This window comes from Bombina bombina, chromosome 3 (assembly GCF_027579735.1).
Source record: "Bombina bombina isolate aBomBom1 chromosome 3, aBomBom1.pri, whole genome shotgun sequence".
Classification (NCBI taxonomy): domain Eukaryota; kingdom Metazoa; phylum Chordata; class Amphibia; order Anura; family Bombinatoridae; genus Bombina; species Bombina bombina.
Window position 1 is genome coordinate 30,314,862 of NC_069501.1, and position 144,179 is coordinate 30,459,040.

The following is a 144,179-nucleotide window of genomic DNA, read 5'->3' on the forward strand; positions in this document are numbered from 1 at the left end:
ATTTAAGTTTTGAATAGAATCACATCTGAAATTCTAGTAGAATCTGTTACTGGTTCAGTGAGAGCTTTCAAGGTGCAAAGGCAGAAATAAATAAATATACAGCTCTAGAAGAAATGAATACTGCAAAATGATCTATTTCTCTGGTTTTACTATTTATAGGTATGTGTTTGAGTAAAATGAAAATTTTTTTGCTTTATTCTATAAACTACTGACAACATTTCTCGCACATTTCAAATCAAAGTATTTCATTAAGCGCACTTATTTGCAGAAAATGACAACTGGTTAAAATAATAAAAAAATATGCAATGTTTTCAGACTTTGAACAATGCAAAGAAAATAAGTTAAAGGGCCATGATACCCAAATGTTTAAACACTTGAAAGTGCTGCAGCATAGCTGTAAAAAGCTGACTAGAAAATATCACCTGAGCATCTCTATGTAAAAAAGAAAGATATTTTACCTCAATATGTCCTAAGTATTCAAACCCCATAGCAAAGGCCTTTAAGCAGCAAATCAGTATGTCTGTCCCGGGACAGGTAAGGGAGTGTGCCTCGTGCACACTTAAGTTATTTCCCTATTCAGTTTAAGGAAGTTTGCTATGAAATCTCATGAGAGTTAAGTGAAATCTTATGAGATCACAGTAAAAGAGTTCATGACCTCAGCACTGCTGATGCTGATTGGCTGCTGTTCATTTCTTCTTTTTTTATTTTTTTTACCTGCAGCTGAGCAATAGCTGAGTATAACTTTTTACACAGAACTTACTCTGCTGAGCTGAGGAGATTGTGAGGTAAAATATCTTCCTTTTTTACATAGAGATGCTCAGGTGATATTTTCCTGTCAGCTTTTTACAGTTATACTGCATCAGTTTCAAGTGATTTAGCATATGACTATTATGTCTCTGTAATATTCATTTTTTAAACACAACACTAATGTTTTAACTTAACAAGAGTTCAGAAATCAATATTTGGTGGAATAACCCTGATTATCAATAACAGCTTTTATGCATCCAGGCATGCTCTCCGCTAGTCTTTTATATTGCTATGAAAATGTAAGCAGCTTGGCTTTTTTGATGGCTTTTGACCATCCATCTTCTTCTTGATAACATTCCAGAGGTCTGGAGACTGGGTTGACCATGACAGGGTCTTGATCTGGTGGTCCTTCATCCATACCTTGATTGACCTGGCTGTGTGGCATAGAGCATTTTCCTGCTGGAAAAAAACAATCCTCAGAGTTGGAGAATATTGTCAGAGCAGAAGAAAGCAATTTTTTTCCACCATAATCTTGTACTTGGCTTGATTCATGCGTCCTTTCAGCTTTGCCCAACACCTGGTCATCTAATGGTTAGACGGAGACCTGGAGAGGCCTACAAGTCACACTGTGTCTCACACCCACTGTGACATTTGATGGAGGATTGATGATGATCTGGGATTGCTTTAGTATGGCTGGAATCGTGCAAATTCATCTTTGTGAAGGATGCATGAATCAAGCCACATATAAGGTTATCCTGGATTCTGCTCTGACAATTTTTGTTTTTTTTTCCAGCAAAACAATGCTCCATGTCTTACAGCCAAGTCTATTAATGTGTGGATGTAGGACCACCAGACAAAGAGGTTATTATAAAGCCTGCAGATAAGGGGGCAGTGTTGTAGTAATGCATGCAAAAGTATTATCATTGAGCAACCTATTTGCTTCTCCTAAATATGCAACATATGAAAAGTTGAGTATGCATTCAACAAGAAATATAAGAAAAAACTAACAACCTATCTAACAAAAGTAAGAAAGGCAGGGATTTTAAATAATAAAGAAAGAAAGAAATAATAAAGAAATTTGAGTATCTTGCCCCTAAGTTTCCTAGTATAACTTACTTTCTCCCCAAAATCCACAAAAATTAAAAATAAATCCACCTGTGAGACCAATAAGATAAGGTATAGGTTCCCTAACAGCTAATTTGCCACAATACGTGGATACATTCTTCCAAAAATATATAAGGTAATTGCAGTCATACTTAGATTCTGCAAATGTTATTCAGATTCTAAAAGATATTGAATGGGTGGAATTTTTCTGGTGACAAGTGATTTAGCATCAATCTATACTAACATAGCACAGGACTTTTCTTTTTTAACAATGGTTTCTATATGCAAAAGATGGGTAAAGCTATGGGTACTAGATTCACCCCTAGGAGCTAGGCAAATATATCCATGGGCTAATGGGAACATGAATCTTTGGAGAGATCTGGCTTTGGGGCAAATCTGGTACTTTAGAAACGTTATATAGACGATATTGTGATCATATGGAGAGGAAGTTTGGATGTTGTAGAAAAATTTATGGTTTTAATGAGGCAAAAATGAAAAAGAGTTGAATTTTACTCATCACTATAGCAATAAATGTCTAGGCTTTTTAGATTTGGAAATATTGGCATCTGTAGAAGGGCTTTATATGAAAACATATTTTAAGTCAATGCCAATAATTACATCCATGCAGAAAGTTACCGTCTTAAAAGATGTAAGGATAATAATCCTTTCAGATAAAGCCTCAGAATAAGAAAAAATTGCACCTCAAAATCTTAGAACAGAGATTCTCTGAAAGGGGTTATGAGGACAAATCGATAACTTCTGCTATTAAGAGAGGAAAAAAAAATAGATGTGATCTGATTAAATATAATGGAACAAGAATAACGAATAGTGAGAACAGCAAGAATGAAACAACAAAAGCTGATACACCCCTTGTAATGACATAGAATAGCTATGATAGGGTGATGAATAGGATATTAAGAAAACACTGGCACCTGGTTCAAGGGGACCCTACCATAGGAGATAATGTAAGCCCATAACCATGGATAGTTTATAAGAAATCTAAAAGTAATAAATATGTCAGTTATTTCCTTGTGGTTTATGTAGAGCTTGTCTAAAGAAAAAAATAATTTATAATGCAACAAACGAAAGAGACCATTAATGAGACCATTAGGTGCACTGACAAGGGAGTAGTGTACATGACTGAGTGTTCCTGTTGGAGACAGTAATTGGGGGAAAGAACTAGACCCCTGAGAGACAGAATCAGAGAACACCACTTCAGGGAAGTAAATAAAAATGTTTTAAAGTACTTTACTTTCTGGGGTTTTTGTAAAGTAAGACCTGATTTGAGGGGGGTAATTTTGAGGGAAAATTGTTATATAAAGACGCTAAACTCATTTATCAGATGAAGACACAACAACCCAGAGGTTTGAACTCTGAACTTGATGTAGGAGTATTTTTATAATCTTTGTTTACTACCTGCAATGTCTATAGAAGAGTCCTGTCTTAGTGTGAAATACCTTAGCTATCTTGGAGTTGCAGTCAGGTGACCTATATCACCTTGCCATTGAATGACTTCAGGGTTTCAACAGCTTTTTGGAAAAAGTTTTTTCTTGTAATTTATCAGATCAAAGTAATCACAGATAGGCCACAGTTTATCTAAGTGTTTTGCCCTCTTGCCATGGCTTTATCATGATGTACTAGTATTTAAATAGTAGTAGATCCACTACTACTACTGATTGGTTATTTCCATTCAATTAAAATTAAAGGTGGTATTTGTCTCTAAGGTGGTATAGGAACTGCTATAGTGTTAAGAACACTTGCAAATATTTTAAACAAATTGCTTTAAAGTACAATATATAAGCTAAAACATTTTTCATTATTAATATAATTATTATTATTATTATCGGTTATTTGTAGAGCGCCAACAGATTACGCAGCGCTATAAACATAGGCTGTATAAAAGGTAGCAATTATTTGGATCAAATGGGTAGAGGGCCCTGCCGAGAGTCGCTCTGTTGTACTAGTCAGCTCTTGTGAAGGTGATCTGCAAGCAGTTGGGCTCTTAGGCTTACGTTCTAAGGATGTTCATGGCAGATAGCAATGGAGGAGAGGAACTGGTATTAGGGAAGGTTAATGTAGGTTGTATGCATCCCTGAACAGAAGAGTCTTTAGGGAGTGCTTGAAGCTTTCAAAACTAGGGGGAGAGTCTTGTGAAGCGAGGCAGAGAGATCCACAAGGTAGGAGCAAGTCTGGAGAAGTCCTGTGAATGGGAATGTGAGGAGGTGACAAGAGAGGAGGAGAGGAGGTTGTGAGCAGAGCGAAGGGGACGGGAGGGGGAGTATCTGGAGACAAGGTCAGAGATATAGAGGGGAGTAATGCAGTTGAGGGCTTTGTTTGTCAGAGTCAGAATGTTGTGTTTAATCCTGGAGGCAAGAGGAAGCCAGTGAAGGGATTGACAGAGCGGTGCTGACATGTAAGGAAGATGAGACTGGCAGAGGCATTCATTATGGATTGTAAAGGAGCTAGACGGCAGCTAGGGAGACCAGAGAGGACGGAGTTGCAATAATCAAGGTTGGAAAGGATGAGAGAGTGGATTAAAATCTTAGTTGTGTCTTGTTTAAGGAAATGTCTAATTTTAGAGATGTTTTTAAGGTGGAAGCGGCAGGATTTAGCCAAGGCCTGAATGTGAGGAGTGAAAGAAAGATCTGAGTCAAGTCTGACCCCAAGACATCGGGCATGCGGAGTAGGGTTAATGATGGATTTATCGACAGTTATAGAGAGATGGGGGTGGAGATTTTAGAAGAAGGGTGGAAAATACAAAATACATATTGGAAGTGGACTTCAGGTGAAGGTTTGCTTGTTTGCTGATGATACAAATATTTGTAACAGAGTTGATGTTCCAGGAGTGGCTCAAATTAGCAGTGATTTTAAAATACTAGAGGACTGGGCAAATAAATGGGATCTAAAATGTAATGTTAACAAGCATATAGGATCCAAAAACTCAAAGGCCAATTATAATCATAATGGTACATTACTTATAGAGGAACGGGACGTGGGAATTATTATTTCAGATGATTTAACATTTGTTACACAATGCAGCAGTTTAGCCATTAAGGCCAGCAGAAATAGCAGGGTTCTTATGCGACTTTACAGATCTCTAGTTAGGTGTCATCTGGAATATTGTGTACAGTTCTGGAGAACACATCTCCAGAAGGATATACATTAAAAAGAAACTGGCGAAAGAAGTACTACTAAATGGTACATGGTCTAAAATATAAAATATACAAAGAAAGACTCTATGACCTAAATATGTATAGTCTAGAGGAGAGAAGGGAAAGAGGTGACATGATAGAAACCTTCAAATATATGAAAGGACTTAATAAAGTGGAGGTTGGAAGCATTTTACACACACAAAAAAAAAACTGCCACTCCCGGACCCCGCCGCACTTAAATAAAGTGTTTAACCCATAAACTGCCCCTCCCAGACCCCGCCGCCACCTACATTAAATGTATTAACCCCTAATCTGACCCCCCCTACACCGCCGCCACCTACATTAAATTTATTAACCCCTAATCTGACCCCCCCTACACCGCCGCCACCTACATTAAATTTATTAACCCCTAATCTGACCCCCCTACACCGCCACCACCTACATTAAATGTATTAACCCCTAATCTGACCCCCCTACACCGCCACCACCTACATTAAATGTATAACCCCACTAAACCTAAGTCTAACCCTAACACCCCCTAACTTAATTATTATTTAAATAAATATAAATAATATTAATATTATTAACTAAATTATTCCTATTTAAAACTAAATACTTACCTGTAAAATAATCCCTAAGATAGCTACAATATAGCTATTTTAGGATTTATATTTATTTTACAGGTAACTTTATATTTATTTTAGCTAGGTACAATAGCTATTAAATAGTTAATAACTATTTAATAGCTGTACTACACCAAGTGAACAATGGCACTACTCAGGCTTTTCCTTATTGAATAAATTACTGATAAGGAATTAGTTAAATAAATAGTCCCAATATAGAAAGGAAATGGTGCTCATCCATGAATTATGAATACCAACACATAGGAGAATGGGTATGAAAGAATCACCATACTCCAAAAGTATGCATATATAGCACTCTGGGCCCTGACTGTAGGACAGAAATTCCCTAACAGGATTGATAAAATATAATCTTTATTGATAACAAAACGTAAAAACCAAAATTATTTGGTAAAATGACATACAAAGTAAAATGTGCACCGGTATCATTAATCAGTGTACTGAATTATAGAGATCACTAAATAATATAATTCGGCCTGTATAAGTTCTCAATTAATGTGATCTAGATAATAATGATCATAAAATTGCTCTCAAATTACTGAAATATGAGAAAACTCACATTATAGTAAGATACTCAATCACACTAGTGAGCTGATATGATTATGACCGTATAGGTCAGGTCAGTAGTGTTGATTCAATAGGGTTCTCATTAAAAAATGATGTGTATAAAAGGTATATAGAACTAAGATAGAGCACACAATAATAGAGTGTTGCGCATTCGCAAGCATCTAGTAGTGGTGTGATGTCTCACTTACGTAGCGTTTATTGTTCTATATGCAATTTTATTGATATATGTGTATATCAGAGATCCCCCCTTAAAGATCGATACACTTATTCCAAATACTCAAATATTTTCTATTGTAATATTATGTAATGTTTCCATTAAATCAAAATGGTATATTTAAGTACATCAGATGGCTCATAACAAACTATAAAAGCTGATCAGAGTGACATCGGAGACTGTACTCTAATATCAGCGTGAGTCGCACTTAGCTGGTCACATAAGTTTTAAATCTCAACAACTAACACTAAATTCCCCATCAGTCCATAAGACATAGTATCAATTTCAGATGCAGTTGTAGAGTGTATTGGATTTGTGTCAATTATAAGTAACCAAACTCACATGTTACTCATAGCAATTAGTCACCTAAGTAAGAATCGAAAAAACTTCTATACTGTCAATATTAATAAAGTTCAGTATGAATGTTTGACAATATGTACTATTAACATAACTCAGGGTATATATATATATATGAGTTACTACTGTCCATATGCTGCACAGATTTAATAAAAATTGTAATACATTACATAATGTTCGATCTTATTCCAATCGAATAAACTTTTGCTGTATTATTTATTACAAACACTCCTTTCTGTATGTATGACAAAAGCGTTCACATGCCACTGATAGTAATTCAGGTAAGCATATGAGTATATGTAACTAAATTGGTCTAGTCACCAATGCGATAGAGGATTAATTATCAAAGAGAGAGTTCAATCCAATTGGCTGATTGGATCAGCCAATAGAATGCGAGTTCAATTCTGTTGGCTGATCCAATCAGCCAATCGGATTGAACTTCAATCCGATTGGCAGATTTAATCAACTAATCAGATTTTTCCTACCTTAATTCCGATTGGCTGATAGAATCCTATCAGCCAATCAGAATTCAAGAGAGGCCATCTTGGATGACGTCATTTAAAGGACCAGCCATTCGTCGGGTAGTCGTCGGCCTAGAAGGATGTTCCGCGCCGGAGGTCTTCAAGATGGAGCCATTCCTCATTGGATGGATGAAGATAGAAGATGCCGCTTGGATGAAGATGTCTGCCGGTCCGGATGTCCTCTTCTGCCCGGATAGGATGAAGACTTCTTCCGGTCTGGATGTCCTCTTCTGCCCCATCGGATGACCACTGGTGCCCGGTTGGGTGAAGATGGCTAAAGGTAGGGTGATCTTCAATGGGGTAGTGTTAGCTTTTTTTAAGGGGGGATCGGGTGGGTTTTAGAGTAGGGGTGTGTGGGTGGTGGGTTTTAATGTTGGGAGGTATTGTATTTCTTTTTTTTACAGGTAAAAGAGCTGATTACTTTGGGGCAATGCCCCGAAAAAGGCCCTTTTAAGGGCTAATTGTAATTTAGTTTAGGATAGGGAATTTTATTATTTTGGGGGGCTTTTTTATTTTATTATGGGGCTTAGATTAGGTGTAATTATATTACACTTCTTGTAATATTCTTTTATTTTTTGTAATTTAGTGTTTGTTTGTTTTTTGTAATATAGTTTAGTTTATTTAATTGTATTTTATTTTAGATAATTGTAGTTAATTTATTTAATTAATTTATTCATAGTGTAGTGTTAGGTGTTTTGTAACTTAGGTTAGGATTTATTTTACAGGTAATTTTGTAATTATTTTAACTAGGTAGCTATTAAATAGTTATTAACTCTTTAATAGCTATTGTACCTAGCTAAAATAAATAAAAAGTTACCTGTAAAATAAATATAAATCCTAAAATAGCTACAATGTAATTATTAATTATATTGTAGCTATCTTAGGGTTTATTTTATAGGTAAATATTTAGTTTTAAATAGGAATAATTTAGTTAATAATATTAATATTATTTATATTTATTTAAATAATAATTAAGTTATGGGGTGTTAGGGTTAGACATAGGTTTAGGGGGTAATACATTTAATGTAGGTGGCGGCGGTGTAGGGGGGTCAGATTAGGGGTTAATAAATTTAATGTAGGTGGCGGCGTGGTCCGGGAGCAGTGGTTTAAGGGTTAAACACTTTATTTAGGTGCGGCGGGGTCCGGGAGCGGCGGTTTAGGGGTTAATACATATAATTTAGGTGGTGGTGGGCTCCGGAAGTGGTGGTTTAGGGGTTAATACTAGGATAGGTTTATTGCGGTGTGGGCTATGGCGGTTTAGGGGTTAATAATTAGGCTTATTGCGTTGTGGGGGGTTGTCGTCTAGGGGTTAATACATTTATTATTAGGAGTGAGAAGAGGGATTGCAGATATAGGGGTATATGTGTCGGGCTGATTTTTGGGAGGCGTGTTAGACAGTTACGAGAGATTTAATATTTTAGTTAGTTTTTTTAGGCGCAGGCAGTTTCTAAAGTGCCGTAAGTCACTGGCGACTCCAGAAATTTGTAGTTATGCTCATTTCTGGACATCGCTAGTTTGTCTGACTTACGGCACTTTAGCAACTGCCGGCGGGGTATATGTAATACCCCGATATGCGTGGTGAAACTACGGGCGGCGCGGGCTCCCACGCTTGCGGCGAAAACTACGCCGTATATCGGATTGCGCCCTTGATGTGTGTTGTTGGATACCAGAAATGAAATACTTGTTCTGCTGACCTGTTTGTATCACCAAAAGATAATAAGAGTAAAGTCACCTGTAATGGCACCACATTGGGAGTTACTAAAAGTAAGCAAGTCAAGTTTCCTGGCAGAAAATAGGTAAATATCTTGTGTGTGTTGCTGGTCACAGGCAACAAAGCATCTTATATGAGTGTTATTGGCAACTAAGATGGTAGAATCCCTATTCTCTTTGTTACTAACAACTGTTTGTGTTTCTAGCTGCAAGTGGGCAACATATGTGCTACTAGCAGAAAGAGAAAATGACTGCTGCACTGTGTTTACTGCTAAAGTATAAGTCACTGCTCTAGGTTCAGAACTTGCAGATTAAGGAGAAGAAACCTGATGTCTATGTGTTTTAGGCAACTAAAGGGTTGACCTTATTATTTTTTGTGGATTATTGGGATCTGGAGGCATAAAACAGGTGCTCTGTGTGTGTTTCTGGAAGCTAATTGGGATAATGTGGAGGCTTTATGTGTGATTGGTAGCCCTAGGGGTAGAACCATTGATAGGTGGGCCACCTCTGGCTTTGTTTGTGAATTAATAAAAGTCTTCATCCAGGCGGCGTCTTCAATCTTCATCCATCTGGAGCGGAGCCATGTTCAAAGCAGCCGACGCGGAGCCATCTTCATCCACCGACGCCTAATCGCCGAATGAATATTCCTTTAAGTGACGTCATCTAAGATGGCGTCCCTCGGATTCCGATTGGCTGATAGGATTCTATCAGAGAATCGGAATTAAGGTAGGAAAAATCTGATTGGCTGATCCAATCAGATTGAGCTTGCGAAGGCAGGTAAGTAGACACGTTGATAACTAGAGGCCACTATCTTCAGTTATGAGTAAATATTTTTTCATGTTGCACCAGTTATATTCCTCCTTGTAGTTCTTTGTAACAACAAGCATAGATGAATGATCAGAAGCTCACAGTTTCCTCTTCCAGCCTTGTAGTTCACTGATCGCTATATCTGCCAGGTCTGTGGTTTGTAAGAAATAACTTGGATTGTTTGCTGTTGACACAAGAGGAAGTTCTCAATGACTAAGTGAGAGACCAAGGACATTCATACCATGTTGCACCATTTATTTAGAGCACAGGAAAAAAATAGCTCCGATTTGTGCTTTTCATCCAAAATCTCCAGAAATTAAAATAATTCCTGCGAGACCTTGTTTTAGATATTGCTACCTCCTGGCTACAATAAATTACTCAGCAGAATGTATAAATGGGAACACAACTATATTACTGCTAAAATGGATTAGCCTCAGCCATGTGATATCTTATGCAAAGTAATTCAATAGGAAATTGTCATCATCTTCATGTGTGTTACATAAACTACATATGATCATCAGCTTGGGCTTGTGTTATATGCAGTACATAAATACATGTAAATACATGTCCAATAGACTTAGGTTTTGCCTTCTATTCTTTAAAGGGACAGTCTAGGCCAAAATAAACTTTCATGATTCAGATAGAGCATGTAATTTTAAACAATTTTCAGATTTACTTTTATCACCAATTTTGCTTTGTTCTCTCTGTATTCTTAGTTGAAAGCTTAATCTAGGAGGTTCATATGCTAATTTCTTAGACCTTGAAGGCCACCTCTTTTCAGAATGCATTTGAACAGTTTTTCACCACTAGAGGGTGTTAGTTCACGTATTTCATATAGATAACACTGTGCTCGTGCACGTGAAGTTATCTGGGAGCAGGCACTGATTGGCTAGACTGCAAGTCTGTCAAAAGAACTGAAGTAAAGGGGCAGTTTGCAGAGGCTTAGAAACAAGATAATCACAGAGGTTAAAAGTATATTAATGTAACTGTGTTGGTTATGCAAAACTGGGGAATGGGTAATAAAGGGATTATCTATCTTTTAAAACAATAAAAATTCTGGTGTAGACTGTCCCTTTAAATGATTTTGTTGTTGTTTTTTAACCACTAGATGAAACATATTTAACTGATTACGCTCGCAGGGACTGGTTTCTGTAGTAATTCAGGTGTCTTCCTGCAGTAGCTTTTTAAGGGACACTGCTAGCTTTGATGGGTATTCTCTCAAGCTATTCCCAATATCTTGGAACAACTGGTTCCATATCAGGTCATCTTTCCTCTTCCCTGAATTGCACCTTTCTAAACCTCACAAGGTCTTCCTACATAAGTTCTGATGAGTATTGACTAACTTTGCTTCCTATACACAGCACTAAGTTGTGACATTAACACCTAAACAGGAAAATGCCTTTCTATAGTTATAAAATGCCCATATGTTCTCCACAAATTTTTCGTTTTCCTATTGGGCAGCTATTCTAATCAAAAGGCAATATTGTTTGTTTTTAAAAGATTTTCCAATACAATTGTGTCCTTTCTAGTGGTGTCACTAATACTTTGCATTGAGAGAATTCAAAGGCTTCATCCCATTCCATACGAAAATAGTTTTCAATCTAAATTTTGCAGGACATTTGGATTTTTTTAATTCACCAGTCTTGATGACTTGAAACCCCATTTTGTCCTTTTTGGTTTGGGACACACGGGTTTGTTTAGATTTAAAGTTTTTGCACATGCTAAATTCACATTAATAAATAGGAATGTTTCTTGCTTTAATTAAAAAAATACACAACTTAAACAGAAAAATATTGAAGTTTTAAAATTGTTATTTAACTGAAAACATAAAATTGTTTGTTTTTTGTGTGCATTTTCCTAGTGGTACAAACACTTCTGGTTTCCCCTGATAATAAAAGTTATATATAAATTTGCTAGTGAACAGTAATGATAGATTAGCCTAATCAGCTCTTAATCCATATTTGCCTACATTACAGAAATATCATAACATAAAACAAACACTAAAAGGAGTTAAATATATGTCCCCTGACCATAAGGTGATTGTTTTAAGCCATCGGATTAGTTACTGTTGATATTGTTCCTACTTCAAGGGTCAGGACTCATTGTACTTCAAGGTCACCACCCTATCCAGACCAGAATAGGTGAGAATTTAACCCAAAACGTGTACTTGGAGTTTTTTCTCATTTACAGAATTTAGTAGCTGCCTGCTTGTACTCTATGTGCATTCAGTTTAACCCATTATTTTGGCAATGGTTATCAAGGCATGCTAAAGATACTAGCTGCTATCATGACAATATGATCTTAGCAAAGGTTAATCCAACCATCCAACCAACGTCATTGTCATTAAATCAGCTGCATAGTCTGACATTGCTCTTAAACCTCATAAGTATATTACTTCTATTAGCTCAGTAAGGCTATGTGAAGAGCTGATCTTTTAATCCATGTAATAATAGCCCCATTAACTCACTCACAAATTAACATATTACTGTGTATACAGAATCCGCTCTTGTATCTTGTCTCTTGTACAAATCATTGTGCACAGTTTTCAAGGAATTTTGTCAGCTTCTTACATTTCTACATTAAAGCAAAATATATGATAGTCAAACATGACAGATTATTAATTCAGTATTGATGATGATGTCAACATATTGTGTTTGAAAACAGGTTTTCACATAATGAATACATGACACATGAACAATTACAAGTTCATAATTGATATGATTAAGCATCCAAAGACACTATTAGAATCATAAATCGACATTGTGAGGACTATGGGCTAGATTACAAGTGGCGCACTATTTAGTGATTTCACTCACGCAAAAAAAACTCTAGCAGTAAAGTTTTAACAAAGCTTTCATTCTATTGGCTGATATGAATTTGAAATTGAACATCAGCCAATAGAAATGCAATAGTACCCCTATATAAAGGGGGTACCTCTCATTCAAAATTCAGTGCGCGGCTGATGACCCGCATGAAGAGGATGTTGAAGATGCTAGGATGAAGATAAGAATATTGTCGCCGGGATGAAGATAGAGCACAGCCGCCCGGATTCATTCTTGGTGTTAGGCGTTATCTTATAACCGGGTGTATCACTTGACAATTAGCAGTATTCTACACCTTCACTTGGAACTGAATGGGTTACTTGGTGAGATCTCTGGAACAACAATCAGGCAGGCAGCAAGTAAAGTCTAATCACTGTTCTGTTTATTATAAGGCATCACAGACTTTTATAGACAATGGTTACAGTGTATGGGGTTAAACAATCACGTAATCATAGCCACACCATCTTACACAGTATGCTTGGAACAAAGAACTTCATTAAAAATAAGGAATAAAAAGGAGTATTTTTAGTGATCGAAGACTCGGTGTTAGATAAAAGTATACCTGGGCGCATCGCCAAAGACATAACAAGAACATCGGATAAATTATTGAGATAAAGAGGCCTATTTCTCAAGCCATCAACCGCAAATACGCTGGAATTCTGCAGCGTAATTGTGGAGAGCCTGATTCCCCTTAGTTATCAAAGTCTACAGACCGGCAAAAGTTGAAATCTGTGACGTAACATACGATCCGCCGGTCTCAGTCCGACACAGATTGATGCTTACGTCATTACAGATGTTCCGAATGCAAATTCGGCACTATCTGACTACTTTTGCTAGTTAACAAATATCTACCAGCTACGCTCGCCACTTTTCCGGCCCAGCGTACCTGCTTTTCAATCCGCCGCCCTGGAATCAATGGGAGTCTGAAAGCATCGAAAGCTCATGTTCACTGCTGCTCGATATCCCATTGATTCCTATGGGAGAATAAAAGTTATGTTTACACCTAACACCCTAACATAACCCCTGAGTCTAAACACCCCTAATCTGCCGCCCCCTACACCGCCGCCACCTACATTATACTTATTAACCCTTAACCTGCTGCCCCCTACACCACCGCCACCTACATTATACTTATGAACCCCTAATCTGCCACCCGACACCGCTGCCACCTACATTATACTTATTAACCCCTAATCTGCCGCCCCGCCCCGCCACCGCCGCCACCTACATTATACTTATTAACCCCTAATCTGCCGCCCCGATATTGCTGCCACCTACATAAAGTTATTAACCCCTATCCCACCGCTGCCGGAGCCCACCACAACTAAATAAATGTATTAAACTAAACTAAAACCCTGGCCTCCCACATCACTAGCACTTACTAAACCTATTAACCCCTAAACCACCAGCCCCCCACATTGCCATAAACTAAATTAACCTATTAACCCCTAAACCTAACAACCCGCTAACTTTACATTAAAATTACCTCATCTCTATCTTATAATAAATTTAAACTTACCTTTAGATTATACAGGGAGTGCAGAATTATTAGGCAAGTTGTATTTTTGAGGATTAATTTTATTATTGAACAACAACCATGTTCTCAATGAACCCAAAAAACTCATTAATATCAAAGCTGAATAGTTTTGGAAGTAGTTTTTAGTTTGTTTTTAGTTATAGCTATTTTAGGGGGATATCTGTGTGTGCAGGTGACTATTACTGTGCATAATTATTAGGCAACTTAACAAAAAACAAATATATACCCATTTCAATTATTTATTTTTACCAGTGAAACCAATATAACATCTCAACATTCACAAATATACATTTCTGACATTCAAAAACAAAACAAAAACAAATCAGTGACCAATATAGCCACCTTTCTTTGCAAGGACACTCAAAAGCCTGCCATCCATGGATTCTGTCAGTGTTTTGATCTGTTCACCATCAACATTGCGTGCAGCAGCAACCACAGCCTCCCAGACACTGTTCAGAGAGGTGTACTGTTTTCCCTCCTTGTAAATCTCACATTTGATGATGGACCACAGGTTCTCAATGGGGTTCAGATCAGGTGAACAAGGAGGCCATGTCATTAGATTTTCTTCTTTTATACCCTTTCTTGCCAGCCACGCTGTGGAGTACTTGGACGCGTGTGATGGAGCATTGTCCTGCATGAAAATCATGTTTTTCTTGAAGGATGCAGACTTCTTCCTGTACCACTGCTTGAAGAAGGTGTCTTCCAGAAACTGGCAGTAGGACTGGGAGTTGAGCTTGACTCCATCCTCAACCCGAAAAGGCCCCACAAGCTCATCTTTGATGAAACCAGCCCAAACCAGTACTCCACCTCCACCTTGCTGGCGTCTGAGTCGGACTGGAGCTCTCTGCCCTTTACCAATCCAGCCACGGGCCCATCCATCTGGCCCATCAAGACTCACTCTCATTTCATCAGTCCATAAAACCTTAGAAAAATCAGTCTTGAGATATTTCTTGGCCCAGACTTGACGTTTCAGCTTGTGTGTCTTGTTCAGTGGTGGTCGTCTTTCAGCCTTTCTTACCTTGGCCATGTCTGAGTATTGCACACCTTGTGCTTTTGGGCACTCCAGTGATGTTGCAGCTCTGAAATATGGCCAAACTGGTGGCAAGTGGCATCTTGGCAGCTGCACGCTTGACTTTTCTCAGTTCATGGGCAGTTATTTTGCGCCTTGGTTTTTCCACACGCTTCTTGCGACCCTGTTGACTATTTTGAATGAAACGCTTGATTGTTCGATGATCACGCTTCAGAAGCTTTGCAATTTTAAGAGTGCTGCATCCCTCTGCAAGATATCTCACTATTTTTGACTTTTCTGAGCCTGTCAAGTCCTTCTTTTGACCCATTTTGCCAAAGGAAAGGAAGTTGCCTAATAATTATGCACACTTGATATAGGGTGTTGATGTCATTAGACCACACCCCTTCTCATTAGAGAGATGCACATCACCTAATATGCTTAATTGGTAGTAGGCTTTCGAGCCTATACAGCTTGGAGTAAGACAACATGCATAAAGAGGATGATGTGGTCAAAATACTCATTTGCCTAATAATTCTGCACTCCCTGTATATTTATCTGAACCTTAAATTAAGGTTGAAAAAATCCTATTGACTGTTGCAATCAGCCAATAGGATTGAGCTTTCATTCTGTAGGCTAGGGTTTTTTTGTTTGTTTTTTTTGGGGGGGGGGATTTTTTATTTTCATAGGGCTCTTAGATTAGGTGTAATTCGTTTAAATATTTGATAGTTTATTTTTTTTTTTTGTAACTTAGTGTTTGTTATTTTTTTGTAACTTAGTGTTTGTTATTTTTTTGTAACTTAGTTGTTAGTTTTTTGTAACTTTGTAATTTTTTATTGTAGATTTAAATTATTTGAGTAGGGTTAAGTGTTTAAATACGTAATATATTTAATTTAATTTGTAGTTTACTGTAATTTAGTATAACAGTTAGGGTAGGTTAATTATTAGTTTAATATAGTTTAATGAAATTTTAGTATAACAGTTAGGGTAGATTAATTAATAGTTTAATGTAAATTAATGTAATTTTAGTATAACAGTTAGGGTAGGTTAATTCGTAGTTTAATATAGTTTAATTTAAATCTAAAGGTAAGTTTAAATTTATTATAAGATAGGAATGAGTTAATATTTAATATAAAGTTAGCGGGTTGTTAGGTTTAGGGGTTAATAGATTAATTTAGTTTATGGTTTAATAGGTTTAGTAAGTGATAGTGATGTGAGAGGCCAGAGGTTTGGGGTTTAATACATTTAGTTAGTTGCGGCAGGGTCTGGGAGCGGCGGAATAGGGGTTAATAAGTTTATTAGAGTTGCAGCGGTGTCAGGAATGGCGGAATAGGGGTTAATAAGTTTATTAGAGTTGCGGTGGGCTCCGGGAGCGGTGGGATAGGGGTTAATAACTTTATTTAGTTGCAGTGGGGTCCGGGAGCGGCGGGATAGGGGTTAAACATTTTAGTATGGTGGTATTTAGTGACAGTATACAAATAAAGCTGGGGAAAAGCCGAATAGCAGCGAGATCGATGACTGTTAGTTAACAACAGTCCGCTGCTCATCGCCCCGTACTTGGTGCGCGGCTTTTTGACAGTTTTTTTTTTAAATATGGAGAGTGTATTCAGGTCTGCGGCCGCGATGTTAGGCGATCTTAGGCAAGCGTATTGGTGCCGTCGAATGCAAGTAAGTTGACGGCTTGATAAGTAGGCCTCAAAGTGTTCAGCTTCATATTTTTCTCACAGCATAATAACTACCTTATAGTGAAATATAATGAACAGATCTTAAAATAGAGTATAAAACAAAATGTATCAGTAGAGACAAAATGGTAACCCTAGACCATCCAACCCTGCCCATACCATAGCTTCGCCATCATGGTCACATCTACCAATCATTCTGGGAAATGGTGAGAGGTATAGTATTAAGTAATGAGGACAGAGGAGTCCAATCTGTAATCAGTAGCTGAGAAGTAGAAACAGGAATCAGCTAGATTAAGGGCCTAACCAATAGATTTAGACAATGAGTTATGACAGGAAGTAAGTTCTTACAGGCTCTAGTCACATGATCAGTCCTTCGTAGTTCAACTCAGAATCCAGGTTCAAGGTGAATAATATGTTTGCCCACCAACTGATATTTTTTAGAAATGAACAGTATATTTAAGGATCAGGTAAATATATAATATAAAGAATCAGTATATAAATAAATGTTTTGCTGTAGTTAACTTCTTTTAAATTATACTTTAACATTAATTATGGAAATTTATGCTAACGAGTATGGCCAGTACGGTTTTTTTTCAAGAAAGGTGTCAGAATAGGAGCAGTCAGGATACTAAGCAGTAGGCTACTAAAGCAAAAGGCTAGGGGTAGATTTATAATGCTGTGGATGCAGCTGTTTCCGCGTGAGCCTTCAGGCTTGCCAGAAAACAAATGTTAAGAAGCAACGGTCATAAAACCGCTGCTCCTTAACTCATTCGCCATCTTTAAAGTGGCGGACAGCAATCATCCCGATCGGATACGATCGGGATGATTGACACCCCTCCAATTGGCAGCGAATGTGCAGAGGGAAGAATTTCACAGCTGTAGCGAATCATGTCCATCCGACATTTCATAAATCTACCCCCAGGACTCAAGAAAAAAATGACATTGCAACAGCTGTGGTCTCTGCACTCCCATCTTACATAATCCATAGGCTCTCTACTAATAACCATGTGGGCGTGGTACAGTATCTAACTGACTGTACTGTTCATCTAGCCTCACACCAATGGGCGGTGTGCACAGTATGGAGACAAGCACCAGAGCTAATGATGACAGTTCTTTACATGCCATTCTGAGGGACAGAACTTCTATCAAAGTTCTTATTTAGGGGCTGTCATTTAAAGGCATTCGCTTTTTTCTTTTAATCCATGAAACTTGTGCACAACTAAAATACAATGATAAGATTATTTATTTATGATTGCAATAAAGTGTTTGATGTTCACAATTGTTCATTCAAATGTACTAAAATAAAGGAATAATTGCACACGTTATGAACTGGTGCTATGGGCTCCATTCATAAAGCTCTGGGTACAGCTATAAGGCCCCCCCAGGGGAAGGTTTCACTCATGAGAGACGGTGAACTTAAATTATCCCAGACTGACTTGCTCAGGATGCTTGAAAAGCTCTGTTCTTGTGCAGTTTGTTGCATGAGAGCAGGTAGTGGGGCTGCACGTGAAAACACAATGATAAATACTGGTGGTTTATGCCTCCTCACTAGCCCTAAATTCAGCAGTTCCCCTGCCCGCAGAGGTGTTAAAGTGCCATTTAACATAGTCAAATTGTATAATCAACAGATGCATAATAAAATGACAATTCAATAGCAGGTACTCTGCATCTCAAATAAGCTGATTTGTTTTCTGAAAACTGTCAAGTTTAATTTCATTTTCCTTTGCCCTGTGTCATGTGACTGGCATCAGCCAATTACAAAACGCATCTAATTCTTGCTCATGCTCAGTAGGAGCTGAGATCTCAGAAAGTGTGCATATAAAGAGATTGTGCAGATTTTGATATTGGAAGTGAATTACATTTTTTTATATTACATGCTCTATCTGAATCATGAACATTTCATTTTGACTTTAGTGTTCTTTTAAGACTAAATGATTATAAAAAGGTACTTCAAAGCAAGTCAAATTTTGCTTAAAAATGACCATGGTGAGACTTGTGTACTGCAGTAACAAACCTGGAAAGACTCTTCCAAATAGGTCAAGTGCTGTGGGCATTAAAAATCAGTTGAAGTAGACAATGTGCTAATTTACTTACGGCTAGATTTAGAGTTTTGTCGGTAATGACCCGCGTAGGTAACGCTGGCTTTTTTCCACCGCACCTTTTAAATACCGCTGGTATTTAGAGTTCACAGAAGGGCTGCGTTAGGCTCCAAAAAGGGAGCGTACAGGCATATTTACCGCCACTGCAACTCTCAATACCAGCAGTGCTTACGGACGCGGCCAGCTTCAAAAACGTGCTCGTGCACGATTCCCCCATTGAAAACAATGGGGCATTTTGAGCTGAAAAAAAACCTAACACCTGCAAAAAAGCAACGTTCAGCTCCTAACGCAGCCCCATTGTTTCCTATGGGGAAACACTTCCTATGTCTGCACCTAACACCCTAACATGTACCCCGAGTCTAAACACCCCTAACCTTACACTTATTAACCCCTAATCTGCCGCCCCCGCTATCGCTGACCCCTGCATATTATTATTAACCCCTAATCTGCCGCTCCGTACACCGCCGCAACCTACATTATACCTATGTTCCCCTAATCTGCTGCCCCTAACACCGCCGACCCCTATATTATATTTATTAACCCCTAATCTGCCCCCCCAACGTCGCCGCCACCTACCTACAATTATTAACCCCTAATCTACCGACCGGACCTCACCGCTACTCTAATAAATGTATTAACCCCTAAAGCTAAGTCTAACCCTAACACTAACACCCCCCTAAATTAAATATAATTTAAATCTAACGAAACAAATTAAGTCTTATTAAATAAATTATTCCTATTTAAAGCTAAATACTTACCTGTAAAATAAACCCTAATATAGCTACAATATAAATAATAATTATATTGTAGCTATTTTAGGATTAATATTTATTTTACAGGCAACTTTGTAATTATTTTAACCAGGTACAATAGCTATTAAATAGTTATTAACTATTTAATAGCTACCTAGTTAAAATAATTACCAAATTACCTGTAAAATAAATCCTAACCTAAGTTACAATTAAACCTAACACTATACTATCAATAAATAAATTAAATAAAATACCTACAATTAAATCTAACACTACACTATCAATAAATTAATTACATGAAATACCTACAAATAAATACAATTAAATAAACTAACTAAAGTACAAAAAATAAAAAAAGCTGTTACAAAAAATAAAAAAAATTAATTACAAACATAATAAAAATATTACGGGGGGCGGGTCTGAACACCGACCAAGATGGCTGCTTTTCACTGAGGCTGAATTCTGGAGCTGAGGGAACCGTTGCCTAACGCTTCACAAGTATCTGATTCAAGCTCTAAACTACAAGAGTATTATAGTTTAATATACAGAGAACGGACACATATGTTCTTTAACTTTGAATTCCAGCCAGGCAGACCGGAATAAGTGAGGTGCGCAGCGGAGGCCTGGCAATAGACCTGACTCCTCATTTATCCTTCCTGAATCCTGATATGTCAGGAATAACAGCCGTGTGAGCTGTCTTACTTTCTAAATACAGTGTGAATTCCCAGAACACAGTAATAACTTTGGACACTCGTCTATTTGCTAGACATAAGCTGCAACTTCTTATGGTCGCACTACAGGACACTGCTAATATGGAGGCGGTTGATAGATGGGAAATTTCCATAACACGGGCGCTTGCCGAGCACCTTGAAGAGTTGGAACATGACATGTCCTTACTTTTATTGCGCCACAAGTTCACAGCCAAACTACCTCTGCTGGATTGCAACACAGCTATAGTCCCTGAGCTAGAGAAATATGGCGATTCACATTCCAACCCGAAAGGAAATGGTAAGGGGAAACCTGAACTCCCGACAGAAGATACCGCATCTACCGCCTCTACCGTGAGCCAAACAAACAGCTTGCCTGAACAGACGTGTTGGGCAGTCGGAGGAAGTGCAGAGGGCTCTCAGGACAATCGGACTGCACCAGCTTTTACACGCGAGCTCCGTGAAGCTAAGGGGCCCCTACAGATCTATTTTGTTAAAGGCAGCCTACCTTCCCTGCAGGGTCTTCAAGATGATAACAGTGCTCTGAGAGTTGGCCCGGGGGAGCAGGTCGTTGAGGTTTTTTGTCTATCACACCCTACTGCAGTGAAGCCTGCTGAATACACCGAGTGGAGGGAAGTCGGGCTACTGTGGTTTTTCTGGCTCGCGGAGCCTCTCCTGAATCACAGATATGATCCCCCCAAGCTCTCAGCTTCCCTTAAGAGCACTAGTGGAGCCGTGGATGGCAGGTTGCGACTATATGGCGTTTACATGGGACTTCAACTATGGAGAATTGGTGTGGGGTAAGACATTCCTCTTTTAATCGCCACTACAGCCTGCCATACCCTATTCCCTCACTAAGACTCATTATGAAGCTGTCTTGCTAACGGACGATTTCTCAAGAGACTTGACAGTTTGCATATTAAGTTCAAGACTGTTTTTGAGTCCAATGCCTAAACTGAGTGGTACTGATATGATATAAGGGGAATGATTTGCTGTGCATCTTGAAGTGTATACTATACCTACACCCTTCTTAATTCACTAATTCTGTTATGTCTATGTAAGCACTGTTTGTTTCCCATAGATGCTCTGTATACTGTAATGTTTTAGATGGCTTAACATTCATGCCTGTGTTCCTACTGTATTAGAAGTGCGCACTAATATTCCAAGCTAATTTACCATTGGTTACCTTACATATTTGATTTCTGTATATATGTTATATTTGTAGTACATATATCATCTTATGCCTAGGTCTATAAAGGCCCAAAAGTGGCCTTATATCTTTTACCTTCTGTTACTTCCTTTTATGAATGATTAGAGGTCCAAGAGTGGCCCGACTAGTTTGAAACAGAAGGTGTGCTTATAAAAAGAAAATGAGGTTTCTGATATTAATGTATGTCATAGGTTTTGTCTGCAATTGATCTAGTCTTATTGGTACTAGACTATAACTATGGTACGTGTATATACTTTCATTTCCTAGCCCTCACTGTACTAGACTATAACTATGGTACATGTATATAATTTAATTCCCTAGCCTTACTGTACTAGACTATTAGTATGACAATTGTATTCAGTCTCATTATTTCCTGTATGGTCTTTTTTTTCTGTTTGTTTTTACTTTGTACGTTTCTGAACCTCAATAAAAAATTAAAATATAAAAAAAAAAAAAAAAAATATTACAACAATTTTAAGCTAATTACACCTAATCTAAGCCCCCTAATAAAATAACAAAGCCCCCAAAATAAAAAAAATGCCCTACCCTATTCTAAAATTAAAATAGAAAAGCTCTTTTACCTTACCAGCCCTGAAAAGGGCCTTTTGCGGGGCATGCCCCAAAGAATTCAGCTCTTTTGCCTGAAAAAAAAAAAAAAACACAATACCCCCCCCCCCAACATTACAACCCACCACCCACATACCCCTAATCTAACCCAAACCCCCCTTAAATAAACCTAACACTAAGCCCCTGAAGATCTTCCTACCTTATCTTCACCACACCGGGTATCACCGATCTGTCCAGAGGAGCCTCCGAAATCTTCATCCAAGCCCAAGCGGGGGCTGGAGATCCATCATCCGGCTGAAGTCTTCTATCAAGCGGCAAGAAGAAGTCCAGAAGAGGCTCCAAAGTCTTCATCCTATCCGGGCAGAAGAGGAGATCCGGACCGGCAACCATCTTCATCCAAGCGGCATCTTCTATCTTCATCCGATGACAAGCGGCTCCATCTTCAAGACCTCCGGCGCGGATCCATCCTCTTCTTCCGACGTCCTAAGTCCGAATGAAGGTTCCTTTAAATGACGTCATCCAAGATGGCGTCCCTCGAATTCCGATTGGCTGATAGGATTCTATCAGCCAATCGGAATTAAGGTAGGAAAAATCTGATTGGCAGATGGAATCAGCCAATCAGATTCAAGTTCAATCCGATTGACTGATCCAATCAGCCAATCAGATTGAGCTCGCATTCTATTGGCTGATCGGAACACCCAATAGAATGCGAGCTCAATCTGATTGGCTGATTCAATCAGCCAATCAGATTTTCCCTACCTTAATTCCGATTGGCTGATAGAATCCTATCAGCCAATCGGAATTCGAGGGACGCCATCTTGGATGACGTCATTTAAAGGAACCTTCATTCGGACTTAGGACGTCGGAAGAAGAGGATGGATCCGCGCCGGAGGTCTTGAAGATGGAGCCGCTCGTCATCGGATGAAGATAGAAGATGCCGCTTGGATGAAGATGGTTGAGGGTCCGGATCTCCTCTTCTGCCCGGATAGGATGAAGACTTTGGAGCCTCTTCTGGACTTCTTCTTGCTGCTTGATAGAAGACTTCAGCCGGATGAAGATTTCGGAGCCTGGACGGATCGGTGATACCCGGTGTGGTGAAGATAAGGTAGGAAATCTTCAGGGGCTTAGTGTTAGGTTTATTTAAGGGGGGTTTGGGTTAGATTAGGGGTATGTTGGTGGTGGGTTGTAATGTTGGGGGGGGTATTGTATGTTTATTTATACAGGCAAAAGAGCTGAATTCTTTGGGGCATGCCCCGCAAAAGGCCCTTTTAAGGGCTGGTAAGGTAAAAGAGCTTTTCTATTTTAAATTTAGAATAGGGTAGGGCATTTTTTTATTTTGGGGGGCTTTGTTATTTTATTAGGGGGCTTAGAGTAGGTGTAATTAGCTTAAAATTGTTGTAATATTTTATTATGTTTGTAAATATTTTTTTATTTTTTGTAACTTAGCTTTTTTTATTTTTTGTACTTTAGTTTGTTTATTTATTTGTATTTATTTGTAGGTATTTGTATGTAATTAATTTATTGATAGTGTAGTGTTAGGTTTAATTGTAGATAATTGTAGGTATTTTATTTAATTAATTTATTGATAGTGTAGTGTTAGGTTTAATTGTAACTTAGGTTAGGATTTATTTTACAGGTAATTTTGAAATTATTTTAACTAGGTAGCTATTAAATAGTTATTAACTATTTAATAGCTATTGTACCTGGTTAAAATAAATACAAAGTTACCTGTAAAATAAATATAAATCCTAAAATAGCTACAATATAATTATTCGTTATATTGTAGCTATATTAGGGTTTATTTTACAGGTAAGTATTTAGCTTTAAATAGGAATAATTTATTTAATAAGAGTTAATTTATTTCGTTAGATTTAAATTATATTTAACTTAGGGGGGTGTTAGTGTTAGTGTTAGGGTTAGACTTAGCTTTAGGGGTTAATAAATTTATTATAGTAGCGGTGAGGTCCGGTCGGTAGATTAGGGGTTAATACTTTAAGTTAGGTGTCGGCGATGTTAGGGAGGGCAGATTAGGGGTTAATACTATTTATTATAGGGTTATTGAGGCGGGAGTGAGGCGGATTAGGGGTTAATAACTTTATTATAGTAGCGGTGAGGTCCGGTTGGCAGATTAGGGGTTAATAATTGTTGGTAGGTGGCAGCGACGTTGGGGGGGCAGATTAGGGGTTAATAAATATAATATAGGCGGTGTTAGGGGCAGCAGATTAGGGGTACATAGGGATAACGTAGGTGGCGGCGGTGTGCGGTCGGCAGATTAGGGGTTAAAAAAATTTATTAGAGTGGCGGCGATGTGGGGGGACCTCGGTTTAGGGGTGCATAGGTAGTTTATGGGTGTTAGTGTACTTTAGAGCACAGTAGTTAAAAGCTTTATGAACCGGCGTTAGCCCAGAAAGCTCTTAACTCCTGGCTTTTTTCTGCGGCTGGAGTTTTGTCGTTAGATTTCTAACGCTCACTTCAGCCAAGACTCTAAATACCAGCGTTAGAAAGATCCCATTGAAAAGATAGGATACGCAAATGGTGTAGGGGGATCTGCGGTATGGAAAAGTCGCGGCTGCAAAGTGAGCGTTAGACCCTTACCTAGAAGACTTTAAATACCAGCAGTAGGCCAAAACCAGCCTTAGGAGCCTCTAACGCTGGTTTTGACGGCTAACGCCAAACTCTAAATCTAGCCGTTAAAAGGTTTAATGCTTGGTTGGTATTCCAAGACTACACAGAAGTCATATAGTTACAAGATATGGTATCACCCTTAAAGGGACAGTATTCACCAATTTTCATATAACTGCATGTAATAGACACTACTATAAAGAAGAATATGCACAGATGCTAATCTAAAAATCTAGAATAAAACCATTTAAAAACATACTTAGAAGCTCCCAGTTAAGCAACATTGATGAGGTTAGGCTGGGACACCCACTGAAAGGGGCTGGGAAAGCAGAAAGGGCAGACAATTCCCCCCATGCCCCCTGCATATGAAAAGACAGATAACATAAACAGGCACACGTAGGAATCTGTAGACATCAGTATACATCTAAAACCTTGGGGCTTGGTTAGGAATATGAAAAGCAACACCCTGTTATTAATAAATAAGCAAAACTATACATTGTTACAAAAACACTACCAGATGGGCCATATAAATGTATCATCTACAGAACATTCATGCAAGGAAAAATGTAGTGTACAATGTCCCTTTAATGAACGGCATGTCTTGCAATGTATTATTACATCTGCACAGTAGTGTACATATAGCTGGGTTTCATTTGCCAGAGCATTCAATGTTAAAACCTGTTTTTCAGGTGCTTAATACTCTGGATTGAGTGAACTAATTACTTTGGCAGTTTTCTGGGCACTCTCCTAAAATACAAATATAGAAACATTGAAGCAAATTGTCTGAGTGTTTTTTGAGATAACATAAATCCATTAGCCAAACCTACAGCACCAGAAAGATTAATTGGGTGAAATAATAGTGATAACGGTAAATCAATAAAACTTTAATGCTGATTAATTAGGGCTAGATGACAAGTGGAGCTCCAATTTATTGCGTGCCCACAAACGGGCAAATTTGGGTGTGGTGGGTGTGGGGTGTCACTGAATAGTGCCTTTACATAGCGGTCTATGGGGACTGTGTGTTTTCTATAAATATAAATGCATATGCTTATACATATATATGTAATTGTTAATATGTGTATATATACAAATACCTAAATATATATGTTTATCAGCATATACATATGTATTTATATTTGCTGCCCATCGCTTTGTGACAACCCCTTAGCTGCACTAGTTCTTCTCATACGTGTCTGATGGCATGAGAACGAGGCTTCCATTGGAACCTATGGAAGCGCTTTCTTGTGAACGCAATTCTTCTATGCAATGCACATTTGCGTGTGCTGGTATTACTCAGTTGAGAGCAAATATCGTTTTTGCGGAAGCAATATTTTGCGCTCAACTTGTAATCTGGCTCTTTATGCATACCTCCCAACATTTCAAAATTCAAAAGAGGGACACCCCACCCCCACCACCCGCGGCAAAAAAAATGAAATGTGGTGGGCGTGGCTTAAAAAAGTTATATAAATATAATTCTAAATAAAGTAATATATTTTAATACACTTAGGCAGCAAATCAAACACAAGCTCAAACCACTGGTATGGCTATGTGAGCTATGTATTTAATTAGCCTTTGCAAAGACATTGCTAAATATTTTTATCTTAATTGGACATTTAATAATAAATTCTTTAAAACTGCTCTCTGCATTCCCCATGAATATTCTAGATTCTGGCCTTTAATGTCATCAAAAATGCACAGTAGCACACTGCATAGCATACACTTACACATGCAGATACACACACACCGCATAACATACACTTATACATGCAGACACACACATACTACATAGCATACACTTGTACATGCAGATACACACACACACTACATAGCATACACTTATACATGCAGATACACACACACTACATAGCATACACTTATACATGCAGATACACACACACTATATAGCATACACTTATACATGCAGATACACACACACTACATAGCATACACTTATACATGCAGATACACACACACTATATAGCATACACTTATGCATGCAGATACACACACACTATATAGCATACACTTATGCATGCAGATACACACACACTACATAGCATACACTTATACATGCAGTTACACAGACACTACATAGTATACACTTATACATGCAGATACACACACATTACATACATTTATACATGCAGCATAGACTTATACATGCAGATACACAGACACTACATAGTATACACTTATACATGCAGACACACACACACTACATAGCATACACTTATACATGCAGACACACACACACTACATAGCATACACTTATACATGCAGATACACACTTATACATGCAGATACACACACATTACATACATTTATACATGCAGCATAGACTTATACATGCAGATACACACACACTACATAGTATACACTTATACATGCAGACACACACACACTACATAGCATACACTTATACATGCAGACACACACACACTACATAGCATACACTTATACATGCAGACACACACATACACATACTACATAGCATAAACTTATACATACAGATACACACACACAATTATGGATACAGATAGACACAAACACTACATCATATATGGGTATCTGTAATTCATTGTATGGGGTCCTGGGGTTGGCAATCACATTAGCTGGCAGTCTGCGGCTGTCACTGTTCATTACCCTGGTATTAGCACTGCTCATTGTATAAAACTGAAGGCATGCTAGTATTATCCCCAGGGGTTAGACATCATCACTACCAGAGGTAGGTTAGAGAGGTCACCATTACCCCTGGTCAGAGTGTATACAGCCTTCTTACTCCTGCTTAACCCACACACCATTCCTTTTTCACAGGGAATCTAACAGGTATCTAACCCTGTGAGAGCAAAGCCAGCTGCTTCTGAGTATGGGCCCAATAGATTTTTTTTTTTTTTTAATGCATTGGGCAAATCGGGACATATGGCTAGCAACCCTGGGACAGGGGGACAGACCCCTAAAATCAGGACTGTCCCGTGAAAATCGGGACAGTTGGAGGGTATGTTAATGAGCTATAAATGTTTAATGTTGCTTTAGTTTGGAGTGCAGAAAATAAATAATGACATGCTCAGCAGTGTTTTGCCATAGCTTCCCTCAACCAAGATGGTCGCAAAGGATATAAAGATGGCAACTGTTCCACATCCTTGTGCATCTTGTATTATGTCCCCTGTGTGCAGCTGCCACATCAGTGGTGCTCTGTAGAGTAACCTGTGATTTTAAAAACTTTCCAAAAAAATTTCATTTAAAGAAGTGTTTTCCCCATCCAGATGCCCATGGGAACAGCAATTGAGCTTCCGTATCTCAAAGGCACTCCTACATCTCATAGATGATACCAAGACAGACCTCCCAATATTTCCTATGTCACATTTAATACCAAAAAACAGAATTTATGTTTACCTGATAAATTACTTTCTCCAACGGTGTATCCGGTCCACGGCGTCATCCTTACTTGTGGGATATTCTCTTCCCCAACAGGAAATGGCAAAGAGCCCAGCAAAGCTGGTCACATGATCCCTCCTAGGCTCCGCCTACCCCAGTCATTCGACCGACGTTAAGGAGGAATATTTGCATAGGAGAAACCATATGATACCGTGGTGACTGTAGTTAAAGAAAATAAATTATCAGACCTGATTAAAAAACCAGGGCGGGCCGTGGACCGGACACACCGTTGGAGAAAGTAATTTATCAGGTAAACATAAATTCTGTTTTCTCCAACATAGGTGTGTCCGGTCCACGGCGTCATCCTTACTTGTGGGAACCAATACCAAAGCTTTAGGACACGGATGAAGGGAGGGAGCAAATCAGGTCACCTAAATGGAAGGCACCACGGCTTGCAAAACATTTCTCCCAAAAAATAGTCTCAGAAGAAGCAAAAGTATCAAACTTGTAAAATTTGGTAAAAGTGTGCAGTGAAGACCAAGTCGCTGCCCTACATATCTGATCAACAGAAGCCTCGTTCTTGAAGGCCCATGTGGAAGCCACAGCCCTAGTGGAATGAGCTGTGATTCTTTCAGGAGGCTGCCGTCCGGCAGTCTCGTAAGCCAATCTGATGATGCTTTTAATCCAAAAAGAGAGAGAGGTAGAAGTTGCTTTTTGACCTCTCCTGTTACCAGAATAAACAACAAACAAGGAAGATGTTTGTCTAAAATCCTTTGTAGCATCTAAATAGAATTTTAGAGCGCGAACAACATCCAAATTGTGCAACAAACGTTCCTTCTTCGAAACTGGTTTCGGACACAAAGAAGGCACGACTATCTCCTGGTTAATGTTTTTGTTAGAAACAACTTTTGGAAGAAAACCAGGTTTAGTACGTAAAACCACCTTATCTGCATGGAACACCAGATAAGGAGGAGAACACTGCAGAGCAGATAATTCTGAAACTCTTCTAGCGGAAGAAATTGCAGCCAAAAACAAAACTTTCCAAGATAATAACTTAATATCAACGGAATGTAAGGGTTCAAACGGAACCCCCTGAAGAACTGAAAGAACTAAGTTGAGACTCCAAGGAGGAGTCAAAGGTTTGTAAACAGGCTTGATTCTACCCAGAGCCTGAACAAAGGCTTGAACATCTGGCACAGCTGCCAGCTCTTTGTGAAGTAACACAGACAAGGCAGAAATCTGTCCCTTCAAGGAACTTGCAGATAATCCTTTCTCCAATCCTTCTTGAAGAAAGGATAGAATCCTAGGAATCTTTACCTTGTCCCAAGGGAATCCTTTAGATTCACACCAACAGATATATTTTTTCCATATTTTGTGGTAAATTTTTCTAGTTACAGGCTTTCTGGCCTGAACAAGAGTATCAATAACAGAATCTGAGAACCCTCGCTTTGATAAGATCAAGCGTTCAATCTCCAAGCAGTCAGCTGGAGTAGGACCAGATTCGGATGTTCGAACGGACCTTGAACAAGAAGGTCTCGTCTCAAAGGTAGCTTCCATGGTGGAGCCGATGACATATTCACCAGATCTGCCTACCAAGTCCTGCGTGGTTACGCAGGAGCTATCAAGATCACCTACGCCCTCTCCTGATTGATCCTGGCTACCAGCCTGGGGATGAGAGGAAACGGCGGGAATACATAAGCTAGGTTGAAGGTCCAAGGTGCTACTAGTGCATCTACTAGAGTCGCCTTGGGATCCCTGGATCTGGACCCGTAGCAAGGAACCTTGAAGTTCTGACGAGAGGCCATCAGATCCATGTCTGGAATGCCCCACAGTTGAGTGATTTGGGCAAAGATTTCCGGATGGAGTTCCCACACCCCCGGATGCAATGTCTGACGAATCAGAAAATCCGCTTCCCAAGTTTCCATTCCTGGGATGTGGATTGCAGACAGGTGGCAGGAGCGAGTCTCCGCCCATTGAATGATTTTGGTCACTTCTTCCATCGCCAGGGAACTCCTTGTTCCCCCCTGATGGTTGATGTACGCAACAGTCGTCATGTTGTCTGATTGAAACCGTATGAACTTGGCCCTCGCTAGCTGAGGCCAAGCCTTGAGAGCATTGAATATCGCTCTCAGTTCCAGAATATTTATCGGTAGAAGAGATTCTTCCCGAGACCAAAGACCCTGAGCTTTCAGGGATCCCCAGACCGCGCCCCAGCCCATCAGACTGGCGTCGGTCGTGACAATGACCCACTCTGGTCTGCGGGAGGTCACCCCTTGCGACAGGTTGTTCGACGGAGATAGAGAACTCTTTTCCACGTTCACTTACCATCCGTGAGATCCGAGAAAGGCCAGGACTATGTCCGTGTGAGCCTTTGCTTGAGGAAGGGACGACGCTTGAATCAGAATGTCGTCCAAGTAAGGTACTACAGCAATGCCCCTTGGTCTTAGCACCGCCAGAAGGGACCCTAGTACCTTTGTGAAAATCCTTGGAACAGTGGCTAATCCGAAAGGAAGCGCCACGAACTGGTAATGCTTGTCCAGGAATGCGAACCTTAGGAACCGATGATGTTCCTTGTGGACAGGAATATGTAGATACGCATCCTTTAAATCCACCGTGGTCAAGAATTGACCTTCCTGGATGGAAGGATTGTTCGAATGGTTTCCATTTTGGACGATGGAACCTTGAGAAACTTGTTTAGGATCTTGAGATCTAAGATTGGTCTGAACGTTCCCTCTTTTTTTGGGAACTACGAACAGATTGGAGTAGAACCCCATCCCTCGTTCTTTTAATGGAACAGGATGAATCACTTCCAGAAGATAACCTTGGAAGACTATTTCTAGCGCCCAAGGATCCAGAACATCTCTTGCCCAAGCCTGAGTGAAGAGAGAGAGTCTGCCCCCCACCAAATCCGGTCCCGGATCGGGGGCCCGCATCTCATGCTGTCTTGGGAGCAGTGGCAGGTTTCTTGGCCTGCTTTCCTTTGTTCCAGCCTTGCCTTGGTCTCCAGGCTGGATTGGCTTGAGAAGTATTACCCTCCTGCTTAGAGGACGTAGCACTTGGGGCTGGTCCGTTTCTGCGAAAGGGACGAAAATTAGGTTTATTTTTGGCCTTGAAAGACCTATTCTGAGGAAGGGCGTGGCCCTTGCCCCCAGTGATATCAGAGATAAACTCTTTCAAGTCAGGGCCAAACAGCCCTTGAAAGGAATGTCAAACAATTTGTTCTTGGAAGACGCATCCGCTGACCAAGATTTTAACCAAAGCGCTCTGCGCGCCACAATAGCAAACCCAGAATTTTTCGCCGCTAACCTAGCCAATTGCAAGGTGGCGTCTAGGGTGAAAGAATTAGCCAATTTAAGAGCACGAATTCTGTCCATAATCTCCTCATAAGAAGAAGAATTACTAATAATCGCCTTTTCTAGCTCATCGCACCAGAAACACGCGGCTGTAGTGACAGGGACAATGCATGCAATTGGTTGTAGAAGGTAACCTTGCTGAACAAACATCTTTTTTAGCAAACCTTCTAATTTTTTATCCATAGGATCTTGGAAAGCACAACTATCTTCTATGGGTATAGTGGTGCGCTTGTTTAGAGTAGAAACCGCCCCCTCGACCTTGGGGACCGTCTGCCATAAGTCCTTTCTGGGGTCGACTATAGGAAACAATTTTTTAAATATGGGGGGAGGTACGAAAGGTACACCGGGCCTGTCCCATTCTTTATTAACAATGTACGCCACCAGCTTGAGTATAGGAAAAGCTTCGGGGGGCCCCGGGGCCTCTAGGAACTTGTCCATTTTACATAGTGTTTCTGGAATGACCAGATAATCACAATCATCCAAATTGGATAACACCTCCTTAAGCAGAGCGCGGAGATGTTCCAACTTAAATTTAAAAGTAATCACATCAGGTTCAGCTTGTTGAGAAATTTTTCCTGAATCTGAAATTTCTCCCTCAGACAAAACCTCCCTGGCCCCCTCAGACTGGTGTAGGGGCCCTTCAGAAACAATATCATCAGCGTCCTCATGCTCTTCAGTATTTTCTAAAACAGAGCAGTCGCGCTTTCGCTGATAAGTGGGCATATTGGCTAAAATGTTTTGATAGAATTATCCATTACAGCCGTTAATTGTTGCATAGTAAGGAGTATTGGCGCGCTAGATGTACTAGGGGCCTCCTGTATGGGCAAAACTGGTGTAGACGAAGGAGGGGATGATGCAGTACCATGCTTACTCCCCTCACTTGAGGAATCATCTTGGGCATCATTTTTACTAAATTTTTTATGACATAAATCACATCTATTTAAATGAGAAGGAACCTTGGCTTCCCCACAGTCAGAACACAATCTATCTGGTAGTTCAGACATGTTAAACAGGCATAAACTTGATAACAAAGCACAAAAAACGTTTTTAAATAAAACCGTTACTGTCACTTTAAATTTTAAACTGAACACACTTTATTACTGCAATTGCGAAAAAGTATGAAGGAATTGTTCAAAATTCACCAAAATTTCACCACAGTGTCTTAAAGCCTTAAAAGTATTGCACACCAAATTTGGAAGCTTTAACCCTTAAAATAACGGAACCGGAGCCGTTTTTATATTTAACCCCTTTACAGTCCCTGGAATCTGCTTTGCTGAGACCCAACCAAGCCAAAAGGGGAATACGATACCAAATAATGCCTTCAGAAAGACTTTTCTATGTATCAGAGCTCCACACACATGCAGCTGCATGTCATGCTGTTCTCAAAAACAAGTGCGCCATACCGGCGCGAAAATGAGGCTCTGACTATGATTAGGGAAAGCCCCAATAGAATAAAGTGTCTAAAACAGTGCCTGCCGATATTATTTTACAAAAAATACCCAGATTAAATGATTCCTCAAGGCTAAATATGTGTAAATATGATCGATTTAGCCCAGAAAATGTCTACAGTCTTAATAAGCCCTTGTGAAGCCCTTATTTACTGTGTGAATAAAATGGCTTACCGGATCCCATAGGGAAAATGACAGCTTCCAGCATTACATCGTCTTGTTAGAATGTGTCATACCTCAAGCAGCAAAAGACTGCTCACTGTTCCCCCAACTGAAGTTAATTCCTCTCAACAGTCCTGTGTGGAACAGCCATGGATTTTAGTAACGGTTGCTAAAATCATTTTCCTCATACAAACAGAAATCTTCATCTCTTTTCTGTTTCAGAGTAAATAGTACATACCAGCACTATTTTAAAATAACAAACTCTTGATTGAATAATAAAAACTACAGTTAAACACTAAAAAACTCTAAGCCATCTCCGTGGAGATGTTGCCTGTACAACGGCAAAGAGAATGACTGGGGTAGGCGGAGCCTAGGAGGGATCATGTGACCAGCTTTGCTGGGCTCTTTGCCATTTCCTGTTGGGGAAGAGAATATCCCACAAGTAAGGATGACGCCGTGGACCGGACACACCTATGTTGGAGAAATGTATTTTAATACCATAAGGTAACAAAACCTTAAAGTCATTTTTTATATATGGATCAGAAATTGTTCACCACATTGCAAAAGATCTGAATAAAAAAAATGTTAAAAAAAAACTTTTAAAACTGTTCTTTTAATAGAAATTCTGTGAAGTTTTGCTTCAAAATTTCTCTGCCCACAAGAAAATTTCTGGGGACGCCACAGACCCTATAAAGGGAAGTTTTTAACGTGTTTGTATAACAATAAGCCTGCATGCAAAAACAGGGCAACGCTTTCAGGCCTAATATACCTCACCCATGGGATGTGGGGGCACAACTTGATCACTGAGTAACCGGGAAACATAAACCATAATATCAGTATGTTGTTCCTTCTTGAGGATAATAATATCATAAAGACAATAAAACATTTATAAATCTGTTCTTACTTTGCTTTCTATGCTGTTTAGACCAATGTGGTTGGTTGGGTCTCTGGTTAGTTCTAGTGTTTTTCAGATCTGTTTCCTCAGATCTTTGGGTTGTTACTCAGAACACTTCTTCCTCTGTTACGATTTGCAAAGATTTATATTATGTGTAGTGGATGGGGACAGTAGTGTGTCATTGTCACATAGAAAGCTTACTGCCTTGGAGAGGATACAGAGAGCACAAGTCAGAAGTGTATCCAGTTGTTTATGAGGCGAGAGATGTCACACGGAGCCAGCTGGTTCTGCACTGGTGACATCTGTTTCCTATTCTCCAGTCAGGAGAAAATAACAGGTCATATAGAGGCCATTCAACCCACAAGCTTGGCACTTGTTCTGCAGATAGTGGTAATGGACATTTCGGGGAGGGGGCTATTCAGATTTACACATGAAATAAAAACTGTAAATTTGTATAATTATAAAACACAATGGCATCTATTTATCAAGCCGTCAACCGCAAATACGCTGGAATTCCGCAATGTATTTGTGGCGAGCCTGATTCCCCTTAGTTATCAAACCCTACAGACCGACAAAAGTAGAATTTTGTGACTCAACATACGATCCGCCGGTCTCAGTCCGACACAGATTGATGCTTACATCATTACAGATGTTCTGAATGCAAATTCGGCACAATCTAACTACTTTTGCTAGTTATCAAATTTCTACCAGCTACGCTCGCCACTATTCCGGCCCAGCGTACCTGGTTTTCAATCTGGCGCCCTGGAGGCAGCGGATACCATAGGAATCAATGGGAGTCTGAAAGCAGCGAAAGCTCATGTTCGCTGCTGCCCGATATCCCATTGATTCCTATGGTAACGTTAACACCTAACACCCTAACATGTACCCAGAGTCTAAACACCCCTAATCTGCCGCCCTGACAACGCCGTCACCTACATTATACTTATTAACCCATAATCTACCACCCCCTACAGCACCGCCACCTACATTATACTTATTAACCCCTAATCTGCCACCCCCTACACCGCCACCACCTACAGCATACTTATTAACCCCTAATCTGCCCCCCCTACGCCGCCGCCACCTACCTACATTTATTAACCCCTAATCTGTCGCCCCCAACGTCGCCCCCACTATATTAAATTTATTAACCCCTAAACCTAAATCTAACCCTAACCCTAACACCCCCTAACTTAAATATAATTAAAATAAATCTAAATAAATATTCCTATCATTAAATAAATTATTCCTATTTAAAACTAAATACTTACCTGTAAAATAAACCCTAAGATAGCAACAAAATAACTAATAGTTGCATTGTATCTAGCTTAGGGTTTATTTTTATTGTACAGGCCAGTTTGTATTTATTTTAAATAGGTACAATAGTTATTAAATAGTTATTAACTATTTAATAACTTCCTAGTTAAAATAAATACAAATATACCTGTAAAATAAAACCTAACCTAAGTTACAATTACACCTAACACTACACTATAATTAAATTAATTCCCTAAACGAAATACAATTAAATAAAATTATTAAAAAAGTACAAAACCCCCCACTAAATTACAGAAAATAATAAACAAATTACAAGATTTTTAAACTAATTACACCTAATCTAATCCCCCTAACAAAATAAAAAAGCCCCCCAAAATAAAAAAGCCCTACCCTACACTAAATTACAAATAGCACTTAAAAGGGCCTTTTGCGGGGCATTGCCCCAAAGTAGTCAGCTCTTTTACCTGTAAAAAAAACTTACAACCCCCCCAAACATTAAAACCCACCATCCACATAACCAACCCTACTTTAAAACCCACCCAATCCCCCCTTAAAAAAAAACTAACACTAACCCCTTGAAGATCACCCTACCGTGAGAAGTCTTCACCCAACCAGGCCGAAGTCCTCAACGAAGCCGGCAGAAGTGGTCATCCAGACGGGCAGAAGAGGTCCTCCAGACGGCATCTTCTATCTTCATCCATCTGGCGCGGAGCAGCTCCATCTTCTAGCATCCTCTTCATCCGACGTCTTCTTGAACAATGACGGTTCCTTTAAGTGACGTCATCCAAGATGGCGTCCCTTCAATTACGATGGGCTGATAGAATTCTATCAGCCAATCAGAATTAAGGTAGGAAAAATCCTATTGGCTGATGCAATCAGCCAATAGGATTGAAGTTCAATCATATTGGCTGATCCAATCAGCCAATAGGATTGAGCTCGCATTCTATTATCAGCCAATAGGATTTTTTCTACCTTAATTCCGATTGGCTGATAGAATTCTATCAGCCAATCAGAATTGAAGGGACGCCATCTTGGATGACGTCATTTAAAGGAACCTTCATTCTACAGTCGCCGTCGATGGAAGAGGATGCTCCGCATCGGATGTCTTCAAGATAAAGCCGCTCCTCGTCGGATGGAAGAAAATAGAAGATGCCGCTTGGATGAAGACTTCTGCCGGTCTGGATGTCCTCTTCTGCCTGGATCGGATGAAGACTTTTTACTCTCTGGAGGCCTAGCTGGGTGAAGACGGCTCAAGGTAGGGTGATCTTCAAGGGGTTAGTGTTAGGTTTTTTTAAGGGGGGATTGGGTGGGTTTAAGAGTAGGGTTTGGTGTGTGGGTGGTGGGTTTTAATGTTGGGGGGGTTGTATTTCTTTTTTTACAGGTAAAAGAGCTGATTACTTTGGGGCAATGCCCCGCAAAAAGCCCTTTTAAGGGCTATTTGTAATTTAGTATAGGGTAGGGAATTTTATTATTTTGGGGGGCTTTTTTATTTTATTAGGGGGCTTAGATTAGGTGTAATTAGTTTAAACTTCTTGTAATTCTTTTATATTTTCTGTAATTTAGTGTTTGTTTTTTGTACTTTAGTTTATTTTATTTAAAGGGATACTGTACTCAAAATTTTTCTTTTGTGAATCAGATTGAGCATGAAATGTTAAGCAACTTTCTAATTTACTCATATTATCAAATTTTCTTCATTCTCTTGGTATCTTTATTTGAAATGCAAGAATGTAAGTTTAGATGCCGGCCCATTTTTGGTGAACAACCTGGGTTGTCCTTGCAGATTGGTGGATAAATCCATCCACCAATAAAAAAGTGCTGTCCAGAGTACTGAAACCAAAAAAAAGCTTAGATGCCTTCTTTTTCAAATGATGATAGCAAGAGAACGAAGAAAAATTGATAATAGGAGTAAATTAGAAAGTTGCTTAAAATTGCATGCTATTTCTGAATTACAAAAGAAAAATTTTTGGTACAGTGTCCCTTTAATTGTATTTAATTTTAGGTAATTGTAGTTAATTTAATTTATTTAATGCTAGTGTAGTGTTAGGTGTAATTGTAACTTAGGTTAGGATTTATTTTACAGGTAAATTTGTATTTATTTTAGCTAGGTAGTTATTAAATAGTTAATAACTATTTAATAACTATTGTACCTAGTTAAAATAAATACAAAGTTGCCTGTAAAATTAAAATAAATCCTAAAATAGCTACAATCTAATAATTAATTATATTGTAGCTATCTTAGGGTTTATTTTAGAGGTAAGTATTTAGTTTTAAATAGGAATATTTTAGTTAATAATAGTAAATTTATTTAGATTTATTTAAATAATATTTAAGTTAGGGGGGTTAGGGTTAGACTTAGGTTTAGGGGTTAATAACTTTATTATAGTGGCGGCGGTGTGGGGGGGCAGGATAGGGTTTAATACATTTAATAGGCTATGTCGGCTATGGCGGTTTAGGGGTTAATACTAGAATAGGTTTATTGCGTTGTGGGCTATGGCGGTTTAGGGGTTAATAGACTTTATTAGTTATTGCGGTGGGGGATTGCGGTTGACAGGTAGATAGACATTGCGCATGCGTTAGGTGTTAGTTTATTTTTTAAGGCATTTTCGGAGAGTAACGGTGCTCACATACTCAGAGCAAGGCCTGCTACGGCTGCCTTTTATAGCGAGGTAAAAATGGAGTCATTTTCGCCACGTAAGTCCTTGCACTAGTTATTGGATACCGATTTACGATGCGGTCCCATGTTACCCTATGGGAGTAATAATTGAGAACGACGGGTGAAATATACGTGCCGCATTTATAAGCGGCGCTGTATATAGGATACCAAAATCGCGTAAAATCTGGCACCGGAGGATTTTGCGGGCGACGCTGCATATGTAATGGAGGCCTAGGTGTGTTGTACAAAAACAGCAGAAGTTACCCGTATCACTCAGTAAGTAATATGTCACTAGGTGTGTTGTACAAAAACAGCAGAAGTTACATCTATCACTCAGTAAGTAATATGTCACTAGGTGTGTGTTGTACAAAAACAGCAGAAGTTACCCCTATCACTCAGTAAGTAATATGTCACTAGATGTGTTGCACAAAAACAGCAGAAGTAACCCCTATCACTCACTAAGTAATATGTCACTAGGTGTGTGTTGTACAAAACAGCAGAAGTTACACCTATCACTCAGTTAGTAATATGTCACTAGGTGTGTGTTGTACAAAAACAGCAGAAGTTACCCCTATCACTCAGTAAGTAATATGTCACTAGGTGTGTTGTACAGAAACAGCAAAAGTAACCCCTATTACTCAGTAAGTAATATGTCACTAGGTGTGTGTTGTACAAAAACAGCAGAAATAACCCCTATCACTCAGTAAGTAATATGTCACTAGATGTGTTGCACAGAAACAGCAAAAGTAACCCCTATTACTCAGTAAGTAATATGTCACTAGGTGTGTGTTGTACAAAAACAGCAGAAATAACCCCTATCACTCAGTAAGTAATATGTCACTAGGTGTGTGTTGTACAAAACAGCAGAAGTAACCCGTATCACTCAGTAAGTAATATGTCACTAGATGTGTGTTGCACAAAAACAGCAGAAGTTACCCCTATCACTCAGTAAGTCATATGTCACTAGATGTGTGTTGTACAAAACAGCAGAAGTTACCCCTATCACTCAGTAAGTAATATGTCACTAGATGTGTTGTACAAAAACAGCAGAAGTTACATCTATCACTCAGTAAGTAATATGTCACTAGGTGTGTGTTGTACAAAAACAGCAGAAGTTACACCTATCACTCACTAAGTAATATGTCACTAGATGTGTGTTGTACAAAAACAGCAGAAGTTACACCTATCACTCAGTAAGTAATATGTCACTAGGTGTGTGTTGTACAAAAACAGCAGAAGTTACCCCTATCACTCAGTAAGTAATATGTCACTAGATGTGTTGCACAAAAACAGCAGAAGTAACCCCTATCACTCACTAAGTAATATGTCACTAGGTGTGTGTTGTACAAAACAGCAGAAGTTACACCTATCACTCAGTTAGTAATATGTCACTAGGTGTGTGTTGTACAAAAACAGCAGAAGTTACCCCTATCACTCAGTAAGTAATATGTCACTAGATGTGTTGCACAGAAACAGCAAAAGTAACCCCTATCACTCAGTAAGTAATATGTCACTAGGTGTGTGTTGTACAAAAACAGCAGAAGTAACCCCTATCACTCAGTAAGTAATATGTCACTAGGTGTGTGTTGTACAAAACAGCAGAAGTTACACCTATCACTCAGTAAGTAATATGTCACTAGGTGTGTTGTACAAAACAGCAGAAGTTACCCCTATCACTCAGTAAGTAATGTGTCACTAGATGTGTGTTGTACAAAAACAGCAGAAGTTACCCCTATCACTCAGTAAGTCATATGTCACTAGATGTGTGTTGTACAAAACAGCAGAAGTTACCCCTATCACTCAGTAAGTCATATGTCGCTAGATGTGTGTTGTACAAAACAGCAGAAGTTACCCCTATCACTCAGTAAGTAATATGTCACTAGGAGTGTGTTGTACAAAACAGCAGAAGTTACACCTATCACCCAGTAAGTAATATGTCACTAGGTGTGTGTTGTACAAAACAGCAGAAGTTACCCCTATCACTCAGTAAGTAATATGTCACTAGATGTGTGTTGTACAAAAACAGCAGAAGTTACCCCTATCACTCAGTAAGTAATATGTCACTAGGTGTGTTGTACAAAAACAGCAGAAGTTACTCCTATCACTCAGTAAGTAATATGTCACTAGGTGTGTTGTACAAAAACAGCAGAAGTTACCCCTATCACTCAGTAAGTAATATGTCACTAGATGTGTTGTACAAAAACAGCAGAAGTTACCCATATCACTCAGTAAGTAATATGTCACTAGATGTGTGTTGTACAAAAACAGCAGAAGTAACCCCTATCACTCAGTTAGTAATATGTCACTAGATGTGTGTTGTAAAAAAACAGCAGAAGTAACCCCTATCACTCAGTAAGTAATATGTCACTAGGTGTGTGTTGTACAAAAACAGCAGAAGTTACCCCTATCACTCAGTAAGTAATATGTCACTAGGTGTGTTGTACAAAACAGCAGAAGTTACACCTATCAATCAGTAAGTAATATGTCACTAGATGTGTGTTGTACAAAACAGCAGAAGTTACCCCTATCACTCAGTAAGTAATATGTCACTAGATGTGTGTTGTACAAAAACAGCATAAGTTACATCTATCACTCAGTAAGTAATATGTCCCTAGATGTGTGTTGTACAAAAACAGCAGAAATTACACCTATCACTCAGTAAGTAATATGTCACTAGATGTGTGTTGTACAAAAACAGCAGAAGTTACCCCTATCACTCAGTAAGTAATATGTCACTAGATGTGTGTTGTACAAAAACAGCAGAAGTAACCCCTATCACTCAGTTAGTAATATGTCACTAGATGTGTGTTGTAAAAAAACAGCAGAAGTAACCCCTATCACTCAGTAAGTAATATGTCACTAGGTGTGTTGTACAAAAATAGCAGAAGTTACACCTATCACTCAGTAAGTAATATGTCACTAGCTGTGTGTTGTACAAAACAGCAGACGTTACACCTATCACTCAGTAAGTAATTTGTCACTAGCTGTGTGTTGTACAAAAACAGCAGAAGTTACCCCTATCACTCAGTAAGTAATATGTCACTAGCTGTGTGTTGTACAAAAGAGCAGAAGTTACACCTATCACTCAGTAAGTAATATGTCACTAGCTGTGTGTTGTACAAAAACAGCAGAAGTAACCCCTATCAGTCAGTAATATGTCACTAGATGTGTTGTACAAAAACAGCAGAAGTTACCCCTATCACTCAGTAAGTAATATGTCACTAGCTGTGTGTTGTACAAAAACAGCAGAAGTTACCCCTATCACTCAGTAAGTAATATGTCACTAGATGTGTGTTGTACAAAACAGCAGAAGTTACCCCTATCACTCAGTCAGTAATATGTCACTAGCTGTGTGTTGTACAAAAACAGCAGAAGTAACCCCTATCAGTCAGTAATATGTCACTAGATGTGTTGTACAAAAACAGCAGAAGTTACCCCTATCACTCAGTAAGTAATATGTCACTAGCTGTGTTGTACAAAAACAGCAGAAGTTACACCTATCACTCAGTAAGTAATATGTCACTAGATGTGTTGTACAAACAGCAGAAGTAACCCCTATCACTCAGTTAGTAATATGTCACTAGCTGTGTGTTGTACAAAATAGCAGAAGTAACCCCTATCACTCAGTAAGTAATGTGTCACTAGATGTGTTGTACAAAAACAGCAGAAGTTACCCCTATCACTCAGTAAGTAATATGTCACTAGGTGTGTGTTGTACAAAAACAGCAAAAGTTACCCCTATCACTCAGTAAGTAATATGTCACTAGGTGTGTTGTACAAAAACAGCAGAAGTTACCCCTATCACTCAGTAAGTAATATGTCACTAGGTGTGTTGTACAAAAACAGCAGAAGTTACCCCTATTACTCAGTAAGTAATATGTCACTAGGTGTGTGTTGTACAAAACAGCAGAAGTTACCCCTATCACTCAGTAAGTAATATGTCCCTAGATGTGTGTTGTACAAAAACAGCAGAAGTTACATCTATCACTCAGTAAGTAATATGTCCCTAGATGTGTGTTGTACAAAAACAGCAGAAATTACACCTAACACTCAGTAAGTAATATGTCACTAGATGTGTTGTACAAAACAGCAGAAGTAACCCCTATCACCCAGTAAGTAATATGTCACTAGGTGTGTGTTGTACAAAACAGCAGAAGTTACCCCTATCACTCAGTAAGTAATATGTCACTAGATGTGTGTTGTACAAAAACAGCAGAAGTTACATCTATCACTCAGTAAGTAATGTCACTAGATGTGTGTTGTACAAAAACAGCAGAAATTACACCTATCACTCAGTAATATTTCACTAGGTGTGTGTTGTACAAAAACAGCAGAAGTTACCCCTATCACTCAGTAAGTAATAAGTCACTAGAAGTGTGTTGTACAAAAACAGCAGAAGTTACCCCTATCACTCAGTAAGTAATATGTCACTAGATGTGTGTTGTACAAAAACAGCAGAAGTTACCCCTATCACTCAGTAATAATATGTCACTAGCTGTGTGTTGTACAAAACAGCAGAAGTTACACCTATCACTCAGTAAGTAATTTGTCACTAGCTGTGTGTTGTACAAAAACAGCAGAAGTTACCCCTATCACTCAGTAAGTAATTTGTCACTAGCTGTGTGTTGTACAATAGAGCAGAAGTTACACCTATCACTCAGTAAGTAATATGTCACTAGCTGTGTGTTGTACAAAAACAGCAAAAGTTACCCCTATCACTCAGTAAGTAATATGTCACTAGATGTGTGTTGTACAAAACAGCAGAAGTTACCCCTATCACTCAGTCAGTAATATTTCACTAGCTTTGTGTTGTACAAAAACAGCAGAAGTAACCCCTATCACTCAGTAAGTAATATGTCACTAGATGTGTTGTACAAAAACAGCAGAAGTTACCCCTATCACTCAGTAAGTAATATTTCACTAGGTGTGTTGTACAAAAACAGCAGAAGTTACCCCTATCACTCAGTAAGTAATATGTCACTAGATGTGTGTTGTACAAAACAGCAGAAGTTACCCCTATCACTCAGTAAGTAATATGTCACTAGGTGTGTTGTACAAAAACAGCAGAAGTTACCCCTATTACTCAGTAAATAATATGTCACTAGATGTGTTGTACAAAAACAGCAGAAGTTACCCATATCACTCAGTAAGTAATATGTCACTAGGTGTGTGTTCTACAAAAACAGCAGAAGTTACACCTATCACTCAGTAAGTACTATGTCACTAGGTTTGTGTTGTACAAAAACAGCAGAAGTTACCCCTATCATTCAGTAAGTAATATGTCACTAGGTGTGTTGTACAAAACAGCAGAAGTTACCCCTATCACTCAGTAAGTAATATGTCACTAGGAGTGTGTTGTACAAAACAGCAGAAGTTACACCTATCACCCAGTAAGTAATATGTCACTAGATGTGTGTTGTACAAAAACAGCAGGTTACCCCTATCACTAACTAAGTAATCAGCTTATTATTTAATCTATGCACTGGTTTAGCAAAAAAACATAAACCTGCCCTGTTGGGGGTACATATCTAGTGCCTCACCAGCCACAGACCTCACCGCACGTCACTGCCTATCACTCAGTAAGTAATATGTCACTAGATGTGTGTTGTACAAAAACAGCAGAAGTTACCCCTATCAATCAGTAAGTAATATGTCACTAGGTATGTTGTACAAAAACAGCAGAAGTTACTCCTATCACTCAGTAAGTAATATGTCACTAGGTGTGTGTTGTACAAAAACAGCAGAAGTTACCCCTATCACTCAGTAAGTAATATGTCACTAGGTGTGTTGTACAAAAACAGCAGAAGTTACCCCTATCACTCAGTAAGTAATATGTCACTAGGCGTGTTGTACAAAAACAGCAGAAGTTACCCCTATTACTCAGTAAGTAATATGTCACTAGATGTGTTGTACAAAAACAGCAGAAGTTACCCATATCACTCAGTAAGTAATATGTCACTAGATGTGTGTTGTACAAAAACAGCAGAAGTAACCCCTATCACTCAGTTAGTAATATGTCACTAGATGTGTGTTGTAAAAAAACAGCAGAAGTAACCCCTATCACTCAGTAAGTAATATGTCACTAGGTGTGTGTTGTACAAAAACAGCAGAAGTTACCCCTATCACTCAGTAAGTAATATGTCACTAGGTGTGTTGTACAAAACAGCAGAAGTTACACCTATCAATCAGTAAGTAATATGTCACTAGATGTGTGTTGTACAAAACAGCAGAAGTTACCCCTATCACTCAGTAAGTAATATGTCACTAGATGTGTGTTGTACAAAAACAGCAGAAGTTACATCTATCACTCAGTAAGTAATATGTCCCTAGATGTGTGTTGTACAAAAACAGCAGAAATTACACCTATCACTCAGTAAGTAATATGTCACTAGATGTGTGTTGTACAAAAACAGCAGAAGTAACCCCTATCACTCAGTTAGTAATATGTCACTAGATGTGTGTTGTAAAAAAACAGCAGAAGTAACCCCTATCACTCAGTAAGTAATATGTCACTAGCTGTGTGTTGTACAAAAACAGCAGACGTTACACCTATCACTCAGTAAGTAATTTGTCACTAGCTGTGTGTTGTACAAAAACAGCATAAGTTACCCCTATCACTCAGTAAGTAATATGTCACTAGCTGTGTGTTGTACAAAAGAGCAGAAGTTACACCTATCACTCAGTAAGTAATATGTCACTAGCTGTGTGTTGTACAAAAACAGCAGAAGTTACACCTATCACTCAGTAAGTAATATGTCACTAGATGTGTGTTGTACAAAAACAGCAGAAGTTACCCCTATCACTCAGTAAGTAATATGTCACTAGATGTGTGTTGTACAAAACAGCAGAAGTTACCCCTATCACTCAGTCAGTAATATGTCACTAGCTGTGTGTTGTACAAAAACAGCAGAAGTTACCCTTATCATTCAGTAAGTAATATGTCACTAGATGTGTGTTGTACAAAATAGCAGAAGTTACCCCTATCACTCAGTAAGTAATATGTCCCTAGATGTGTGTTGTACAAAAACAGCAGAAGTTACATCTATCACTCAGTAAGTAATATGTCCCTAGATGTGTGTTGTACAAAAACAGCAGAAATTACACCTATCACTCAGTAAGTAATATGTCACTAGATGTGTGTTGTACAAAAACAGCAGAAGTTACCCCTATCACTCAGTAAGTAATATGTCACTAGATGTGTGTTGTACAAAAACAGCAGAAGTTACCCCTATCACTCAGTAAGTAATATGTCACTAGATGTGTGTTGTACAAAACAGCAGAAGTTACCCCTATCACTCAGTCAGTAATATTTCACTAGCTTTGTGTTGTACAAAAACAGCAGAAGTAACCCCTATCACTCAGTAAGTAATATGTCACTAGATGTGTTGTACAAAAACAGCAGAAGTTACCCCTATCACTCAGTAAGTAATATTTCACTAGGTGTGTTGTACAAAAACAGCAGAAGTTACCCCTATCACTCAGTAAGTAATATGTCACTAGATGTGTGTTGTACAAAACAGCAGAAGTTACCCCTATCACTCAGTAAGTAATATGTCACTAGGTGTGTTGTACAAAAACAGCAGAAGTTACCCCTATTACTCAGTAAATAATATGTCACTAGATGTGTTGTACAAAAACAGCAGAAGTTACCCATATCACTCAGTAAGTAATATGTCACTAGGTGTGTGTTCTACAAAAACAGCAGAAGTTACACCTATCACTCAGTAAGTACTATGTCACTAGGTTTGTGTTGTACAAAAACAGCAGAAGTTACCCCTATCATTCAGTAAGTAATATGTCACTAGGTGTGTTGTACAAAACAGCAGAAGTTACCCCTATCACTCAGTAAGTAATATGTCACTAGGAGTGTGTTGTACAAAACAGCAGAAGTTACACCTATCACCCAGTAAGTAATATGTCACTAGATGTGTGTTGTACAAAAACAGCAGAAGTTACCCCTATCACTAACTAAGTAATCAGCTTATTATTTAATCTATGCACTGGTTTAGCAAAAAAACATAAACCTGCCCTGTTGGGGGTACATATCTAGTGCCTCACCAGCCAAAGACCTCACCGCACGTCACTGCCTATCACTCAGTAAGTAATATGTCACTAGATGTGTGTTGTACAAAAACAGCAGAAGTTACCCCTATCAATCAGTAAGTAATATGTCACTAGGTGTGTTGTACAAAAACAGCAGAAGTTACTCCTATCACTCAGTAAGTAATATGTCACTAGGTGTGTGTTGTACAAAAACAGCAGAAGTTACCCCTATCACTCAGTAAGTAATATGTCACTAGGTGTGTTGTACAAAAACAGCAGAAGTTACACCTATCACTCAGTAAGTAATATGTCACTAGGCGTGTTGTACAAAAACAGCAGAAGTTACCCCTATTACTCAGTAAGTAATATGTCACTAGATGTGTTGTACAAAAACAGCAGAAGTTACCCATATCACTCAGTAAGTAATATGTCACTAGATGTGTGTTGTACAAAAACAGCAGAAGTAACCCCTATCACTCAGTTAGTAATATGTCACTAGATGTGTGTTGTAAAAAAACAGCAGAAGTAACCCCTATCACTCAGTAAGTAATATGTCACTAGGTGTGTGTTGTACAAAAACAGCAGAAGTTACCCCTATCACTCAGTAAGTAATATGTCACTAGGTGTGTTGTACAAAACAGCAGAAGTTACATCTATCACTCAGTAAGTAATATGTCACTAGATGTGTGTTGTACAAAACAGCAGAAGTTACCCCTATCACTCAGTAAGTAATATGTCACTAGATGTGTGTTGTACAACAACAGCAGAAGTTACCCCTATCACTCAGTAAGTAATATGTCACTAGATGTGTGTTGTACAAAAACAGCAGAAGTAACCCCTATCACTCAGTTAGTAATATGTCACTAGATGTGTGTTGTAAAAAAACAGCAGAAGTAACCCCTATCACTCAGTAAGTAATATGTCACTAGGTGTGTTGTACAAAAATAGCAGAAGTTACACCTATCACTCAGTAAGTAATATGTCACTAGCTGTGTGTTGTACAAAACAGCAGACGTTACACCTATCACTCAGTAAGTAATTTGTCACTAGCTGTGTGTTGTACAAAAACAGCATAAGTTACCCCTATCACTCAGTAAGTAATATGTCACTAGCTGTGTGTTGTACAAAAGAGCAGAAGTTACACCTATCACTCAGTAAGTAATATGTCACTAGCTGTGTGTTGTACAAAAACAGCAGAAGTTACACCTATCACTCAGTAAGTAATATGTCACTAGATGTGTGTTGTACAAAAACAGCAGAAGTTACCCCTATCACTCAGTAAGTAATATGTCACTAGATGTGTGTTGTACAAAACAGCAGAAGTTACCCCTATCACTCAGTCAGTAATATGTCACTAGCTGTGTGTTGTACAAAAACAGCAGAAGTTACCCCTATCATTCAGTAAGTAATATGTCACTAGGTGTGTTGTACAAAAACAGCAGAAGTAACCCCTATCACTCAGTAAGTAATATGTCACTAGGTGTGTGTTGTACAAAACAGCAGAAGTTACCCCTATCAATCAGTAAGTAATATGTCACTAGATGTGTGTTGTACAAAAACAGCAGAAGTTACATCTATCACTCAGTAAGTAATATGTCCCTAGATGTGTGTTGTACAAAAACAGCAGAAATTACACCTAACACTCAGTAAGTAATATGTCACTAGATGTGTTGTACAAAACAGCAGAAGTAACCCCCATCACTCAGTAAGTAATATGTCACTAGGTGTGTGTTGTACAAAACAGCAGAAGTTACCCCTATCACTCAGTAAGTAATATGTCACTAGATGTGTGTTGTACAAAAACAGCAGAAGTTACATCTATCACTCAGTAAGTAATATGTCACTAGATGTGTGTTGTACAAAAACAGCAGAAATTACACCTATCACTCAGTAAGTAATATTTCACTAGGTGTGTGTTGTACAAAAACAGCAGAAGTTACCCCTATCACTCAGTAAGTAATAAGTCACTAGAAGTGTGTTGTACAAAAACAGCAGAAGTTACCCCTATCACTCAGTAAGTAATATGTCACTAGATGTGTGTTGTACAAAAACAGCAGAAGTTACCCCTATCACTCAGTAATAATATGTCACTAGCTGTGTGTTGTACAAAACAGCAGAAGTTACACCTATCACTCAGTAAGTAATTTGTCACTAGCTGTGTGTTGTACAAAAACAGCAGAAGTTACCCCTATCACTCAGTAAGTAATATGTCACTAGCTGTGTGTTGTACAATAGAGCAGAAGTTACACCTATCACTCAGTAAGTAATATGTCACTAGCTGTGTGTTGTACAAAAAGAGCAGAAGTTACACCTATCACTCAGTAAGTATTATGTCACTAGATGTGTGTTGTACAAAACAGCAGAAGTTACCCCTATCACTCAGTCAGTAATATTTCACTAGCTTTGTGTTGTACAAAAACAGCAGAAGTAACCCCTATCACTCAGTAAGTAATATTTCACTAGGTGTGTTGTACAAAAACAGCAGAAGTTACCCCTATCACTCAGTAAGTAATATGTCACTAGATGTGTGTTGTACAAAACAGCAGAAGTTACCCCTATCACTCAGTCAGTAATATGTCACTAGATGTGTTGTACAAAAACAGCAGAAGTTACCCCTATCACTCAGTAAGTAATATTTCACTAGGTGTGTTGTACAAAAACAGCAGAAGTTACCCCTATCACTCAGTAAGTAATATGTCACTAGATGTGTGTTGTACAAAACAGCAGAAGTTACCCCTATCACTCAGTCAGTAATATGTCACTAGATGTGTTGTACAAAAACAGCAGAAGTTACCCCTATCACTCAGTAAGTAATATGTCACTAGGTGTGTTGTACAAAAACAGCAGAAGTTACCCCTATCACTCAGTAAGTAATATGTCACTAGATGTGTTGTACAAAACAGCAGAAGTAACCCCTATCACTCAGTTAGTAATATGTCACTAGCTGTGTGTTGTACAAAATAGCAGAAGCAACCCCTATCACTCAGTAAGTAATGTGTCACTAGATGTGTTGTACAAAAACAGCAGAAGTTACCCCTATCACTCAGTAAGTAATATGTCACTTGGTGTGTTGTACAAAAACAGCAGAAGTTACCCCTATCACTCAGTAAGTAATATGTCACTAGATGTGTTGTACAAAACAGCAGAAGTAACCCCTATCACTTAGTTAGTAATATGTCACTAGCTGTGTGTTGTACAAAACAGCAGAAGTAACCCCTATCACTCAGTAAGTAATGTGTCACTAGGTGTGTGTTGTACAAAACAGCAGAAGTTACCCCTATCACTCAGTTAGTAATATGTCACTAGCTGTGTGTTGTACAAAATAGCAGAAGTAACCCCTATCACTCAGTAAGTAATGTGTCACTAGATGTGTTGTACAAAAACAGCAGAAGTTACCCCTATCACTCAGTAAGTAATATGTCACTAGGTGTGTGTTGTACAAAAACAGCAAAAGTTACCCCTATCACTCAGTAAGTAATATGTCACTAGGTGTGTTGTACAAAAACAGCAGAAGTTACCCCTATCACTCAGTAAGTAATATGTCACTAGGTTTGTGTTGTACAAAAACAGCAGAAGTTACCCCTATCATTCAGTAAGTAATATGTCACTAGGTGTGTGTTGTACAAAAACAGCAGAAGTAACCCCTATCACTCAGTAAGTAATATGTCACTAGATGTGTGTTGTACAAAAACAGCAGAAGTTACATCTATCACTCAGTAAGTAATATGTCCCTAGATGTGTGTTGTACAAAAACAGCAGAAATTACACCTAACACTCAGTAAGTAATATGTCACTAGATGTGTTGTACAAAACAGCAGAAGTAACCCCTATCACTCAGTAAGTAATATGTCACTAGGTGTGTGTTGTACAAAACAGCAGAAGTTACCCCTATCACTCAGTAAGTAATATGTCACTAGATGTGTGTTGTACAAAAACAGCAGAAGTTACATCTATCACTCAGTAAGTAATATGTCACTAGATGTGTGTTGTACAAAAACAGCAGAAATTACACCTATCACTCAGTAAGTAATATTTCACTAGGTGTGTGTTGTACAAAAACAGCAGAAGTTACCCCTATCACTCAGTAAGTAATAAGTCACTAGAAGTGTGTTGTACAAAAACAGCAGAAGTTACCCCTATCACTCAGTAATAATATGTCACTAGCTGTGTGTTGTACAAAACAGCAGAAGTTACACCTATCACTCAGTAAGTAATTTGTCACTAGCTGTGTGTTGTACAAAAACAGCAGAAGTTACCCCTATCACTCAGTAAGTAATATGTCACTAGCTGTGTGTTGTACAATAGAGCAGAAGTTACACCTATCACTCAGTAAGTAATATGTCACTAGCTGTGTGTTGTACAAAAAAAGCAGATGTTACCCCTATCACTCAGTAAGTAATATGTCACTAGATGTGTGTTGTACAAAAACAGCAGAAGTTACCCCTATCACTCAGTAAGTAATATGTCACTAGATGTGTGTTGTACAAAACAGCAGAAGTTACCCCTATCACTCAGTCAGTAATATTTCACTAGCTTTGTGTTGTACAAAAACAGCAGAAGTAACCCCTATCACTCAGTAAGTAATATGTCACTAGATGTGTTGTACAAAAACAGCAGAAGTTACCCCTATCACTCAGTAAGTAATATTTCACTAGGTGTGTTGTACAAAAACAGCAGAAGTTACCCCTATCACTCAGTAAGTAATATGTCACTAGATGTGTGTTGTACAAAACAGCAGAAGTTACCCCTATCACTCAGTAAGTAATATGTCACTAGGTGTGTTGTACAAAAACAGCAGAAGTTACCCCTATTACTCAGTAAATAATATGTCACTAGATGTGTTGTACAAAAACAGCAGAAGTTACCCATATCACTCAGTAAGTAATATGTCACTAGGTGTGTGTTCTACAAAAACAGCAGAAGTTACACCTATCACTCAGTAAGTACTATGTCACTAGGTTTGTGTTGTACAAAAACAGCAGAAGTTACCCCTATCATTCAGTAAGTAATATGTCACTAGGTGTGTTGTACAAAACAGCAGAAGTTACCCCTATCACTCAGTAAGTAATATGTCACTAGGAGTGTGTTGTACAAAACAGCAGAAGTTACACCTATCACCCAGTAAGTAATATGTCACTAGATGTGTGTTGTACAAAAACAGCAGAAGTTACCCCTATCACTAACTAAGTAATCAGCTTATTATTTAATCTATGCACTGGTTTAGCAAAAAAACATAAACCTGCCCTGTTGGGGGTACATATCTAGTGCCTCACCAGCCACAGACCTCACCGCACGTCACTGCCTATCACTCAGTAAGTAATATGTCACTAGATGTGTGTTGTACAAAAACAGCAGAAGTTACCCCTATCAATCAGTAAGTAATATGTCACTAGGCGTGTTGTACAAAAACAGCAGAAGTTACCCCTATTACTCAGTAAGTAATATGTCACTAGATGTGTTGTACAAAAACAGCAGAAGTTACCCATATCACTCAGTAAGTAATATGTCACTAGATGTGTGTTGTACAAAAACAGCAGAAGTAACCCCTATCACTCAGTTAGTAATATGTCACTAGATGTGTGTTGTAAAAAAACAGCAGAAGTAACCCCTATCACTCAGTAAGTAATATGTCACTAGGTGTGTGTTGTACAAAAACAGCAGAAGTTACCCCTATCACTCAGTAAGTAATATGTCACTAGGTGTGTTGTACAAAACAGCAGAAGTTACACCTATCAATCAGTAAGTAATATGTCACTAGATGTGTGTTGAACAAAATAGCAGAAGTTACCCCTATCACTCAGTAAGTAATATGTCACTAGATGTGTGTTGTACAAAAACAGCAGAAGTTACATCTATCACTCAGTAAGTAATATGTCCCTAGATGTGTGTTGTACAAAAACAGCAGAAATTACACCTATCACTCAGTAATTAATATGTCACTAGATGTGTGTTGTACAAAAACAGCAGAAGTTACCCCTATCACTCAGTAAGTAATATGTCACTAGATGTGTGTTGTACAAAAACAGCAGAAGTTACCCCTATCACTCAGTAAGTAATATGTCACTAGATGTGTGTTGTACAAAACAGCAGAAGTTACCCCTATCACTCAGTCAGTAATATTTCACTAGCTTTGTGTTGTACAAAAACAGCAGAAGTAACCCCTATCACTCAGTAAGTAATATGTCACTAGATGTGTTGTACAAAAACAGCAGAAGTTACCCCTATCACTCAGTAAGTAATATTTCACTAGGTGTGTTGTACAAAAACAGCAGAAGTTACCCCTATCACTCAGTAAGTAATATGTCACTAGATGTGTGTTGTACAAAACAGCAGAAGTTACCCCTATCACTCAGTAAGTAATATGTCACTAGGTGTGTTGTACAAAAACAGCAGAAGTTACCCCTATTACTCAGTAAATAATATGTCACTAGATGTGTTGTACAAAAACAGCAGAAGTTACCCATATCACTCAGTAAGTAATATGTCACTAGGTGTGTGTTCTACAAAAACAGCAGAAGTTACACCTATCACTCAGTAAGTACTATGTCACTAGGTTTGTGTTGTACAAAAACAGCAGAAGTTACCCCTATCATTCAGTAAGTAATATGTCACTAGGTGTGTTGTACAAAACAGCAGAAGTTACCCCTATCACTCAGTAAGTAATATGTCACTAGGAGTGTGTTGTACAAAACAGCAGAAGTTACACCTATCACCCAGTAAGTAATATGTCACTAGATGTGTGTTGTACAAAAACAGCAGAAGTTACCCCTATCACTAACTAAGTAATCAGCTTATTATTTAATCTATGCACTGGTTTAGCAAAAAAACATAAACCTGCCCTGTTGGGGGTACATATCTAGTGCCTCACCAGCCACAGACCTCACCGCACGTCACTGCCTATCACTCAGTAAGTAATATGTCACTAGATGTGTGTTGTACAAAAACAGCAGAAGTTACCCCTATCAATCAGTAAGTAATATGTCACTAGTTGTGTTGTACAAAAACAGCAGAAGTTACTCCTATCACTCAGTAAGTAATATGTCACTAGGTGTGTGTTGTACAAAAACAGCAGAAGTTACCCCTATCACTCAGTAAGTAATATGTCACTAGGTGTGTTGTACAAAAACAGCAGAAGTTACCCCTATCACTCAGTAAGTAATATGTCACTAGGCGTGTTGTACAAAAACAGCAGAAGTTACCCCTATTACTCAGTAAGTAATATGTCACTAGATGTGTTGTACAAAAACAGCAGAAGTTACCCATATCACTCAGTAAGTAATATGTCACTAGATGTGTGTTGTACAAAAACAGCAGAAGTAACCCCTATCACTCAGTTAGTAATATGTCACTAGATGTGTGTTGTAAAAAAACAGCAGAAGTAACCCCTATCACTCAGTAAGTAATATGTCACTAGGTGTGTGTTGTACAAAAACAGCAGAAGTTACCCCTATCACTCAGTAAGTAATATGTCACTAGGTGTGTTGTACAAAACAGCAGAAGTTACACCTATCAATCAGTAAGTAATATGTCACTAGATGTGTGTTGTACAAAAACAGCAGAAATTACACCTATCACTCAGTAAGTAATATTTCACTAGGTGTGTGTTGTACAAAAACAGCAGAAGTTACCCCTATCACTCAGTAAGTAATAAGTCACTAGAAGTGTGTTGTACAAAAACAGCAGAAGTTACCCCTATCACTCAGTAAGTAATATGTCACTAGATGTGTGTTGTACAAAAACAGCAGAAGTTACCCCTATCACTCAGTAATAATATGTCACTAGCTGTGTGTTGTACAAAACAGCAGAAGTTACACCTATCACTCAGTCAGTAATTTGTCACTAGCTGTGTGTTGTACAAAAACAGCAGAAGTTACCCCTATCACTCAGTAAGTAATATGTCACTAGCTGTGTGTTGTACAATAGAGCAGAAGTTACACCTATCACTCAGTAAGTAATATGTCACTAGCTGTGTGTTGTACAAAAAAAGCAGAAGTTACACCTATCACTCAGTAAGTAATATGTCACTAGATGTGTGTTGTACAAAAACAGCAGAAGTTACCCCTATCACTCAGTAAGTAATATGTCACTAGATGTGTGTTGTACAAAACAGCAGAAGTTACCCCTATCACTCAGTCAGTAATATTTCACTAGCTTTGTGTTGTACAAAAACAGCAGAAGTAACCCCTATCACTCAGTAAGTAATATGTCACTAGATGTGTTGTACAAAAACAGCAGAAGTTACCCCTATCACTCAGTAAGTAATATTTCACTAGGTGTGTTGTACAAAAACAGCAGAAGTTACCCCTATCACTCAGTAAGTAATATGTCACTAGATGTGTGTTGTACAAAACAGCAGAAGTTACCCCTATCACTCAGTCAGTAATATGTCACTAGATGTGTTGTACAAAAACAGCAGAAGTTACCCCTATCACTCAGTAAGTAATATGTCACTAGGTGTGTTGTACAAAAACAGCAGAAGTTACCCCTATCACTCAGTAAGTAATATGTCACTAGATGTGTTGTACAAAACAGCAGAAGTAACCCCTATCACTCAGTTAGTAATATGTCACTAGCTGTGTGTTGTACAAAATAGCAGAAGCAACCCCTATCACTCAGTAAGTAATGTGTCACTAGATGTGTTGTACAAAAACAGCAGAAGTTACCCCTATCACTCAGTAAGTAATATGTCACTAGATGTGTTGTACAAAACAGCAGAAGTAACCCCTGTCACTTAGTTAGTAATATGTCACTAGCTGTGTGTTGTACAAAACAGCAGAAGTAACCCCTATCACTCAGTAAGTAATATGTCACTAGGTGTGTGTTGTACAAAACAGCAGAAGTTACACCTATCACTCAGTTAGTAATATGTCACTAGGTGTGTGTTGTACAAAACAGCAGAAGTTACATCTATCACTCAGTAAGTAATATGTCACTAGCTGTGTGTTGTACAAAACAGCAGAAGTTACATCTATCACTCAGTAAGTAATATGTCACTAGGTGTGTGTTGTACAAAACAGCAGAAGTTACCCCTATCACTCAGTTAGTAATATGTCACTAGCTGTGTGTTGTACAAAATAGCAGAAGTAACCCCTATCACTCAGTAAGTAATGTGTCACTAGATGTGTTGTACAAAAACAGCAGAAGTTACCCCTATCACTCAGTAAGTAATATGTCACTAGGTGTGTGTTGTACAAAAACAGCAAAAGTTACCCCTATCACTCAGTAAGTAATATGTCACTAGGTGTGTTGTACAAAAACAGCAGAAGTTACCCCTATCACTCAGTAAGTAATATGTCACTAGGTGTGTTGTACAAAAACAGCAGAAGTTACCCCTATTACTCAGTAAATAATATGTCACTAGATGTGTTGTACAAAAACAGCAGAAGTTACCCATATCACTCAGTAAGTAATATGTCACTAGGTGTGTGTTCTACAAAAACAGCAGAAGTTACACCTATCACTCAGTAAGTACTATGTCACTAGGTTTGTGTTGTACAAAAACAGCAGAAGTTACCCCTATCATTCAGTAAGTAATATGTCACTAGGTGTGTTGTACAAAAACAGCAGAAGTAACCCCTATCACTCAGTAAGTAATATGTCACTAGGTGTGTGTTGTACAAAACAGCAGGTTACCCCTATCACTCAGTAAGTAATATGTCACTAGATGTGTGTTGTACAAAAACAGCAGAAGTTACATCTATCACTCAGTAAGTAATATGTCCCTAGATGTGTGTTGTACAAAAACAGCAGAAATTACACCTAACACTCAGTAAGTAATATGTCACTAGATGTGTTGTACAAAACAGCAGAAGTAACCCCTATCACTCAGTAAGTAATATGTCACTAGGTGTGTGTTGTACAAAACAGCAGAAGTTACCCCTATCACTCAGTAAGTAATATGTCACTAGATGTGTGTTGTACAAAAACAGCAGAAGTTACATCTATCACTCAGTAAGTAATATGTCACTAGATGTGTGTTGTACAAAAACAGCAGAAATTACACCTATCACTCAGTAATATTTCACTAGGTGTGTGTTGTACAAAAACAGCAGAAGTTACCCCTATCACTCAGTAAGTAATAAGTCACTAGAAGTGTGTTGTACAAAAACAGCAGAAGTTACCCCTATCACTCAGTAAGTAATATGTCACTAGAAGTGTGTTGTACAAAAACAGCAGAAGTTACCCCTATCACTCAGTAATAATATGTCACTAGCTGTGTGTTGTACAAAACAGCAGAAGTTACACCTATCACTCAGTAAGTAATTTGTCACTAGCTGTGTGTTGTACAAAAACAGCAGAAGTTACCCCTATCACTCAGTAAGTAATATGTCACTAGCTGTGTGTTGTACAATAGAGCAGAAGTTACACCTATCACTCAGTAAGTAATATGTCACTAGCTGTGTGTTGTACAAAAAAAGCAGAAGTTACACCTATCACTCAGTAAGTAATATGTCACTAGATGTGTGTTGTACAAAAACAGCAGAAGTTATCCCTATCACTCAGTAAGTAATATGTCACTAGATGTGTGTTGTACAAAACAGCAGAAGTTACCCCTATCACTCAGTCAGTAATATTTCACTAGCTTTGTGTTGTACAAAAACTGCAGAAGTAACCCCTATCACTCAGTAAGTAATATGTCACTAGATGTGTTGTACAAAAACAGCAGAAGTTACCCCTATCACTCAGTAAGTAATATTTCACTAGGTGTGTTGTACAAAAACAGCAGAAGTTACCCCTATCACTCAGTAAGTAATATGTCACTATATGTGTGTTGTACAAAACAGCAGAAGTTACCCCTATCACTCAGTAAGTAATATGTCACTAGGTGTGTTGTACAAAAACAGCAGAAGTTACCCCTATTACTCAGTAAATAATATGTCACTAGATGTGTTGTACAAAAACAGCAGAAGTTACCCATATCACTCAGTAAGTAATATGTCACTAGGTGTGTGTTCTACAAAAACAGCAGAAGTTACACCTATCACTCAGTAAGTACTATGTCACTAGGTTTGTGTTGTACAAAAACAGCAGAAGTTACCCCTATCATTCAGTAAGTAATATGTCACTAGGTGTGTTGTACAAAACAGCAGAAGTTACCCCTATCACTCAGTAAGTAATATGTCACTAGGAGTGTGTTGTACAAAACAGCAGAAGTTACACCTATCACCCAGTAAGTAATATGTCACTAGATGTGTGTTGTACAAAAACAGCAGAAGTTACCCCTATCACTAACTAAGTAATCAGCTTATTATTTAATCTATGCACTGGTTTAGCAAAAAAACATAAACCTGCCCTGTTGGGGGTACATATCTAGTGCCTCACCAGCCACAGACCTCACCGCACGTCACTGCCTATCACTCAGTAAGTAATATGTCACTAGATGTGTGTTGTACCAAAACAGCAGAAGTTACCCCTATCAATCAGTAAGTAATATGTCACTAGGTGTGTTGTACAAAAACAGCAGAAGTTACTCCTATCACTCAGTAAGTAATATGTCACTAGGTGTGTTGTACAAAAACAGCAGAAGTTACCCCTATCACTCAGTAAGTAATATGTCACTAGGCGTGTTGCACAAAAACAGCAGAAGTTACCCCTATTACTCAGTAAGTAATATGTCACTAGATGTGTTGTACAAAAACAGCAGAAGTAACCCCTATCACTCAGTTAGTAATATGTCACTAGATGTGTGTTGCAAAAAAACAGCAGAAGTAACCCCTATCACTCAGTAAGTAATATGTCACTAGGTGTGTGTTGTACAAAAACAGCAGAAGTTACCCCTATCACTCAGTAAGTAATATGTCACTAGGTGTGTTGTACAAAACAGCAGAAGTTACCCCTATCACTCAGTAAGTAATATGTCACTAGATGTGTGTTGTACAAAAACAGCAGAAGTAACCCCTATCACTCAGTTAGTAATATGTCACTAGATGTGTGTTGTAAAAAAACAGCAGAAGTAACCCCTATCACTCAGTAAGTAATATGTCACTAGGTGTGTTGTACAAAAATAGCAGAAGTTACACCTATCACTCAGTAAGTAATATGTCACTAGCTGTGTGTTGTACAAAACAGCAGACGTTACACCTATCACTCAGTAAGTAATTTGTCACTAGCTGTGTGTTGTACAAAAACAGCAGAAGTTACCCCTATCACTCAGTAAGTAATATGTCACTAGCTGTGTGTTGTACAAAAGAGCAGAAGTTACACCTATCACTCATTAAGTAATATGTCACTAGCTGTGTGTTGTACAAAAACAGCAGAAGTTACACCTATCACTCAGTAAGTAATATGTCACTAGATGTGTGTTGTACAAAAACAGCAGAAGTTACCCCTATCACTCAGTAAGTAATATGTCACTAGATGTGTGTTGTACAAAACAGCAGAAGTTACCCCTATCACTCAGTCAGTAATATGTCACTAGCTGTGTGTTGTACAAAAACAGCAGAAGTAACCCCTATCAGTCAGTAATATGTCACTAGATGTGTTGTACAAAAACAGCAGAAGTTACCCCTATCACTCAGTAAGTAATATGTCACTAGCTGTGTTGTACAAAAACAGCAGAAGTTACCCCTATCACTCAGTAAGTAATATGTCACTAGATGTGTTGTACAAAACAGCAGAAGTAACCCCTATCACTCAGTTAGTAATATGTCACTAGCTGTGTGTTGTACAAAATAGCAGAAGTAACCCCTATCACTCAGTAAGTAATGTGTCACTAGATGTGTTGTACAAAAACAGCAGAAGTTACCCCTATCACTCAGTAAGTAATATGTCACTAGGTGTGTGTTGTACAAAAACAGCAAAAGTTACCCCTATCACTCAGTAAGTAATATGTCACTAGGTGTGTTGTACAAAAACAGCAGAAGTTACCCCTATCACTCAGTAAGTAATATGTCACTAGGTGTGTTGTACAAAAACAGCAGAAGTTACCCCTATTACTCAGTAAATAATATGTCACTAGATGTGTTGTACAAAAACAGCAGAAGTTACCCATATCACTCAGTAAGTAATATGTCACTAGGTGTGTGTTCTACAAAAACAGCAGAAGTTACACCTATCACTCAGTAAGTACTATGTCACTAGGTTTGTGTTGTACAAAAACAGCAGAAGTAACCCCTATCACTCAGTAAGTAATATGTCACTAGATGTGTTGTACAAAAACAGCAGAAGTTACCCCTATCACTCAGTAAGTAATATTTCACTAGGTGTGTTGTACAAAACAGCAGAAGTTACCCCTATCACTCAGTAAGTAATATGTCACTAGATGTGTGTTGTACAAAACAGCAGAAGTTACCCCTATCACTCAGTCAGTAATATTTCACTAGCTTTGTGTTGTACAAAAACAGCAGAAGTAACCCCTATCACTCAGTAAGTAATATGTCACTAGATGTGTTGTACAAAAACAGCAGAAGTTACCCCTATCACTCAGTAAGTAATATTTCACTAGGTGTGTTGTACAAAAACAGCAGCAGTTACCCCTATCACTCAGTAAGTAATATTTCACTAGGTGTGTTGTACAAAAACAGCAGAAGTTACCCCTATCACTCAGTAAGTAATATGTCACTAGGTGTGTTGTACAAAAACAGCAGAAGTTACCCCTATCACTCAGTAAGTAATATGTCACTAGATGTGTTGTACAAAACAGCAGAAGTAACCCCTATCACGTAGTTAGTAATATGTCACTAGCTGTGTGTTGTACAAAACAGCAGAAGTTACCCCTATCACTCAGTCAGTAATATGTCACTAGATGTGTTGTACAAAAACAGCAGAAGTTACCCCTATCACTCAGTAAGTAATATGTCACTAGGTGTGTTGTACAAAAACAGCAGAAGTTACCCCTATCACTCAGTAAGTAATATGTCACTAGCTGTGTGTTGTACAAAATAGCAGACGTTACACCTATCACTCAGTAAATAATATGTCACTAGGTGTGTGTTGTACAAAAACAGCAGAAGTTACCCCTATCACTCAGTAAGTAATATGTCACTAGGTGTGTTGTACAAAACAGCAGAAGTTACCCCTATCACTCAGTAAGTAATATGTCACTAGATGTGTGTTGTACAAAAACAGCAGAAGTAACCCCTATCACTCAGTTAGTAATATGTCACTAGATGTGTGTTGTAAAAAAACAGCAGAAGTAACCCCTATCACTCAGTAAGTAATATGTCACTAGGTGTGTTGTACAAAAATAGCAGAAGTTACACCTATCACTCAGTAAGTAATATGTCACTAGCTGTGTGTTGTACAAAACAGCAGACGTTACACCTATCACTCAGTAAGTAATTTGTCACTAGGTGTGTTGTACAAAAACAGCAGACGTAACCCCTATCACTCAGTAAGTAATTTGTCACTAGCTGTGTGTTGTACAAAACAGCAGAAGTTACACCTATCACTCAGTAAGTAATTTGTCACTAGCTGTGTGTTGTACAAAAACAGCAGAAGTTACCCCTATCACTCAGTAAGTAATATGTCACTAGCTGTGTGTTGTACAAAAGAGCAGAAGTTACACCTATCACTCATTAAGTAATATGTCACTAGCTGTGTGTTGTACAAAAACAGCAGAAGTTACACCTATCACTCAGTAAGTAATATGTCACTAGATGTGTGTTGTACAAAAACAGCAGAAGTTACCCCTATCACTCAGTAAGTAATATGTCACTAGATGTGTGTTGTACAAAACAGCAGAAGTTACCCCTATCACTCAGTCAGTAATATGTCACTAGCTGTGTGTTGTACAAAAACAGCAGAAGTAACCCCTATCAGTCAGTAATATGTCACTAGATGTGTTGTACAAAAACAGCAGAAGTTACCCCTATCACTCAGTAAGTAATATGTCACTAGCTGTGTTGTACAAAAACAGCAGAAGTTACCCCTATCACTCAGTAAGTAATATGTCACTAGATGTGTTGTACAAAACAGCAGAAGTAACCCCTATCACTCAGTTAGTAATATGTCACTAGCTGTGTGTTGTACAAAATAGCAGAAGTAACCCCTATCACTCAGTAAGTAATGTGTCACTAGATGTGTTGTACAAAAACAGCAGAAGTTACCCCTATCACTCAGTAAGTAATATGTCACTAGGTGTGTGTTGTACAAAAACAGCAAAAGTTACCCCTATCACTCAGTAAGTAATATGTCACTAGGTGTGTTGTACAAAAACAGCAGAAGTTACCCCTATCACTCAGTAAGTAATATGTCACTAGGTGTGTTGTACAAAAACAGCAGAAGTTACCCCTATTACTCAGTAAATAATATGTCACTAGATGTGTTGTACAAAAACAGCAGAAGTTACCCATATCACTCAGTAAGTAATATGTCACTAGGTGTGTTGTACAAAAACAGCAGACGTAACCCCTATCACTCAGTAAGTAATATGTCACTAGGTGTGTGTTGTACAAAACAGCAGAAGTTACCCCTATCACTCAGTAAGTAATATGTCACTAGATGTGTGTTGTACAAAACAGCAGAAGTTACCCCTATCACTCAGTCAGTAATATTTCACTAGCTTTGTGTTGTACAAAAACAGCAGAAGTAACCCCTATCACTCAGTAAGTAATATGTCACTAGATGTGTTGTACAAAAACAGCAGAAGTTACCCCTATCACTCAGTAAGTAATATTTCACTAGGTGTGTTGTACAAAAACAGCAGAAGTTACCCCTATCACTCAGTAAGTAATATTTCACTAGGTGTGTTGTACAAAAACAGCAGAAGTTACCCCTATCACTCAGTAAGTAATATGTCACTAGATGTGTGTTGTACAAAACAGCAGAAGTTACCCCTATCACTCAGTCAGTAATATGTCACTAGATGTGTTGTACAAAAACAGCAGAAGTTACCCCTATCACTCAGTAAGTAATATGTCACTAGGTGTGTTGTACAAAAACAGCAGAAGTTACCCCTATCACTCAGTAAGTAATATGTCACTAGATGTGTTGTACAAAACAGCAGAAGTAACCCCTATCACTCAGTTAGTAATATGTCACTAGATGTGTGTTCTACAAAAACAGCAGAAGTTACACCTATCACTCAGTAAGTACTATGTCACTAGGTTTGTGTTGTACAAAAACAGCAGAAGTAACCCCTATCACTCAGTAAGTAATATGTCACTAGGTGTGTGTTGTACAAAACAGCAGAAGTTACCCCTATCACTCAGTAAGTAATATGTCACTAGGTGTGTGTTGTACAAAACAGCAGAAGTAACCCCTATCACTCAGTAAGTAATATGTCACTAGATGTGTGTTGTACAAAACAGCAGAAGTTACCCCTATCACTCAGTCAGTAATATTTCACTAGCTTTGTGTTGTACAAAAACAGCAGAAGTAACCCCTATCACTCAGTAAGTAATATGTCACTAGATGTGTTGTACAAAAACAGCAGAAGTTACCCCTATCACTCAGTAAGTAATATTTCACTAGGTGTGTTGTACAAAAACAGCAGCAGTTACCCCTATCACTCAGTAAGTAATATTTCACTAGGTGTGTTGTACAAAAACAGCAGAAGTTACCCCTATCACTCAGTAAGTAATATGTCACTAGATGTGTGTTGTACAAAACAGCAGAAGTTACCCCTATCACTCAGTCAGTAATATGTCACTAGATGTGTTGTACAAAAACAGCAGAAGTTACCCCTATCACTCAGTAAGTAATATGTCACTAGGTGTGTTGTACAAAAACAGCAGAAGTTACCCCTATCACTCAGTAAGTAATATGTCACTAGATGTGTTGTACAAAACAGCAGAAGTAACCCCTATCACGTAGTTAGTAATATGTCACTAGCTGTGTGTTGTACAAAACAGCAGAAGTAACCCCTATCACTCAGTAAGTAATGTGTCACTAGGTGTGTGTTGTACAAAAACAGCAGAAGTTACCCCTATCACTCAGTAAGTAATATGTCACTAGGTGTGTTGTACAAAAACAGCAGAAGTTACCCCTATAACTCAGTAAGTAATATGTCACTAGGCGTGTTGTACAAAAACAGCAGAAGTTACCCCTATTACTCAGTAAGTAATAAGTCACTAGATGTGTTGTACAAAAACAGCAGAAGTTACACCTATCACTCAGTAAATAATATGTCACTAGGTGTGTGTTGTACAAAAACAGCAGAAGTTACCCCTATCACTCAGTAAGTAATATGTCACTAGGTGTGTTGTACAAAACAGCAGAAGTTACCCCTATCACTCAGTAAGTAATATGTCACTAGATGTGTGTTGTACAAAAACAGCAGAAGTAACCCCTATCACTCAGTTAGTAATATGTCACTAGATGTGTGTTGTAAAAAAACAGCAGAAGTAACCCCTATCACTCAGTAAGTAATATGTCACTAGGTGTGTTGTACAAAAATAGCAGAAGTTACACCTATCACTCAGTAAGTAATATGTCACTAGCTGTGTGTTGTACAAAACAGCAGACGTTACACCTATCACTCAGTAAGTAATTTGTCACTAGGTGTGTTGTACAAAAACAGCAGACGTAACCCCTATCACTCAGTAAGTAATTTGTCACTAGCTGTGTGTTGTACAAAACAGCAGAAGTTACACCTATCACTCAGTAAGTAATTTGTCACTAGCTGTGTGTTGTACAAAAACAGCAGAAGTTACCCCTATCACTCAGTAAGTAATATGTCACTAGCTGTGTGTTGTACAAAAGAGCAGAAGTTACACCTATCACTCATTAAGTAATATGTCACTAGCTGTGTGTTGTACAAAAACAGCAGAAGTTACACCTATCACTCAGTAAGTAATATGTCACTAGATGTGTGTTGTACAAAAACAGCAGAAGTTACCCCTATCACTCAGTAAGTAATATGTCACTAGATGTGTGTTGTACAAAACAGCAGAAGTTACCCCTATCACTCAGTCAGTAATATGTCACTAGCTGTGTGTTGTACAAAAACAGCAGAAGTAACCCCTATCAGTCAGTAATATGTCACTAGATGTGTTGTACAAAAACAGCAGAAGTTACCCCTATCACTCAGTAAGTAATATGTCACTAGATGTGTTGTACAAAACAGCAGAAGTAACCCCTATCACTCAGTTAGTAATATGTCACTAGCTGTGTGTTGTACAAAATAGCAGAAGTAACCCCTATCACTCAGTAAGTAATGTGTCACTAGATGTGTTGTACAAAAACAGCAGAAGTTACCCCTATCACTCAGTAAGTAATATGTCACTAGGTGTGTGTTGTACAAAAACAGCAAAAGTTACCCCTATCACTCAGTAAGTAATATGTCACTAGGTGTGTTGTACAAAAACAGCAGAAGTTACCCCTATCACTCAGTAAGTAATATGTCACTAGGTGTGTTGTACAAAAACAGCAGAAGTTACCCCTATTACTCAGTAAATAATATGTCACTAGATGTGTTGTACAAAAACAGCAGAAGTTACCCATATCACTCAGTAAGTAATATGTCACTAGGTGTGTTGTACAAAAACAGCAGACGTAACCCCTATCACTCAGTAAGTAATATGTCACTAGGTGTGTGTTGTACAAAACAGCAGAAGTTACCCCTATCACTCAGTAAGTAATATGTCACTAGATGTGTGTTGTACAAAACAGCAGAAGTTACCCCTATCACTCAGTCAGTAATATTTCACTAGCTTTGTGTTGTACAAAAACAGCAGAAGTAACCCCTATCACTCAGTAAGTAATATGTCACTAGATGTGTTGTACAAAAACAGCAGAAGTTACCCCTATCACTCAGTAAGTAATATTTCACTAGGTGTGTTGTACAAAAACAGCAGAAGTTACCCCTATCACTCAGTAAGTAATATTTCACTAGGTGTGTTGTACAAAAACAGCAGAAGTTACCCCTATCACTCAGTAAGTAATATGTCACTAGATGTGTGTTGTACAAAACAGCAGAAGTTACCCCTATCACTCAGTCAGTAATATGTCACTAGATGTGTTGTACAAAAACAGCAGAAGTTACCCCTATCACTCAGTAAGTAATATGTCACTAGGTGTGTTGTACAAAAACAGCAGAAGTTACCCCTATCACTCAGTAAGTAATATGTCACTAGATGTGTTGTACAAAACAGCAGAAGTAACCCCTATCACTCAGTTAGTAATATGTCACTAGATGTGTGTTGTAAAAAAACAGCAGAAGTAACCCCTATCACTCAGTAGGTAATATGTCACTAGGTGTGTTGCACAAAAATAGCAGAAGTTACACCTATCACTCAGTAAGTAATATGTCACTAGCTGTGTGTTGTACAAAACAGCAGACGTTACACCTATCACTCAGTAAGTAATTTGTCACTAGCTGTGTGTTGTACAAAAACAGCAGAAGTTACCCCTATCACTCAGTAAGTAATATGTCACTAGCTGTGTGTTGTACAAAAGAGCAGAAGTTACACCTATCACTCAGTAAATAATATGTCACTAGCTGTGTGTTGTACAAAAACAGCAGAAGTTACACCTATCACTCAGTAAGTAATATGTCACTAGATGTGTGTTGTACAAAAACAGCAGAAGTTACCCCTATCACTCAGTAAGTAATATGTCACTAGATGTGTGTTGTACAAAACAGCAGAAGTTACCCCTATCACTCAGTCAGTAATATGTCACTAGCTGTGTGTTGTACAAAAACAGCAGAAGTAACCCCTATCAGTCAGTAATATGTCACTAGATGTGTTGTACAAAAACAGCAGAAGTTACCCCTATCACTCAGTAAGTAATATGTCACTAGCTGTGTTGTACAAAAACAGCAGAAGTTACCCCTATCACTCAGTAAGTAATATGTCACTAGATGTGTTGTACAAAACAGCAGAAGTAACCCCTATCACTCAGTTAGTAATATGTCACTAGCTGTGTGTTGTACAAAATAGCAGAAGTAACCCCTATCACTCAGTAAGTAATGTGTCACTAGATGTGTTTTACAAAAACAGCAGAAGTTACCCCTATCACTCAGTAAGTAATATGTCACTAGGTGTGTGTTGTACAAAAACAGCAAAAGTTACCCCTATCACTCAGTAAGTAATATGTCACTAGGTGTGTTGTACAAAAACAGCAGAAGTTACCCCTATCACTCAGTAAGTAATATGTCACTAGGTGTGTTTTACAAAAACAGCAGAAGTTACCCCTATCACTCAGTAAGTAATATGTCACTAGGTGTGTGTTGTACAAAAACAGCAAAAGTTACCCCTATCACTCAGTAAGTAATATGTCACTAGGTGTGTTGTACAAAAACAGCAGAAGTTACCCCTATTACTCAGTAAATAATATGTCACTAGATGTGTTGTACAAAAACAGCAGAAGTTACCCATATCACTCAGTAAGTAATATGTCACTAGGTGTGTGTTCTACAAAAACAGCAGAAGTTACACCTATCACTCAGTAAGTACTATGTCACTAGGTTTGTGTTGTACAAAAACAGCAGAAGTTACCCCTATCATTCAGTAAGTAATATGTCACTAGGTGTGTTGTACAAAAACAGCAGAAGTAACCCCTATCACTCAGTAAGTAATATGTCACTAGGTGTGTGTTGTACAAAACAGCAGAAGTAACCCCTATCACTCAGTAAGTAATATGTCACTAGATGTGTTGTACAAAAACAGCAGAAGTTACATCTATCACTCAGTAAGTAATATGTCCCTAGATGTGTGTTGTACAAAAACAGCAGAAATTACACCTAACACTCAGTAAGTAATATGTCACTAGATGTGTTGTACAAAACAGCAGAAGTAACCCCTATCACTCAGTAAGTAATATGTCACTAGGTGTGTGTTGTACAAAACAGCAGAAGTTACCCCAATCACTCAGTAAGTAATATGTCACTAGATGTGTGTTGTACAAAAACAGCAGAAGTTACATCTATCACTCAGTAAGTAATATGTCACTAGATGTGTGTTGTACAAAAACAGCAGAAATTACACCTATCACTCAGTAATATTTCACTAGGTGTGTGTTGTACAAAAACAGCAGAAGTTACCCCTATCACTCAGTAAGTAATAAGTCACTAGAAGTGTGTTGTACAAAAACAGCAGAAGTTACCCCTATCACTCAGTAAGTAATATGTCACTAGATGTGTGTTGTACAAAAACAGCAGAAGTTACCCCTATCACTCAGTAATAATATGTCACTAGCTGTGTGTTGTACAAAACAGCAGAAGTTACACCTATCACTCAGTAAGTAATTTGTCACTAGCTGTGTGTTGTACAAAAACAGCAGAAGTTACCCCTATCACTCAGTAAGTAATATGTCAGTAGCTGTGTGTTGTACAATAGAGCAGAAGTTACACCTATCACTCAGTAAGTAATATGTCACTAGCTGTGTGTTGTACAAAAAAAGCAGAAGTTACACCTATCACTCAGTAAGTAATATGTCACTAGATGTGTGTTGTACAAAAACAGCAGAAGTTACCCCTATCACTCAGTAAGTAATATGTCACTAGATGTGTGTTGTACAAAACAGCAGAAGTTACCCCTATCACTCAGTCAGTCATATTTCACTAGCTTTGTGTTGTACAAAAACAGCAGAAGTAACCCCTATCACTCAGTAAGTAATATGTCACTAGATGTGTTGTACAAAAACAGCAGAAGTTACCCCTATCACTCAGTAAGTAATATTTCACTAGGTGTGTTGTACAAAAACAGCAGAAGTTACCCCTATCACTCAGTAAGTAATATGTCACTAGATGTGTGTTGTACAAAACAGCAGAAGTTACCCCTATCACTCAGTAAGTAATATGTCACTAGGTGTGTTGTACAAAAACAGCAGAAGTTACCCCTATTACTCAGTAAATAATATGTCACTAGATGTGTTGTACAAAAACAGCAGAAGTTACCCATATCACTCAGTAAGTAATATGTCACTAGGTGTGTGTTCTACAAAAACAGCAGAAGTTACACCTATCACTCAGTAAGTACTATGTCACTAGGTTTGTGTTGTACAAAAACAGCAGAAGTTACCCCTATCATTCAGTATGTAATATGTCACTAGGAGTGTGTTGTACAAAACAGCAGAAGTTACACCTATCACCCAGTAAGTAATATGTCACTAGATGTGTGTTGTACAAAAACAGCAGAAGTTACCCCTATCACTAACTAAGTAATCAGCTTATTATTTAATCTATGCACAGGTTTAGCAAAAAAACATAAACCTGCCCGGTTGGGGGTACATATCTAGTGCCTCACCAGCCACAGACCTCACCGCACGTCACTGCCTATCACTCAGTAAGTAATATGTCACTAGATGTGTGTTGTACAAAAACAGCAGAAGTTACCCCTATCAATCAGTAAGTAATATGTCACTAGGTGTGTTGTACAAAAACAGCAGAAGTTACTCCTATCACTCAGTAAGTAATATGTCACTAGGTGTGTGTTGTACAAAAACAGCAGAAGTTACCCCTATCACTCAGTAAGTAATATGTCACTAGGCGTGTTGTAAAAAAACAGCAGAAGTTACCCCTATTACTCAGTAAGTAATATGTCACTAGATGTGTTGTACAAAAACAGCAGAAGTTACCCATATCACTCAGTAAGTAATATGTCACTAGATGTGTGTTGTACAAAAACAGCAGAAGTAACCCCTATCACTCAGTTAGTAATATGTCACTAGGTGTGTGTTCTACAAAAACAGCAGAAGTTACACCTATCACTCAGTAAGTACTATGTCACTAGGTTTGTGTTGTACAAAAACAGCAGAAGTTACCCCTATCATTCAGTAAGTAATATGTCACTAGGTGTGTTGTACAAAAACAGCAGAAGTAACCCCTATCACTCAGTAAGTAATATGTCACTAGGTGTGTGTTGTACAAAACAGCAGAAGTTACCCCTATCACTCAGTAAGTAATATGTCACTAGGTGTGTGTTGTACAAAACAGCAGAAGTTACCCCTATCACTCAGTAAGTAATATGTCACTAGATGTGTGTTGTACAAAAACAGCAGAAATTACACCTATCACTCAGTAAGTAATATTTCACTAGGTGTGTGTTGTACAAAAACAGCAGAAGTTACCCCTATCACTCAGTAAGTAATAAGTCACTAGAAGTGTGTTGTACAAAAACAGCAGAAGTTACATCTATCACTCAGTAAGTAATATGTCACTAGATGTGTGTTGTACAAAAACAGCAGAAATTACACCTATCACTCAGTAAGTAATATTTCACTAGATGTGTTGTACAAAACAGCAGAAGTAACCCCTATCACTCAGTAAGTAATATGTCACTAGGTGTGTGTTGTACAAAACAGCAGAAGTTACCCCTATCACTCAGTAAGTAATATGTCACTAGATGTGTGTTGTACAAAAACAGCAGAAATTACACCTATCACTCAGTAAGTAATATTTCACTAGGTGTGTGTTGTACAAAAACAGCAGAAGTTACCCCTATCACTCAGTAAGTAATAAGTCACTAGAAGTGTGTTGTACAAAAACAGCAGAAGTTACCCCTATCACTCAGTAAGTAATATGTCACTAGATGTGTGTTGTACAAAAACAGCAGAAGTTACCCCTATCACTCAGTAATAATATGTCACTAGCTGTGTGTTGTACAAAACAGCAGAAGTTACACCTATCACTCAGTAAGTAATTTGTCACTAGCTGTGTGTTGTACAAAAACAGCAGAAGTTACCCCTATCACTCAGTAAGTAATATGTCACTAGCTGTGTGTTGTACAATAGAGCAGAAGTTACACCTATCACTCAGTAAGTAATATGTCACTAGCTGTGTGTTGTACAAAAAAAGCAGAAGTTACACCTATCACTCAGTAAGTAATATGTCACTAGATGTGTTTTGTACAAAAACAGCAGAAGTTACCCCTATCACTCAGTAAGTAATATGTCACTAGATGTGTGTTGTACAAAACAGCAGAAGTTACCCCTATCACTCAGTCAGTAATATTTCACTAGCTTTGTGTTGTACAAAAACAGCAGAAGTAACCCCTATCACTCAGTAAATAATATGTCACTAGATGTGTGCTGTACAAAACAGCAGAAGTTACCCCTATCACTCAGTCAGTAATATGTCACTAGATGTGTTGTACAAAAACAGCAGAAGTTACCCCTATCACTCAGTAAGTAATATGTCACTAGGTGTGTTGTACAAAAACAGCAGAAGTTACCCCTATCACTCAGTAAAAAATATGTCACTAGATGTGTTGTACAAAACAGCAGAAGTAACCCCTATCACTCAGTTAGTAATATGTCACTAGCTGTGTGTTGTACAAAATAGCAGAAGTAACCCCTATCACTCAGTAAGTAATGTGTCACTAGATGTGTTGTACAAAAACAGCAGAAGTTACCCCTATCACTCAGTAAGTAATATGTCACTAGGTGTGTTGTACAAAAACAGCAGAAGTTACCCCTATCACTCAGTAAGTAATATGTCACTAGATGTGTTGTACAAAACAGCAGAAGTAACCCCTATCACTTAGTTAGTAATATGTCACTAGCTGTGTGTTGTACAAAACAGCAGAAGTAACCCCTATCACTCAGTAAGTAATATGTCAGTAGATGTGTTGTACAAAACAGCAGAAGTAACCCCTATCACTCAGTTAGTAATATGTCACTAGATGTGTGTTGTACAAAACAGCAGAAGTTACCACTATCACTCAGTAAGTAATATGTCACTAGCTGTGTGTTGTACAAAAACAGCAGAAGTTACCCCTATCACTCAGTAAGTAATATGTCACTAGATGTGTGGTACATAAACAGCAGAAGTTACCCCTATCACTCAGTAAGTAATATGTCACTAGATGTGTTGTACAAAACAGCAGAAGTAACCCCTATCACTCAGTAAGTAATATGTCACTAGATGTGTTGTACAAAAACAGCAGAAGTTACCCCTATCACTCAGTAAGTAATATATCACTAGGTGTGTTGTACAAAAACAGCAGAAGTTACCCCTATCACTCAGTAAGTAATATGTCACTATATGTGTTGTACAAAACAGCAGAAGTAACCCCTATCACTTAGTTGGTAATATGTCACTAGCTGTGTGTTGTACAAAACAGCAGAAGTAACCCCTATCACTCAGTAAGTAATGTGTCACTAGGTGTGTGTTGTACAAAACAGCAGAAGTTACCACTATCACTCAGTAAGTAATATGTCACTAGCTGTGTGTTGTACAAAAACAGCAGAAGTTACCCCTATCACTCAGTAAGTAATATGTCACTAGATGTGTGGTACAAAAACAGCAGAAGTTACCACTATCACTCAGTAAGTAATATGTCACTAGCTGTGTGTTGTACAAAAACAGCAGAAGTAACCCCTATCTCTCAGTAAGTAATATGTCACTAGATGTGTTGTACAAAAACAGCAGAAGTTACCCCTATCACTCAGTAAGTAATATGTCACTAGGTGTGTTGTACAAAAATAGCAGAAGTTACACCTATCACTCAGTAAGTAATATGTCACTAGCTGTGTGTTGTACAAAACAGCAGAAGTTACACCTATCACTCAGTAAGTAATTTGTCACTAGCTGTGTGTTGTACAAAAACAGCAGAAGTTACCCCTATCACTCAGTAAGTAATATGTCACTAGCTGTGTGTTGTACAAAAGAGCAGAAGTTACACCTATCACTCAGTAAGTAATATGTCACTAGCTGTGTGTTGTACAAAAACAGCAGAAGTTACCCCTATCACTCAGTAAGTAATATGTCACTAGGTGTGTTGTACAAAAACAGCAGAAGTTACCCCTATCACTCAGTAAGTAATAAGTCACTAGATGTGTTGTACAAAACAGCAGAAGTAACCCCTATCACTCAGTTAGTAATATGTCACTAGCTGTGTGTTGTACAAAAACAGCAGAAGTAACCCCTATCACTCAGTAAGTAATATGTCACTAGATGTGTTGTACAAAAACAGCAGAAGTTACCCCTATCACTCAGTAAGTAATATGTCACTAGGTGTGTTGTACAAAAACAGCAGAAGTTACCCCTATCACTCAGTAAGTAATATGTCACTAGATGTGTTGTACAAAACAGCAGAAGTAACCCCTATCACTCAGTAAGTAATATGTCACTAGCTGTGTGTTGTACAAAAACAGCAGAAGTTACCCCTATCACTCAGTAAGTAATATGTCACTAGATGTGTGGTACAAAAACAGCAGAAGTTACCCCTATCACTCAGTAAGTAATATGTCACTAGATGTGTTGTACAAAACAGCAGAAGTAACCCCTATCACTCAGTAAGTAATATGTCACTAGATGTGTTGTACAAAAACAGCAGAAGTTACCCCTATCACTCAGTAAGTAATATATCACTAGGTGTGTTGTACAAAAACAGCAGAAGTTACCCCTATCACTCAGTAAGTAATATGTCACTAGATGTGTTGTACAAAACAGCAGAAGTAACCCCTATCACTTAGTTGGTAATATGTCACTAGCTGTGTGTTGTACAAAACAGCAGAAGTAACCCCTATCACTCAGTAAGTAATGTGTCACTAGGTGTGTGTTGTACAAAACAGCAGAAGTTACCACTATCACTCAGTAAGTAATATGTCACTAGCTGTGTGTTGTACAAAAACAGCAGAAGTTACCCCTATCACTCAGTAAGTAATATGTCACTAGATGTGTGGTACAAAAACAGCAGAAGTTACCACTATCACTCAGTAAGTAATATGTCACTAGCTGTGTGTTGTACAAAAACAGCAGAAGTAACCCCTATCACTCAGTAAGTAATATGTCACTAGATGTGTTGTACAAAAACAGCAGAAGTTACCCCTATCACTCAGTAAGTAATATGTCACTAGGTGTGTTGTACAAAAATAGCAGAAGTTACACCTATCACTCAGTAAGTAATATGTCACTAGCTGTGTGTTGTACAAAACAGCAGAAGTTACACCTATCACTCAGTAAGTAATTTGTCACTAGCTGTGTGTTGTACAAAAACAGCAGAAGTTACCCCTATCACTCAGTAAGTAATATGTCACTAGCTGTGTGTTGTACAAAAGAGCAGAAGTTACACCTATCACTCAGTAAGTAATATGTCACTAGCTGTGTGTTGTACAAAAACAGCAGAAGTTACCCCTATCACTCAGTAAGTAATATGTCACTAGGTGTGTTGTACAAAAACAGCAGAAGTTACCCCTATCACTCAGTAAGTAATAAGTCACTAGATGTGTTGTACAAAACAGCAGAAGTAACCCCTATCACTCAGTTAGTAATATGTCACTAGCTGTGTGTTGTACAAAAACAGCAGAAGTAACCCCTATCACTCAGTAAGTAATATGTCACTAGATGTGTTGTACAAAAACAGCAGAAGTTACCCCTATCACTCAGTAAGTAATATGTCACTAGGTGTGTTGTACAAAAACAGCAGAAGTTACCCCTATCACTCAGTAATTAATATGTCACTAGATGTGTTGTACAAAACAGCAGAAGTAACCCCTATCACTCAGTAAGTAATATGTCACTAGCTGTGTGTTGTACAAAAACCGCAGAAGTTACCCCTATCACTCAGTAAGTAATATGTCACTAGATGTGTTGTACAAAACAGCAGAAGTAACCCCTATCACTCAGTAAGTAATATGTCACTAGCTGTGTGTTGTACAAAAACCGCAGAAGTTACCCCTATCACTCAGTAAGTAATATGTCACTAGCTGTGTGTTGTACAAAAAACAGCAGAAGTTACCCCTATCACTCAGTAAGTAATATGTCACTAGATGTGTGTTGTACAAAACAGCAGAAGTAATAACCCCTATCACCAGTGACGTGTAGTAATAGGAGGCAGGGGAGGCAGTGCCTCCCCTGTCCAATCAGGGAAAAGAAGATTTAAATAATATTTATTAAAATTAAAAAAAAGTATTTTTTTTTCTTATTTGTTTTTGGTCACCCACCATGATGAAATCATTTTACCCAGGTCCCCCACACAATATTATTATTTTATTTTACTGCCCTTGCGCATGCGCAGCAGCCAAATTCAGCTTAGCAATAGCAAGTTAGCATCCATTGTTGCGCAATTATGAGGCAGTGAGCTGGTCCGCTGCACTCCATAATTGCGCAACAATGGATGTAAATGACAATCTTCTGCTCACTTAGAGCTGCGCCACCCACTGGTGACTCGCCGTGCCCTCATAGTAGCTCCAATGGAGGCGGTTCTCCAAACCGCCTCCATGAGCTACATCACTCAGCCAATCAGCATTCAGCACTGCAGGGAGACGTGCCTGCTGATTGACAGAGTGACGTGTGGGGGTCACGTGACGTCGCGCCGGTTTCAGTTGTTCAGGCGGGAAGACTAGAGAGGGAGCTGCTGCTGCAACTGCGTGGCGTGCCCGTACTGTCCTGCCAGAATTCAAAGTGCTCAGTGAGACTCAGTCAGCAGCTGCGGTTGTGGCTGTGGAGGGAGGAGGTCCTGGAGGTCGGAGGAGGACTGTACTGTGGTGGCGTGCCGTGGAGAAGAAGAGTAGACTCAGGAGGAGTGGAGGAGCGGACACGGTCACGGAGCCACTATTTATGTTATGTATGTGGAATAATATCACCTCGTTTGCAAAACCCTTCAGTGACCCGGTAAGTGAGAGACTAAAGAACAGTGTAATATAATGCAGTTTTGATAGATGGGTGGTCCTATGCTTAATAAAACACATTTTTCCTTTTGTACAGTGCTGTTGTTAGTCAGCAATAGACCAGTGGGTGTTTTCCTTATTAGTCAATAGCCAGTAATGATTGATTACTGTGAATAATTTGTGCACAGTGTTGTATTTCCTTTTAGTGTCAATATCAGTTCAAAGAGGAAAAAATAGATTCTGACATGAAAGAAAAAGTCCAAATTCATTACAGTATTTTATTGTCTTGTCCCACGCTCCCTACAAATTTTCTAGTAGAAAAGCGAAACCGCCAATTATGTTAAGTGGAAATGTTGCACATCAAATGGCTACAGTTAGGCAAGTTCAGGATTTGCTTTTTAGCCACTTTGGGGAGTGGGGGACAAAGCACAACTTTACATAAAATCAAGGAGTTTAATGTTTCTTTGGAGTCATTTTGTTCAGCTATTGTGCACTGTATTTTAAAAGGCTTCATGCATAACAAGTATTTAATACTGTTTTGTTAGCAATTATTCCAGTGCTTGCAGTCCAGGGACAGACCCCTTAAAAGCCTCTTGATTATTGTTTCTCCATTCACCTCAACTGTGGACAGTTATAGGACATACACAGTGCAGTTGTAAGCTGTGTACAATAAGAGTCACATTATATCATATTATTACATGACTATATATTTTTACACATAATGATCATAAAGTGAAGTTAGTGAACAAAGTCAGAATTTATATTTTTCCCAGTTCCCAGGGAATTGGTAAATACATTATAATACAATTCAGTGAAAGGAGGACAATGTGATTTTATTTTTAAAAAGATGACATTTCACTTTCAGGCAGTTATCTGCCAGAACTTAGAGTATAATTTTGACAGCTGATAACCTCAAAACAAAATGAATACATAAGGACATGAAAAATATGATTGCAATTGTTTGAAGTGTGCTTGTAAGTAAAATGTACAGCAAAGACAACTAAATTATTCTATAAGATGTCATCCTGTCACTACTGGGCTGGGTTTGCAGTTATTTATCTTTTTCTGCATCCATCATTGCATGGCAATGCCATGCAATGATGGATGTTGAAAAAGATAGATAACTGCAAGCCCAGCAGCATTGACATAATCTTATGGAATAATTTAGTTGTATTTGCTGTACATTTTACTTAGAAGCACACTTCAAACAATTGCAATCATATTTTTCATGTCCTTATGTATTCATTTTGTTTTGAGGTTATCAGTCAAACTTATACTCTTCTTCTGGCAGATAACTGCTGACGTTATCTATTTTAAAATAAAATCACATTGTCCTCCTTTCACTGAATTGTAATTATAATATATTTCCCTTTGAAGAATATAAATGAATTATAAAGATGAGTTGGTGCTTTAGTGAAATGTATCTTAACTGTGGTCCTCAAGTACCCCCAACAGGTAAAGTTTTCATTATAGCTGAACCAGCACAAAAGTAAAATAATCATCTGATCAGTAACACCATGGTTAATAACATGCTCTCACACATCAGCTTATTATTTAATCTATGCACTGGTTTAGCAAAAAAAATAAACCTGCCCTGTTGGGGGTACATATCTAGTGCCTCACCAGCCACAGACCTCACCGCACGTCACTGCCTATCACTCAGTAAGTAATATGTCACTAGATGTGTGTTGTACAAAAACAGCAGAAGTTACCCCTATCACTCAGTTAGTAATATGTCACTAGGTGTTTTGTATAAAAACAGCAGAAGTTACCCCTATCACTCAGTTAGTAATATGTAACTAGATGTGTGTTGTACAAAAACAGCAGAAGTTACACCTATCACTCAATTAGTAATATGTCACTAGATGTGTGTTGTACAAAACAGCAGAAGTTACACCTATCAATCAGTAAGTAATATGTCACTAGATAGGTGTAACTTCTGCTATTTTGTACAACACACCTAGTGACATATTACTTACTGAGTGATAGGTGTAACTTCTGCTGTTTTTGTACAACACACATCACTCAGTAAGTAATATGTCACTAGGTGTGTTGTACAAAATAGCAGAAGTTACACCTATCACTCAGTAAGTAATATGTCACTAGGTGTGTGTTGTACAAAACAGCAGAAGTTACACCTATCACTCAGTAAGTAATATGTCACTAGGTGTGTTGTACAAAACAGCAGAAGTTACACCTATCACTCAGTAAGTAATATGTCACTAGATGTGTGTTGTACAAAAACAGCAGAAGTTACACCTATCACTCAATAAGTAATATGTCACTAGATGTGTTGCACAGAAACAGCAAAAGTAACCCCTATCACTCAGTAAGTAATATGTCACTAGGTGTGTGTTGTACAAAACAGCAGAAGTTACACCTATCACTCAGTAAGTAATATGTCACTAGATGTGTGTTGTACAAAACAGCAGAAGTTACACCTATAACTCAGTAAGTAATATGTCACTAGATGTGTGTTGTACAAAAACAGCAGAAGTTACACCTATCACTCAGTAAGTAATATGTCACTAGGTGTGTGTTGTACAAAAATAGCAGAAGCAACGCCTATCACTCAGTAAGTAATATATCACTAGATGTGTTGTACAAAAAAAGCAGAAGTAACCCCTATCACTCAGTTAGTAATATGTCACTAGATGTGTGTTGTACAAAAACAGCAGAAGTTACACCTATCACTAAGTTAGTAATATGTCACTAGATGTGTGTTGTACTAAAACAGCAGAAGTAACCCCTATCACTCAGTTAGTAATATGTCACTAGGTGTGTGTTGTACAAAAACAGCAGAAGCTACCCCTATCACTCAGTAAGTAATATGTCACTAGATGTGTTATACAAAAACAGCAGAAGTAACCCCTATCACTCAGTAAGTAATATGTCACTAGATGTGTTGTACAAAAACAGCAGAAGTAACCCCTTTCACTCAGTAAGTTATATGTCACTATGTGTGTCGTACAAAACAGCAGAAGTTACCCCTATCACTCGGTAAGTAATATGTCATTAGATGTGTGATGTACAAAAACAGCAGAAGTTACACCTATCACTCAGTAATTTATATGTCAATAGGTGTGTTGTACAAAACAGCAGAAGTTACATCTATCACTCAGTAAGTAATATGGCACTAGGTGTGTGTTGTACAAAACAGCAGAAGTAACCCCTATCACTCAGTAAGTAATATGTCACTAGATGTGTTGTACAAAAACAGCAGAAGTTACCCCTATCACTCAGTAAGTCATGTGTCACTAGGTGTGTTGTACAAAACAGCAGAAGTTACACCTATCACTCAGTAAGTAATATGTCACTAGATGTGTTGTACAAAAACAGCAGAAGTTACACCTATCACTCAGTTAGTAATATGTCACTAGGTGTGTGTTGTACAAAAACAGCAGAAGTTACCCCTATCACTCAGTAAGTAATATGTCACTAGATGTGTTGTACAAAACAGCAGAAGTAACCCCTATCACTCAGTAAGTAATATGTCACTAGATGTGTTGTACAAAACAGCAGACGTAACCTCTATCACTCAGTAAGTAATATGTCACAAGATGTGTGTTGTACAAAAACAGCAGAAGTTACCCCTATCACTCAGTAAGTCATATGTCACTAGATGTGTGTTGTACAAAACAGCAGAAGTTACCCATATCACTCAGTAAGTAATATGTCATTAGATGTGTGTTGTACAAAAAGAGCAGAAGTTACACCTATCACTCAGTAAGTAATATGTCACTAGATGTGTTGTACAAAAACAGCAGACGTTACCCCTATCACTCAGTTAGTAATATGTCACTAGATGTGTGTTGTACAAAACAGCAGAAGTTACACCTATCACTCAGTAAGTAATATGTCACTAGATGTGTTGTACAAAAACAGCAGAAGTTACCCCTATCACTCAGTTAGTAATATGTCACTAGATGTGTGTTGTACAAAAACAGCAGGTTACCCCTATCACTCAGTAAGTAATATGTCACTAGGTGTGTGTTGTACAAAAACAGCAGAAGTTACCCCTATCACTCAGTTAGTAATATGTCACTAGGTGTGTGTTGTACAAAAACAGCAGAAGTTACCCCTATCACTCAGTAAGTAATATGTCACTAGGTGTGTTGTACAAAACAGCAGAAGTTACACCTATCACTCAGTTAGTAATATGTCACTAGATGTGTGTTGTACTAAAACAGCAGAAGTAACCCCTATCACTCAGTAAGTAATATGTCACTAGGTGTGTTGTACAAAACAGCAGAAGTTACATCTATCACTCAGTAAGTAATATGGCACTAGGTGTGTGTTGTACAAAACAGCAGAAGTAACCCCTATCACTCAGTAAGTAATATGTCACTAGATGTGTTGTACAAAAACAGCAGAAGTAACCCCTTTCACTCAGTAAGTTATACGTCACTATGTGTGTCGTACAAAACAGCAGAAGTTACCCCTATCACTCGGTAAGTAATATGTCATTAGATGTGTGATGTACAAAAACAGCAGAAGTTACACCTATCACTCGGTAATTTATATGTCAATAGGTGTGTTGTACAAAACAGCAGAAGTTACACCTATCACTCAGTAAGTAATATGTCACTAGGTGTGTGTTGTACAAAACAGCAAAAGTAACCCCTATCACTCAGTAAGTAATATGTCACTAGATGTGTGTTGTACAAAAACAGCAGAAGTTACACCTATCACTCAGTTAGTAATATGTCACTAGGTGTGTGTTGTACAAAAACAGCAGAAGTTACACCTATCACTCAGTAAGTAATATGTCACTAGATGTGTTGTACAAAAACAGCAGAAGTAACCCCTATCACTCAGTAAGTAATATGTCACTAGATGTGTGTTGTACAAAACAGCAGAAGTAACCCCTATCACTCAGTAAGTAATATGTCACTAGATGTGTGTTGTACAAAACAGCAGAAGTAACCCCTATCACTCAGTAAGTAATATGTCACTAGATGTGTTGTACAAAAACAGCAGACGTAACACCTATCACTCAGTAAGTAATATGTCACTAGGTGTGTGTTGTACAAAACAGCAGACGTAACCTCTATCACTCAGTAAGTAATATGTCACAAGATGTGTGTTGTACAAAAACAGCAGAAGTTACCCCTATCACTCAGTAAGTCATGTGTCACTAGGTGTGTTGTACAAAACAGCAGAAGTTACACCTATCACTCAGTAAGTAATATGTCACTAGATGTGTGTTGTACAAAAACAGCAGAAGTTACACCTATCACTCAGTTAGTAATATGTCACTAGGTGTGTGTTGTACAAGAACAGCAGAAGTTACACCTATCACTCAGTAAGTAATATGTCACTAGATGTGTTGTACAAAAACAGCAGAAGTAACCCCTATCACTCAGTAAGTAATATGTCACTAGATGTGTGTTGTACAAAACAGCAGAAGTAACCCCTATCACTCAGTAATTAATATGTCACTAGATGTGTGTTGTACAAAACAGCAGAAGTAACCCCTATCACTCAGTAAGTAATATGTCACTAGATGTGTTGTACAAAAACAGCAGACGTAACCCCTATCACTCAGTAAGTAATATGTCACTAGGTGTGTGTTGTACAAAACAGCAGACGTAACCTCTATCACTCAGTAAGTAATATGTCACAAGATGTGTGTTGTACAAAAACAGCAGAAGTTACCCCTATCACTCAGTAAGTCATATGTCACTAGATGTGTGTTGTACAAAACAGCAGAAGTTACCCATATCACTCAGTAAGTAATATGTCATTAGATGTGTGTTGTACAAAAACAGCAGAAGTTACACCTATCACTCAGTTAGTAATATGTCACTAGATGTGTGTTGTACAAAACAGCAGAAGTTACACCTATCACTCAGTAAGTAATATGTCACTAGGTGTGTTGTACAAAACAGCAGAAGTTACATCTATCACTCAGTAAGTAATATGGCACTAGGTGTGTGTTGTACAAAACAGCAGAAGTAACCCCTATCACTCAGTAAGTAATATGTCACTAGATGTGTTGTACAAAAACAGCAGAAGTAACCCCTTTCACTCAGTAAGTTATACGTCACTATGTGTGTCGTACAAAACAGCAGAAGTTACCCCTATCACTCGGTAAGTAATATGTCATTAGATGTGTGATGTACAAAAACAGCAGAAGTTACACCTATCACTCGGTAATTTATATGTCAATAGGTGTGTTGTACAAAACAGCAGAAGTTACACCTATCACTCAGTAAGTAATATGTCACTAGGTGTGTGTTGTACAAAACAGCAAAAGTAACCCCTATCACTCAGTAAGTAATATGTCACTAGATGTGTGTTGTACAAAAACAGCAGAAGTTACACCTATCACTCAGTTAGTAATATGTCACTAGGTGTGTGTTGTACAAAAACAGCAGAAGTTACACCTATCACTCAGTAAGTAATATGTCACTAGATGTGTTGTACAAAAACAGCAGAAGTAACCCCTATCACTCAGTAAGTAATATGTCACTAGATGTGTGTTGTACAAAACAGCAGAAGTAACCCCTATCACTCAGTAAGTAATATGTCACTAGATGTGTGTTGTACAAAACAGCAGAAGTAACCCCTATCACTCAGTAAGTAATATGTCACTAGATGTGTTGTACAAAAACAGCAGACGTAACACCTATCACTCAGTAAGTAATATGTCACTAGGTGTGTGTTGTACAAAACAGCAGACGTAACCTCTATCACTCAGTAAGTAATATGTCACAAGATGTGTGTTGTACAAAAACAGCAGAAGTTACCCCTATCACTCAGTAAGTCATGTGTCACTAGGTGTGTTGTACAAAACAGCAGAAGTTACACCTATCACTCAGTAAGTAATATGTCACTAGATGTGTGTTGTACAAAAACAGCAGAAGTTACACCTATCACTCAGTTAGTAATATGTCACTAGGTGTGTGTTGTACAAGAACAGCAGAAGTTACACCTATCACTCAGTAAGTAATATGTCACTAGATGTGTTGTACAAAAACAGCAGAAGTAACCCCTATCACTCAGTAAGTAATATGTCACTAGATGTGTGTTGTACAAAACAGCAGAAGTAACCCCTATCACTCAGTAATTAATATGTCACTAGATGTGTGTTGTACAAAACAGCAGAAGTAACCCCTATCACTCAGTAAGTAATATGTCACTAGATGTGTTGTACAAAAACAGCAGACGTAACCCCTATCACTCAGTAAGTAATATGTCACTAGGTGTGTGTTGTACAAAACAGCAGACGTAACCTCTATCACTCAGTAAGTAATATGTCACAAGATGTGTGTTGTACAAAAACAGCAGAAGTTACCCCTATCACTCAGTAAGTCATATGTCACTAGATGTGTGTTGTACAAAACAGCAGAAGTTACCCATATCACTCAGTAAGTAATATGTCATTAGATGTGTGTTGTACAAAAACAGCAGAAGTTACACCTATCACTCAGTTAGTAATATGTCACTAGATGTGTGTTGTACAAAAACAGCAGACGTTACCCCTATCACTCAGTTAGTAATATGTCACTAGATGTGTGTTGTACAAAACAGCAGAAGTTACACCTATCACTCAGTAAGTAATATGTCACTAGATGTGTTGTACAAAAACAGCAGAAGTTACCCCTATCACTCAGTTAGTAATATGTCACTAGATGTGTGTTGTACAAAAACAGCAGGTTACCCCTATCACTCAGTAAGTAATATGTCACTAGGTGTGTGTTGTACAAAAACAGCAGAAGTTACCCCTATTACTCAGTAAGTCATATGTCACTAGGTGTGTGTTGTACAAAACAGCAGAAGTTACACCTATCACTCAGTAAGTAATGTGTCACTAGGTGTGTGTTTTACAAAACAGCAGAAGTTACACCTATCACTCAGTAGGTAATATGTAACTAGGTGTGTGTTGTACAAAACAGCAGAAGTTACACCTATCACTCAGTAAGTAATGTGTCACTAGGTGTGTGTTTTACAAAACAGCAGAAGTTACACCTATTACTCAGTAAGTAATATGTCACTAGGTGTGTTGTACAAAACAGCAGAAGTTACACCTATCACTCAGTAAGTAATATGTCACTAGGTGTGTGTTGTACAAAACAGCAGAAGTAACCCCTATCACTCAGTAAGTAATATGTCACTAGATGTGTGTTGTACAAAACAGCAGAAGAAACCCCTATCACTCAGTAAGTAATATGTCACTAGGTGTGTGTTGTACAAAACAGCAGAAGTTACCCCTATCACTCAGTAAGTCATATGTCACTAGGTGTGTTGTACAAAACAGCAGAAGTTACACCTATCACTCAGTAAGTAATATGTCACTAGGTGTGTGTTGTACAAAACAGCAGAAGTAACCCCTATCACTCAGTAAGTAATATGTCACTAGATGTGTGTTGTACAAAACAGCAGAAGAAACCCCTATCTCTCAGTAAGTAATATGTCACTAGGTGTGTGTTGTACAAAACAGCAGAAGTTACACCTATCACTCAGTAAGTAATATGTCACTAGCTGTGTGTTGTACAAAACAGCAGAAGTTTCATCTATCACTCAGTAAGTAATATGTCACTAGATGTGTTCTACAAAACCGCAGAAGTTACCCGTATCACTCAGTAAGTAATATGTCACTAGACGTGTTGTACAAAACAGCAGAAGTTACACCTATCACTCAGTAAGTAATATGTCACTAGGTGTGTGTTGTACAAAACAGCAGAAGTTACCCCTATCACTCAGTAAGTCATATGTCACTAGGTGTGTTGTACAAAACAGCAGAAGTTACATCTATCACTCAGTAAGTAATATGGCACTAGGTGTGTGTTGTACAATACAGCAAAAGTAACCCCTATCACTCAGTAAGTAATATGTCACTAGATGTGTTCTACAAAACCGCAGAAGTTACACCTATAACTCAGTAAGTAATATGTCACTAGACGTGTTGTACAAAACAGCAGAAGTTACACCTATCACTCAGTAAGTAATATGTCACTAGGTGTGTTGTACAATACAGCAAAAGTAACCCCTATCACTCAGTAAGTCATATGTCACTAGGTGTGTTGTACAAAACAGCAGAAGTTACATCTATCACTCAGTAAGTAATATGGCACTAGGTGTGTGTTGTACAAAACAGCAAAAGTAACCCCTATCACTCAGTAAGTAATATGTCACTAGATGTGTGTTGTACAAAAACAGCAGAAGTTACCCCTATCACTCAGTAAGTCATATGTCACTAGGTGTGTTGTACAAAACAGCAGAAGTTACCCATATCACTCAGTAAGTAATATGTCACTAGATGTGTGTTGTACAAAAACAGCAGAAGTTACACCTATCACTCAGTTAGTAATATGTCACTAGGTGTGTGTTGTACAAAACAGCAGAAGTTACACCTATCACTCAGTAAGTAATATGTCACTAGATGTGTTGTACAAAAACAGCAGAAGTAACCCCTATCACTCAGTAATTAATATGTCACTAGATGTGTTGTACAAAAACAGCAGACGTAACCCCTATCACTCAGTAAGTAATATGTCACTAGGTGTGTGTTGTACAAAAACAGCAGAAGTTACCCCTATCACTCAGTAAGTAATATGTCACTAGGTGTGTGTTGTACAAAACAGCAGAAGTTACACCTATCACTCAGTAAGTAATATGTCACTAGGTGTGTTGTACAAAAGAGCAGAAGTTACCCCTATCACTCAGTAAGTATTATGTCACTAGGTGTGTTGTACAAAAGAGCAGAAGTTACCCCTATCACTCAGTAAGTAATATGTCACTAGGTGTGTGTTGTACAAAACAGCAGAAGTAACCCCTATCACTCAGTAAGTAATATGTCACTAGGTGTGTGTTGTACAAAACAGCAGAAGTTACACCTATCACTCAGTAAGTAATTTGTCACTAGATGTGTGTTGTACAAAACAGCAGAAGTTACACCTATAACTCAGTAAGTAATATGTCACTAGATGTGTGTTGTACAAAAACAGCAGAAGTTACACCTATCACTCAGTAAGTAATATGTCACTAGGTGTGTGTTGTACAAAACAGCAGAAGTTACACCTATAACTCAGTAAGTAATATGTCACTAGATGTGTGTTGTACAAAAACAGCAGAAGTTACACCTATCACTCAGTTAGTAATATGTCACTAGGTGTGTGTTGTACAAAAACAGCAGAAGTTACCCCTATCACTCAGTAAGTAATATGTCACTAGATGTGTGTTGTACAAAACAGCAGAAGTTACCCCTATCACTCAGTCAGTAATATGTCACTAGATGTGTGTTGTACAAAAACAGCAGAAGTAACCCCTATCAGTCAGTAATATGTCACTAGATGTGTTGTACAAAAACAGCAGAAGTTACCCCTATCATTCAGTTAGTAATATGTCACTAGGTGTGTGTTTTACAAAAATAGCAGAAGCAACCCCTATCACTCAGTAAGTAATATGTCACTAGATGTGTTGTACAAAAACAGCAGAAGTAACCCCTATTACTCAGTAAGTAATATGTCACTAGGTGTGTTGTACAAAACAGCAGAATTTACATCTATCACTCAGTAAGTAATATGTCACTAGATGTGTTGTACAAAAACAGCAGAAGTAACCCCTATCACTCAGTAAGTAATATGTCACTAGATGTGTTGTTCAAAAACAGCAGAAGTAACCCCTATCACTCAGTAAGTCATATGTCACTATGTGTGTTGTACAAAACAGCAGAAGTTACACCTATCACTCGGTAAGTAATATGTCATTAGATGTGTGTTGTACAAAAACGGCAGAAGTTACACCTATCACTCAGTAAGTAATATGTCACTAGGTGTGTTGTACAAAACAGCAGAAGTTACATCTATCACTCAGTAAGTAATATGGCACTAGGTGTGTTTTGTATAAAACAGCAGAAGTTACACCTATCACTCAATAAGTAATATGTCACTAGGTGTGTTGTACAAAAACAGCAGAAGTTACACCTATCACTCAGTTAGTAATATGTCACTAGGTGTGTGTTGTACAAAAACAGCAGAAGTTACACCTATCACTCAGTAAGTAATATGTCACTAGATGTGTTGTACAAAAACAGCAGAAGTAACCCCTATCACTCAGTAAGTAATATGTCACTAGATGTGTTGTACAAAAACAGCAGACGTAACCCCTATCACTCAGTAATAATATGTCACTAGGTGTGTGTTGTACAAAACAGCAGAAGTAACCCCTATCACTCAGTAAGTAATATGTCACTAGATGTGTGTTGTACAAAACAGCAGAAGTTACCCCTATCCCTCAGTAAGTCATATGTCACTAGATGTGTGTTTTACAAAAACAGCAGAAGTTACACCTATCACTCAGTTAGTAATATGTCACTAGGTGTGTGTTGTACAAAAACAGCAGAAGTTACACCTATCACTCAGTAAGTAATATGTCACTAGATGTGTTGTACAAAAACAGCAGAAGTAACCCCTATCACTCAGTAAGTAATATGTCACTAGATGTGTTGTACAAAAACAGCAGACGTAACCCCTATCACTCAGTAAGTAATATGTCACTAGGTGTGTGTTGTACAAAACAGCAGAAGTAACCCCTATCACTCAGTAAGTAATATGTCACTAGATGTGTGTTGTACAAAACAGCAGAAGTTACCCCTATCACTCAGTAAGTCATATGTCACTAGATGTGTGTTGTACAAAACAGCAGAAGTTACCCCTATCACTCAGTAAGTAATATGTCACTAGGTGTGTGTTGTACAAAACAGCAGAAGTTACACCTATCACTCAGTAAGTAATATGTCATTAGATGTGTGTTTTACAAAAACAGCAGGTTACCCCTATCACTCAGTAAGTAATATGTCACTAGGTGTGTGTTGTACAAAAACAGCAGAAGTTACCCCTATCACTCAGTAAGTAATATGTCACTAGATGTGTGTTGTAAAAAAACAGCAGAAGTTACCCCTATTACTCAGTAAGTAATATGTCACTAGGTGTGTTGTACAAAACAGCAGAAGTTACACCTATCACTCAGTAAGTAATATGTCCCTAGATTTGTGTTGTACAAAACAGCAGAAGTTACCCCTATCACTCAGTAAGTAATATGTCCCTAGATGTGTGTTGTACAAAAACAGCAGAAGTTACACCTATCACTCAGTAAGTAATATGTCACTAGATGTGTTGTACAAAAACAGCAGAAGTTACCCCTATCACTCAGTAAGTAATATGTCACTAGATGTGTTGTACAAAAACAGCAGAAGTTACCCCTATCACTCAGTAAGTAATATGTCACTAGCGGTGTGTTGTACAAAACAGCAGAAGTAACCCCTATCACTCAGTAAGTAATATGTCACTAGGTGTGTGTTGTACAAAACAGCAGAAGTTACACCTATCACTCAGTAAGTAATATGTCACTAGGTGTGTTGTACAAAAGAGCAGAAGTTACCCCTATCACTCAGTAAGTATTATGTCACTAGGTGTGTTGTACAAAAGAGCAGAAGTTACCCCTATCACTCAGTAAGTAATATGTCACTAGGTGTGTGTTGTACAAAACAGCAGAAGTAACCCCTATCACTCAGTAAGTAATATGTCACTAGATGTGTGTTGTACAAAACAGCAGAAGTAACCCCTATCACTCAGTAAGTAATATGTCACTAGATGTGTTGTACAAAAACAGCAGAAGTTACACCTATCACTCAGTAAGTAATATGTCACTAGATGTGTGTTGTACAAAAACAGCAGACGTAACCCCTATCACTCAGTTAGTAATATGTCACTAGATGTGTGTTGTACAAAACAGCAGAAGTAACCCCTATCACTCAGTAAGTAATATGTCACTAGATGTGTGTTGTACAAAAACAGCAGAAGTTACACCTATCACTCAGTAAGTAATATGTCACTAGGTGTGTGTTGTACAAAACAGCAGAAGTTACACCTATCACTCAGTAAGTAATGTGTCACTAGATGTGTGTTGTACAAAAACAGCAGAAGTAACCCCTATCACTCAGTTAGTAATATGTCACTAGATGTGTGTTGTACTAAAATAGCAGAAGTTACACCTATCACTCAGTAAGTAATATGTCACTAGATGTGTTGTACAAAAACAGCAGAAGTAACCCCTATCACTCAGTAAGTCATATGTCACTATGTGTGTTGTACAAAACAGCAGAAGTTACACCTATCACTCGGTAAGTAATATGTCATTAGATGTGTGTTGTACAAAAACGGCAGAAGTTACACCTATCACTCGGTAAGTAATATGTCACTAGGTGTGTTGTACAAAACAGCAGAAGTTACACCTATCACTCAGTAAGTAATATGTCACTAGGTGTGTGTTGTACAAAACAGCAAAAGTAACCCCTATCACTCAGTAAGTAATATGTCACTAGGTGTGTTGTACAAAACAGCAGAAGTTACACCTATCACTCAGTAAGTAATATGTCACTAGATGTGTGTTGTACAAAAACAGCAGAAGTTACACCTATCACTCAGTTAGTAATATGTCACTAGGTGTGTGTTGTACAAAAACAGCAGAAGTTACACCTATCACTCAGTAAGTAATATGTCACTAGATGTGTTGTACAAAAACAGCAGAAGTAACCCCTATCACTCAGTAAGTAATATGTCACTAGATGTGTTGTACAAAAACAGCAGACGTAACCCCTATCACTCAGTAATAATATGTCACTAGGTGTGTGTTGTACAAAACAGCAGAAGTAACCCCTATCACTCAGTAAGTCATATGTCACTAGATGTGTGTTTTACAAAAACAGCAGAAGTTACACCTATCACTCAGTTAGTAATATGTCACTAGGTGTGTGTTGTACAAAAACAGCAGAAGTTACACCTATCACTCAGTAAGTAATATGTCACTAGATGTGTTGTACAAAAACAGCAGAAGTAACCCCTATCACTCAGTAAGTAATATGTCACTAGATGTGTTGTACAAAAACAGCAGACGTAACCCCTATCACTCAGTAAGTAATATGTCACTAGGTGTGTGTTGTACAAAACAGCAGAAGTAACCCCTATCACTCAGTAAGTAATATGTCACTAGATGTGTTGTACAAAAACAGCAGAAGTTACCCCTATCACTCAGTAAGTAATATGTCACTAGATGTGTGTTGTACAAAACAGCAGAAGTTACCCCTATCACTCAGTAAGTCATATGTCACTAGATGTGTGTTGTACAAAACAGCAGAAGTTACCCATATCACTCAGTAAGTAATATGTCACTAGATGTGTGTTGTACAAAACAGCAGAAGTTACCCCTATCACTCAGTAAGTAATATGTCATTAGATGTGCGTTTTACAAAAACAGCAGGTTACCCCTATCACTCAGTAAGTAATATGTCACTAGGTGTGTGTTGTACAAAAACAGCAGAAGTTACCCCTATCACTCAGTAAGTAATATGTCACTAGATGTGTGTTGTACAAAAACAGCAGACGTTACCCCTATCACTCAGTAAGTAATATGTCACTAGGTGTGTGTTGTAAAAAAACAGCAGAAGTTACCCCTATTACTCAGTAAGTCATATGTCACTAGGTGTGTTGTACAAAACAGCAGAAGTTACACCTATCACTCAGTAAGTAATATGTCCCTAGATTTGTGTTGTACAAAACAGCAGAAGTTACCCCTATCACTCAGTAAGTAATATGTCCCTAGATGTGTGTTGTACAAAAACAGCAGAAGTTACCCCTATCACTCAGTAAGTAATATGTCACTAGATGTGTTGTACAAAAACAGCAGAAGTTACCCCTATCACTCAGTAAGTAATATGTCACTAGCGGTGTGTTGTACAAAACAGCAGAAGTAACCCCTATCACTCAGTAAGTAATATGTCACTAGGTGTGTGTTGTACAAAACAGCAGAAGTTACACCTATCACTCAGTAAGTAATATGTCACTAGGTGTGTTGTACAAAAGAGCAGAAGTTACCCCTATCACTCAGTAAGTATTATGTCACTAGGTGTGTTGTACAAAAGAGCAGAAGTTACCCCTATCACTCAGTAAGTAATATGTCACTAGGTGTGTGTTGTACAAAACAGCAGAAGTAACCCCTATCACTCAGTAAGTAATATGTCACTAGATGTGTGTTGTACAAAACAGCAGAAGTTACACCTATCACTCAGTAAGTAATTTGTCACTAGATGTGTGTTGTACAAAACAGCAGAAGTTACACCTATAACTCAGTAAGTAATATGTCACTAGATGTGTGTTGTACAAAAACAGCAGAAGTTACACCTATCACTCAGTAAGTAATATGTCACTAGGTGTGTGTTGTACAAAACAGCAGAAGTTACACCTATCACTCAGTAAGTAATGTGTCACTAGGTGTGTGTTGTACAAAAATAGCAGAAGAAACCCCTATCACTCAGTAAGTAATATGTCACTAGATGTGTTGTACAAAAACAGCAGAAGTAACCCCTATCACTCAGTTAGTAATATGTCACTAGATGTGTGTTGTACTAAAACAGCAGAAGTTACACCTATCACTCAGTAAGTAATATGTCACTAGATGTGTTGTACAAAAACAGCAGAAGTAACCCCTATCACTCAGTAAGTCATATGTCACTAGATGTGTGTTTTACAAAAACAGCAGAAGTTACACCTATCACTCAGTTAGTAATATGTCACTAGGTGTGTGTTGTACAAAAACAGCAGAAGTTACACCTATCACTCAGTAAGTAATATGTCACTAGATGTGTTGTACAAAAACAGCAGAAGTAACCCCTATCACTCAGTAAGTAATATGTCACTAGATGTGTTGAACAAAAACAGCAGACGTAACCCCTATCACTCAGTAAGTAATATGTCACTAGGTGTGTGTTGTACAAAACAGCAGAAGTAACCCCTATCACTCAGTAAGTAATATGTCACTAGATGTGTTGTACAAAAACAGCAGAAGTTACCCCTATCACTCAGTAAGTAATATGTCACTAGATGTGTGTTGTACAAAACAGCAGAAGTTACCCCTATCACTCAGTAAGTCATATGTCACTAGATGTGTGTTGTACAAAACAGCAGAAGTTACCCATATCACTCAGTAAGTAATATGTCACTAGATGTGTGTTGTACAAAACAGCAGAAGTTACCCATATCACTCAGTAAGTAATATGTCATTAGATGTGCGTTTTACAAAAACAGCAGGTTACCCCTATCACTCAGTAAGTAATATGTCACTAGGTGTGTGTTGTACAAAAACAGCAGAAGTTACCCCTATCACTCAGTAAGTAATATGTCACTAGATGTGTGTTGTACAAAAACAGCAGACGTTACCCCTATCACTCAGTAAGTAATATGTCACTAGGTGTGTGTTGTAAAAAAACAGCAGAAGTTACCCCTATTACTCAGTAAGTCATATGTCACTAGGTGTGTTGTACAAAACAGCAGAAGTTACACCTATCACTCAGTAAGTAATATGTCCCTAGATTTGTGTTGTACAAAACAGCAGAAGTTACCCCTATCACTCAGTAAGTAATATGTCCCTAGATGTGTGTTGTACAAAAACAGCAGAAGTTACACCTATCACTCAGTAAGTAATATGTCACTAGATGTGTTGTACAAAAACAGCAGAAGTTACCCCTATCACTCAGTAAGTAATATGTCACTAGATGTGTTGTACAAAAACAGCAGAAGTTACCCCTATCACTCAGTAAGTAATATGTCACTAGCGGTGTGTTGTACAAAACAGCAGAAGTAACCCCTATCACTCAGTAAGTAATATGTCACTAGGTGTGTGTTGTACAAAACAGCAGAAGTTACACCTATCACTCAGTAAGTAATATGTCACTAGGTGTGTTGTACAAAAGAGCAGAAGTTACCCCTATCACTCAGTAAGTAATATGTCACTAGGTGTGTGTTGTACAAAACAGCAGAAGTAACCCCTATCACTCAGTAAGTAATATGTCACTAGATGTGTGTTGTACAAAACAGCAGAAGTTACACCTATCACTCAGTAAGTAATTTGTCACTAGATGTGTGTTGTACAAAACAGCAGAAGTTACACCTATAACTCAGTAAGTAATATGTCACTAGATGTGTGTTGTACAAAAACAGCAGAAGTTACACCTATCACTCAGTAAGTAATATGTCACTAGGTGTGTGTTGTACAAAACAGCAGAAGTTACACCTATCACTCAGTAAGTAATGTGTCACTAGGTGTGTGTTGTACAAAAATAGCAGAAGAAACCCCTATCACTCAGTAAGTAATATGTCACTAGATGTGTTGTACAAAAACAGCAGAAGTAACCCCTATCACTCAGTTAGTAATATGTCACTAGATGTGTGTTGTACTAAAACAGCAGAAGTTACACCTATCACTCAGTAAGTAATATGTCACTAGGTGTGTGTTGTACAAAACAGCAGAAGTTACCCCTATCACTCAGTAAGTAATATGTCACTAGGTGTGTGTTGTACAAAACAGCAGAAGTTACCCCTATCACTCAGTAAGTAATATGTCACTAGGTGTGTGTTGTACAAAACAGCAGAAGTTACCCCTATCACTCAGTAAGTAATATGTCACTAGATGTGTTGTACAAAAACAGCAGAAGTAACCCCTATCACTCAGTAAGTCATATGTCACTATGTGTGTTGTACAAAAACGGCAGAAGTTACACCTATCACTCGGTAAGTAATATGTCACTAGGTGTGTGTTGTACAAAACAGCAAAAGTAACCCCTATCACTCAGTAAGTAATATGTCACTAGGTGTGTTGTACAAAACAGCAGAAGTTACATCTATCACTCAGTAAGTAATATGTCACTAGATGTGTGTTGTACAAAAACAGCAGAAGTTACCCCTATCACTCAGTAAGTAATATGGCACTAGGTGTGTGTTGTATAAAACAGCAGAAGTAACCCCTATCACTCAGTAAGTTATATGTCACTAGATGTGTGTTGTACAAAAACAGCAGAAGTTACCCCTATCACTCAGTAAGTCATATGTCACTAGGTGTGTGTTGTACAAAACAGCAGAAGTTACACCTATCACTCAGTAAGTAATATGTCCCTAGATTTGTGTTGTACAAAACAGCAGAAGTTACACCTATCACTCAGTAAGTAATATGTCACTAGCTGTGTGTTGTACAAAACAGCAGAAGTTACACCTATTACTCAGTAAGTAATATGTCACTAGGTGTGTGTTGTACAAAACAGCAGAAGTTACACCTATCACTCAGTAAGTAATATGTCACTAGCTGTGTGTTGTACAAAATAGCAGAAGTTACCCCTATCACTCAGTAAGTAATATGTCACTAGATGTGTGTTGTACAAAAACAGCAGAAGTTACCCCTATCACTCAGTAAATAATATGTCACTAGCTGTGTGTTGTACAAAACAGCAGAAGTAACCCCTATCACTCAGTAAGTAATGTCACTAGGTGTGTGTTGTACAAAACAGCAGAAGTTACACCTATCACTCAGTAAGTAATATGTCACTAGGTGTGTTGTACAAAAGAGCAGAAGTTACCCCTATCACTCAGTAAGTAATATGTCACTAGGTGTGTTGTACAAAAGAGCAGAAGTTACCCCTATCACTCAGTAAGTAATATGTCACTAGGTGTGTGTTGTACAAAACAGCAGAAGTAACCCCTATCACTCAGTAAGTAATATGTCACTAGATGTGTGTTGTACAAAACAGCAGAAGTTACCCCTATCACTCAGTAAGTGATATGTCACTAGATGTGTGTTGTACAAAACAGCAGAAGTTACCCCTATCACTCAGTAAGTAATATGTCACTAGATGTGTGTTGTACAAAAACAGCAGAAGTTACACCTATCACTCAGTAAGTAATATGTCACTAGATGTGTTGTACAAAAACAGCAGAAGCAACCCCTATCACTCAGTAAGTAATATGTCACTAGATGTGTTGTACAAAAACAGCAGAAGTAACCCCTATCACTCAGTTAGTAATTTGTCACTAGATGTGTGTTGTACAAAAACAGCAGAAGTTACACCTATCACTCAGTAAGTAATATGTCACTAGATGTGTTGTACAAAACAGCAGAAGTTACACCTATCACTCATTAAGTAATATGTCACTAGATGTGTTGTACAAAAACAGCAGAAGTAACCCCTATCACTCAGTAAGTAATATGTCACTAGATGTGTTGTACAAAAACAGCAGACGTAACCCCTATCACTCAGTAAGTAATATGTCACTAGGTGTGTGTTGTACAAAAACAGCAGAAGTTACCCCTATCACTCAGTAAGTAATATGTCACTAGATGTGTGTTGTACAAAACAGCAGAAGTTACCCCTATCACTCAGTAAGTAATATGTCACTAGGTGTGTGTTGTACAAAACAGCAGAAGTTACACCTATCACTCAGTAAGTAATATGTCACTAGATGTGTTGTACAAAAACAGCAGAAGTAACCCCTATCACTCAGTAAGTAATATGTCACTAGATGTGTTGTACAAAACAGCAGAAGTTACCCCTATCACTCAGTAAGTAATATGTCACTAGGTGTGTGTTGTACAAAACAGCAGAAGTAACCCCTATCACTCAGTAAGTAATATGTCACTAGATGTGTGTTGTACAAAACAGCAGAAGATACACCTATCACTCAGTAAGTAATTTGTCACTAGATGTGTGTTGTACAAAACAGCAGAAGTTACACCTATAACTCAGTAAGTAATATGTCACTAGGTGTGTGTTGTACAAAAACAGCAGAAGTTACACCTATCACTCAGTAAGTAATATGTCACTAGGTGTGTGTTGTACAAAAATAGCAGAAGCAACCCCTATCACTCAGTAAGTAATATGTCACTAGATGTGTTGTACAAAAACAGCAGAAGTAACCCCTATCACTCAGTTAGTAATATGTCACTAGATGTGTGTTGTACTAAAACAGCAGAAGTTACACCTATCACTCAGTAAGTAATATGTCACTAGGTGTGTGTTGTACAAAACAGCAGAAGTTACCCCTATCACTCAGTAAGTAATATGTCACTAGATGTGTTGTACAAAAACAGCAGAAGTTACCCCTATCACTCAGTAAGTAATATGTCACTAGCGGTGTGTTGTACAAAACAGCAGAAGTAACCCCTATCACTCAGTAAGTAATATGTCACTAGATGTGTGTTGTACAAAACAGCAGAAGTTACACCTATCACTCGGTAAGTAATATGTCATTAGATGTGTGTTGTACAAAAATGGCAGAAGTTACACCTATCACTCGGTAAGTAATATGTCACTAGGTGTGTTGTACAAAACAGCAGAAGTTACCCCTATCACTCAGTAAGTAATATGTCACTAGGTGTGTGTTGTACAAAACAGCAGAAGTAACCCCTATCACTCAGTAAGTAATATGTCACTAGATGTGTGTTGTACAAAACAGCAGAAGATACACCTATCACTCAGTAAGTAATTTGTCACTAGATGTGTGTTGTACAAAACAGCAGAAGTTACACCTATAACTCAGTAAGTAATATGTCACTAGGTGTGTGTTGTACAAAAACAGCAGAAGTTACACCTATCACTCAGTAAGTAATATGTCACTAGGTGTGTGTTGTACAAAAATAGCAGAAGCAACCCCTATCACTCAGTAAGTAATATGTCACTAGATGTGTTGTACAAAAACAGCAGAAGTAACCCCTATCACTCAGTTAGTAATATGTCACTAGATGTGTGTTGTACTAAAACAGCAGAAGTTACACCTATCACTCAGTAAGTAATATGTCACTAGGTGTGTGTTGTACAAAACAGCAGAAGTTACCCCTATCACTCAGTAAGTAATATGTCACTAGATGTGTTGTACAAAAACAGCAGAAGTTACCCCTATCACTCAGTAAGTAATATGTCACTAGCGGTGTGTTGTACAAAACAGCAGAAGTAACCCCTATCACTCAGTAAGTAATATGTCACTAGATGTGTGTTGTACAAAACAGCAGAAGTTACACCTATCACTCGGTAAGTAATATGTCATTAGATGTGTGTTGTACAAAAATGGCAGAAGTTACACCTATCACTCAGTAAGTAATATGTCACTAGATGTGTGTTGTACAAAACAGCAGAAGTTACACCTATCACTCGGTAAGTAATATGTCATTAGATGTGTGTTGTACAAAAATGGCAGAAGTTACACCTATCACTCAGTAAGTAATATGTCACTAGGTGTGTGTTGTACAAAACAGCAAAAGTAACCCCTATCACTCAGTAAGTAATATGTCACTAGGTGTGTTGTACAAAACAGCAGAAGTTACATCTATCACTCAGTAAGTAATATGGCACTAGGTGTGTGTTGTATAAAACAGCAGAAGTAACCCCTATCACTCAGTAAGTAATATGTCACTAGATGTGTTGTACAAAAACAGCAGAAGTTACCCCTATCACTCAGTAAGTCATATGTCACTAGGTGTGTTGTACAAAACAGCAGAAGTTACACCTATCACTCAGTAAGTAATATGTCACTAGATGTGTGTTGTACAAAAACAGCAGAAGTTACACCTATCACTCAGTTAGTAATATGTCACTAGGTGTGTGTTTTACAAAAACAGCAGAAGTTACACCTATCACTCAGTAAGTAATATGTCACTAGATGTGTTGTACAAAAACAGCAGAGGTAACCCCTATCACTCAGTAAGTAATATGTCACTAGATGTGTTGTACAAAAACAGCAGACGTAACCCCTATCACTCAGTAATAATATGTCACTAGGTGTGTGTTGTACAAAACAGCAGAAGTAACCCCTATCACTCAGTAAGTAATATGTCACTAGATGTGTGTTGTACAAAACAGCAGAAGTTACCCCTATCCCTCAGTAAGTCATATGTCACTAGATGTGTGTTTTACAAAAACAGCAGAAGTTACACCTATCACTCAGTTAGTAATATGTCACTAGGTGTGTGTTGTACAAAAACAGCAGAAGTTACACCTATCACTCAGTAAGTAATATGTCACTAGATGTGTTGTACAAAAACAGCAGAAGTAACCCCTATCACTCAGTAAGTAATATGTCACTAGATGTGTTGTACAAAAACAGCAGAAGTAACCCCTATCACTCAGTAAGTAATATGTCACTAGTGGTGTGTTGTACAAAACAGCAGAAGTAACCCCTATCACTCAGTAAGTAATATGTCACTAGATGTGTGTTGTACAAAACAGCAGAAGTTACCCCTATCACTCAGTAAGTCATATGTCACTAGATGTGTGTTGTACAAAACAGCAGAAGTTACCCATATCACTCAGTAAGTAATATGTCATTAGATGTGTGTTTTACAAAAACAGCAGGTTACCCCTATCACTCAGTAAGTAATATGTCACTAGGTGTGTGTTGTACAAAAACAGCAGAAGTTACCCCTATCACTCAGTAAGTAATATGTCACTAGGTGTGTGTTGTAAAAAAACAGCAGAAGTTACCCCTATTACTCAGTAAGTCATATGTCACTAGGTGTGTTGTACAAAACAGCACAAGTTACACCTATCACTCAGTAAGTAATATGTCCCTAGATTTGTGTTGTACAAAACAGCAGAAGTTACCCCTATCACTCAGTAAGTAATATGTCCCTAGATATGTGTTGTACAAAAACAGCAGAAGTTACCCCTATCACTCAGTAAGTAATATGTCACTAGGTGTGTGTTGTACAAAAACAGCAGAAGTTACCCCTATCACTCAGTAAGTATTATGTCACTAGCTGTGTGTTGTACAAAACAGCAGAAGTTACACCTATTACTCAGTAAGTAATATGTCACTAGATGTGTTGTACAAAAACAGCAGAAGTTACCCCTATCACTCAGTAAGTCATATGTCACTAGGTGTGTGTTGTACAAAACAGCAGAAGTTACACCTATCACTCAGTAAGTAATATTTCACTAGGTGTGTGTTGTACAAAAACAGCAGAAGTTACCCCTATCACTCAGTAAGTAATATGTCACTAGCTGTGTGTTGTACAAAACAGCAGAAGTTACCCCTATCACTCAGTAAGTAATATGTCACTAGGTGTGTGTTGTACAAAACAGCAGAAGTTACCCCTATCACTCAGTAAGTAATATGTCACTAGGTGTGTGTTGTACAAAAACAGCAGAAATTACATCTATCACTCAGTAAGTAATATGTCACTAGATGTGTTCTAAAAAAACCGCAGAAGTTACCCCTATCACTCAGTAAGTAATATGTCACTAGATGTGTTGTACAAAAACAGCAGAAGTTACCCCTATCACTCAGTTAGTAATATGTCACTAGATGTGTGTTGTACAAAAACAGCAGAAGTTACCCCTATCACTCAGTAAATAATATGTCACTAGCTGTGTGTTGTACAAAACAGCAGAAGTAACCCCTATCACTCAGTAAGTAATATGTCACTAGGTGTGTGTTGTACAAAACAGCAGAAGTTACACCTATCACTCAGTAAGTAATATGTCACTAGGTGTGTTGTACAAAAGAGCAGAAGTTACCCCTATCACTCAGTAAGTAATATGTCACTAGGTGTGTTGTACAAAAGAGCAGAAGTTACCCCTATCACTCAGTAAGTAATATGTCACTAGGTGTGTGTTGTACAAAACAGCAGAAGTAACCCCTATCACTCAGTAAGTAATATGTCACTAGATGTGTTGTACAAAAACAGCAGAAGTTACCCCTATCACTCAGTAAGTAATATGTCACTAGATGTGTGTTGTACAAAACAGCAGAAGTTACCCCTATCACTCAGTAAGTGATATGTCACTAGATGTGTGTTGTACAAAACAGCATGTTACCCCTATCACTCAGTAAGTAATATGTCACTAGATGTGTGTTGTACAAAACAGCAGAAGTTACACCTATCACTCAGTAAGTAATATGTCACTAGATGTGTTGTACAAAAACAGCAGAAGCAACCCCTATCACTCAGTAAGTAATATGTCACTAGATGTGTTGTACAAAAACAGCAGAAGTAACCCCTATCACTCAGTTAGTAATTTGTCACTAGATGTGTGTTGTACAAAAACAGCAGAAGTTACACCTATCACTCAGTAAGTAATATGTCACTAGATGTGTTGTACAAAACAGCAGAAGTTACACCTATCACTCAGTAAGTAATATGTCACTAGATGTGTTGTACAAAAACAGCAGAAGTTACACCTATCACTCAGTAAGTAATATGTCACTAGATGTGTGTTGTACAAAACAGCAGAAGTTACACATATCACTCAGTAAGTAATATGTCACTAGATGTGTGTTGTACAACAACAGCAGAAGTTACACCTATCACTCAGTAAGTAATATGTCACTAGGTGTGTGTTTTACAAAAACAGCAGAAGTTACACCTATCACTCAGTAAGTAATATGTCACTAGATGTGTTGTACAAAAACAGCAGAGGTAACCCCTATCACTCAGTAAGTAATATGTCACTAGATGTGTTGTACAAAAACAGCAGACGTAACCCCTATCACTCAGTAATAATATGTCACTAGGTGTGTGTTGTACAAAACAGCAGAAGTAACCCCTATCACTCAGTAAGTAATATGTCACTAGATGTGTGTTGTACAAAACAGCAGAAGTTACCCCTATCCCTCAGTAAGTCATATGTCACTAGATGTGTGTTTTACAAAAACAGCAGAAGTTACACCTATCACTCAGTTAGTAATATGTCACTAGGTGTGTGTTGTACAAAAACAGCAGAAGTTACACCTATCACTCAGTAAGTAATATGTCACTAGATGTGTTGTACAAAAACAGCAGAAGTAACCCCTATCACTCAGTAAGTAATATGTCACTAGATGTGTTGTACAAAAACAGCAGAAGTAACCCCTATCACTCAGTAAGTAATATGTCACTAGTGGTGTGTTGTACAAAACAGCAGAAGTAACCCCTATCACTCAGTAAGTAATATGTCACTAGATGTGTGTTGTACAAAACAGCAGAAGTTACCCCTATCACTCAGTAAGTCATATGTCACTAGATGTGTGTTGTACAAAACAGCAGAAGTTACCCATATCACTCAGTAAGTAATATGTCATTAGATGTGTGTTTTACAAAAACAGCAGGTTACCCCTATCACTCAGTAAGTAATATGTCACTAGGTGTGTGTTGTACAAAAACAGCAGAAGTTACCCCTATCACTCAGTAAGTAATATGTCACTAGGTGTGTGTTGTAAAAAAACAGCAGAAGTTACCCCTATTACTCAGTAAGTCATATGTCACTAGGTGTGTTGTACAAAACAGCACAAGTTACACCTATCACTCAGTAAGTAATATGTCCCTAGATTTGTGTTGTACAAAACAGCAGAAGTTACCCCTATCACTCAGTAAGTAATATGTCCCTAGATATGTGTTGTACAAAAACAGCAGAAGTTACCCCTATCACTCAGTAAGTAATATGTCACTAGGTGTGTGTTGTACAAAACAGCAGAAGTTACACCTATTACTCAGTAAGTAATATGTCACTAGGTGTGTGTTGTACAAAAACAGCAGAAGTTACACCTATCACTCAGTAAGTCATATGTCACTAGATGTGTTGTACAAAAACAGCAGAAGTTACCCCTATCACTCAGTAAGTCATATGTCACTAGGTGTGTGTTGTACAAAACAGCAGAAGTTACACCTATCACTCAGTAAGTAATATTTCACTAGGTGTGTGTTGTACAAAAACAGCAGAAGTTACCCCTATCACTCAGTAAGTAATATGTCACTAGCTGTGTGTTGTACAAAACAGCAGAAGTTACCCCTATCACTCAGTAAGTAATATGTCACTAGGTGTGTGTTGTACAAAACAGCAGAAGTTACCCCTATCACTCAGTAAGTAATATGTCACTAGGTGTGTGTTGTACAAAAACAGCAGAAATTACATCTATCACTCAGTAAGTAATATGTCACTAGATGTGTTCTAAAAAAACCGCAGAAGTTACCCCTATCACTCAGTAAGTAATATGTCACTAGATGTGTTGTACAAAAACAGCAGAAGTTACCCCTATCACTCAGTTAGTAATATGTCACTAGATGTGTGTTGTACAAAAACAGCAGAAGTTACCCCTATCACTCAGTAAATAATATGTCACTAGCTGTGTGTTGTACAAAACAGCAGAAGTAACCCCTATCACTCAGTAAGTAATATGTCACTAGGTGTGTGTTGTACAAAACAGCAGAAGTTACACCTATCACTCAGTAAGTAATATGTCACTAGGTGTGTTGTACAAAAGAGCAGAAGTTACCCCTATCACTCAGTAAGTAATATGTCACTAGGTGTGTTGTACAAAAGAGCAGAAGTTACCCCTATCACTCAGTAAGTAATATGTCACTAGGTGTGTGTTGTACAAAACAGCAGAAGTAACCCCTATCACTCAGTAAGTAATATGTCACTAGATGTGTTGTACAAAAACAGCAGAAGTAACCCCTATCACTCAGTAAGTAATATGTCACTAGGTGTGTGTTGTACAAAACAGCAGAAGTTACCCCTATCACTCAGTAAGTGATATGTCACTAGATGTGTGTTGTACAAAACAGCATGTTACCCCTATCACTCAGTAAGTAATATGTCACTAGATGTGTGTTGTACAAAACAGCAGAAGTTACACCTATCACTCAGTAAGTAATATGTCACTAGATGTGTTGTACAAAAACAGCAGAAGCAACCCCTATCACTCAGTAAGTAATATGTCACTAGATGTGTTGTACAAAAACAGCAGAAGTAACCCCTATCACTCAGTTAGTAATTTGTCACTAGATGTGTGTTGTACAAAAACAGCAGAAGTAACCCCTATCACTCAGTAAGTAATATGTCACTAGGTGTGTGTTGTACAAAACAGCAGAAGTTACCCCTATCACTCAGTAAGTAATATGTCACTAGATGTGTTGTACAAAACAGCAGAAGTTACACCTATCACTCAGTAAGTAATATGTCACTAGATGTGTTGTACAAAAACAGCAGAAGTTACACCTATCACTCAGTAAGTAATATGTCACTAGATGTGTGTTGTACAAAACAGCAGAAGTTACACATATCACTCAGTAAGTAATATGTCACTAGATGTGTGTTGTACAACAACAGCAGAAGTTACACCTATCACTCAGTAAGTAATATGTCACTAGGTGTGTGTTGTACAAAAACAGCAGAAGTTACCCCTATCACTCAGTAAGTAATATGTCACTAGGTGTGTGTTGTACAAAAACAGCAGAAGTTACCCCTATCACTCAATAAGTAATATGTCACTAGGTGTGTGTTGTACAAAAACAGCAGAAGTTACCCCTATCACTCAGTAAGTAATATGTTACTAGGTGTGTGTTGTACAAAACAGCAGAAGTTACCCCTATCCCTCAGTAAGTGATATGTCACTAAGTGTGTTGTACAAAACAGCAGAATTTACCAGGTAAGTTCTTACATAAATTATGTTTTTCTGTTATGCAATAATAATTTAACACATTTATTTAGTGCTGTTTTAAAAGTCATGTTAGAATTATGCGAGTTTAATGTCCCTTAAAAACGCCTTCTAACTTTCAGTTTGGTTTCTGTATCTAACAAGGTTTGCACCTGGTTTCTCCGTCTCTACTAAAAGCCTGCACTTTACTTACTTAATTAAAAAATGGCCTCTTTACATGAATATTAGCAGCACATTTGTGGCATATGACCAGCACAACATGAAATAGGATTAAGCAGTAGCACTTTGTTCCTTCCAACAGCCTTTCAGCACATGCAGCTTGATACACGAAATCTGAGACTTCGTACAATTACATTTTTGTATAAAACATTAAAGATAAATTATGTTTTTAAAGTGCCGCAAGAACAACTACTGTTCAGTTGGCATTATTAGTCAATAACAGGCCAATCTTTCAATGAAGCCACAAACACACAGTCACATGACTTTATTTAAACATTCAAAGTGAACTTCATATAAAAATATTAAAATCGAACGTCTAGATTACGAGTTGTGCGTTAAGGTAAAAAAGCAACGTTAAGAGGTCCTAACGCTGCTTTTTTACGCCCGCTGCTATTACGAGTCTTGCAGGTATAGGTGTACCGCACACTTTTTTGGCCTTACCGCAAAACGACTTACGTAAACCTTGTAAAGCCTTTTTTCTATGGGACTTGCATAGCACCGATATTATGAGTCTGTCCTGGGAGGCCAAAAAGTGAGCGGTACACCCTATCCTGTCAAGAGTCGTAATGCATTTAAAACTCAGTAGTTAAGAGTTTTATGGTAGAACGCTGTAACATAAAACTCATAACTAAAGTGCTAAAAAGTACACTAACACCCACAAACTACCTATTAACCCCTAAACAGAGGACCTCCCGCATCACAAACACTAAAATAAAAATTTTAACCCCTATTCTGCTGCTCCGGACACCGCTGCCACCTACATTATATTTATGAACCCCTAATCTGCTGCTCCCAACATCACTGACACCTACATTATATTTATTAACCCCTAATCTGCCGCCCCAATGTCCCCGCAACCTACCTACACTTATTAACCCCTAATCTGCCGTCCCCAACGTTGCCACCACTATAATAAACATATTAACCCCTAAACCGCCGCACTCCCACCTCGCAAACATTAGTTAAATATTATTAACCCCTAATCTGCCGTCCCTAACATCGCCGCCACTATACTAAATGTATTAACCCCTAAACCTAACCCTAACACCCCCTAACTTAAAAATAATTAAAATAAATCTAACTAAAAATTCCTATCATTACCTAAATAATTCCTATTTAAAACTAAATACTTACCTATAAAATAAACCCTAGGCTAGCTACAATATAACTAATAGTTACATTGTATCTATCTTAGGGTTTATTTTTATTTTACAGGCAAGTTTGTATTTATTTTAACTAGGTAGAATAGTTATTAAATAGTTATGATTCCTATGGGGAAATCGTGCACGAGCACGTATGATCAGCTCACAGCTGACTTAAGCAGCGCTGATATTGAAGTACGGTAAGGAGCAAAATTTTGCTCAACACTCACTTCTTGTCTTTTAACGACGGGTTTGTAAAAACTCGTAATACCAGCGCTGTAGGAAAGTGAGTGGTGAGGAAAAAACTGCTCGTTAGCACCGCACAGCCTCTAACGCAAAACTTGTAATCTAGCAGTAAGTGTGGTCAAAATGAAAACAAAATACATTTTCTGTGTATTTTATAAATTGTAACAAACTATGGGCCAGATTACGAGTGGAGCAATATTTAGTGCTTTCAATAGAGCACTAATTGCGTTAGAAGTAAAGTTTTTGCGCACATCGGGTTGCACTCGTATTATAAGAGGAAACTAAACTGTTTTCGTTGCACGCTAACCCAAATTTAGAATATCGCTTGTGATAACCTATGCCCCCATAGATGTCAATGGAGAAATAAAAATTGGAAGAAAACCTAACACCCCTCTCGTGTGCAAACTTGATCACATATTCTCATGTGCGCTAACCCAAATATTTTATATTCCTATGTTCTGCACATAGCAGAATATGTTCTGTTTATTCATAAATAAAAATTTCTACATATATCTGATGGTATTTTGTTACAATATATTTCTATACCTATATATAGAAATGATTATATATAGGGATAGATAGATAGATATTTATAAATACTTAGGACAAATTCTGCTATGTGCAGAACATTGTAATGTGAAATATTTACAGTAAATACACAATATAACACTTTATTAAATACTTTTTAATCTACTTAACTGCAAAGGGCCACAATTCACTATATATATATATACAGTATACATATGTATTTATGTGTTTATATGTGTATATATCTGTAAATACATAAATACAAATATAAATACATAAATACATATGTACAAATATATAGACATATATAAAGACATGCATATCCATCTTTAGAGATGTATATGTATGTATATCGTTGTTAAAGCCCTGCCTTCTTTCAAAATAATCTTTATTAGATGATGTTATTATATATATATTGTATAGCCATACATGTCTATAGATGTGTACATATGTATTTATGTATTTATATATACATATATAAACACATAAATACATATGTATACATATATAGGCATACACTCATCGGCCACTTTATTAGGTACACCTGTTCAATTGCTTGGTAACACAAATTGCTAATCAGCCAATCACATGGCAGCAACTCAATGCATTTAGGTATCTAGACGTGGTGAAAACGACTTGCTGAAGTCAAACCGAGTATCAGAATGGGGAAGAAAGCGGATTTAAGTAAGTGACTTTGAACGTGGCATGGTTGTTGGTGCCAGAAGGGCTGGTCTGAGTATTTCAAAACTGCTGATCTACTGGGATGTTCACTTACACCAATCTCTAGGGTACATATGTACACACACACACACATATGTACACACACACATATATATATATATATATATATATATATATATATATATATATATATATATATATATATATATATATATATATATATATATATATATATATATATATATATATATATATATATGGGATATACATTCCTACCAGGAGGAGGCAATGTTTCTCAAACCTCAAAGCCTATAATATATACCCCACCCACCTTACTCATATCTCAGTTTAACATATAGTCAAGATGTGAGGTGTAAAAAAGGAGTAAGAAAAGACCATAAAAAAGGAACAGGAAAAAAGATGTGCTCTGTTAAAAACAACCTAAATAGGGAGAGGACCTCGTGGACTCTTGCCACCATGAAAGAAATTAATTTATCAGGTAAGTTCTTACATAAATTCTGTTTTCTTTCATAAAGGTGGCGAGAGTCCATGATTTGTTACACATGGAATATAATACCCAATACATGTGGAAATCCACGAGTAACAAAATAAAGGGAGGGATAAAATATAAACAGCTTTCTTGCTTAAAAATTTAATCCAAAATTAAAGTATTTTAATAACTAAAAAACTCAAAAAAAAAACAATAGGCAATAGAATCAAAGAGTAACCGCTATCTGAAGAAACTTTCTACCAAAAGCTGCTTCTGAAGAGGCAAAAACATCAAAATGGTAAAATTTGGTAAAAGTATGCAAAGAAGACCAAGTAGCTGCTTTGTAAATTTGATCAACTGAAGCATCATTCTTGAAAGCCCAAGATGTGGCAAAGAAATAACAGAAGCTTTCTGACCCTTTTGTGAACCAGAAAAAATAACAAATAAACTTGAAGTCTTTCTGAAATCTTTAGTGGCATCAACATAATATTTCAAAGCTCTAACAACATTCAAAGAGTGTTAAGTCTTTTCCGCATCATTCTTAGGATTAGGACACAAAGAAGGGACAACAATTTCCCTTCAAATTTTTTAATATTATTAACAACCTTTGGCAAACAATTTAAAGTAGTCCGCTAAACTGCTTTATCTTGATGAAAAATCAGATAACAAGAGAGGGCAGATAATTCAGAAACTCTTCTAGCAGAAGAAATAGCTAAAAGAAATAATAATTAATATCTAAATAATGCATAGGCTCAAAAGGAGGAGCCTGTAAAGTCTGCAAGACTAGATTGAGACTCCATGGATGAGAAATAGATTTAATAACAGGTTATTGTTCTGGACAAAGCCTGAACAAAACAATGAATGTCTGGAAGATGAGCAATCATTTGGTGAAACATTACAGAAAGAGCAGAAATCTGTCCTTTCAAGGCACTGGCAGATAAGTCTTTATCTAAACCATCTTGAAGAAACTAAAGAATTCTAGGAATTCTAAAGGTATGCCAAGAAAAAGTATTGTGTGGAACACCAAGAAATATAAGTTTTCCAAACTTTATAATAAATTTTCCTGGAAACAGGTTTTCTAGCCTGAATCATAGTATTAATCACAGAGTCTGAAAAAACCTCTGTGACTGAGAACTAGGCGTTCAATCGCCACACCATTAAGTTCAGAGATTTTGGATCTGGATGAAAGAAGGGACCTTAAGACAGGCGGGTAGCTGGATATCCAAACTAGGTCTGCATACCAAATCCTGAGAGGCCACACAGGGGCTATCAGAAATACAGATGATTGTCACATTTTGATTTTTTAAATCACTCTGGGTAGTAGAACGAGTGGAGGAAAAATCTAAGCATATTGAAATGACCAAGGGACTGTTAGAGCATCCGTCATTACTGCCTGAGGATCCTGTGACCTTGCAAGGTATCTGGGAAGTTTCTTGTTCATGGCTAGGTAACTTCGAGTTCCCCCTTGGTGATTGACATAAGCCACCATTGTGATATTGTCTGTTTGAAAAGGAAGGTAAGTTTCATTCTTCGGAAGAGGCCAAGCTTGAAGAGCTTTGAAAAGAGCACAGAGTTCTAAGATATTGATCTGAATCTTTGTTTCCTGAATATTACAAACTTCCTGTGCAGTTAGGGACCCCCATAATGCTCCCCAACCATGGAAGACTTGCATTTGTTGTAATCACAGACCAGGTAAGACGAATAAAAGAGGCCCCCTGAACAAATTGGTGGTCTAGCCACCATGTCAGAGAAAAACGAGTGTTGGGATCCATGAATATTAGTTGTGATATTTGAGTATAATCCTTGCACTATTGGTGCAGCATGCAGAGTTTAAGAGGCCTCATATCAAAACGAGCAAAGGGGATAGCCACCTCCATGCACATAGCCACTGAAGGGTATGATAGAGACTGAAGGTTCAGACAAGCTGAAACTAACTTTTTTTTGTCTCTTTTCTATCAGAGAGTCATGGACACTGAGCCTATTTGGAATTCCAAATAAGTGACCTTTGTCTGAGGAATCAAAAAAATATTTAGAAAATTGATCCTTTAACCATGATTTTAAAGAAACAACAATAGTTGATTTGTGTGAGATTCTGCTAAATGAAAAGATTGAGCTAGAACCAAGATATCGTCCAAATAAGGAAACACCACAATACCCTGCTCTCTCATTACAGATAGAAGGGCATCAAGAGCCTTTAAAAATATTCTTGGTGCTGTTGCTAGGTCAAACAGAAGAGCAACAAACTGAAAATGCTTTTCTAGAAAAGAGAATCTCAGAAATTGAAAATGATCTGGATGAATAGGGATGTGAAGATAAGCATCCTGTAAGTCTATTGTGGACATATAATGACCTTGCTGAATAAAAGGTAGAATAGTCCATATAGTTTACATCTTGAAAGTTGAAATTCTTACAAATTTGTTTAGTGTTTTCAGACCCAAGATTGATCTGAAGGAATTCTCCTTCTTTGGTACAATGAATAGATTTGAGTAAAAATCCTTTCCTTGTTCCTGTAGAGGAACTGAAACAATCACTCCCATCAATTCTAGAAGTGAGACACATGTTAGAAAAGCCTGAGCTTTTAATGGATGTTTTGGAATATGAGTTAAATAAAACCGTCCTCTTGGGGGTTTGATTTTGAAACCAATTCGATATCCCTGAGAAATTATATTCTGAATCCAGGGATTTTGGACAGATTCTGACCAAATTGTCTGAAAAAAATTAATCTGCCCCCTACCAGAAGAACTTGGTTGGGGGCCGCACCTTAATGCCGTTTTCTGGACAGGATTAGGCTTCTTGAATTGTTTCAATTTATTCCAATTGGAAGGAGGTCTCCAATTAGAGCCAGGGGCTTTTGGAGAGGAGGAAGGCTTTTGATCTTTGTTTCAAAAAGTACGAAAATGATTAGGAGCCTTACATTTCGCTTTAGATCTATAATCTTGAGGCAGAAAAACTGACTTACCTCCAGTAATAGAAGAAATAATTTAATCTAATTGTGAACCAAAAAGATTATTTCCCTGAAAAGAAAAAGATAACAATTTAATTTTAGAGACCATGTCAGCATTCCAAGATTTGAGCCATAAGGCTCTTCTAGAAAGAACAGCTAAAGACACATAGTTTAAGAATTAATCTTAATAATGTAAAATACTGCATCACAAATAAAAAGATTTGTTTCTTGTAGTAAAGGAAGAATATTACAACATTCAGGGTCTGAAGAAAATTGTTGAGTAAGATTAGAAAGACAGAAAGTTGAGACAGAGGCTACGTCAGCAATAGATATAGCTGGCCTAAGGACATAACCAATATGTAAATAAGTCCTTCTCAAAAAAGATTCAAGTTTCCTATCTAAAGGATCTTTGAAAGAAGCACTATGCTCTAAGGGAATTGTAGTATGTTTAGTCAGAGAAGAAATGGCCCCATCTACTTTAGGGATAGTTTCCCATAGCTCTAAATTTGCAGCAGGTAAAGGATAGAATTTTTTAAACCTAGACGTAGGATTAAAAGAAGTACCAGGTTTAGACCATTCTTTAGAAATAATATTAGAAACTGCGTTAGGTACAGGAAATATTTTTGGAAGATTAATATTAGACTTAAAAAAAGAATTTAACCCGTTTCAAAGAATATCCTCAGAAGGTTTAGCTTCTTCAATTCCTAAAGTGACAAACTTATTTTAAAAGAGAACGAATGTGTTCAATTTTTAATAAAAAACATAATTTATGTAAGAACTTAACATATAAATGAATTTCTTTCATAGTGGCAAGAGTCCATGAGCTAGTGACATATGGGATATACATTCCTACCAGGAGGGGGCAAAGTTTCCTAAACCTCAAAATGCCTATAAATATACCTCCCACCTCACTCATACCTTAGTTTAACGTGTAGCCAATAAGTGAGGAGTAAAAGAAGGAGTAAAAAGAATACACAAAGAGGAACTGGGAAAAAAAATGTGCTTTATACAAAAAAAATCATAACCACAAAAAAATAGGGTGGGTCTCATGGACTCTTGCCACTATGAAAGAAATGAATTTATCCGGTAATTTCTTACATAACTTATGTTTTCTTTCATGTAAGTGGCAAGAGTGCATGAGCTAGTGACGTATGGGTTATAATACCCAAAATGTGGAATCCACGAGTCACTAGAGAGGGAGGGATAAAATAACAACAGCTAAAACTGCTGAAAAATGAAATAAAAAAAAAATAATTAAGCTTTCTTTAAAAAAATTCTAAAAAAGAAACTCAAATCAAAGGCATTAGAATCAAACTAAGACAACTGCCTGAATAACCTTTCTACCAAAATCTGCTTCCGAAGAAGTAAACACATCAAAATGGTAAAATTTAGTAAAAGTATGCAAAGAAGATCAAGTTGCTGATTTGCAAATTTGATCAACTGAAACTTCATTCTTGAAAGCCCAAGAAGTGGCAACTGACCTAGTAGAATGAGCTGTAATTCTCTGAGGTGTAGACTGCCCCGCCTTCAAATACGCTTTGTGATTCAAAAGTCTAAACCAAGATGCCAGAGAAATAGCAGAGGCTTTCTGACCTTTCCTGGAACCAGAAAAAATAACAAATAGACTAGATGTATTTCTGAAATCTTTAGTTGCCTCAACATAATATTTCAAAGCTCTTACCACATCCAAAGAATGTAAAGATTTTTCAAGAGTATTCTTAGGATTAGGACACAAAGAAGGAACAATAATTTCCCTATTGAAATTGTTAAAATTCACAATCTTAGGCAAAAATGTAAATGAAGTCCACATAACAGCTTTATCTTGATGGAAAATTAGATAAGGAGACTCACAAGAGAGAGCAGACAATGCAGAAACTCTTCTAGCAGAAGAGATAGCCAAAATAAATAACACTTTCCAAGAAAGTAATTTAATGTCCAGGGAATGCATAGGCTCAAAGGGAGGAGCCTGTAAAATCTTCAAAACCAAATTGAGACCCTAAGGAGGAGAAATAGATTTAATAACAGGTTTGATATGAATCAAAGCCTGAAAAAAAAAGTGAATATCAGGAAGCTTAGCAATCTTCCTATGAAATAAGACCAAAAGAGCAGAAAATTGTCCTTTCAAAGTATTTGCAGACAAAACCTTATCCAAACCATCCTGAAAAAAACTGTAAAATCCTAGGAATTCTAAAAGAATGCCAAGAATAATCATGAACTGAACACCATGAAATATAGGTTTTCCAAACACGATAATAAATCTTCCTTGAAACAGACTTACGAGCCTGTATCATAGTGCTAATAACAGAGTCAGAGAAACCTCTATGACTAAGCACTAAGCGTTCAATTTCCATGCCTTCAAATTTAGAGATTTGAGATCCTGATGGAAAAACGGCTCTTGAGACAGAAGGTCTGGCCTTAAAGGAAGTGGCCAAGGCTGGCAACTGGACATCCTGACATGTTCCACATACCAAAACCAAGCTGGTGCTATCAGACATAAGATTGTTCCATTATTATCTTGGAGATTAACCTTGGAAGTAGAACCAGAATGTAAGCAGGTTGGTAAAACCAAGGAACACAGACACAAGGCCCCCACATCTGTACCAATTGAAAAAAACACATCTGGATGGAGAAACCACTCTCCCGGATGTAAAGTCTGACGACTTCCCAATTGTCTACTCCTGGGATATGAATCGCAGAAATTTGACAAGAGTTGGATTCCGCCCAAGAAAGTATCAGAGATACTTCTTTCATTGCTGAAGGTCTGTGAGTCCCCCCTTGATGATTGACATATGCCACTGTAGTGACATTGTCTGTTTGAAATCGAATGTAAAGTTCTCTCTTCAATAGAGGCCAGGCCTGAAGAGCTCTGAAAATAGCAGAGTTCTAAAATATTGATTGGTAACCTTGCCTCCTGAGGTTCCCAAACCCCTTGTGCTGTCAGAGACCCCCAGACAGCTTCCCAACCCAAAAGACTTGCATCTGTTGTGATCACAGTGCAGGAAGGATGAACAAAGGAGGCCCATTGAACAATAAGGTGATGGTTTAACCACCAAGTCAGAGAGTGTTGAATGTTGGGATTTAAGAATATCAACTGTGATATCCGAGTATAATCCTTGCACCATTGGTGCAACATGCAAAGCTGTAGAGGTCTCATATGAAAACAAGCAAAAGGGATTGCGTCCGATGCTGTAGTCATGAGACCTAAAACTTCCATGCACATATCCACTGAAGGGAATGATAGAGACTGTAGTGTTAGACAAGCTAAAACCAACTTCATTCATCTCTTGTCTGTCAGAGACACTGAATCTATCTGGAAACCTAAAAAGGTGACCCTTGTCTGAGGAATCAAGAACTCTTTTTGTAAATTGATCCTCCAACCATGTCTTTGAAGAAACCACACAAGTTGTTTCGTGTGAGATTCTACTAAAAATAAAAGTTTAAGCTAGTACCAAGATATCGTCCAAATAAGGAAACACCGTAATACCCTGCTCTCTGATTACAGATAGAAGGGCACCGAGAAACTTTTAAAAGATTCTCTGAGCTGTTGCTAGGCCAAACGGAAGAGCAACAAATTGGTAATGCTTGTCTAGAAAAGAGAATCTCAGAAATCGATAGTGGTGTTGATGAATCGGAATGTGAAGATAAGCGTCCTGTAAGTACATTGTGGACATGAAATTACCTTGCTGAACAAAAGGCAGGATAGTCCTTATAGCCACCATCTTTAAAGTTGGGACTCTTACAAAATTATTTAAAGTTTTCAGATCTAGAAGTGGGCTGAATGAATCTTCCTTCTTTGGGACAATGAACAGATTTGAATACAAATTCAAACCCTGTTCCTGTAGAGGAACTGGAACAATCACCCCTGAAAGCTCTAGGTCTGAAACGCACTTCAGAAAAGCCTGAGCCTTCACAGGGCTTGTTGGAACATGGGAAAGAAAGAATCAACATTCAATACCCCTGAGAAACAATATCCCGGATCCATTGATTTTGGACAGAATCTGCCCAAATCTCTGAAAATAATCTCAATCTGCCCCCCACCAGTTGAACTGGTTTGCGGGCCGTACCTTAATGCAGTCTCAGGGGCTGAATTTGGTTTCTTATAAGGCTTGGATTTATTTAAATTCGTAGATGGTCTCCAATTGGAACCAGAGACCTTAGGGGAAGGAGTTTTTTTTGTTCTTTATTCTGACGAAAGGAATGAAAACAATTGGGAGCTTTGAATTTACCCTTAGATTTCTTATCTTGGGTCAGAAAAACTCCCTTACCCCCAGTGGAGATAATAGAATCCAATTGAGAACCAAATAAATTATTACCCTGAAAAGATAAAGATAGTAATCTAGATTTAGACACCATATCAGCAGATTTAAGACATAAAGCTCTTCTAGATAGACATAGATTTGATATCAATCTTAATAATATCAAATATAGCATCACAAATGAAATGATCAGCATGTTGAATTAAAAGAACAATACTAGACAATTCAGTATCTGATAACTGCTGTGCTAGACAGTCCAACCAAAAAGTTAAAGCAGCAGCCACATCAGCTATAGAAATAGCAGGCCTAAGAATATAGCCAGCATGTAAATATGCCTTCCTAAGATAAGATTCAATCTTCCTATCTAAGGGATCCTTAAAAGAAGTACTATCTTTCATAGGAATAGTAGTACGTTTGGCAAGAGTAGAAATAGCGCCATCCACCTTAGGGACTTTTTCCCAAAGCTCTAAATTAGACACAGGTAAAGGATAGAATGTTTTAAACCTAGAAGAAGGATTAAAAGAAGAACCAGGCTTAGACCATTCCTTAGTAATCATATTAGAGATATCATCTGGAATAGGAAAAACTTCTCTGGAGTACCCTCAGAAGTCTTAAAAACAGAATTCAAACGTTTGCTATTCTTGTTATCAAGACTAGATTCCTCAATACCTAAAGTAAACAATACTTCTTTTAACAAAGAACGAATATATTTAATCTTAAAAAGAAAAGTTGATTTATCAATTTCAGTCTCTGAAGTAGGATCCTCTGAAATACTTCAGTATGCTGTTGATCAATACAAACTTCATCAGATTTATGAGAAGTAAGGAGAGACCTTTTACGTTTATTTGAAGGCGGAATAGCAGTCATAGCCTTCTCCATGGCTGCAGCAATATAATCTTGTATATCTACAAGAATATCATGTACATTAGACTGTGAAGGTTTAACAGTAAATGTATTTGTACTTATAGAAACATTATCAGCATGTAATAATTTTTCATAACAAGTGCCACATATTTGAGCTGAAGAAGTAAGATCAGCCAATTTACAACATACACACTTAGCTTTGGTAGAATTGTTTTCAGGAAACTTGGTTCCTACAGTAACATCAGAGGCCGGATCAGTTTGAGACATCTTGCAAAATGTAGCAAAAAAATAACGTTTAAACAAAATATCCAATTTCCACAAAATAGCAGTTTCAGAAATGGGAAAATATGTTTATGATAAAATTCTTGTACAAAAATAAAATCAAAAGCAAACATCATAGCCCTCTACAAACACATGAGAGCAGATAGCAAAAGAGGGAGAGACGTAATATAACACATTTTTGGTGCCAAGGATGACACAAACACAGATGACCTAAATGCAAAGAAAAAAACTTTTGGTGCCAAAGTTAACAAGAAATGACATGACTAGCGTCATAACAGGCGCGATTTCACGCCAAAAACAGACGTAACCTCCGCGCCAAAAATATTAGCTCCAAGAAACAAGTTTGAAGTTACAACAAGCTGGAACCCCAGGTAAGAAAAAAATTCTAAATTTCTCTCATAAACATAATTTCCATACTGAAACTGTTAGACTCCAAAGGGAAATAAACATAGACCTGTCTTATGGCAAATATATGCAATATATATTAAAAACTTTAAAATACAAAGTGCCAAACATAGCTAAGAGTGTCTTAAAAAAGGATACAGGTGAAACTCGAAAAATTAGAATATCGTGCAAAAGTTCATTTATTTCACTAATGCAACTTAAAAGGTGAAACTAATATATAAGGTAGACTCATTACATGCAAAGCAAGATAGTTCAAGCCGTGATTTGTCATAATTGTGATGATTATGGCTTACAGCTCATGAAAACCCCAAATCCACAATCTCAGAAAATTAGAATATTGTGAAAAGGTGCAATATTCTAGGCTCAAAGTGTCCCACTCTAATCAGCTAATTAAGCCATAACACCTGCAAAGGGTTCCTGAGCCTTTAAATGGTCTCTTAGTCTGGTTCAGTAGGAATCACAATCATGAGAAAGACTGCTGACCTGATAGTTGTGCCGAAAGCCATCATTGACACCCTCCAGAAGGAGGGAAAGCCTCAAAAGGTAATTGCAAAAGAAGTTGGATGTTCCCAAAGTGCTGTATCAAAGCACATTAATATAAAGTTATGTGGAAGGGAAAAGTGTCAAAGAAAAAGGTGCACAAGCAGCAGGGATGACCGCAGCCTGGAGAGGATTGTCAGGAAAAGGCCATTCAAAAGTGTTGGGGACTTTCACAAGGAGTGGACTGAGGCTGGAGTCAGTGCATCAAGAACCACCACACACAGACGAATCCTGACATGGGCTTCAAATGTCGTATTCCTCTTGTCAAGCCACTCCTGAACAACAAACAACGTCAGAGGCGTCTTACCTGGGCTAAAGAAAAACAGACCTGGTCTGTTGCTCAGTGGTCCAAAGTCCTCTTTTCTGATGAGAGCAAATTTTGCATCTCATTTGTAAACCAAGGACCCAGAGTATGGAGGAAGAAGTCCAGTATGAAGTTTCCACAGTCTGTGTTGATTTGGGGAGCCATATGTCATCTGCTGGTGTTGGTCCACTGTGCTTCATTAAGTCCTGGGTCAACGCAGCCGTCAACCAGGAGATTTTGGAGCACGTCATGCTTCCTTCCACAGACGAGCTCTACGGGAATGCTGACTTCATTTTCCAGCAAGACTTGGCACCTGCCCACACTGCCAAAAGCACCAAAACCTGATTCAATGACCGTGGGATTACTGAGCTTGATTGGCCAGCAAACTCGCTTGACCTGAACCCCATAGAGATTTTATGAGACATTGCCAAGAGAAAGATGAGAGACATGAGACCAAACAATTCAGAAGAGCTGAAGGCCGCTATTGAAGCATGCTGGTCTTCCATAACACCTCAGCAGTGCCACAGGCTGATAGCTTCCATGCCACGCCACATTGAGGCAGTAATTGCTGCAAAAGGGGCCCAAACCAAGTACTGAGTACATACAGTATGCATGCTTATACTTTTCAGAGGTCCGATATTGTTCTATGTACAATCCTTGTTTTATTGATTGCATGTAATATTGTAATTTTCTGAGATTGTGGATTTGGGGTTTTCATGAGCTGTAAGCCATAATCATCACAATTATGACAAATCACAGCTTGAACTATCTTGCTTTGCATGTAATGAGTCTATCTCATATATTAGTTTCACCTTTTAAGTTGCGTTAGTGAAATAAATTAACTTTTGCACGATATTCTAATTTTTTGAGTTTCACTTGTATATACTTACCTGAAGACACCCATCCACATAAAGCAGACAGCCAAATGAATGATGAATCCCCACTACCAAATTTACAGAGCCTTAGAATAGATTTCGCATAGGTAAAAACATGGCATCATCAGGCAATACTCCCTTCACATCCCTCAGACAAAAACTGTAATTTGAGAGGAATTGGGATTCAAAATGCTTAGAAGTGCCTTTCACAGAAGAAATCAAGGACGACTTGCTTCACCATCCTCTAATGAAGGCAAAGTTTGTAAAACTAAGGTATGAGTCAGGTGGGAGGTGTATTTATAGGTATTTTGAGGTTTAGGAAACTTTGCCCCCTCCTGGTAGGAATGTATATTCCATACGTCACTAGCTCATGGACTCTTGCCACTTACATGAAAGAAAAGAAGATTTATCTGGTTCTGTAGAGATGGCACTTCAGAAGTTTTACAAAAAACACACTTAGCTTTGGTAGAAAGGTGTACAACAGACTGAGGTTCTATGGTAATTTCAGGGACAGAAGCAAGATGTTTCATTATGGTAAGTAAAAAAGCAAAAATGAAAAAATATAATATAATTCCTTAGTTGCATAAAAAACTTTTGTTTGCTAAATAAATAGCTGTTTCTTTAAAAACAATATATATATATATATATATATATATATATATATATATATATATATATATATATATATATATATATATATATATATATATATATATATATATATATATATATATATACTTATATGTGTGTGTGTCCCTCGGTTTACGCCGGTTAAATTTGCGCCGTTTCAGAATAACAACTTTTTTTCAGTCATGTGACTGCTATTGAAAAGCTTTGGAAAGCAGTGCACTAATTAAAATAGCCAGTAGGTGGAGCTGTCCGCTTGTTTTGCAGCAAAGTTATGCAACTTAACAGACTGAAATTGATCTGTGTAAACAGAGTAGACATTAGCTATCGAGCAACAAGATTTAGCAGGCACTTCCCTATTATCTTCCTATCCAGCTGCTTGAGGTGAGGGTGCCTAACTGCTTATTAATCGCTGCAGATTGAAATGCATAGAATAGGTGCAGACCCAATATTATCAAACATGCTAACAATGCAGAGAACTGATTGCAGAAAAATGCAAGTAAAAAAACGTTTTTATTAATTTGTTCAAGTTAGTTTGATGATAATGCAGTCTGTTGTGTGATTATTTAATTAGGTGCTGTTAGCAAATGTTTTTGTTCATTAAACTTATTTTGATGATGATACCATTTATATTATTAGGTTTATAATGCTGTTTAGCATTTAAGTCTTCATTTCAAAGCTTTAAAAATAATGTATTAGGTGTGACAATTTTGAGAGGAGCCTGGAACCTAACTCCCTCACTTCCCATTGACTTACATTATAAATTGTGTTTCAATTTACAACGGTTTCTATTTACAACAATTCCTCCTGGAACCTAACCCCGGCGTAAACTGAGGGCTACCTGTATATATATCCAAAGGAGGCAAAGTTTAAACTGAGATATGCGTGAAGTGGGTGGGGTATTTATAAGCTTTGAGGTTTGGGAAACTTTGCCTCCTCCTGGTAGGAATGTATATCCCATATATAACAAATCGTGGACTTTCGCCAACTATATGAAATATATATATATATATATATAATTTTAATTTCAGAAAGGATTTGCACAGTCCCACAAGTATACTAATTGCCAGGGTGCACTTAATGTAGCATTACAAAAACCTCCAAAGAAAAGGAACTCACTGGACTAGTAAAAAATAAAAAACTTAACGTTTATTGTATGAATTTTTTGTAGGTTTTTAGGTTCATATTTTGTGGACCATGTCTGGCATTTGACAAAGGTGATTGAAGAGCAGCGAAATGTTATGCCTTTTATATTTAAACAAGAAACATTGTTTTATTTTTCACTAGTCCAGTGACTGGTCACTGAATACAAAAAGACTCCCTAGGATACAACTGTAAGCAAGGTGCGTCATGCTGCCCTAGTAACCGGTCACTGAATACAAAAAGACTCCCTAGGATACAACTGTAAGCAAGGTGCATCATGCTGCCCTAGTGACCGGTCACTAAATACAAAAAGACTCCCTAGGATAAAACTCTAAGCAAGGTGCGTCATGCTGCCCTAGTGACCGGTCACTGAATACAAAAAGACTCCCTAGGATAAAACTGTAAGCAAGGTGCGTCATGCTGCCCTAGTGACCGGTCAGTGAATACAAAAAGACTCCCTAGGATAAAACTGTAAGCAAGGTGCGTCATGCTGCCCTAGTGACCGGTCACTGAATACAAAAAGACTCCACAGGATAAAACTCTAAGCAAGGTGCGTCATGCTGCCCTAGTGACGGGTCACTGAATACAAAAGACTCCCTAGGATACAACTGTAAGCAAGGTGTGTCATGCTGCCCTAGTGACCGGTCACAGAATACAAAAAGACTCCCTAGGATAAAAACTCTAAGCAAGGTGTGTCATGCTGCCCTAGTGACCGGTCACTGAATACAAAAAGACTCCCTAGGATAAAACTCTAAGCAAGGTGCGTCATGCTGCCCTAGGTACCGGTCACTGAATACAAAAAGACTCCCTAGGATACAACTGTAAGCAAGGTGTGTCATGCTGCCCTAGTGACCGGTCACTGAATACAAAAAGACTCCCTAGGATAAAACTCTAAGCAAGGTGCGTAATGCTGCCCTAGTGACCGGTCACTGAATACAAAAAGACTCCCTAGGATACAACTGTAAGCAAGGTGTGTCATGCTGCCCTAGTGACCGGTCACTGAATACAAAAAGACTCCCTAGGATAAAACTGTAAGCAAGGTGCGTCATGCTGCCCTAGTGACCGGTCACTGAATATAAAAAGACTCCCTAGGATAAAACTGTAAGCAAGGTGCGTCATGTTGCCCTAGTGACCGGTCACTGAATACAAAAAGACTCCCTAGGATACAACTGTAAGCAAGGTGTGTCATGCTGCCCTAGTGACCGGTCACTGAATACAAAAAGACTCCCTAGGATAAAACTGTAAGCAAGGTGCGTCATGCTGCTCTAGTGACCGGTCACTGAATACAAAAAGACTCCCTAGGATAAAACTGTAAGCAAGGTGCGTCATGCTGCCCTAGTGACCGGTCACTGAATATAAAAAGACTCCCTAGGATAAAACTGTAAGCAAGGTGCGTCATGTTGCCCTAGTGACCGGTCACTGAATACAAAAAGACTCCCTAGGATACAACTGTAAGCAAAGTGTGTCATGCTGCCCTAGTGACCGGTCACTGAATACAAAAAGACTCCCTAGGATAAAACTGTAAGCAAGGTGCGTCATGCTGCTCTAGTGACGGGTCACTGAATACAAAAAGACTCCCTAGGATAAAACTGTAAGCAAGGTGCGTCATGCTGCCCTAGTGACCGGTCACTGAATATAAAAAGACTCCCTAGGATAAAACTGTAAGCAAGGTGCGTCATGCTGCTCTAGTGACCGGTCACTGAATACAAAAAGACTCCCTAGGATAAAACTGTAAGCAAGGTGCGTCATGCTGCCCTAGTGACCGGTCACTGAATATAAAAAGACTCCCTAGGATAAAACTGTAAGCAAGGTGCGTCATGTTGCCCTAGTGACCGGTCACTGAATACAAAAAGACTCCCTAGGATACAACTGTAAGCAAAGTGTGTCATGCTGCCCTAGTGACCGGTCACTGAATACAAAAAGACTCCCTAGGATAAAACTGTAAGCAAGGTGCGTCATGCTGCTCTAGTGACCGGTCACTGAATAAAAAAAGACTCCCTAGGATAAAACTCTAAGCAAGGTGCGTCATGCTGCCCTAGTGACCGGTCACTGAATACAAAAGACTCCCTAGGATAAAACTCTAAGCAAGGTGCGTCATGCTGCCCTAGTGACCGGTCACTGAATACAAAAAGACTCCCTAGGATAAAAACTCTAAGCAAGGTGTGTCATGCTGCCCTAGTGACCGGTCACTGAATACAAAAAGACTCCCTAGGATAAAACTCTAAGCAAGGTACGTCATGCTGCCCTAGGTACCGGTCAATGAATACAAAAAGACTCCCTAGGATAAAACTCTAAGCAAGGTGCGTAATGCTGCCCTAGTGACCGGTCACTGAATACAAAAAGACTCCCTAGGATACAACTGTAAGCAAGGTGCGTCATGCTGCCCTAGTGACCGGTCACTGAATACAAAAAGACTCCCTAGGATAAAACTGTAAGCAAGGTGCGTCATGCTGCTCTAGTGACCGGTCACTGAATACAAAAAGACTCCCTAGGATAAAACTGTAAGCAAGGTGCGTCATGCTGCCCTAGTGACCGGTCACTGAATATAAAAAGACTCCCTAGGATAAAACTGTAAGCAAGGTGCGTCATGTTGCCCTAGTGACCGGTCACTGAATACAAAAAGACTCCCTAGGATACAACTGTAAGCAAGGTGTGTCATGCTGCCCTAGTGACCGGTCACTGAATACAAAAAGACTCCCTAGGATAAAACTGTAAGCAAGGTGCGTCATGCTGCTCTAGTGACCGGTCACTGAATACAAAAAGACTCCCTAGGATAAAACTGTAAGCAAGGTGCGTCATGCTGCCCTAGTGACCGGTCACTGAATACAAAAAGAATCCCTAGGATAAAAACTCTAAGCAAGGTGTGTCATGCTGCCCTAGTGACCGGTCACTGAATACAAAAAGACTCCCTAGGATAAAAACTCTAAGCAAGGTGTGTCATGCTGCCCTAGTGACCGGTCACTGAATACAAAAAGACTCCCTAGGATAAAACTCTAAGCAAGGTTTGTCATGCTGCCCTAGTGACCGGTCACTGAATACAAAAAGACTCCCTAGGATACAACTGTAAGCAAGGTGCGTCATGCAGCCCTAGTGACCGGTCACTGAATACAAAAAGACTCCCTAGGATACAACTGTAAGCAAGGTGTGTCATGCTGCCCTAGTGACCGGTCACTGAATACAAAAAGACTCCCTAGGATACAACTGTAAGCAAGGTGTGTCATGCTGCCCTAGTGACCGGTCACTGAATACAAAAAGACTCACTAGGATAAAAACTGTAAGCAAGGTGTGTCATGCTGCCCTAGTGACCGGTCACTGAATACAAAAAGACTCCCTAGGATAAAACTGTAAGCAAGGTGCGTCATGCTGCCCTAGTGACCGGTCACTGAATACAAAAAGACTCCCTAGGATAAAAACTCTAAGCAAGGTGTGTCATGCTGCCCTAGTGACCGGTCACTGAATACAAAAAGACTCCCTAGGATACAACTGTAAGCAAGGTGCGTCATGCTGCCCTAGTGACCGGTCACTGAATACAAAAAGACTCCCTAGGATAAAAACTCTAAGCAAGGTTTGTCATGCTGCCCTAGTGACCGGTCACTGAATACAAAAAGACTCCCTAGGATACAACTGTAAGCAAGGTGCGTTATGCAGCCCTAGTGACCGGTCACTGAATACAAAAAGACTCCCTAGGATACAACTGTAAGCAAGGTGTGTCATGCTGCCCTAGTGACCGGTCACTGAATACAAAAAGACTCCCTAGGATACAACTGTAAGCAAGGTGTGTCATGCTGCCCTAGTGACCGGTCACTGAATACAAAAAGACTCACTAGGATAAAAACTGTAAGCAAGGTGTGTCATGCTGCCCTAGTGACCGGTCACTGAATACAAAAAGACTCCCTAGGATAAAACTGTAAGCAAGGTGCGTCATGCTGCCCTAGTGACCGGTCACTGAATACAAAAAACTCCCTAGGATAAAAACTGTAAGCAAGGTGTGTCATGCTGCCCTAGTGACCGGTCACTGAATACAAAAAGACTCCCTAGGATAAAACTGTAAGCAAGGTGCGTCATGCTGCCCTAGTGACCGGTCACTGAATACAAAAAGACTCCCTAGGATAAACAATGTAAGCAAGGTGCGTCATGCTGCCCTAGTGACCGGTCACTGAATACAAAAAGACTCCCAAGGATAAAACTGTAAGCAAGGAGCGTCATGCTGCCCTAGTGACCAGTCACTGAATACAAAAAGACTCCCTAGGATAAAACTGTAAGCAAGGTGCGTCATGCTGCCCTAGTGACCGGTCACTGAATACAAAAAAACTCCCTAGGATAAAACTCTAAGCAAGGTGCGTCATGCTGCCCTAGTGACCGGTCACTGAATACAAAAAGACTCCCTAGGATAAAACTGTAAGCAAGGTGCGTCATGCTGCCCTAGTGACCGGTCACTGAATACAAAAAGACTCCCTAGGATAAAACTGTAAGCAAGGTGTGTCATGCTGCCCTAGTGACCGGTCACTGAATACAAAAAGACTCCCTAGGATAAAAACTGTAAGCAAGGTGCGCCATGCTGCCCTAGTGACCGGTCACTGAATACAAAAAGACTCCCTAGGATAAAACTGTAAGCAAGGTGTGTCATGCTGCCCTAGTGACCGGTCACTGAATACAAAAAGACTCCCTAGGATAAAAACTGTAAGCAAGGTGCGCCATGCTGCCCTAGTGACCGGTCACTGAATACAAAAAGACTCCCTAGGATAAAACTCTAAGCAAGGTTTGTCATGCTGCCCTAGTGACCGGTCACTGAATACAAAAAGACTCCCTAGGATACAACTGTAAGCAAGGTGCGTCATGCAGCCCTAGTGACCGGTCACTGAATACAAAAAGACTCCCTAGGATACAACTGTAAGCAAGGTGTGTCATGCTGCCCTAGTGACCGGTCACTGAATACAAAAAGACTCCCTAGGATACAACTGTAAGCAAGGTGTGTCATGCTGCCCTAGTGACCGGTCACTGAATACAAAAAGACTCACTAGGATAAAACTGTAAGCAAGGTGTGTCATGCTGCCCTAGTGACCGGTCACTGAATACAAAAAGACTCCCTAGGATAAAACTTTAAGCAAGGTGCGTCATGCTGCCCTAGTGACCGGTCACTGAATACAAAAAGACTCCCTAGGATAAAAACTCTAAGCAAGGTGTGTCATGCTGCCCTAGTGACCGGTCACTGAATACAAAAAGACTCCCTAGGATAAAACTCTAAGCAAGGTTTGTCATGCTGCCCTAGTGACCGGTCACTGAATACAAAAAGACTCCCTAGGATACAACTGTAAGCAAGGTGTGTCATGCTGCCCTAGTGACCGGTCACTGAATACAAAAAGACTCCCTAGGATACAACTGTAAGCAAGGTGTGTCATGCTGCCCTAGTGACCGGTCACTGAATACAAAACGACTCACTAGGATAAAAACTGTAAGCAAGGTGTGTCATGCTGCCCTAGTGACCGGTCACTGAATACAAAAAGACTCCCTAGGATAAAAACTGTAAGCAAGGTGTGTCATGCTGCCCTAGTGACCGGTCACTGAATACAAAAAGACTCCCTAGGATAAAAATTGGGAGTAAGTCCTTTATGTACTTATCCATCCAGGTATAAATGTCTCTTTTCAAGGTAATTGGTAAAGCCCTGGTATTCACAGTATCCTTTTATATCCCAAAGTGTGAGCTAAGTCAATATGACTACCATGAAATTAACCCCTGTTGTCTGCTCCTATATCTTCTTCCCTCTGATTCACTTTACTGACATTTAGCAGCAGATAGCATATCCTAGTATTTTTATTATCTTGAGCCTATTTTTATGTGAGTTGTTAGTGGCACCATATACCCCTTTATTGACACTCGAAGGTCGACTGTCTACTACTTTGTACCTTCACAACAGACATCCGGTCCTCTGGGGGAATTCCAACATTTAAAACTGTAAGCAAGGTGCGTCATGTTGCCCTAGTGACCGGTCACTGAATACAAAAAGACTCCCTAGGATACAACTGTAAGCAAGGTGTGTCATGCTGCCCTAGTGACCGGTCACTGAATACAAAAAGACTCCCTAGGATAAAACTGTAAGCAAGGTGCGTCATGCTGCTCTAGTGACCGGTCACTGAATACAAAAAGACTCCCTAGGATAAAACTCTAAGCAAGGTGCGTCATGCTGCCCTAGTGACCAGTCACTGAATACAAAAGACTCCCTAGGATAAAACTCTAAGCAAGGTGCGTCATGCTGCCCTAGTGACCGGTCACTGAATACAAAAATACTCCCTAGGATAAAAACTCTAAGCAAGGTGTGTCATGCTGCCCTAGTGGCCGGTCACTGAATACAAAAAGACTCCCTAGGATAAAAACTCTAAGGAAGGTGTGTCATGCTGCCCTAGTGACCGGTCACTGAATACAAAAAGACTCCCTGGGATAAAACTCTAAGCAAGGTTTGTCATGCTGCCCTAGTGACCGGTCACTGAATACAAAAAGACTCCCTAGGATACAACTGTAAGCAAGGTGCGTCATGCAGCCCTAGTGACCGGTCACTGAATACAAAAAGACTCCCTAGGATAAAACTGTAAGCAAGGTACGTCATGCTGCCCTAGGTACCGGTCAATGAATACAAAAAGACTCCCTAGGATAAAACTCTAAGCAAGGTGCGTAATGCTGCCCTAGTGACCGGTCACTGAATACAAAAAGACTCCCTAGGATACAACTGTAAGCAAGGTGCGTCATGCTGCCCTAGTGACCGGTCACTGAATACAAAAAGACTCCCTAGGATAAAACTGTAAGCAAGGTGCGTCATGCTGCTCTAGTGACCGGTCACTGAATACAAAAAGACTCCCTAGGATAAAACTGTAAGCAAGGTGCGTCATGCTGCCCTAGTGACCGGTCACTGAATATAAAAAGACTCCCTAGGATAAAACTGTAAGCAAGGAGCGTCATGCTGCCCTAGTGACCAGTCACTGAATACAAAAAGACTCCCTAGGATAAAACTGTAAGCAAGGTGCGTCATGCTGCCCTAGTGACCGGTCACTGAATACAAAAAAACTCCCTAGGATAAAACTCTAAGCAAGGTGCGTCATGCTGCCCTAGTGACCGGTCACTGAATACAAAAAGACTCCCTAGGATAAAACTGTAAGCAAGGTGCGTCATGCTGCCCTAGTGACCGGTCACTGAATACAAAAAGACTCCCTAGGATAAAACTGTAAGCAAGGTGTGTCATGCTGCCCTAGTGACCGGTCACTGAATACAAAAAGACTCCCTAGGATAAAAACTGTAAGCAAGGTGCGCCATGCTGCCCTAGTGACCGGTCACTGAATACAAAAAGACTCCCTAGGATAAAACTCTAAGCAAGGTTTGTCATGCTGCCCTAGTGACCGGTCACTGAATACAAAAAGACTCCCTAGGATACAACTGTAAGCAAGGTGCGTCATGCAGCCCTAGTGACCGGTCACTGAATACAAAAAGACTCCCTAGGATACAACTGTAAGCAAGGTGTGTCATGCTGCCCTAGTGACCGGTCACTGAATACAAAAAGACTCCCTAGGATACAACTGTAAGCAAGGTGTGTCATGCTGCCCTAGTGACCGGTCACTGAATACAAAAAGACTCACTAGGATAAAACTGTAAGCAAGGTGTGTCATGCTGCCCTAGTGACCGGTCACTGAATACAAAAAGACTCCCTAGGATAAAACTTTAAGCAAGGTGCGTCATGCTGCCCTAGTGACCGGTCACTGAATACAAAAAGACTCCCTAGGATAAAAACTCTAAGCAAGGTGTGTCATGCTGCCCTAGTGACCGGTCACTGAATACAAAAAGACTCCCTAGGATAAAACTCTAAGCAAGGTTTGTCATGCTGCCCTAGTGACCGGTCACTGAATACAAAAAGACTCCCTAGGATACAACTGTAAGCAAGGTGTGTCATGCTGCCCTAGTGACCGGTCACTGAATACAAAAAGACTCCCTAGGATACAACTGTAAGCAAGGTGTGTCATGCTGCCCTAGTGACCGGTCACTGAATACAAAACGACTCACTAGGATAAAAACTGTAAGCAAGGTGTGTCATGCTGCCCTAGTGACCGGTCACTGAATACAAAAAGACTCCCTAGGATAAAAACTGTAAGCAAGGTGTGTCATGCTGCCCTAGTGACCGGTCACTGAATACAAAAAGACTCCCTAGGATAAAAATTGGGAGTAAGTCCTTTATGTACTTATCCATCCAGGTATAAATGTCTCTTTTCAAGGTAATTGGTAAAGCCCTGGTATTCACAGTATCCTTTTATATCCCAAAGTGTGAGCTAAGTCAATATGACTACCATGAAATTAACCCCTGTTGTCTGCTCCTATATCTTCTTCCCTCTGATTCACTTTACTGACATTTAGCAGCAGATAGCATATCCTAGTATTTTTATTATCTTGAGCCTATTTTTATGTGAGTTGTTAGTGGCACCATATACCCCTTTATTGACACTCGAAGGTCGACTGTCTACTACTTTGTACCTTCACAACAGACATCCGGTCCTCTGGGGGAATTCCAACATTTAAAACTGTAAGCAAGGTGCGTCATGTTGCCCTAGTGACCGGTCACTGAATACAAAAAGACTCCCTAGGATACAACTGTAAGCAAGGTGTGTCATGCTGCCCTAGTGACCGGTCACTGAATACAAAAAGACTCCCTAGGATAAAACTGTAAGCAAGGTGCGTCATGCTGCTCTAGTGACCGGTCACTGAATACAAAAAGACTCCCTAGGATAAAACTCTAAGCAAGGTGCGTCATGCTGCCCTAGTGACCAGTCACTGAATACAAAAGACTCCCTAGGATAAAACTCTAAGCAAGGTGCGTCATGCTGCCCTAGTGACCGGTCACTGAATACAAAAATACTCCCTAGGATAAAAACTCTAAGCAAGGTGTGTCATGCTGCCCTAGTGGCCGGTCACTGAATACAAAAAGACTCCCTAGGATAAAAACTCTAAGGAAGGTGTGTCATGCTGCCCTAGTGACCGGTCACTGAATACAAAAAGACTCCCTGGGATAAAACTCTAAGCAAGGTTTGTCATGCTGCCCTAGTGACCGGTCACTGAATACAAAAAGACTCCCTAGGATACAACTGTAAGCAAGGTGCGTCATGCAGCCCTAGTGACCGGTCACTGAATACAAAAAGACTCCCTAGGATACAACTGTAAGCAAGGTGTGTCATGCTGCCCTAGTGACCGGTCACTGAATACAAAAAGACTCCCTAGGATACAACTGTAAGCAAGGTGTGTCATGCTGCCCTAGTGACCAGTCACTGAATACAAAAAGACTCACTAGGATAAAAACTGTAAGCAAGGTGTGTCATGCTGCCCTAGTGACCGGTCACTGAATACAAAAAGACTCCCTAGGATAAAACTGTAAGCAAGGTGCGTCATGCTGCCCTAGTGACCGGTCACTGAATACAAAAAACTCCCTAGGATAAAAACTGTAAGCAAGGTGTGTCATGCTGCCCTAGTGACCGGTCACTGAATACAAAAAGACTCCCTAGGATAAAACTGTAAGCAAGGTGCGTCATGCTGCCCTAGTGACCGGTCACTGAATACAAAAAGACTCCCTAGGATAAACAATGTAAGCAAGGTGCGTCATGCTGCCCTAGTGACCAGTCACTGAATACAAAAAGACTCCCTAGGATAAAACTGTAAGCAAGGTGCGTCATGCTGCCCTAGTGACCGGTCACTGAATACAAAAAGACTCCCTAGGATAAAACTGTAAGCAAGGTGCGTCATGCTGCCCTAGTGACCGGTCACTGAATACAAAAAGACTCCCTAGGATACAACTGTAAGCAAGGTGTGTCATGCTGCCCTAGTGACCGGTCACTGAATACAAAAAGACTCCCTAGGATACAACTGTAAGCAAGGTGTGTCATGCTGCCCTAGTGACCGGTCACTGAATACAAAAATACTCACTAGGATAAAAACTGTAAGCAAGGTGTGTCATGCTGCCCTAGTGACCGGTCACTGAATACAAACAGACTCCCTAGGATAAAAACTGTAAGCAAGGTGTGTCATGCTGCCCTAGTGACCGGTCACTGAATACAAAAAGACTCCCTAGGATAAAAATTGGGAGTAAGTCCTTTATGTACTTATCCATCCAGGTATAAATGTCTCTTTATCAAGGTAATTGGTAAAGCCCTGGTATTCACAGTATCCTTTTATATCCCAAAGTGTGAGCTAAGTCAATATGACTACCGTGAAATTAACCCCTGTTGTCTGCTCCTATATCTTCTTCCCTCTGATTCACTTTACTGACATTTAGCAGCAGATAGCATATCCTAGTATTTTTATTATCTTGAGCCTATATTTATGTGAGTTGTTAGTGGCACCATATACCCCTTTATTGACACTCGAAGGTCGACTGTCTACTACTTTGTACCTTCACAACAGACATCCGGTCCTCTGGGGGAATTCCAACATTTAAAGCATACTCACTCACTTAGTTCTCAGTAACAAGGAGTCCGCTTTAGTTCCGGTAAGTCCTGCGGGGTTAATCACGGTGTCTGAAGTTCCGCTCACTTGAATTACTACTAGGAGTAGCACGTACAACATTGGGGGTCAGCTGTTAACTTCCAAATGCTCAAAAAAACCGCTACGCGCATTTCACCCTGCACTGTCTGTGCTTCGTGGGCTTCATCTGGCGAAGCCCACAAAGCACAGACAGTGCAGGGTGGAACCTGTCCTGTGCTGTGAAACCACTGTATGGTCTTGCCCACCGTGCTGCAGCTCAATTTCAGGGTCTTGGCAATCTTCTTATAGCCTAGGCCATCTTTATGTAGAGTAACAATTCTTTTTTTCAGATCCTCAGAAAGTTCTTTGCCATGAGGTGCCATGTTGAACCTCCAGTGACCAGTATGAGAGAGTGTGAGCGTGATAACACCAAATATAACACACCTGCTCCCCATTCACACCTGAGCCCTTGTAACACTAATAAGTCACATGATACCGGGGAGGGAAAATGGCTAATTGGGCCCAGTTTGGACATTTCCACTTAGGGGTGTACTCACTTTTGTTGCCAATGGTTTAGACATTAATGGCTGTGTGTTGAGTTATTTTGAGGGGACAGCAAATTTACACTGTTATACAGGCTGTACACTCACTACTTTACATTGTAGCAAAGTGTCAGTTCTTCAGTGTTGTCACATGAAAAGATATAATAAAATATTTACAAAAATGTGAGGGGTGTACTCACTTTTGTGAGATACTGTATGTAGGTATAGATATATATTTTTTACCAAAAAGACATCAGATATACTGTATGTAGAACCCAACAAGAAATAGAGCGCCACTTATTGCAAATTAGACTAGCGAGTACACATATATCAAATATACAATAATCAGAAAAGCAGTAATGCATTGGTCGTAAAACAATATTGGTAAGTACTCGCAAATAAATAAAGTCTGTAGTATATAGTGAGATAGTCCACTTGCAACAATTCAAAACATTGTGAATGACGAGATGCTGGAACACCACTCGAACAAGCATGTAAAAACAAAAAATGAAACAAACCCACTCTAAGTGCGAATCAGTAAGCATAAAAGTTTTTAATACACAATTAAAATGCACTCACATTTAAAAACCTCAAAAGGTATAAGGTATGTATATCACATAAAACATTCGATCCAAGGCACAGTCTCAAGGTTTGACCGGAAAATCCGATGTACCTGGTAATGTGAGGCCTCTGACGACGTGAGGAGGACCTCACGGAACGCATTAGGCCACACCCGTTGTGATGCTATAAAAATCCATAGCAGTTCTATTTGCCCTCTTTAAGGATGCTTGGCTGTATTTGCGGTGTTTGTGATTTCCCAAGGAGCACAGCACTTCAGAAACTGGGCCGGTTTGTGAGACCACATACGCCTTGAAGTAGAAGTCTTCAGTTCACATTACCAAGTACATCAGATTGTCCGGTCAAACCTTAAGACTATTCTAACTTTGGCTTTTTGCACTTGTCGGGTTAGCAAGCATGCAAAAACAGTTTACTTTCATCTTATAATACTAGCTGTCACGGGTAGCAGGAGACCAGGGCAACCCTTTCCCCTATTTGGATTATTATGCTTTCAACCAGACTCCTTTGTTTGTTGCAGCAATTGAACTTTACACTGAAAGAGCTGATTGCTACCCCGCTTTACCCCCTGTATGGCCTTGCCGAGTCCCAGCCAGGATCTTATGGAACTGTTCACTGTCTGGGATCGCTAGAGATTCCCACTGTACTTTAACCTAGTTCACTCCAGAAGCCCTTTGCTCAAGAGCTCCGCTCTTCTGGAAACTTATTCTACCTTTGATGGACATGAGTTGGGGTGATTACTAAGAAGGAGCTCACTCTGGAACCTGTTTTTTTTTTACACCCCCTATGATGGACCCCGGATATCCCGACTGGGTATTTCTGCCAAAAGGGCCTGCTTTCACCCCGGAACCTGTAGCTGTACGGCTATTCCTGGGTATCAACGATCATCTGGGGTTGCTGTGTTCCTTGTTCAGAGATGAATTGCCTGGTATTTCGGTGCTGGGCTGACCGTAATAGGCAGGATCAGACTGAAATACTACAGGAAAGTTCTACTCTTTGAAAAGCATTACTGGGCTAAGTTGCACCCAGGTGATAGATCACCATAGAACAGGCTAACAATGGTATTGAGCTGGTTGTTTGTTCCTGTGAGAGCCCCGGAACCCCAGATGCCACAGGCCAAAAATTAACATGATTCGTGGCTAGGGGCCAGAAAGGTGGCCTGTCAAAGGTTTACCCAGGAACAGCATGAGGTAGCAAGGTGTCCAAAATCCCAGGTTCCCAAACTAGCTCCCCTCCTAGTAATCACCACAATCCATGCCCGTCAGAGGTATAGCAAGTCCCCAAAAGAGCGGAGCTCTGGGGCAAAGGGCCACTGGAGCAACCTAGGATAAAGTTCAGCGGGGATCTCTAGCGACCCCAGCCGGTGAGTAGTTCCAAAAGAGCTCTTTCAGCACAACGTGCAATCATGGTAACACACAAAATGGAAACAGGGGGAACACAATAATCCATATGATGAGAGGGGGTGGCCTTGGCAGCCTGGTATCCCCCACTTCGGACTGTTCCTGAGTACCCATTGCCAGGCTGCCGCTCCGGTCTCCATCAATAGATCATATTGCTTTCTGGACTGTGACATCTAGGGACCTGGAGGTCTCCATGAACCCTGGGATAGCTGACGCTCCCTTGGCATCACTCCGAAAATACGACCTAGCTATTGAGGGAATCTCTATGTTCCTATGGCTTCTATGGAGGCGCCAGTCTGTCTGTCTTTTAGGGGGCAGGTCTCTCTTGATCAGATAAGGCTATTATCAGTTGGCAGATGTGTATATAAGCTGTGTGTTTGTCTCAATAAAGGTTTTTTTGTTTTCAACATAATACTTGTCTTGTTATTAGGGTGGTCTACTTGCTAAAATCACTTTCTGCTCTACAGCTACCGATTCCAGTGTCGAAGAAGGTCTCTTTTGGTGGAGATACCCATTTGGGGTATCCGGAGTCCGTCACAACTGTTTGGCAGCGGTGGGATGTTTCCTTCTACATGGAACATTCAAACCACCAACAGGACCCCTTCGGATGGAGCAGCAATACTCTGGGCTTAAGAGGAGTACCCTGAAAGACTTGCTAGAAGCTCTTGGGCAAATGGCCAGCAACAAGCCAAAAGCAGCTATCGTTTCAAAGCTGATGGAGGGCGACCGAGCCAGCAATCAGGCGAGTGAGCCAGGCAGTAGCCTGGCCAGTGATTGGGCCAGTGAGCACTCAACCTGGGGACTGATATGTCTGAAGTTCAGCTGAAGATGCAGTGGCGGCTGGCATAGTATGGGACTACCCCACCACAGGAGGTAATAACCCAGATTATTGCCAACACCACTCATCTCAAGATGTTGGAGGTCCAGAAGGCTCTGGGGGGAGCCACACCTACTGATCTGAGGCCCGCTTCACCCCAAAAGAAATTACCCCATAAAGCCTTCCATGCCTTTAAAGACGGAGAGGAAGAAATTGATCAGTACCTCCAGGTATTTGAAACCCAGTGTGAGCAGCAGGGCATTGGCAAGGCAGACTGGGTTACCCTCCTAATAGGAAAGCTGTCGGGAAGGGATTTGGACACTTTTGAGGCTATACCCCTGGAAGATAAGCGGAGTTATGACTGGGTGAAGGAGCGCATCCTGGCCCTTATGACATCACTCCGGAGGCACAACGTCTCAAGTTCCGGAATCTGAGAAGGAGAGGGGCAACCCTTTACTGAGTGGACCCACCAGTTCACCCACTCACTGGACTACTGGTTCTCGGGTTGCCAAATGACCACCCTGGCGCAAGCATCACAGCTCATCCTTAAAAACCCGAACCTCAACCAGTGGTCCGTACTCCTGCAGCACCTCCTTGCCTTCCAGTGTCCAGCCGGTACCCTTCAGTCCCACCGGCCCCATGCCACCCTGAAGGACGGGAATCCAGTGCTTCAAGTGCAATCAGGTGGGCCATGTACAGTCCAATTCCAACGGAATCCTCCTCCTACCAACTGGACCAGAGCACCCGCTGGAGTTCTCCAAGCTGCAGCCCAATGCTTGGAGTCCAGAAGCTCCACTGCTCCAGCCGCTTGGACCGAGGAGGAGTTTGGGGTCTTACATGAGGTAGACCATGAACAAGCGGCAAAGTTTTCATCATCGTCAGCCCATGTGGATTAATGGCCGTCAAGCCCAAGGGTTATGGGATAGCAGCGCCACCATTACTCTTGTCCAGCAACACCCAGTCACCAATTTGGACCAGACAGGAAATTCAGTTGCAGTTCATGTGGCTGGGGGTAAGGCGCTTTTGATCCCCATAGCACAGGTCCCCTTGAATTGGGGTGCTGGTTCCCATGCTGTGGAGGTGGATTTCATGGGCCATTTGCCGGCCGAAGTCCTTCTAGGAAATGACCTGGGTTATCTCGCCTCTTCCTTCTTTATGGAGTCTCCCACGGATGTGTACCCTGTTACCACCAGATGACAAGCCAGACTCCCTGCTGAAACACTCGAGGATGGGACCCAGGTAAGCCACTCTAACTCGACTGTTGTCCCAACAGACTCCCCTGTTTTCTGGGCTTCCTTTTCTGACTTTGCCCTGGAAACATTAAGTGATCATATGTTGGCCCCTACCGAACATGGGCAGGGACCGACCCGGGTGGGTAAGGGGGTGACTGATTTGAGTGGGACAGAGGACTGCTTTACAGGGTGACCGAGGGTGACAGGAGGAGGCGGGTGCCCAAGCGTAAGTTGGTGGTACCGCAAAAATATCTAGTATGACCTACTACGCATAGGGCACAACATTCCCCTAGCCGGACATATAGGGATTACTCGGATCTGCCACCAACTTAACCAGACCATTTTCTGGCCAGGGATTATGGGGGGACATTAGGCAGTACTGCCATACTTTTAACATCTGTCAGAGAATAGGAAAAAAAGGTGACCACTCCAAGGCTTCCCTGCATCACTTCCCTATCATCGACAAACCGTTCAGCAGAGTAGCTGTTGACATAATCGGACCATTGCCCCATCCCAGCCCCTCCGGAAAAAGATATATACTGACGGTAGTAGATTACGCTACCCGATACCCGGAGGCAATCACCCTGGCCAACATCCAGGCAGAGACAGTAGCCGGTGTCCTGCTCCAGATCTTTGCCAGAGTGGGTTTCCCCCAGGAGATCTCAGACCAAGGGACTCAGTTTACTGCTGAGCTCACCCAGCAGCTATGGAGGCTTTGTAGGATAAGACCCCTGCCGAGCTCCCCATACCACCCCCAGACTAAAGGGTTATGTGAGAGGTTCAATGGGACACTGAAACAGCTGCTTCAGATTGTCTCTGCCTCTCACAAGGACTGGGAAAGATACCTGCTGCACCTCATGTTCACTTACTGGGAGGTGCCATAGGAATCTACCGGATTCTCTCCCTTTGAATTAGTGTATGGCCAGAGGGTAAGGGGGTCCCTAAATCTGCTTAGAGCCCACTGGGAAGGTTCAGTTGGGGAGAGGGACCCTCCATCATAGAGTATGTCTGTGATGAGACCAATCTCGCCACTGTGCATTGGAGGGCCTGTTATGGAACATTCTTTGGGATGGAGGTACATAAGCTTAAGGATACCCATAGACTGCATGGAAATGTAGGATTTTATGGAGCTGGACACCCCATGTTCTTTCATAACTCTGTCTTATGTCCATGTCACCCTGGATCCATAAATACAGGATGGGTACAGGGTGTGAGTGCCCCCTGTGGGAGCAATTGTGACTCTATAAACCAAGTGGGCATAAAGGACTTTATAGTTAAGAGTTGTTATTATATTCTGTAATAAGATATATTTTATTTTCGTTTCTAATCTGATTGTGTCTCAGGAGTCTGTCTGGGTAAACTGATTGTGTTCCTGTGTGGTTATGTTAACTAGACTGCCCAACATCAGATTGTCTGAGTAACTTTCTTCCCCAGTTAATTAACTTGATATATTAATCTGCTTTACCTGTGAGTAGACAATTGTTTTCTTGTGTTTGATTGTTTAATTGTTTATGCAATGTATCTTTATTGAATCCTGTAAAAGGGCGTTTTCCTCTAGCCATGGAGATAGTTGGATTTCTTCCCAATTATCTCCAGGATAGGGAGGAGGGGTTCACTGGTACCAAGGGGAGCGTTTATGCCTGAGCCACTGCGATTGGCTAATGTACTATACTTGTCCACCAGGTGGTATGTAGCCCTCAATAAAGAGATTCCTGTTTTACCCTCAAGACGGAGCTTGGTCTCGTGTTTGGGGGGATGTGCTACTCTGAATTATTCTTTTGCCTATTCCAGGAGAGAAGGATTTTGTGTATTTTCCCCGTTCGGTGTATTAACTGGGTTCGTGTGTTGCTATTCCCGTATTAAGGGCATCTTTCATCTGGTATTAACCCTCGATATCCGGGCTATACTGTTGCAATGTCCTAGAGTTCAGGGACCGACTGAAGGACTTCGCCGACATGGTGTGGGAGAACCTTCAGATTGCCCAGGGTAGGCAGAAGAGGTGGTATGACCATAGCGCTTTTGGAACGGCACCCTGGAGGTAGGGCAGAAGGTTCTTGCCCTAAAACCTACCAAGACGCATAAGCTGCAGGCTGCTTGGCAGGAACCCTATCGAGTAGTAGAGCAGCTTTGTGATACTACCTACCTGGTAGTCAAATGTTCAGATGATCGAGTCCGCCGGACCTTTCATGTAAACATGCTGAAGGCATACCAGGAGAGGCCAGAAGAGGTCGCCACCATATGCACGCCAACCATGGTGAACTCAGGGAATCTCCCCATGTCAGAGCTGCCCGGCTGGAATAGGCCGCCGGCAAGCATAGGGGATATGAGAGTAGAAGAGTGGATAGGAACGTGCAGCGGGAGCAAGTCAGACAGGTACTAGAGAGCCGACAGGACATGTTCTCCACGGACCCTGGGTACAGCAAGGTAGCGGTGCACTGGTTGGAGACCCCGGGACAGGCGCCCTTACGTCAGCCAGCATACCAGGTTCCCGAGTCAGTTAGGGAAGGCATGCAAGGGGGAAGGCATAACCTGCTTCTGTGTAGACTACCGTAGGCTTAATGACAAGACCATGACCAACGCCCCGGTGGATGAGCTATTAGACCGCATCCCCCACGGTAACTTTCTGACAAAGGTAACTGGCAGATTCCTGTGGACCTGGAATCTTTTCAGAAGTCGGCATTCATCACCCCATTCGGCCTGTACCAGTTTAAGGTCATGCCGTTTGGGATGAAGAATGTTCCGGCGAGGTTTCAGAGGATGGTAGATTGCCTCCTTGATGGCCTCCAGGAGTATGCCTGTGCATAAATGGATGACATTGCGATCTACAGTGATACCTGGGAGGAACACTTGGTTCACCGTCTTAGACCGCATCAGGGCTGCGGGTCTAAATATGAAGCCAAAGAAAAATATATGTGTGAGGGAGGCGCTAATAAAAGCTCTAAGTGTTAAAAACTAAGAGACAAGAGAATTTGAACTAAGACAGGATTTGTCTATACACTGTGATATAAAATAAGGTACAGATATTTAGGTCTAGAATAACCTTGAATACAATCTTTCACTTTCCAAATGGGAAATAAAAAGGAGAACGAGATGGTATATTCACAACTTTACTAATAAGACAACATAAAAACAAATCAATACCTCATAAAAACAGACAGTAAAACTTAAAAATAAAATACATATATATTAAGAGTATGAACTAGCATAGTGACCAGTCTTGTAATAAATAACCCACAAGTAAAAACTGAGTTGATATAAATAAAAGCGAAGCAATCTATAGTAATAGGATGAGAGAGCCCAGATACATTTTAAGCATATATTGTTATGAACGCAAAATAGATAGGATGGCAACAAAAGTTTTCCAATGCGATCTCTATATGAAGTCTTGATGTGTAAAAAAGGTTACAGTCTTACAATATCATGTGCCAAGTATTCCTCTTAGTGCAGCAATGTGTTGAATAGAATTTATCAGTCTTTATTTTAAAGGGTACCGTACTTTTTCAAATACCTCTTGTAATCCAGCAATTTCTTTAGGTAAAATAGTAGTGGCCAGGCACTATTTAACTATAAGGTGTTCCGTGCTGGGGAAAGTGTTTAGACACCATATAACAATAGGCAGATAAATCAGAGAAATCCGTAACTTAAAGTGAGTCTCTCTTAGCCCGCTATGCAGTTAATCTCACCCTTGTTCTTGTGTGCGGTAGGATTCTGAATTACTTCTGATGTTGATGCTTCTGCTAATAGTAGTCGCTTATACCGGTTTCTTCAAACTTGCGCAAGTTACCCAACAACCGGTTGTCACCTCCTGCACTTAGTACTCAAGTTTATGCAGGGGGCGATCGGATCTCCAAACTTATTTCTTGGCAACAGCGGAAGGTAAAAGTTCACCTCTGGGAGGCAGAATCAAGGAGGAAAAATCTCTTACAACAAACAACTCTAACACAGCTTCTACGCGTTTCACCCTAATTACGGGCTTTTTCAAGATGCTGTGGGTCTAAATATGAAGCCAGACAAGTGCAAGGTAGGGAGGTTGGAGGTCCAGTACCTTGGACACAGAGTGGGATACAGGAAGCAGAGGCCAGAGCCGGCCAAGATTGAGGCAGTCGCTAAATGGCCGACCTCCAAAACCAAGACCCAAGCCCTAGCCTTTCTGGGCACTGCGGGGTACTACTGTAAGTTCGTCCCCAACTATAGTAACCTGGCTAAACCCCTGACCAAACTGACCAGGAAACAGCTAGTCCTGTGGTCCCCCGAGTGTGAGACTGCCTTCCAATAACTGAAAACCGCATTAGTTTCTGTCCCTTTCCTGGCCGCTCCTAACCCATCCAAACGTTATTGTGTTCATACAGATGTCTCCATGTTTGGGTTAGGAGCATTGCTCAGCCAGGTGGATTATGAGGGCCGTGAGCATCCCGTAACCTACATCAGCCGAAAACTACTACCAATTGGTGGGCTACCAGGCAGTAGCGAAGGAGTGTTTGGCGCTGTTGTGGGCTCTCAAGAAACTTCAATCTTATTTGTACGGGATATCTTTTACAGTGCTCATGGACCACAACCCGCTGGTATGGCTTAATAGGGTTTCTGGGGACAATGGACGCCTGTTACAGTGGAGCTTAGCCTTGCAGCCATCCAACTTCACCTTTGAGTATCGGCGGCAACAACATCCCGGACAGCCCCAAGCCAACCCATCAGGATCTAGCCAGGTCTGCCAGAGTATGAGGGGGAGCACTGTCATGGATACCAGGCGGCCAGGGCAACCACTTCCCCTATTTGGATTAAAATGCTTTCTACCAGACACCTTTGTTTGTTGCAGTGATTGAAGTTTGCCCTGAAAAAGCTGATTGCCACCCCGCTTTACTCCCTTATGGCCTTGCCAAGTCCCAGCCGGGATCTTTTGGAACTGTTCGCCAGCTGGGATTGCGAGATTCCCACTGGACTTTAACCTAGGTCACTCCAGATGCCCTTTATTCCAGAGCTCCACTCTTCTGGGACTTATCCTACCTTTGATGGACATGGGTTTGAGTGATTACTAAGAGGGAGCTCACTCTGGAACCTGGGTTTTTTTGACACCCCACACTTTAGACTGCTCTTGAGTTCCCTTTGCAGATCCGGTCCCCAGCAACGGATCAAGTTGATTTCTGGACTTTGACATCTAGGGACCCGGAGCTCTCCAATGATACCCTGGGGAGACTAAATACATACAGAGAGAAGTGCACTCACAGGAATGAACAACCAGCTCAATACTATTGTTAGCCTGTTCTATGGCGATTTACCACTTGGGTGAAACTTCTTTTAGCCCAGTAATGCTTTTCACAGAGTAGAACTTTCCTGTAGTATATCAGTCTGATCCCGCCTATTACAGTCAGTCCAGCGCCGAAATACCAGGCAATTCCTCTCTGAACAAAGAACACAGCAACCCAAGACAATCGTTGATACCCTAGGATAGCCGCCGCTCCCTCGGGATCACTCCGAAACTACGACCTAGCTATTGTGGGTATCTCTATGTTAGTATGGCTTCTATGGAGGCGCCAGCCTGTCTGGACGGGGCAGGTCTCTCTTGATAAGATAAGGATCTTATCAAATGGCAGATGTGTATATAAGGTGTGTGTTTGTCTCAATAAAGTTGTTTTCACCTTAATACTGGTCTTGTCTGGTTATTAGGGTGGGCTACTTGCTATAATCACTTTGCACTCTATAGCTACCGGTTCCAGGGTCGAAGAAGGTCTCTATGGGTGAAGATACCCCTTTGGGGTATCCGGAGTCCGTCACACTAGCGTAACCTGACAAATGAAAAAGCTTACTTCTAGCGCAATTAATGCTTGAGCGGGAAGGTTAAATAGTGTTCCACTTGTAATCCAGCCCTATGAGTGACAGAGCTTCAAGAGGTTTATTAAAATGACATGCTCTAGCTGAATAATGCAAGTTTAAATTTACTTTCCTATCCCTTTAAAGTGCTCTGATTTATTGTTTCCTGCACATACACTTTTGTCACTGTTTTCATTGCCCCTTCTCTTAAAGGGACATAATACTCATATGCTAAATCACTTGAAACTGATGCAGTATAACTGTAAAAAGCTGACAGGAAAATATCACCTGAGCATCTCTATGTAAAAAAGGAAGGTATTTTACCTCACAAAGTTCTGTGTAAAAAGTTATACTCAGCTGTTGCTCAGCTGCAGGTAAAAAAAATTAAAAAATTAAGAAATGAACAGCAGCCAATCAGCATCAGCAGTGCTGAGGTCATGAACTCTTACTGTGATCTCATGAGATTTCATAGTAAGCTTCCTTTACCTGATTGGTGAAATAATATGAGAGTTCACGAGGCTCATCCTTTCAGCTGTCCTAGGACAGACACACTAAGATGCTGCTTAGAAATCCTTTACAATGGGAGGTGGCTACTGAGGAACTTTTGAGGTAAAATATCTTTCTTTTTTACATAGAGATGTTCAGGTGATATTTTCTAGTCAGGTTTTTACAGCTATGCTGCATCACTTTCAAGTGTTTAAACATTTGGGTATTATGGCCCTTTAAGTATGGCTTCTTTGTTCGGAACATACAACTTGTTAAATGTAATCACTGTGCACTAATCTCATTATTATTTTATCCTCATGCACTTTTAGGTCCTTTACTCTGCTACCTGTTAAGTTTAGTCTCTCTGTTCATGTACATGTGCTTGTTACTGTACGTTAGGGTTCTGTACAGTTTAATAAATTTTTTACATGAGATGTATGTTTGTATTTTATAAAATCACAATTAAAATCGCAATATTTCATGGCTAAAATCGCAATATTCATTTTTTTCTAATATCGCACAGCCCTGATATACAGTATATATATATATATATATATATATATATATATATACACATACACACACACACACACATACAACATTGTACATATAAACACATTTATACACACATATAGATATATATACACACACACACCACATTGTACATATAAACACATTTATACACACATATAGACATATATATATATATATATATATATATATATATATATATATATATATATATATATATATATATATATATGTACACACACACACACATTGTAGATATAAACACATTTATACACACATATAGACATATATATATATACACACACAACATTGTAGATATAAACACATTTATACACACATATAGACATATATATATATACACACACACATACAACATTGTAGATATAAACACATTTATACACACATATAGACATATATATATACACACACACATACAACATTGTAGATATAAACACATTTATACACACATATAGACATATATATATATATATATATGTCTATATGTGTGTATAAATGTGTTTATATCTACAATGTTGTATGTGTGTGTGTATATATATATATGTCTATATGTGTGTATAAATGTGTTTATATGTACAATGTGGTGTGTGTGTGTGTGTGTATATATATATGTCTATATGTGTGTATAAATGTGTTTATATGTACAATGTTGTGTGTGTGTGTGTGTGTATATATATATATATATATATATATATATATATATATATATATATATATATATATATATATATATATATATATATATATATATATATATATATATATATACACACACACACACACAACATTGTACATATAAACACATTTATACACACATATAGACATATATATATACACACACACACACACACCACATTGTACATATAAACACATTTATACACACATATACATATATATATATATATATATATATATATATATATATATATATACACACACACACACACAACATTGTAGATATAAACACATTTATACACACATATAGACATTATTATTATTATTATTCTTTATTTATAAAGCGCCAACATATTCCGCAGCGCTGTCCATGCTTACAAAGATAAAAGTACAGTACAATACAATATAGAAGACACCAAAGTTTAACAAAACAAATACAGGGGGAATTGAGGGCCCTGTTCCCGTGGGAACTTACAATCTAGATGGTAGGAGGGTGAGAAACAGGAGGTGGGGACTGCAAAGGTGAGAATGATGTTAGTGTGGAGTTAGATGGGGCAGCAGTTTGGCAGGTAGAATTCATTTTTTACTGATTTAGAGATAGGCTTCCATGAACAGAAAGGTCTTTAGGGAGCATTTAAAGGAGGAAAGGTTAGGGGAAAGTCTAACAGCTCTGGGAAGTGCATTCCAGATGGTTGGTGCTGCACGAGAGAAGTCCTGTAGCCTGGCATGGGAGGAGGTGATGGTAGAAGATGCAAGGAGCAGGTCATTGTTGGATCTTAGGGGGCGGGCTGGGGTATATTTCTTGATGAGTGAGGACAGGTAGGGGGGGGCTACGTTGGTAAGGGCTTTGTAGGTCAGGATGAGAATTTTGAATTTAATTCTGCTGTGGATGGGTAGCCAGTGAAGGGACTCGCAGAGAGGTGCAGCAGATACAGAGCGTCAGGAGAGGTGGATTAGCCTAGCAGAGGCATTTAGGATGGATTGAAGAGGGGAGAGGCGGGAGAGAGGGAGGCCAGTTAGTAGGTTATTACAGTAGTCAAATCGGGAGATTACCAGGGAGTGGATTAGCTGTTTAGTAGTTTCAGCACTCAGAAATGGACGGATTTTGGAGATATTGCGTAGATGGTTGCGACAGGAGGAAGAGAGCAATTGGATGTGGGGAATGAAGGACAGATTGGAGTCAAGTGTAACTCCTAGGACACGGACTTGGGGTGATGGGGAGATAGTGGTATCACCAACAGTGATTGAAAAGTTAGGAACCGGGGTAGAATTAGAGGGGGGGATTAGAAGGAGCTCAGTCTTGGACATATTGATTTTTAGGTGGTGAGAGGCCATCCAAGAAGAAATGCCAGATAAGCAGACACCGATGTGAGCAAGGACAGAAGGAGAGAGTGAAGGGGCGGATAGGTAGATCTGGGTATCATCAGCATAGAGGTGGTAGTTGAAGCCATAGCTACTGATAAGTTTTCCCAGTGAGGATGTATAAATAGAGAAGAGTAGGGGACCCAGAACAGAGCCTTGAGGTACTCCAACAGACAGAGGCAATGGAGAGGAGTCGCCACCAGCAAAGGAGACAGAAAAGGACCTATTAGAGAGATAAGAGTGGATCCAGGAAAGGGCAGTGTCAGAGAGCCCAAAGGAGCTGAGAGTCCGTAGGAGAAGGGGATGGTCAACTGTGTCAAAGGCAGCAGACAGATCAAGTAAGATAAGTATTGAGTAGTGGCCATTTTTTTTAGCAGAAAGAAGATCGTTAGTAACTTTGGTGAGGGCAGTCTCAGTTGAGTGTTGGGAACGGAAGCCAGATTGTAAGGGGTCAAGCAGTGAGTTGGAGGACAAGAAGTGGGTTAAGCGATCGAAGACTAGATTTTCCAGGACTTTTGAAGCTAGCGGAAGCAGTGATATGGGGCGGTAGTTTGCAGGAGAATTGGGGTCGAGGGAGGGTTTTTTGAGGATGGGGGTGACCTTTGCATGTTTGAAGGAAGATGGGAATGAACCGGTAGTAAGGGATAGGTTAAATATGTAAGTAAGAGCTGGAGTGAGGGTAGAAGACAGAGACGGTATTAGATGGGAAGGGATAGGGTCAAGTGGGCAGGTAGTGAGGTGTGAGGAAGACAATAGGGAACTCACTTCATTCTCAGAGGTAGGGGGGAAGGTGCTGAGAGTGGTGGAGGGGGTTGCCGGGGGCGGAGATGGAAGGTTGCAGACTTGTGTTGGGATATTACTTCGGATAGTAATTGTTTTGTTGAAAAAGTAGTCTGCCAGGTCTTGAGCACTAAAGGCAGATGAAGGGGGTGGTGAAGGTGGATAAAGGAGAGAGTTGAAAATGGAGAAGAGACGTTTAGGGTTTGTGGAGTGAGTAGATATAAGAGAAGAGAAGTAGGTTTGCTTGGCTAAGTGAAGGGCAGAGGAGTAAGAATAAAGAATGAACTTATAGTGAAGGAAATCTGATTCAGAGCGGGATTTCCTCCAGGCACGTTCAGCAGCACGGGAGCATTTTTGCAGGTAGCGTGTTTGGTTAGAGTGCCAGGGTTGGAGCTGACGACGTGGGGTTTTGCGTATTTGGGGAGGAGCGAAAGTGTCCAGTGCCGAGGAGAGAGTATTGTTATAGTGGGTTGTAGCAAGGTCAGGGCAGGATATTGTGGAAGTGTGGGGGAGGTGTTTTTGAATAAGGTTGGAGAGTTGTAGAGGATCCACAGTGTGCAGATTTCTACAGGTGCGGGGGTGAGGGGGAGAAGTAGGTTTAGCCTGTATATTAAGCTTAAAGGTGAGCAGATGGTGGTCTGAGATGGGAAATGGGAGACAGGTGGCGTCAGAGGGAGAGCAGAGGTAGGAGAATACTAGATCAATAGAGTGTCCGTCGCGGTGAGTAGGGAATATGGTGGATTGTGAGAGACCAAAGGAGTTTGTGAGTGAGAGAAGTTTAGAGGCAGCAGGGGCAGATGGGTTATCAATGGGGATGTTGAAGTCCCCCAGGATTAAAGCAGGTGTATTTGTAGAGAGAAAGTGAGAAAGCCAGGCAGCGAAGTTATCAAGGAATTGGGAGGTTGGTCCAGGGGGGCCACCCTGAGGGAGAGGGGGGAGAATAGTCGGATGCAGTGAACTTCAAAGGAGGAAAAGGAGAGAGATGGATGAGGCTGCAGGTGCTGAAAGGAGCAGGAGAGTAAGATTCCAACACCGCCACCATGTCTATCACCTGGCCTAGGTGTGTGGCTAAAGTGGAGACCGCCGTGCGTTAGAGCAGCAATGGAAGCAATGTCAGAGGAAGATAGCCAGGTTTCAGTAATTGCTAGAAGATTGAAAGCATTAGAAATAAAAAGGTCATGAACAGTTGTGAGTTTGTTACAGGCAGAGCGTGCATTCCAAAGAGCACAAGAAAAGAGAGGGGATAAGCGCTGTGTGTTAATAGAGATGAGATTGTTAGGATTGCGTGACCTAGAGTTTTTGCAGTGGGGGACTGAGTGAGAGTGTAAAAGTGTGGTTATTGCTGCAGGGCCAGGGTTAGGAGAGATGTCACCAGCAGCAAGCTGTAGGAGGAGTGTGAGTGACAGAAGGTGAGAGGGGGACTTGTAGGAGCGGGTATGATTAGACACAGGAGAGATGTCACCAGCAGCAAGCAGTAGGAGGAGTGTGAGTGACAGAAGGTGAGAGTGAGACTTGTAGGAGCGGGTATGATTAGACACAGGAGAGATGTCACCAGCAGCAAGCAGTAGTAGGAGTGTGGGTGACAGAAGGTGAGAGGGGGACTTGTAGGAGCGCGTATGATTAGACACAGGAGAGATGTCACCAGCAGCAAGCAGTAGGAGGAGTGTGAGTGACAGAAGGTGAGAGGGGGACTTGTAGGAGCGGGTATGATTAGACACAGGAGAGTTAGATGGGGAAGTATTTCTAAGGAGACAAAGTAGTTCATGAGAGGAGAGCATAGGGGATGATAGAAGGGAGGGTGAGATAAGGATAGTGTGGGGGTTATTGTTGCTACAGGGAAGTGCAGTGATTTTTAGGAAAAGGGCAGACAGAAATAGCAGAAAATACATGGAAAGCATTGTGCAGGTGTATAGTTAGTAAGTTTTACCTGTTAGTGGGACTGCAGTTTCCCCACTCCAGTTCTTAACTCGGCACTTGTAACACAGGGCACAAAGAGCCAAGGCATCAGAGAGCCAAGTGTTCACTTATTTCTATATAAATTGTAATGATTTGAATCAGGACAGCTGTGCACAGGCAGACTAGTTAGGAGACTGGAGTTATACACACTTGCAAATTAGATTGGGGGAAGACAAATGGTTGGGAAGCACACAGATATTGTACAAAGGAACTGATAACAAATCTAACAAAAAATCATAAATCCAGACAGCAGGAGAGATGCA